The sequence below is a fragment of the Conger conger genome, chromosome 2 (assembly GCF_963514075.1).
Source record: "Conger conger chromosome 2, fConCon1.1, whole genome shotgun sequence".
NCBI lineage: Eukaryota > Metazoa > Chordata > Actinopteri > Anguilliformes > Congridae > Conger > Conger conger.
In genome coordinates, this window is record NC_083761.1 from 45,448,558 (window position 1) to 45,558,039 (window position 109,482).

Consider the following 109,482-nt stretch of genomic DNA (forward strand, 5'->3'; position numbering starts at 1 on the left):
CTACAGGCTAATTGGAGACTGTCCTGGTTGTAACAATTATAGTACCCGTCTAAGTACTGTATTTTTAATAGAGTAATAATTCTGGTACTGTAATTGTTATTACTGTAAACATCTTGTAGGTAATTGCTGTCACCAGCAGTACATTTTACAGTATTCCTACAAATCCATACAATTAGGAGGAAATTTAACTTTGGCTCTGATATCCCTTAACTCCCTTATCTTCATTCAGCCTAGAGAAGGATTAACAGACCATGTTTTATAAGGAGCAATATCACCTAATGTGGCTGAACATAAGTTATTAAATCATCAAACCAAGTCACTGCCATGCTGGACTGAGTCTTTGTTACACTTAGGCCAGTAAAACATTAATTTGGCAGCTTAATCGTCGTTAAAAAATACTAGTGATTATTGTGCGCGTATAGCTACTGTAACGGTTCAGGCGCTTGGAAAGCAGTATCAAAGAAAATACATTCATGGTAAGAAACGAGGATGTCTTGCAAATACAGAGATAAAATTCAGTCCCAAAGTAAAAACCGAATTCAAAGGGCGACCACGGTTATGTGTGGCTGTAGGGACATGTTGCGTAAAATTAAGACTCTGCAGCGCTTAAAACTCAGAAGCAAAAACATTCAAGTGGATAATAAAATCACCGACGATAAAAAAGAACTTTTTCAAGTCAATAATTCCATTAAAAAACAACCGCCAATGCCACATAGTTTCTTTTTTCCTGTTTCAATGTTACACTAATTAATTGTCCCTGTTAATGTAGCCTAACGTATTAGCTACACCATTTTCAGAACCAAAACTCATTTGCAACGCTTAAGCACCAATTCCGCAGCCGCCAGAGAGCGCTAATCACAATGGGGGTTTCTCTTCAGACGATATTGACTTGCTGTTTGCACTTAAACCATAGCCTACCTTAAATATTGTATAAATATTTCACGCACAGCTTCATGCAACGTGATGTAGCCTATATTATCCAATAGCATCAATACATTGGTTTAAAAATGATGAGATATCCTAACACATCAACCTAATACCTTTTTTTGAGATAAGAATGGTTACACAAGGGAAAAGTCTTGGTTGCTTAGCCTATCGCAAGAACACTCACACTTTCATATCAAACCAACTGACGGCACTTGAATTGCCTAAAAAAGCAGACCGCAATCACGTCTCTTTTCACCATTGGCGCATCTGACATAAGATTTAATATACTATACTTACTTTACTAAGATATTGTCTAACATAACACATATGTCAGAAACAAAATGTTACTAACTTTAATTCGAATAAAAATTCAGAGAGAGAGAGAGAGAGAGAGAGAGAGAGAGAGCGAGCGAGAGAGAGACGCGTTGTAAATAGCTGCATCCCGAGGAAACACGTGTGTAAGTAAGGAAGTGCCTGTGCTTCGCTCACAAACCAGCATTCAAGCGGAGTCTAACGGAGACAGCAACGTTGTTTAGTCTACAGTAAAGCTGTACCTGAAAACAAAAAGTAGCAGGTACTGTTCCGTTCATAGAAGCCATTCGTTATCGTCATGGAATCGCTGCAGAAAATCTTTTAAGAATACCAGGAACACTGTGTCACAGAAGAGCACAAAAAGAGCACCATCTGCTTAATTTCATGTCCAGAACCGGCAAGAGTTGGAGGGGGGCTGATTCTCCAACCTTGCCTGTCCTGTGCGTTTGAGCGAAACCTGTATCAATGTGCCTTTTGCACACGTCTGGAATATTTCAGATTTAAACATTTTAACCATTTTGAGGCAATTCAAATTCTAGTAGACGACTAGTGCTGTAGTCTGGGTGATGCTTTTTGTTTTTTAGTTGGTGATGTTGGGATGATGGCGGAGGAGGTACAGGCTACCGAAGCACGAACGGGACTTTTACTTAATCAAGCAGCTGCGGTACCGGTCGGGACAGAGATAGTGGGGTTAAACAACAATGACGCCGTGCTTCTTTCGTCGAGTACTCGAGCATTTCTGGACGTTGCTGCAGCTGCGGCGGCCGTAGGTACCGCGCACCCCGTCGTCGGAGCCGAGGCGGTGTGCACCAATGGAAGATACAAAGAACACGGCAGTCCCAGGGCTGGCAGCAGAAGCCGGGATAATTCCAATGAGAGGAGTCAGGGAGGCTTGATCACACCTTGCAGCATCATGAAGGTTAGTTTGTTTCACTTTTACTTCATCATCTGATTATGTAATTAATCTCAGAGCCTAACATAATTTTAGTAAAAAATAAAAACCTATACCGCGGCAAACAACATTGGAAGTATAACCAACTGTTTATATTCATAAACTGATTAAGAAACTATTTACATTGTTAGCAAGTTATTTTCTTGACATAAATAGAAGAGTGTCCTGTTGCTATCAGGATTTGCATGCTATACGTTTACATTCTCTATCGTTTTGGTCGCATTAATAAAGCGCATTAACAAATTTGAGTCACAGAGCTAAATCCAGAAGTTCCCCTAGTAGGCTGTTCGGTGACATGTATTACGCGAATAACCTAATACGCTAATCACGGAATGCAAAATACGTGTGAAATAGGAGAACAGGAAACAAATCAAATTCAAAGCTGCTTTTGGGAACATAGCTTACAAAATACAGATATAAACGTGTGAAGACTGTAACATTCAGTGTATTTTGGCCTGCGGCTAGCCAGCAGACCGAAGTGTTAAAATTAGAATTTGACTGTCAAACTGGAAGAGGGATTCCAGACGGGAGATGTCATCTGTCACATTTTGTGGCAGGTCTGACACGTTTTTAAATGTGTTCCTACAAAATAATGTTTTTTAAATGTATATGTAGGGTGAATAGAGGTAATTTGGGGCATACAATGTAGCATATATTTCATGCTTTCTAGTTTTATATGGTCATTTATAACAAAAATACTATTCAGTATTATTCCTATGCTAACTGTTGTGTGTTTAAAGTGACCTGTTGATTGACTGCAACAAAGCCACACAGCATGCGTTGTATCACAGCTGAGCACTTGTGTGGTCTCCAGAGGTGTCAAATTTTAAGACAATGGTCCATGGTCTGTGTACTACAGTGTAAGGTTCTTGTGGCTGAAAGTCAACAAACTGTGGTGTCTTGGGAGCATGGCATAATGTTTCAATTAAAAATGTCCCTTGTATTTACACTCAGTGAACACTTCATTAGGTATTTATTCGTTATTTTTTAGACTTAAGTATTCTGCTGCTGTAGCCTATCCACTTAGAGGTTTGAAGCGTTGTGTGTGCAGAGATGCTCTTCTGCATACCACTGTTGTAATGTGTAGTCATTTGCATAATTTACTTTCACCTTCCTGTCAGTTTCGACCATTCTGGCCCTGTCGCTTTGACTCTGTCGTTATCGACGCATTTCTGCCCGCAGAACTACTGCTCACTGAATGTTGTTTGTTTTTTGTACCATTCCCTTCGAATCATTGACTGATTTGATAATCACATGAATAAGTAGGTGTACAGGTGTTCCTAATATAGAACAAAAACACAGATCAGTGGTGAACTATATGGTTCCTTAGTACCTTGAAACAAAACCCTGTAATTTTACACCTTAAAAAGTGAGCTATTTATTGGGAAAATATGCACAATTTAAGGGGGGGGGGATTTGTTCTTTAATACAATTTATTAAAAAATTATTTATCCGAAGGGGTAAATTAAGTACATTATAAGGTGTCCAGCACCTGAAATATACCTTATTTACATAAATGGAAACGTAAATGTAATTTTTTAATTAAGGGCTATTGCATGCTTTCAGGGGCAAATTAAGTGGGAATTAAGCACATTTTAATGACTTCAACTTTTGTAGTGCCTGCAGTAAACCTTCAGGTGGTTGCTAGCTTTCTGGGTCTATCATTTTAATGCTCCAGCCATGACAGACCCCGAAGGGCTTGGAGTTTAGTGATTAAGGTAATCTGTGCACATTAATGCAGTTTCTTAGTTGAAGACAGGAAAACACTGTTGGGTTCCAGCTTGGTTGTGCTTGCAGACAGATCTCGCAAGGAGTTCCCACAACCAGTTTGCTGTGTGAGGGGTTAGATCCCATCTCCAAAAGTAGCCCCAGTGTGTTTTCATTCCAGCACGGTTATGTAATATGGCTTCGAGGCGACTGTTGCTCCCTGTGTTCCTGTTGGTGAGATGTTGCACACGGCCAGTCAGAAAAAGTGACAGGCCTTATTTGCCAGTTATGCAATGTGCAGATGACTGAAGCATAGCACTTAACCTGTTCTTTGTTATGGTTTTCAGTCCACGTTTCTGCAGACATAATAAATAATAATAAATAATAATAATTATTATTTGTTTGTTTGTTTAAAAAAAACCTGTACCAGTGAAGATTTGTGTAAACATAAAATAAAGCCAAAGTGTGCTTCTGAAACTTTTATATACCACCCGTGTCCAAACGCATTATAATTATACAATTGCATGAATTCTAAAAAATGCTCACTTCATATTTCACATCTAATATTAACAAGGGAAAAATGAATACTGCGTATTTGTTTATTGGAATGTCCTTAGAACTTTGCCCCCCCTACCCCTGCCAATATCACTGTTCCTGGAACCGATGCCAGGTTATTGCTACCCATGGAGGCTGTTTGTTTGCTTGTTTCGTCTGTCTGTGAAGCATGTAACATGTTTTGGCATTGGTTTATTTTCAAGTTACCACACAAGGGATATAGCTATGCACTATGCATACACATAATGCATACATGTATTAAACATTTAGTACATACTGCAAAAACAAAAATAACCTCCAGAAATAGCATCAAGAACAGCAATTCTAAGGCGAATGATGGTTGTGTGAGATTGCTCCTGTTCCATTCTTTTTAACTCATGGGAACAGTGTCAATAAAGAATAACACCTCAGTGTCGCAGTGTCCTTAAACAGTTATATTATGTATTTTTCTGAAACAGACAAACATGCACAGGGTGTGAAAGTAAAAAGAGATCATATTGCACAAAGTCATGAGTGCTTCTGAGCTCGCATTAAATCAGGAAGAAGCTCGGAATATCCTTTTCACAAAGTGTCCTCATGCCAAAACCACACATCTTTGCACCTAAAAAGATGTGAAAGCCATACAGGCCATTGTAATTTTTAGCACTTGGTATCTGCCTGTGTGCTGAGTGCCAGTGGATCCACTTTAATGAGCTTCGTATAAAATAACCAGGAAGAGTATGCAATGTGAAAATAAATTAGCTGTATCCCTGCTATTTCCTCCATTGTGTTGGTTTTCATGTAGAAGGCTGTTCTGCTACCAGTGAATGCATCCTGAAATACATTTGTGACTGAAAAAAAAATCAGAGGAAATCCCTTTTGTTTTGGCCCAACATTTAAGCAGCGAGAAAATTCTCTGAACAATAGGTTTTTGGCATTGCAGTCAGTGGGGGACAGTTCTCTGGCACACCAGCTGCTCCTTTGAATCCTGGCTTCAGATTCTGTCTTGGGAGTGAGATTAGCCTATCAGCCAATGTGATAGTGTCAAAGGGTCACTTCACAGCAATGAATACCACACACCCAGAGACTGATGTTACCCCGACGGGCCAACAGAGCCATGGGACTCAATGCCGAGAGCAGTAGCAAAGCAGGTTTGGGAGATTTGCCCGCTCTGTCCAATTGTACCTGTATGCTTACCCACCCTGTCCAATCATACCTGCATGCTTTAAAACGAGTCAATCAGAAACTCACGCTGTTATGTAGAAGTGGGTCTCAGTATTTGAGGTGTTCGGTCTCATCTGCAAAGGGAATCCCTGTATCGTAAGGCTGGTTGTGTGTAAACCCTCCGTACCACCACCATGTTCTGTGATATGCTGCATCATTTCTGTTCATATTTTTTTGCTCACCTCAATTAGGAGGGAAAGAGCGCAGCAAGAAGAAGAGGACACAGATTGACACGGATAACGACAGATGTTCGTGGCAGAGACCCCTTGGGTCTCCCTTGATGTTGCCCCGAGTAGCCATCTGTGAAATGCAAACCATGAACAGGGGGACGCATGCATTTTCTGAAATCCCCCTGCGCCTGCGAAAGCAAACGGCAGCGTGGTGAAAGATGAGCATCCTGCTCTTTATTCAGATTAAGGTCGCTGTGCTGGTGAAGGTTTTCCTTTCAGCACTCACCCTGCATATTTCAGGACCCGAGGCGCAGAACCAGCCACCTCGTCTGAGCACAACAGTATTGCTAACCCGTTTTCCCTTCAGCTAGTGTGACGTCTGTGAATGTATTTGGTGTCTAATTGTGCTCTTGTCAATAATGTATCCCCTGCGTATTTGGCGAACTGATCTGAACGTGCTTTCATGAAATGCTGAAAGGTTGCTCATAACTGAACTTCTCTTTGTTTTAGTTTCATTTCTGGCTGGAATGAATTCATGGTTCACAGGAATGAGTCCATGAGGAGTGACCCCTAAATAGAGTACCTTTAACAACAAGCTGAAACGGAAGTTAGACCAACACTACTACAATATGGCGTATACACGAGTGAAACAGATCTTTCGGGCAGGGAGTCTATTTGAATATTGTCAAATGAGGAGGCGGATGTGAAAGGAGGAAACGCACCGCTGTGTGAAAAGGATATTGATTGGAGGGGTACAAAATATTGACTTTTGAACAACATACATTCACACAGGTACATGATGATGTAAAATCTGGTAGTGGATGGATAAACTGTTGGTGTGAAAATACACAAGTATTTTAATTTTACATAAAAAAGAAAATATATATTATAGTGAGCCCGGGTTGTGTTGGTTAGCACTTCAAAACTACAATGTCAGCAGGCATTTCTGTGTTATGGATACCCTTAAAAAACATTAATTATGTCTGTAATTCAGAAATATGTGTTAAATAAACGTGTTAAAAATACATTTATTACATTTATTACTTTTGAATTAGACCTCAGAATTAAAAATGTTATTGATGAATTGTCCATAGACTTAACATGGCGGGACGCAATGCTAACTTGAATGCTAATCCGAAGTTCTACACAGACTGTTATGTTCAGCTACCTTATCACATGTAGGTAACTTTAGTAGCCAGATGACATTCCATACCACACCGACAGTAGCAACAGCTCAGTCTCACTTATTGTCCAATGTCCACTGTCCTTGTGTGAAAATGTGTCGGATACAGTAGAGCAAGGGTGGTCAAAAAAAAGACCAGCTAGGTCGGCTCACATAAATGGAAAACGTACAACTAAATCACCAGCTAGTTTCTTAGGCTAGTCATAAACCCCAACAGTGAGTGAGTTCACTAGGCTAGCCAGTTAACTCTAGCTACACGATAAAATGGCAGTGACAGTGTTAATGCAAGCTAGTTAACTAGCTAGCTAGCTTGTAGTTAGTTATACCTTGCTAGCTAGCTAACTGGCTGATTATAGGATATATCTCATTACACATGAGAGAACATACAATCTTGCTGAGAAAGGTAACTTAATATGCAAATACCATGTTTATGGCAGACAGTTGGCGTCTCCTGAAGATTTGACTGAAGAAATTAGTTTCAGACAGCATAATTATCGTTGAAATGGAAAAGAATGGTAAATGGTTGACATTTATGTAGCGCCTTTATCCAAAGCGCTGTACAATTGATGTTTCTCATTCACCCATTCATACACACACTCACACACCAACGACGACTGGCTACCATGCAAGGCACCAACCAGCTCGTCAGGAGCAAATGAGGGTTAGGTGTCTTGCTCAGGAACACTTCAACACAGCCTGGGCGGGGGATCGAACCGGCAACCGTCCGACTGCCAGACGACTGCTCTTACTGCCTGAGCCATGCCCCCAGAATGGCGCTAACTATAATTTTAACTCATGCATCGTTATGCATGTTAGCTAGGTAGCTATGAAAACAAAACCTTTGAGAACAAAAGCACTTTTTGCAAGTTGATGGCAGCTGCATATAAGAAATGGGGACAGTTACAGTGAAACATTTAGCTAGTGGGCCGAATAGATTCTTTAAGCCAAGTTGTCAGCCAAGGGTTTTATTTTTAATGCATATTTGTAATGGCCTATCAAGTATTAATTGAACCTCCCAGTGTAAAAACTAAGGTAATTAATCACAAAAAACAATGTTTTTGTGAAATGTTTGCATTTGCTGAAAGCCTCAAATGTGTATTGTCTAAATTTCCCCTGTTAGAACTGTCCATGAGCTATTGAGCCACAAATCTTACAAGAGATCAGTGTTGATAAATGACTGCTGCACTCTTCCTATCTTCCTATCTCTATTTTTCTGCCATTTTAATGCATCCTAATGGCTTGTCAATATTAGTAATTGTGGGGAAAAACCTATTTATTTAAATTCAGAGCGTGTATTGTAAGGCTGTATGTACTTTGATCCACATAGGAAGGTTGTGTCAACCTGAACAGATTGAGCAAGAGGTTCAATTTTACTTGAATGATGGTTTTAGCACAGTAACTGGCAAGAAATGATGTGTAAAGATGAAAGAAGGTATAGTATGTCAGCCATATCCATAGGGCCAGCTCTTATACAAAGGCCCTGTGTGCCAAAATGACCTTTACAGAGGCCCAGTGTGTCTGAATGGTTTCTTTTCCCAAAGATCTTTTACTTATACAGTGGGCTCCAGAATTATTGGCACCCTTAATAAATATGCGCAAAAAGTAAACTTAAGTGCAAAATGAAGTGCTGTAAACCAAAAAAATTATACAGCTATTAACATAAGCTTTATTTCCCAACATATGTAGAGTGGTCTATTAATGATTCAATGGAATCAACCAAAGTCTTACATTTTTCAAATAAAAAACTATTTCCCCCATTTCCTGGCTCCACAATTACTGGCACCCCTGGTTGAATACTTTGTGCAAACACCCCTGGCAAAGATGACCGCCATCAGTCATCAATCTTGATAACAGTCTTTTCCTAGAATTGGTAATACGGTTAGAGAACTCATTTGGAGGGATTTTTGATCATTCCTCCATGCAGAAGTATCATTGATATCCTTGAGTTTGCGCTTATAGACCCCCCTTCTTTATTTCAGACCACAGGTTTTTGATGGGATTTCTATGGTTTCTATGGTGGTGCTTGTTTTGAGTATAGGTTTGTTTGGTGACTAGAGGCCTCCCCTCGCTGTGATAATCACCACTTTCTCTGTGACCTCCTATGAACCATAACTGGCCTTGAAAGTAGCCGCTGCAAGGGTTTCCTTTAAGTGTGAAGCAGTAGAGAAATTTAAAGCTTGTGATGGGTCAAACTTTCTTTGTTTTGTTTACTGTATGAAACTTGTGAGGATAGGTTCTATTATGGTATTTGATGTTTTATATCCTACATTTAACTTGCATGTTGCTGTATTTTGATGATTTGCCAAGTCTTTTGAAGGTGTTTTTTGTGGCACAGCTGAAGAAAAATTCAGCAGCAGCACAGCTCAAAGTGAAACCTCACATACAGGATATGAAAGTAGTTCTTTATTTGCGTGTCTCTTCATAAAAATACAGCAACAATAAGGAGTTTTCATCACTATGGTGATTTAGCACAGTTCAGCTTTGTTTATCAAATTAATACTTACTAATAGACTAGCAGCTGCCTGGATTTAGGCTTATACAAGTCATATAATGCCACCTTGTCTTGGAATGCTAAAAATGCATTCCATTTCCTCCGCAGCAGTCATCATCTTAACATCTTGTGCACTAATATATTCATTGTGGTGCATTGATTGAAGTTTTTGTCAAGTAATTACCCAATAATTAAATATTTTGAGAATCTATTTAGATGCTCACTTGTTTTGCCACCCATATGTTTCAAAATAAGGTTACTGAAGCAATGGCATTTTAAAATAAGTTATACAGATAGAATGTGAGTTTTAACGCTTTCAAACGGCATATCCTGTTTGTGATTGAAAATTGAACTGTGAAAAAAGGAATGAATGCAAAAAACAATAGTACAAAATTTTGGTAAATTTGTTGTTATCGTCAGCTATCGGAATTTACAAGATTATGAATTCAAAAGAGTGCCAGCCACCCTTTTTTGGGTTTTCTGCAGCAGAAGCCTGTGACTTGGGTCCCTGTCACATCATCTTTTATTTAAAAAAATCTGTTTGCATCACCCTTCATTGCATCTCCTCTTCAGAGATATGCCAGCTTTTCCACCTCGATCAGGCATAAAAACGTTTTAGCAATATTTTGCTGTTTTAATTTAATTTAATTTTTTTTTTTTTATTCAGGCATTTCCACTCAGGTTTACTGATGTGCAAATTCAGAATTTGCATAAAAACGGTTGGATGGAAACCCCACTAATGTAACCTACTTCAACAGGGGGTGATTGTAGATTTTCCTGTGAGTATGTAGCCAGTGTGTATGAGATAAACCTGGAAAGAAAAACGGGTAATGTACTGTAAAAGAACATCTTTTTTCCAGACGTCACAGCATCTTGCAACTGAATTTAAATGGGCCTCTCAGACCACACAACTCTTCATTGACTTTAAGTATTATGTGAACCACAAGTCAGACAAAGGATTTGTGAATGACTGCTGATTGAATAGCAGGGATTATTCATACCAGGGCATTAAAACAATGGCTCTGGATCCCACATTCAGCGGAGAGTGCATGCCTTAATCAATGCCCCCTCTGAGTGGAGTTCTTCAAGTTGTGCACACACAATTCCTGCTCAGTAGCAATAACTTAATATAACAGTCGTGATTTCGACTGTTACATGATTGTTCGTGCCAGACGGACTGGTTTGAGTATTTCTGTAACTGCTGATCTGGGATTTTCAAGCACAACAGTCTCTAGAGTTTGAAGAGAATGGTGCGAACAACAAAAAACAGTTCTGAGGGAAGAAATGCGAGAGAGGTCAGAGCAGAAATGCAGACTGGTCAAAGCTGACAGGAAGGTGACAGTACTGCAAATAACCACAACAGTGGTATGCAGAAGAGCATATCTTTTGTTGTACTGTTTTTCTCATTTGAGAAAAATTTATGGATTAAATTTTATTTGTAAAAAATTAACTCAACATGCAAGCGTGATGCTGATGCTGATTCTGATTCTGTTGCAATACACAAAAAGAATGTAATTTATGGGAATTGTGTTACTGTGGTGTTTATTTTATATCACATATTCTGATGAAAGTGAAAACACATGCATTGGTTTTATGATTTGATGATTTATATTTTTAACGTTTCCATTCCATTTCCATATTCATCTGTCTAACATTCCAGCCCCTGTAATTGTGAAATCTAGCTGTGTAAGTCAAACTGAATTACGGTAGTACGGACATGGAAAAAACTTAAAGCCGCTCCCTGTGCCTGTAAATCAATCCCTACTTGTCCTAACTACACTATCCTACATTGCGACTAATGCCTGATGTGGCTTTTCCTTGAATCACAACAAGTGAACAGGCAACCGGGTAAAAAGCTGCCTTTTGTTCACAGTGATATACAGTAGAGCCAGAATGGCTCCCCTACAGCGGCTTGGAGAGGAGCCTAATGTGCGCGCGGCTCTGTGTTTGACGGTGAGGAGCGCTGCCTCCCGCAGACCCTAAGAATAGCTGCCGTTAAGTATGTTAAGGAGAATCTGAAGGGTTGGCTGAAGGACAGGATGCTAGGATGGCCATACTTTCATGGGAGTTCAGTGGAGTGGAGGTATTGAATGGAGGCTGAAGGTAGTAGCAGCTTCAGTAGATCTTGCACAAAGGACCCATTTTGAGATCAGACGTAAACGGGAGCACAATAGATTAAGCAATATATAGAGCAGAATGCCTGAGCTATCTCTTTACACGGGCGCGGATGCCCCATAGGGCAGGTGTCTGATTACCGTTGATACTGCTTCTGAATCCCTGCCCAGCCAAGGATGGAGAGCTCTCTCTCCAATGAAATGTTATCGCACCATATACGTTTCGCTTTGTTAAAATTAAAGACAAATGCATTATGGGAAATTGATCAATTACTTTACTTTACAATTACTTTCAGGTTTCCTTTTTTAGCAACTCTGAATTTGTGTACCATACATCATTCAAAGGAGTAGCCCAATTTCAGTACATTCCAAAAATTTTCTAGTACCATTTCAATTTAGCCTTCTCTCAGTGTTGGTCTCCTAATACCTCTAAAAGATGAGGCTCTGTCTCAAATGTTTGTAATGCGACACTGAAAACTCAATTCACCTGGGGCCCCTTGAAGAGCCTAAAAAGGCTGCATTGTACAAGTAGTTTTGAAAGAGATCATTTTCAGATTTTTTTTCTCCAACTGCTTTTTGTTTGCCATAGAATTTTAAGTAGGTTTAAAACTTGAAGTAGGATCTATGCATGCAATACTAACGTTTCAGGTCACGTTATGCATACATGTATTGCTTCACTTGTGTTGCTCAACAAGCTATAAGTGTGTGTGTGTTTGTGTGTGTGTGTGTGTGCGTGCGTGTGTGTGTGCGTGTGTGTGTAGGCAGCTAAGCACATATAGTATCTTGTTCGCCAATAAATCTTGAAAAATAAGCTGTAGTTCTGCCAGAAGAATTGAATTCTTTTGGACCAGTGTGGCAGAATGCAATGCCTGAAGCATCACAATCATGTAATGGCGGTGGTCAGATTGGATGCAAGTAGCGGCGACCTAGTTTGTATAAATATCGACTGTGTGGGAGAGACGTGGAGTTGAGGTGTGGAATATCTTGCGAGGGTGAAAAAAGGTATGTCCTTTTGTCGAGGACCCGGCCCTAGGCCTGCCTGATGAGAGATTGACAGAAGATGGGTTAGGCAGGAATGCATTGTTAACCCCTCGCACACGCCATTGAGGTGGTAGTAAGAACGCCCGTAAGAGGAAAAATATGTGGTTCAGAGCTAATGAGCACTTTGGAGAATCGCATACACAAGATGGAATTGTATACAGAACTGCCTGGGGTGATTCATTTAAGCAGTGTTCTGTCTGCTTATGGGTTGGCGACCTGTAGTGCTATTTGCTTTTGCTGTACACTGCATTTATTGTATACCATGTATACAGTATACAGTGTTTAAAATCCATAAGTAAATGTGTCATGTAAGTGTATCCTGTATATGGTCATGACGAGCTACCTGGCAGCATCTCTCCACTTACCTAGAGAGGGGTTACCTAGAGAGAGATCCTTAGTATCTGGGGTGCCATAACCCTTCTGTTTCCTCTAACAAGATTAGGGCTGAAGTATTCAGTGGAAGTAGGCCACTCATGTTGCAGAGTGAAAAATTGGAGAGAGTGCCAGGGTCAGGCCATTATTGGTAATTTTAACCAGTATACTGGGAGAGTGCATCCTCTGCATACGCCTCTCCAGTGTTACCATTAAATACGTCTAAAAAGCATATTTCTGTGTTCTGCCTTGTGGCCTTGTTCAAATGGAGCCCCCGACTCCTTCCTTTCAATTGAGGTGCTTCATGTTTTAGTCATTGCTGTACTGTGTGTGTGTGTGTGTGTGTGTGTGTGTGTGTGTGTGCAGCTTGTTTAGCAAGCCAATTGTCACACTTTTTGCTACAGTATGTTATCATTGGCAGATAATTATCTTTGTTGTTGTTCTTGTTTTTGGTATCGCTTATCCTAAAACTCCTTTTAGTATGAACATCATGGTTTATTCCACTGCTTACTCAGTTTGTGTGACCATTGCCTATCCAGGTCTCAGGAATGTTGACATGGAAAATCATGGGCACTTAGGTATCCAAATACATTCAAAAGAATGTTCAATAAGAATATAACAGAAAATATGAAAAATAATATGCTTTCCTTACATTTTGTTATTGGCAAAAATCAGGGGAGTGTTGGCATGCTCACAAACAAGGAATTGTCTGCAACAGCTGTGACTCATTTTTATTAGCTAGCTGCCTGAAGCTCTTCCCCCGCCATGTTCAATTACCCAGTTTCTTAGATATGTACATCAGGCAGAAAACTTTGTGGAAAAAATACTGAAGCCAGTAAAATACTTTTTTCCCTTAACTGTATTCTCTCTAAAAAAACATTTGCTGAAGTGTGGTATTCGCATATTTATTGTACGGAATACATTAGCCCCCACTAGCTATATGGATTGTTTATACAATTTGTTTATAGACCGCTACTTAGCTTGCTAGCTTGTCAAACTTTGTCAGGCTCTAAAATGTAATAAATAGTTTTATAGTTCTGTCTTTTTGTTTTATCAGTGGCGTACCTTGGGATGTAGAACTGAACTTCAGTAACTTTACCTTTAAATGTATCATTACCTGTTTCCAATTCGATTTCTTGATTATCAATCAAGTAGTTAATTAAATGAATAACAAATATTGGTAACACTTTGCAATAAGGTTACATGAAATGGCATTAACTAATGTAGCTGTTAACTAACTACTGAGAAGTTTTTTTTTACAGCTTTGTTAGTTGTACATCATTAACATTTATCCTATGGTCTGCTAATGTATAAATATTCATGAAACTAATACATTAGTAAATTCAGTTCATGCTTAATTATTGTATTCGTTCATTCTTGAGTAACAACTACATAGGGTAATGCCAATTCATGAAGCTCATTGTAAAGGGTGACCAAACTATCAATAAATACAACAGTTATATAGTATGATAGAATTTTCCTTGGGTCATAAAATTGTGTTGCATTTCCAGCTGGTGTGCTGGAAAAAGGGGGTAAAGCATTAAACTGATCGGTGCTCTCAACCTCAAAAGGTTTCCATTTATTTTGCTTGATTTAACAAACAATTAATTTGCTGAATAATGAAGACCAATATTTAGTCAATACTGATTAAGAAATTATAAAAAATAATGACAAAGTGAGATTGAGATCGAGGATGGCAATAATCTGAATAATCTGAAAAATCCCAAAACATTCACTGAATTGTATCTTGCATTGTAGCATTTTCTTCTCATCATGTTACAGAATGTAATCAGATTTAAGATGGAACTTGATTCAATCAAAATTATTCAAACATCAGAAAACATCAATTTAAAGACGAAACTTGTTTATTCTATTAAACCAGCCTTCAGCGCAATGCATAATTCAGGCTAGCAAACAAATTTAGGAAAAGCTGTGCTCTATCATGAGCATCTATACTGCAGAATCCTTGCATAACATCTAAACACGTTTTTTGTCATCAAAATGTGGATATAGGAAAATGCTGTAAGTGTACAATAATGCTATCTCAAAATAAATATTTTACCGATTGCTCTTGGTTATTGATCAGTTGTTTCTTCGTTAATTAGGCAAATGGAACAGAAACAGAAACATAAACTGATTGAAATGCAACCAGATTAAGAGTGGTGGCCAGTTTAAAGGTAAGGTTGCTGGTAAAGCCTGATTCTAGATCCCACATTATGACACTGTGTTTTATTCTTAGGCAGCTAATCCTAAGAATAACTGAACCTCTGTGATGGAATCAATGTCCGTAGCAGTGGTCTATATCCCTTATGTGTAATATATATTACATTATTATTGTATCTCTTAAATATCATTATCAGCATCAACCTTGGGTGGAGGCCCCCAAGGCCAAAACCTTCTGAGGAGACGAGAGATTTTTCTTTCATCACTGACAGATTGGTGACCTTGAAAGGCATATGCTTCATAACTGATTATCCCATGCCTGTTCAGTTTTTTCACCTTAATGAGATTGTAATTGATTGACTATGGAATCCCCACGTGACTAGCATGTGCAAAATAATAATCATTAAACAAGTACTGTAGGTACACATTTGGTCAACTAATGCTGAAGGTCATTGGACACTTCCATAGACAATAATCCATTTTATCAGGCTACTCATACTGACAGACCAGAGCATATGTCCAATTGAAAAAACATGTACTTGGGTGGGGATGGGAATAAGACCACAATCTACCAGAAGTAAGATTAATTTTGGTTTCTAGCAGATCAAGTATACTACTGGAAAGTATAGCAGTGTCCTGTGCGCAGTTTTACACAGTGCCGCAGATATTTTTCAGGATGGCACTTCATTAAATATGAAATATTAATTTGTGCTTCATCCAAAGTGACTTACAGTTGATTAAGTTAAGCAGGGGACAATACCCCCTGGAGTAATGTGGGGTTAAGGCCCAGTCATGTTCCTTAGCCACTAGGCTACAGGCTAGAGACCTTTACACCAGCTCCGGAAGGTGGCAGCCGCTATGTTAAAACCTATGTCTTACTGATGTGGCAGATATCAGAGCGTTCCCTACTTGAAGGCATACTATACAGAATTTTCCCTTTGAAAATATTATAAAACAAACATGCTCAATCATTACCATGATACACTGGCAACCTGTGTCTCTGTTCACTTTAGCCCAATACCTTGCTTGTCTACTTATATTTGTAATTCTAAAAACTCCTCAGGCCTCTTTTGTGCATGGACCTTTTTTATTTCTGTGTTGTATCTGAGAAGCATGTGTCCAATATACTGAACTCATATGCTCTATTAGCCAATGGGAGGAGGAGGGGGGACAAGAGGAGACGATTGGCTACTACAGTGGTGAGATGGGTTTTTGTGAGAGATTAGCCTTGGTGGCTAACCAAGTGGCTGGCTAGCTTTCAGAAACACTAATTTGCTGCCGCGTCATAAGATAACTAAATTCAGTTTTGAACATTAGCTTACTACAGTGGTAACTAGGTCCCACTGCACAAAACTAACATTACTGCTTATATTAACATTACAGTGTATTTCCTCCCCTGGGCAGGGAGATCATGCCTAAATCCAAAACACTCCTGGACATTCAGAAGACGAGATGTCTGATGAAAATAAAAGTTACATTGAATTGATGTGTTCTGAGTATGCATGCTTATGTTACAGAATTGTGCAGGCAGACTAGAACAGTTAGTGAAATCCACTGGTGTTAGCCAGCTAGCGTGACCACAATCTAACTAAATATCAGTTACATGGCTAGCTAAACGGCCTGTGTCGGAAGTGATATTTTGCATATCAGACCGCGGTTTCTATCACAGCACACGCTCATCTGCAACAGAGAGGGCTGAGATGTAGACGGTGTAGACGTTTTTGTATACAAATAGGAGCGAGAAATCCTATACACCTTTAAATGTATAGACATTCCTCCATTCTACCTCATAACAGTAAGACTTCAAACGATCACTGTAAAATGACAACATTTAGTTCTGACGAATATTGCTGTTTTAATTAGCAATCATAAGCAAACCCATAATTAATTACTTCCAAGTAAACATTCAAATTCTGGTTGTACCAAATTATAGGTCCTTGAAATTTGAATGTAGTTATACAATAAATATGAATGTCCCAAAAAACAGATATAACATAATACCATGAGTCCTTGCTTTGTGTAATAGATTAAGATTTCTTTAGATTAGGTCACGGGAGAAACATTCTGTGGTAATATCTGAGGTACACCTGAATTTTGTATTTGTCATTGTTTTTTGTTTTTTGTTTTTTTTAAAGACCAAGAGAGAATTAACGATTTGGCTGAAGGGACGTGTGGGACTGCTGGTTTCCAGGATCAGCAAGCATGCAGGCGTTCGTTAATTTGGAAGTCCTATTCCAGAGCCAGCATCTACCTCCCACTGTGCTTCATATTCTAGCATTAATTAATGTTGTTTATGTTTTTTTATCCTTTTTTCGATCCCTCAGTTGTTTGTGACTTCCATAAGAGTTACTTCAATATGACTGACTCACTCGAATAAAGGCATTTCATGTGCTGCCGTTTCCCAGTAGAAAGCCTCGTGGGAAATGCATGGTCCCAGACTGGGGATTTGTCCAATGAATGTGTAAAGTGCGCTTGAGCCAGGCAGAAGTGGCGCGTTAGTTTGCATAACGATTGTTGTGCGTGTTTGTGCACGTGCGCGATGGGTGCCTCGAGGCCCAGCTCAATGGGAGCGATTTGGGCTGCAAAGTGCCACTCGGTTAGGCTCTTCAGGAAGAGAGTGCTCTCTTACCCCCCTCCATCTGCCACCCCCTTGCCCATTTGCAAAGGTCAACACAACAGCCCAGGAGCCCCCAGAGTTATTCTGATGTGAAGTGTCTGTTCAATTTGTTTTATGAAATTTATAGAGGAGCAAAAACCAACACGCCGAAAGTCGCAGAGACAACCAAACTCTTATGTCCACCTGTAATTTCCAATGCTAAAAGTACCCTTCACAGAAATAAGTAATCTTTACCTGAACTTTATCGTTGTTGTTTCATGCCTTTTATTATTTGTTTGCACTATTGGTGCATTTAAAATAAAACCAAACCACTGAAAAGAGTTTTCAATCTGCAGTGTTGCTTGAGGCTGTTAGTAATGTGTTCTGGCTGACTGGTTTTTAATCATTTAATTTTCGAAATATTAGATTTTTCATTTTGCTTGTGCTTTTCAGTGAACCACATTGAATTAATGGATTAATGCAATCCACTCTAATCTACAAATGACCCTTTTACTTTGTTGATAATCACAGTGATAAGATTTGATTTGGATTTTGTGAACCTCAAAATCAGAACAGATGGTCCAGGTGCTTGCATGTTTACCACCAGTCCTTTATAATATTTGTATAATCTTTCACAGGTGAAGAAAACAAACTTTTACCATTACATTTGATTTCCATGCATGGACATCAATCGAGGATTAATATCTCCTGGTTGCAAAGCATGCTGGTTAGATGGTTGTACCTTCCTATGGGACCTAAATAGTGATGGTAGGCCTGGTTGCCATCACACCAGTGGATGCTCATGCCTGTATTTTTAAGTGCTTACTACGACTGGCTTCATATCATTGCAGGCCTTGAAGGATGACTTCTTCGGTCTCTCTTCTGTTAGGTTCACTTTCATTGAAAAAGGGAGTGAGGTTTAGCGTTTCGCAGTGATTGGGCAGGAGCACAGAACCATCTCTGAGTTGACGGAAGCGCCGTGCTGAACTGAGAAAGGGTAGGAACGCAGAGGGAGGAGGGTGAGAGACTGAGGAACAGAGGGATTGTGGTCAATTGAATTTAAAGATAAGGAAGAGCAATTAAATTATGCCATAAGTGCAGCCCAATCGGATTACATCGCAGTCCATCAAATATTGATGGCACTGTGATTCAGACAGGGCTGATGGAAGCATTATTGGGCTTATCCACCTAACTGTGTTATCATGTTCCTCCCATCTTCCTTCCACGTGAACTGTCCAGTGTAAGAAATCTCCACGACTTTACATGCACTCTTCTTTGTGACTGAGTGCAAGACCAGAATAAAAGGACCATTATTCAGTCTTCTAACTTTGTTCTTTGTACTTAGTTCTTGTTCTTTTTACTTAGTTTGGACTAATAAATGGAAGCAAGTTTTACTTTTGCATTCACACAGAAAGCACTCACAAAAATCTAATGGGAGTTAGGCTACATTCTTAGGCTGCATTTGGCTAATTCAAAATGGTAACGAGTGTGAATTGTCACAAGTAATTTAGTCTCAGAAAGCAGAAAATAATCTTCAGTCATAAAATTAATGAGACTGTTTAAAAGATAATGACGTGATTCAATAAACATTCGTATTTAACTTTAACATTACAATAGGTGTATCCAAATTGGGCAATGTAAAACGGGAGGAAGAATGGGTTTAACAAGTATTCACCTATGAATTCAAATATATTTTATAAGACCATACCACTGGTCAATCCCTGATAGGCATCCAAATGCATACAGTATATACATACACTCAGTTACCACTTTATTAGGTGTACCTTTACACCAGCTTGTTCATGCAGATATCTAATCGACCACTCATATGGCAGCAACTGGATGCATAAAAGCATGCAGGTATGGTAAGAGGTTCAGTTGTTGTTCAGACCAAACAACATAATAGGGAAGAAAGCGATCTAAGTGATATTGACTGTGGAATGATTGTTTGTGCCAGTTTGGTTTGAGTATCTTTAAAAACTGCTGATCTCATGGGATTTTCACAAACATCAGTCTCTAGAGTTTTTAAAGAATGGTGTGAAAAACAAAAACACACCCAGCAGCTCTGTTGGCGAAAATGCGTAAACGACCAAGATCAAAGGGAGGGCCAGATTGGTTCAAGCTGACAGGATGGCGACAGTAACACAATTAACATGTTACAACAGTGGTATTCTCTTTCATTTCCAACCTCTTGAGGATTTTCTAAATCTTGAGGACAGGGTGCTGCAGTGGAGGTATAGCTATTAGTGTTTACGTTTCGTCAGTCGATGTGGAAGCTTCACTGCCTTACTCGTTGGTATTTTTTGGTATTTTAGCTTTAACATAGGATCTTTTTTTGCAGTGTTTATCAGTGCCACTGACAGAATTTTTACTCCTCATCACAAGAAATTAGCCATGTAGGCTGAATGGGGAAGATATTTTCGGTAGCTGTGTTATACAGCTTTTGACACCATTCTGATTTTTTTTCTTCATTTTAAAAGTAAAATATACTAGCAGCAAAGTTTTGAGTGTGATACCCGCCCATTCACATTGGTCAACCCCAGAGAGGAACTATTTGGGTTAAACTAGACATGATTCAACGGTATGATGATAGACAGATAGAGGGCCCTGCAATGATAGCATATTGGCCACTCAGGATAATTGGGGGTCTGTTCTATGTACATTGTAGCCAGTAGGGCTTGTCTATGAACATTACAGTCAAATCTTGCCCTGTGTGTGTCAAGTAATGATAAAGAAGCTTATTTTTAAAATATAACAGAATAGGATCTCCAGGCACGGACCTCAACCGACACCCCCCACCCCTTGGAATGCAGGGTGTCCGCTATTGACATCGTGACCCCCTGGACCTGGATTTCGGATGTCGATTTAAAATTGCCAAAGGCGGTTTTGCGTGTGTCAGGCTTCAGAGCCTACATTTATCTTTTGCCATTTAAGCCACATGTCCGTGTTTACCGCTAACACATGCATGTTCATATACTGATAAATCTGTACCACTACCTGCTAATTCCGTAAGAGAAGGTCAAAAACCAAAAAAACCTTTTATGTCATACCGCATGTTTTATTTTTGTAATTATTCTTATGTTATCAGCATTTAATCCCTGTGCCAGTGGAATGCTTTTAATGAAACCGATTGGAAGTCATTTGCAATCTGGATGTGTGGGTTATACAAATATTTTTATGAGTGTAATTTAAATAGATGCGTATCTTTCTTGCATTGATTGCGTTTATTACCTTCACTTTGATGAATGTTGTGCTATCTGGAACAGGAGCCACAGCTATCAGGGAATGTACATTTTCCAGTGCTTGCTGAAGAAAAATGCTTCCTGAAACATATCGGCTTCAGGATTGGGATTGAAAGATAAGGTTTGATTCTGAAACTTGGATCAAATTTCCAACTGTGTAAAATCCAAAAACCACAGATTTCACATTTAAATTAAATTAATAATTAAGTTGTAAGGATGTTCCAAAAGGTTTACTGTGGTCTAGGTCTCATGTTGTTGTTTTTTTCAATTTTTCAGTCTCATAAAGGCCTTTTCTCATTATATGACTGTGTGCTACAGCTTACTTTGTAATATCTTGTCTTTGCGAACATTAAAATGTATATTAAAATGTATTTAGGAGTTAACAGTTTTCACCATTATTGTTTGTTGTTTATTCTGTTAAAATGTATGAGGAGTGATTTATTGGTGAAACAGAAAGAGCTACAGCTATGACCCACAGAAACCGCTGTATTAAAAAATATGGCATCTGGAGCGTCGTCACCGTCGGATTCTGATATGAACATCTAAACACAGTTTGTTGCTAATCAGCCTACTTTTGTTTATGTAGGCTACATAAACTACATATGCGCCACATATGTCTGGAATAAAAATGAACAATGCTGGGGGAGTTATTGCTGTTGTTGTAAACATTGTCTCAAGTTCTATGTACTGTGGAACAAGGAAAAGTTTTATATGGTCTCTTCGAAGTCTGCCACGCGTCAAATCTTCTAATAAAGAAATAAATGTAAATGTACTGTGAAGAGAGGTCAGCCATAGCAACGAAGGTCTAAACTATGACTTACACCCTATTTATAGCAAACTTTGTTTACGTGTTTTATGGAATTCATATTATACTCTAATTAAGCATTAATTAATGAGGATTACTCAAATGAAACATCACTCATTTTAATGTTAAATCCAGTTGCGTGTTTCTATATGATATGAATAATTATATTAAATTGGCTTACTAAAATAATTTTGCTACTGAAAATAAAATGTGAATGAATGGAATAAAATGGCACAAAACAAGCATTTCAACCATGTGCTTTCATTTTTGCACACAATACAAACAGCTGAGAGCTCTCGTGAAGTCGGTTCAGATCCTGCATCAAATCCCGCATTATTTGTGTAAATGCATTTCCAAAGGATTTACGGTCAATTTTGTTCTGAACGGGAACAAGGCCCAGTGTGTATAAAAATAATCATTAATCAAAGCTGCAAATCTCCACTTTATCCATGCATGATTATAAATCTAAAATTGTGGAGTACAGAGCCAAATCAAGAAAAAATGTGTCTTTGTCTCAAACATTATGGAGCTGTATATGTGATATAAAATCAAAAATGATATGTTCATATCATTTAAATGACAATAGTTGATAGTGATGCACCTTTAACTAATTTTCTTTAAATTAAGTTGGCAGTGTGCATCAATTAAGCCTATTTCACTGTGATGTCATTTTAGGTAGCTCAAGCATAGTGTTTTTGATGGAAATTTGTATATACATTGTGGTACTGTGCGTGTGTTGTGAGAGTTGGGATCTTGTTAGACTGTAAAATGGTGGCCACGTGTCCCGATCAATGTTAAAACCAAACCTATGCCCTTGAGTGAGATGCATCCAGCCATAGAGCATCGTCAGTAATCTGGTGGATCCCCTGGCAGTATGCAAGGTTTTATTTAGGACACATTTTAGTTTACATAAGAGAAGGAAAGACAAGGATGGAAAAAGTGTTAAAGATAGTGTAAAAGCAAAGCAGTCGTGCATTATTTACGGCAGACGTGTGTGCAGTACAGAGCAGTCCTGAGGACAACTGACGGAACAACTTCTGAAGACAAGCAATTCATTCTCACGCGGGTTTTTACAGCAGAATGGAAGTGTTTCAATGTAAGCTATACAGGGAAGAAGAGCAAAGGGTTGTGGGAAGAGGCCTTAGCATGGCTGTATTATGTGAAGCCCTGCTTCAGGCTAGGTCTCTACGTGGGAGGCAGGCATGGCAGGAGAGGGCCCCACATGCCAACCAGGGAGAGAAGCAGCCCATTGTAACGCCACTGTTCACTGTGGGTAGGAGGTCAAAACAAGTCGACCTCCAGCAACGGAAACATATGGTGGCTAATGTGGGATGCTTTGTTCTGTGTCGAATTACGTTTCTGTACATTGCATTCCATGCTGTTCAATGCCATTTTGAGCGAAATTGTCTCATATGTCTACATAATCAAAGTCCAGCCTCAATCTACACATCTACCTGCATGTTAGATTTTTAAAGCAGTTCCACAACAAATAAACCTATTGTTATCACAAACAGAAGAGTAAACAAATGCACGTGTGCCTTCCTCTTTTTGTCGCTCTCTGGCACACGCAACACCTCTTTGAAAGCAAAAACCGAAAATGATCTCAGAACGGAAAGCGGGGACCCGTCGCGCCTTCATTTCCAGATTTTGGTTGAGTCGCCTCGATGACCCCTCGCAAACGGGGAAGCAGACTGGTCTCCCTCCTTACTCTTACTCCATGTCGGTCCTCCAGCCAGCCACTGCTCTGTCTTCTCCCAGGACTCATTTCCACTCCGTCGCGTTTCTTTATCGACGTCGCAAATGCCAAACTCGGAGAGACAATCATCCGACGTGCGTCACGCCATGAAAGGGTTGCTTTCATCTGCTCCCTCACATGCTTTTCTTGCGATTGTCCCCCAGTCGCACATATGTTTCTTTCTTTTAGAGCCCTTGATCCACCACCACGGACAAGTTAATGGAATGAATCATAATCCCCCGTAGCAACCAGGACCTCACCTCCCCTTCTCGTTCCCCTCTCCGTTTAATGAAGTGGCTACACAACATTATCTGTTTATTTTTCGTTCTGCGGTGCCTCGTCCTGGAATCCCCCATTTGTTTATGAATGATTAATGCTGCTCTGATGTGCAGAGCGTGTCTAAATGAATCCTGCGCAGGGGCACATTAGCGCTTGTTTTTCCAGACTTTTCCATGGAAGTCAGAGTTCCTCTGGGTTCATTATGTTTACGCCACTGTGCCTGTTGTTAAATTGTTTCTGCTGAAATGTCCAGTCAGTCTGTGGAGATTGATGACATGTCACTCTCCCTGTTCCCACGACACCACTCTCTCTTCTTCTCCTTTTGTTATTCTGTAGCTCTCTGTCTTTCTGTCTGTCCATGATCAGGTATTACCTGAAGCAAAGGTCTTGATGGTAACATTACTTTTACATTTTATGTTTTAGGCATTCAGGTGATGCCCTTCCATGCTGTTCATCCTGACTTAAAATCCAATCTCTTTGCGTCCCACTACAGCTAAAAGCCCCAAATAATCACATGTACTGTACACAGGGCCAACAATAAAAGCTGCTTTTCTGTGTTATTTAGGTCCTGCTCATGTAGCTCTACTGAATCTTCCCATTATCTAAAGTTCAGTTTGCAATGTATCTGCAAAACCCCTGAATTCCTGTCATATAGGCCCCAATAGTGAATAGTGAAAAACAATTTTGTTGTCCAAGTCCAAAACTTTATTATCCAAGCAAAACTTTTGTGCTAACCCATTCCCAAGCGCCAAAACATAACCCTAATCTTGCCACAAACCTAACACTTACCATTCTCCTAATTCTACCCCAAATTCTAGACCTAGTCCTAAATCTAGCCCTATGAGTCATCTCAAAATTTGATTGTTCTTAATCCACTGTAATTTAACATATCATGATTACATAGTTTATTCCAACAGATTCAAAATAAATTGTCTCCTTGCAAGCTACAAATTCCAACAAATGGAGTTCTTGCAGTGTTGGTGAATACAATCCAATGCAGATCCTTTGTGATGCCAGGTGACACAAGATATGGCTCGTTGAACGGGTAGAATCTGAAATTGCACTCACTGAGCCTAATCGTACTCTGTTGATATACAGACAGATAAACATACAGACGTCCATAGTAATGCAATATCCTCAGGGCAAGGATAATAAAGAGGGATTGTCAATGTATGCAGTGCCATCTGTTTGTGTTGAGATCTGCTGTTTCGTTGGCGCTGAAGTCTTTCTTGCAGTGTGCATTTGTCATCATGAAATAATGCCAGCAGTCCTGCTTTGTGTGTTACAGAATGTCTTCACTATAGATTTGGAATAAAGAACTGGAAGGCTCAGAACGTCCAGCTCAACTCAAAATCGAAGCAACTTTCGGTGTAGTTTCAACAGTCCCTGGGGTCTGGACCCCTGTGTTCTGTTGACATTGGTGATGAGTTTCATTCACGCTTTAGCTACTTGGCTGCCATGATTCAACCATCTGCCAGAAACCTAGGCATTGTTTTTGACTCTGCTTTTACTTTTTGAGGGACAGAGTGCGAGCTGTTGTTAAATTGTGTTTCTGTCTGCTCTGGGTCATTTCTGAGTTTAGAGCTTCTCCTAGAAAATAGGTGATTCATGCCTTTATCACCTCTAGATTGGACTATTGTAATTTGCTATATTCCGCACTAAAAGTCCAAAATGCAGTTCCTTTACCTTATTTAATACTTTTTTCTCTTCATAATGCAGTCCACCAGAACCACCCAGAAGGGCAAGCAGGGTTTGAGCTTTTGAATGTTTAATATTGGAATTGGGGCTAAGACTCATTTCTTTCTTTTTTTTAGACTTAGTGACCCCAAGATGCAATTTATCTCTGCTGTGACTTAAACCATGATCCTTTTTAATGGCCTCACTTACAATCTTCCTCAACGTAGACTTCCGTCCACTTCCTGGCAAATTTGCAACCATCCCATATGTTTAAATTTTTTTTATTATTGCCCTTAGAGTGCTACAGTAAGTGGTTTAACCATTTATATTGTTTTATCCCCTTTACCAGACTTGTGATTTTAGTGACAGTTCTTTGGCTTTTCCCATGCTGATGGATTGCATGCTTGCTTTTTATACTCTAGTGAAACAGGAAATGATTGAATGGGACAAATGTTCTTTTAGAGTGAGATGAACTAACTTGAATGACGAAATGAAGTAAAATGTTATTGGCAATTTAACTTTGTTTGTTTTTTAATTGTTAGGGCTGCCATTATTTTTGCCATACATGGTTTTTAGAGAAAGATTTAGATTGATTACTTGATAAAAACCAAAAAAAAAAACATTGACATTTGAGAGTAAATGTATTAAAATAGAAATATATTGTTTTCTCATATGTATGAACATTGCTTGCACTATAGATTATTATCTGCATTGCTTATTATACTGTGTGCAGCTTTTTTTCTGCCAATAATTCTCTAGTTGGCTGTATATGCCAGTATGTATATTTTGTAGCAGAACATTTTGGTATATCACTACTCATGGTTCGTCACATCTTCGTCATTTAAACAAGTGTTTCTTTGACACTCTCCTTGTGGCATCATTAATGTATTTTTTAATGTGCAGCTTCTTTCTATCGCACAACATTAAGCTTGGCTACAGGCGTTTTGGCTTTGAAAAGAACAATAATATCATCACTTCCATCAAAGCAAGTGTGTGTCAGTATTGATTTACTGTCGGTGGAATGGAAATTATTGCTTTCATGTTTGCCATCTGAGACAGGCCTTCTTGCAAAAATGTTTTGTGATCCGCAAAAAGGAGGATCCTAATAGGATACTGTATGTAACATTCTTCAATTCCTCAGCAGGTCAACTTTTACTAAGCCTAGTTGGCTATTTGGCCTCCTACAGTGATTTACCTTTCTAACGGTAATGGTCTGCATAATTATGACCTCTTAAGGATGAATAACAAATGTTTTTGGGGATAAAGCTTAAAGATTTCTCAGTTTAAAAGAAAACATTGAGCACTGAAGATACAATCTTTGGATGCTTCTTCTACACCTGTTTTGTATGACCACATTAGATACATAAGGTCAATTCCTCTGGTGCATGTCAGTGTGGTTGAGGGAGATGAATGTAGGACTCCCACTCTGCCCCCTTCTCTTCACTTTCTTACCTCTCTGAGATTCCACCCCCCTCTTCTCTTCACTCATTTCTCATTCAAATCATTTTTGTCCTGCATGTTCCCTTGCAAATATTTAACATGTTCCTGACCAAACTTTTGGTTTAGTTTGCAGACCACATTACTGGGACCGGCATTCACGTGCACCGAGGTGCGGATCATTCACTCTCACTCCCATTCCCCTTGTCTCACAGGCCTGGTGATGGAGAGATTCCTCCAATGCAGCATGCCATATTGCTGCAAGTTCCACATTCATTGGATGCTTGGCCTGGGGAACCTAGTTGTATAGGATCGAAAAAAATGGATGTCCAACTGTTTGTCTGTACAGAGTTGCAAAGTTCTTTCTTACAAACCATTTTTTTCTTACCCGCCTTTCAGATAAAACAGGAAACCCTGTATACCGCATTGATATTGGGTTGCAGTTTTTGCAACGGCAACGACATCGAACATGGCAATGATTTACCCTCCTACCCATGCTGAGGCCACTAAAATGTTGGCAAATTGAATTATAATCTTAGGCTATTCCCATAATTGACTCTTGGACTCTTGGTATTTACCCTCACATTAAAATATGTATTTTTGTCCAATTTATTTTGTGCCAATATGCTATTCTAAGTGAACATATGAAAACCATACTCATATCACTCTTACCACAGAAAGGAAATCAATCTGAAAGTGTTGCTGAGGTGTGTTTGTACAGTTTGCAGTGTTTATGCTCTTTCGGGGAGCTACTCTCCCTAATAGTCTCCTAGTCCTCCCTAACTGAACATGTTCAGTTCTTGTCTTTGTAATATCACTAATTGAATATGACCACTTACACTTGCTGAAATATTATGGCCCTATCAGCAGGATTAATTCCTCATTCATACTGTAGTAATTCACTTTACAACTTATGATATTCCCCCTGACAGGAGTATGAATGGCAGCCTTTTTAATAGGGATTTCCATTTTAAATTGGATCGATCACAGTTAATGCTGTGTAGTCAGCATTGTTCTCATAATGCTCTGTCTTACATCTGAATTTAGACCTGTTCCTCGTGATATTTACTCTTTTTGTTTAATTCAGCAGTCTGTCAGACTTTGGGAAATATCTATGTGTGCGTGCATGATTTGCATGTGTGATAGTGTTATAAAATTTGCATGCGTTTTCTCTTACACACCTTCGGGTATATTTTGGACTTAATTTTTTTAATTAGTCTCATTGGGTTTTTGAGAAAAGCAATGGCAGGAATGCTTTCCAGTTGTAAAGATAGAACATTTAGATGGATTCAGCCAGTTGGAAGACAGCAATTCTCCCTCCGAGCCAATTCCACCACCAAATCATTGTCAAACCGCAATTCACTCCCCAAGGAAGCCAGAAAAATTAACATGCACAGGCATTCTAGGGCAGGCAATGCTCTGTTGATTCACCAAATTCAGATCTTTTGTACATTTCCTGATAGTTGCTAGTGATATTAGAAGTTTAAAAATGTGTTGCACTGCAGGTTATGTGCAAGGTCTGAAACGATGTGATACATCAATCAAAAAACAATGCACATGTAAATTGCTGTGATGTAAATTCATTTGAAAATGTCTAGGAAAATGTCCGAAGGGGCTAAGGCACATTGGTCTAATGCTGCCTTCCTGTGTGAAGTACAATCTGCCTCACATTCTTTTCAATGGTATCTCATAACTGTTGTTTGGAACCAAATTGTCATGTTACTGTGGCAGGCACTGTAAGGATTGTTTTTCAGACAATGTTTAATATTCAAATGCTGTTCAGATCCTTGTACACATACATAGGTAGATGTAACAATGCAAATACAATGTAGTGTGTAAGTAATCCAGTGCATTGGAATTGAATAAAACCTTGAATATGTGGTTAAAGTGCAGACTGTCAGCTTTAATTTGCTCAATAATACAAAACGACCTGATAGACCACAAGATCACTGTACTGAATTAAGATATACTGAACTGTACTTTCAATACCCTTTTTGAACTGTCAAACAGATGTAGAACGTTCTCCCGGATGTAGGTATAGATGTGTCTAAAGAATACCATAAACAGAGGACTATACCATGGTAACCTCAGTGGTTTCAGCAAACCACTTGGTAGCCTCAAGAACAGAATGGCCTGGTTAGAGTTTGCAAAAAAAAGTTAGAGTTCTGGACCAAAGTCATATGGACAGATGAGATTAGTATTATCCTGTACTGAAGTGGTGGAAAGAAGAAAATGAGGCTGATCTGAGTGAGCAGCAGAAGGATCAATTATGTACAGGAAAACAGAAAATTACCTGCTCAGTTTCAACAAAATGCCTGAAACCCCTTGCAGTAGGACAATCACCCCAAACTGTTTTTCAAGGCCGAAAATAATATTCTTAACTTGCGAAGTCAATCAACTTTTCAGTCTAATTGAACATGCATTTAAGTTGCTGAAGACAAGACAAAACACCCCAGAAATAAACAGGAACTAAAGATTGTGGCAGTACAGACGGAGCATCACCAGGGAAGATGCCTAGCATCTGGCTATGTCTGTGGGTTTCAGACTTAATGCAGTCATGAAATGCAAAGGATTTGCAACCAAGTACTTAATATGATGACTTCATTTCTGGATATGTTTCTTTATCCAATTACTTTTGCTCCGCTAAAATTGGGGGACTGTGTAAAAAGGGTTGTAATTTGTACACGGGTCACCTGAAATGTACAATGGATCGCAACCCAACATGTATTGAGTGTACTACAAAAACAAGGGAATTGGCCTTGCTGTTCCAATAATTTTGGACTGTAAATACCTTCAAATTAGCGGACAGTCTGCATTTTAATCTCATATTCATGGTTTCTTTCAACAAGAAAAATATCACTCTCCAAATACTTTATATAACGGTATGTAGGGCACATAGGTAGGGCAGATAATGTGATGTTGCTGTACTGCTATAAGTGTGATTGTGTTGTGAACATGCTTGGCTTAGAGAATAAAGTTAAAGCTTCCATTATCTTACGTTGCAGACGTGTCCTCATTTCTAGCAGAACTAGCTAGCTATTAAGACCACTGAATTACATTACACATAGATTTTGAACATGTTGAGTTGTTGTTTTCTAAATCTAAATCAGTCTCATCGCTGTTGTCTTTGTTTTTTTATTCTTTTTAAATTACGTATAATAATTATCACCATGGTAAAATTAAGTATATACCATAGTTTACCATAGAAGAATAGTACTGTGTTGCACAGAGGTGCACTATATTGGCAAAAAGGTGTAAATATTTTGGTAAATAAGGTACAGTATTAAGAGTGCGTCCACACTTCTCACATAGGTGTGGTTCTGCAGTTGATTAAACAATCAACCTCCCAGCAGTCAATGGGTCATATACTAAAGTCCTGCCCAGGTCCGATTGCTTATAACCATGACTATCGTGGCTAGAAGGTGAGATCTCAGTGACTTAAAAAGAGGGTTGTTTGTTGTGTCACTGGGAAGAAAATTCTGTGATTAATGGTGCGTTCGTGGCATCTCGGAAGTCCGCAGTTTCCGACTGCCAATTAGGAAAGGTCCTATTGAACGGCTATTAATGTTGTCATTCTGAGTCGGAATCTCAGGAATCTCTGAAGTAGACTGAGTTTCCGAGATGACAACAAACGTGTGAACAAAGCATCCAAGTTTAACATTGTGTTTTTTTGGTGACACCCATTCTTCTGAACGTGTTATGGTCAGAGTGACCCTTTTATCCGAGTTCCAACCTTCTGACACAAGTCGTGAACGCACCATAAGATGCCTCAATCAGTGAATGTTTCATGAATTATGTGTAAAGTCTATAAGGCCAGTGTGCCACTCAGGGAAATGGCTTAACAAGGGACTGCTGTATGTTCCTGATTCATGTTATCTGTGCAGTAGTTAGAAGTTTAAACCTGCAAGTTTAAACCTGGCCAGAAACTCTAAATCAATTGAGCAACTGCCAGCAATTTGTCATTCAAATTGTCTTACAACTCTAAACTCTTCAAAGTAGAATTATGAAGAAGCAGGTTTTATGAAATTGGGGTCATACTATGTATGTCTTTTCGATCCAGGCCAAATGAATAAAAGCCAAGAAAGTGAAGAACCCAAAGAGAACAATGTTCCAGTTGTTACAGTCTGGGTTAAAGAGATGGTTATATAATGCAAAATGACAGGTTGAGGTCCCTGTCCCTGATGGTCCTTGTTTTTAATATCTTTTTTTCTCTCCACCCGATACGTCCTCTTCTCTGTCCTCATCTGAGAATTGGGTCTCCTTGTTTTGAATAATGAGCACGCTTCAGAGCTGTTCCTCCCACACACGCAAAGTAGTCTCTCCATCATTTCTCCTAATGATCCCCCCCACCCCCATTCTCCTCCCTCCTCCCACGCTCCCTCAACTGCTTGGCCTTGCTACATACAGATGAGGCCACAATATCTCCACATGTGTGCAGCAGCCTATGAATCTAAGGTAACAGGCATGTTGGTCACCATTGCAGCTCTTCTTGGCCATTTTGCTGGTATCTAACTTAACATGAAAAGTGGTGAAAATGGTTAGAACAGTGCATTTTCATAAACATTACAACTGTGGCTGTGTTTATTCCTGATCAGTACAGTCTATGGCTAGTTGGACTAATTGGATCATAATAAACCAATAGTTAATAATACTCAATCTCACAACATCTACTTTTAATAATTATGAGACAGGACAGCACTGTTCAACAGTGACTAAACTTGCAGACCTGGGAAAGTCCAGGGTCTGGTGTGAATTCATTCCCAGGACCATTGTGTGATGTGAATGGGTCAAATGCAGGTCATTACATTACATTACATTACATTTAGCAGACACTCTTATCCAGATCCAGAGTGATGTACAATGGAGCTCAAGTCAAACCCAGGGACAAGTGTGTTCAGGACCCTAGAGGAAAGAGTCCTTGCAGGTTGATCCCGGGTGCTACATCCTCTGTATAGTCTGGGTTTTCTGTGAGAAAGGTGTATAAGAATCCTGAATAAGCTCAGGACTGAATAAGCACAAGACGTTAAAAATAGGCGTCCCTTTCCATGCCCTCGAATGCCGTCTTTCCCAGGTGGGCAGACTTGTGCGACTGGCAATGACAGACATGTGATCAGCTGCTAATGAACTCTGCGAGAGTTGAGTCAGCAGAGTAACCCCCGTGACTGCCATGTTGACTTTCGATGGAAAAAGATTACGGGGCAGCAAAAAAAAAAGATAAATGTTATAAGTTTGAAATTGATCTGTCAATAGATGCAAAAGAACAGGCTGTTTTATGACATCTTGGTTGGAGTTCAATTCTTCCTGACCAAAAGAATTCTCCCTGACTAAAGTGTCGAGTTGCCTCTGATGCGCACCTAATCAAATTCTCTGGTTGAATTTGATGCCTTTCGCTCTGCACTCTTATTATTTGCTGCTTATCTCCGTTTCCCTTAGAGCAAGAGCTATAATACGTAAGATGTTATCGCAAATTCCTTTCCGCCATTTGAATCTCGTTTCTAATATTATCAACAATATCTAACTTGGAGGTTTTATGCCCATATAAGGCAGTGGCAATGGCGTACGCGCATTTAAATAATGTGAATAATCGTGACGCTATCTTTGCCGAGATCAGAAGAGAAACCTGGGTTGGAATGACAGGAAACTCATGAGCTGCTTTGCTCTGCCTGGTGCCAGCGTGAGCCTCCCCCTCACAAACACCGACGAGGCGATCAAAGTTACGACTATTTATAGTGTGAGGGGGCTTCAGGGACATAGGCATGCTGTCTAAGAGAAGGACTCTTTTCACAGGCCTCTGCTGCACAGCCCATGTTGAATTCAGTCGCAATAAGAGCAGCCTTTTCACTGCAATATTTTGTGTTTTTCGAAGCAGTGTTGAAACATAATGAAGCAAGCAACTAGACCTGATATTTTTGCAGAGTTAGTGGAAGGGGTGCAATTTTTGTCTGTTTGTTTGTGTGTTTCAGAATATGACCTTTTTGTTTGTGGGTGCACAGACATTGATGAACGTCTGCTTTTAGCCAAAGTCTGAAAGTTGCTTGGATGGCGTACTCCTCTTGCCCTGCTGTGAATCTCTCTGTGAGACAAACTGCCAGGAGCTGGACAGTGAGGAGAAAGAGAAAATGCCTCCAGAATATTCTCACCTTTCCGCATTTTATCAAATTGCGGGGGCAGAACATGTTTTATAAAGGTGTTTAATGGGGCTCTTCCAGAAACTCATATCATATCATAGCTCCAACAACTGATGTTTATAACCAGACCGTTTCCACTGTTCACACTATTATTCCATTGGTGTTCAAACTTATTCCATAAACTGGGATACGACGATATAAGAAATTATTTGAATTTAAAAACACGTTCAATTTAACAGATTGTTCAACTATGAAATTCATTGTAACACTGAACCCCTTGCCATAAGGCTGACATAACACTAACAGCTGTCACAAGATGGCATAACAGATGATGTAAGGTCAAATTTCATGAAACTCATACTTTTATCAGTAAATGTTATGACAGTAATGTTTGTCTTAGCATACTAAATATATTGTTTGAATGTATTCACTTAGCATGTTATAGTTTTGTATTCATATCTCAAAAATGTAGCTTCCTATAATTAATTTTCAAAAACCAAGCTCTCAAATTTCAAGTTCCATTTTTCCAATGCCCCAAATTCATTTGTTAGAAATTCAGTTTTTATGAAATCAGTTCGTAAAAGTTATGTTTTTTTTAAATTGATCCGGGTTACTCAGGAAAAGGAGTAGAACATGGATGGAATTGACCTGTAGCCAGTCATCATCCATCTCAGTGAAAAGGTCCAATGATAACCTGTTATCTGAGCCATATCTAGTATCTAGATATCTAGTATAACTCTAGTATATCTATCCCTGTATCCTGCATTTTTGTAGCCAACTAGGTTTCTATTGTCTAGCAGTCAACTGCAAGGATAATAAGATAAGTACATGTTAAGTTAATTAGCTATTTATCTTGCTGGACTACTTGAAACTGGTGTAGCAGGCTAATCTGCTGAGCGTGGCTCTGGTTAGCTAGTTAGATAGCAAACTTGTTTTTAGAACGTTAGGCTATTTGCTAAATTACTCATTATATAATTTACACGTATTCTATAATTGTTGACTTTTTACAACTTGAGCTTAAACTGGAGTTGTAATGACTGAATTTTGGGAAAAAGCTTGTTTTTTTTACTCTTATTTTCTTCCTTAGCATTGCATGCAGTTAAATGAGTACCTCTGGCTCCAGAAATGTACTTTGTTCCTCTTGATACAAAATGGATGACACAGCCGGAGGCATAATCTCTTTCTTTTGAGTGTTCTCCACTGTCAGGATTGACTTCTAACCACGGTCATCTGGACAGCGTGTGGTGTAATTACACAGACTTATGTATAACAACATCCTTATAGTTCCCTCTGGATTAGAACAACTCAAAATAAATAAATAGCTGAAAGAAAATGGTGGGTAGTGCTTTGGATCTCTGACCAGGCAGTCTTGGACTTCTCATGTGGACATTTGAACCCTTGCATGGCATGACAGTTCTTCATTTCACTGTTACTGAAGTTGAGTAGAGTAAAGTAGGAGTAGAGCTGTCAGCAGTAAGAGTGGCCTTGATAAGGACCGTGAATGTTAATCATGAATGTTTAACAGGTTAGAGTGCAGATATGCACCAATGCTGGAAGGATGTTAACCCCTTTGTGCAGATGCCAACACTCACCTCTTTATGTAGTGTTCTGTTTAAAGGAAAACACCAACATTTTGTGAAATATACTTTTTTTCCGACTTATCTAGACTTAGATGTGATGTTCGATTTCATTTTCATTTTCTTCATTTTTCATTTCATTTAGCATAAAGACTTGAAGCCTATAGGAGCCAGTAGCCTACCTCCTTCAAAGGGAAGAAATACACCTTACAGAAACTCCGAAGCTGTCTTATTTACACAAGATATCCTGTGTATTTGAAATACACACGCAGAAAGAAATTAGAAAAACAAGAGACCTTGTTTTCGGAGAACTATAACCGCTGAACACACATGTATCCTTCCGTCTTCCGCTGGTTGAGCGCAGTGAAGAAGGTAGTAGCTCTACTTTCAGAAGATGCGTGGATAACTTCTCTGGAAACAATGTCTCTCGTTTCTACAGCAGTTGTACAGCAGTCTGTAGATCCCTGTCGTGTATGTCCAGGCATGCTGGTCAATTTTTGAAAAACGCATTTGTTAAAATTATAATTCATCCCTCTTCGCTATGACTTCAGCCTGACCAACCTGATTAGCATGAAATGTGTAAATCTGCTGCTGTTGAGAACTATGTTACAGACAGGGTTGTGTACTCATTACATCTTGTAGTGTACCCTCTGTAGTCCTGGTAGTGTTGTCTTGTACATATGGTCAACTTTGACACATCTACGCCTGCATCCAGGAGAGTGTTCTTGATCTGTTGGGCTGTTGTCAGGGGTTTTTTTTTTTCACCATAGAGAAATGTCCATTAACTTATGGTGGTCACTGTAGTAAAAGCTTCCAAAAACTGGAGGAAAATAACAATTATGAATCAAGTGCCTGTATATTACTGTATGACATTATAGATGACTGTGAAAAGCTTGTCAGCTGAAGAAAACATCTTTACAGTTATGCTCAGCCCGAAGTCGCAGTTTTAATTTTACTATTGTACATGCCATACACCGTTGGAAATCTTGTACTGTCCTCTACTAGGCAAATGAGTGAATGAACGTGAAAGATTTACAATGACGTAAATAGCAACTGGGGTACTATAAGTTCCCAATCAAAATACGATTTGCATGTTTATTTCTCAAACAGATAAATAAATGACTATTGAATCTTGAAGGGGACATCTCTATGTGTAAAACGAATAATATTGGTAATATTGGTATTGGCAATGTCGCATATTTATTCCATATTTAGCAGCAGATATTGATAGCAGAATTGCGTACATAATATAATTATAACATAATTCCTCTTGTTTTTCACTGCTGTATAGGACTACCTTTGGGCTTTATCTTGTTGCTACAATGAATTGCAGATTTTTGGTGGTGAAATAATATTCTACCGTATACTGTATTTATTCTACTGTATTTGTATCTGGTAAAGGTTGTTCAACATTATGCTTGTGATTTATCCCTCAAGCCATCACCGGGGAGAGACTTACTGTCATTACCCTGTTGACAAAGTAGCTTGTGTGTTGCTTACCAGCATACCTCCCACCTCTCCTCTCATACTCCTGGTGAATAACTCCCTTTTGCAGGGCATCTATCTCCATTCACAGTACCTGCCTGTACGTGTTTGCGTACTCATACCTGCACCGTGCCCCTATGATCGATACGTTCATGATTCATTCGCCGGATGGTCGCGTCAACATAGTGAAGCAACATAAGAAGACTGGGACATTCATAGAATAGTGTATTTGATAATGCTCAGTGAACCGTGTTCCAAGTTTATATGCCCTGCATGTGCCTGTACATCTTTAACTGTGTGTGTGTGTGTGTGTGTGTGTGTGTGTGTGTGTGTGTGTGTGATTTTCCTGGCGTACAGCTGCTGTTACGGATATGGCAGCGACTGAATTATACAGTACACCGAGACGAAGAGAGAGAACCCCAGTGAGCCCAATGAGGGCTGTGAAAGATTTATCCCGTAATGCATTTATTTATAGTGGTCTGAATATTGCACACCGCCTGGAGATGTGGATTTCATGACCCATAAAGATGCATTTCCGTTTTCCACCCCACACCCGGTTCAGCTTCACACAGTCGGCTGTGTAAATATTGCATGTTTCCACTAGCTTTGAGACCTGCAGCAAAAGCCGGAAAACCGTCTCAACGCACACCAAACCGACTTTATGTTCATCAGTGGCATTCATGAAAATTAGACCCATTTTAAATAATTGCATTTGGCAATGCTGTCCACATACAGGATATATACGTGTCAGGTACTCCCTAAAAATACTCGTATCAGGACCTGGATGCAGGTTTTCTGTTTGCGTATACTTTAAAATATCGCATCCAGGAGTCACTGGGAGGGTGGGACGCACTGCAGTGCATTGCGAGTCAGCCGGGAAAATGCAGTCAGTCTAACGGATTTGGAAACCCTAACAGTGTTTTGAGTGAAAACATCAAAAGAAAAAGCAAACAAATCCATGGCATCCATTCACATTCACATCTAGACCAGTACACAGGAAACCCAGAGAGTCTCTCAATGTCCTGGTAGTCTCTCAATGTCCCAGTTGCCCATTTCCAATTTAGAAAAATATTGTCCCTCCTCTACTGCTGCGCCTTTTAGTCAGCCGAAAACTGGTGGCGTACCTTATGAATAAGGGGAAAAAAAATGTGAATTGCCTTCGTTCAGCAGTATTATTTGGGGAGTGTCAGCGGAAATCTGTTATGTCAGGCACTGGAAAGATTTGCAAGAGAAAGAGCTAAGAGAAAACAAAATTATCATTGGGATGATGGGTGGACAGACTGTGCCTGAGAGATTCAGCCTTTGTGCAGCGTCCACAAGTCTTCACATATCCTTTTCACAGTTTCCATGGTGTGTGTGTGGTGTGTGGTGTGTGGTGTGTGTGTGTGTGTGTGGGTGTGTGTGTGTGTTTGTGTGTGTGTATGGGGAACACCACATCTTGCAATTTGTCACCGTCTGACACTTTATTTTATTCAAAATAATATGTTCATATTTGTTGTTATATTGCTTCCTATTTCCTCTAATATCAAACTCCCCACTTCACATTTCCTGTGAAATTCAATCTCCTCTACTGATTCCCCTATCCCCACTCTCCCCCCTTCCCTTCCCTTTTCTGTATTCTTCTGCCATTCTCTCTTTTTCTCTCTAATAATAATAATAGTCATGATAAATTAATGAATTTAATAATAACAGTCACTCACTGTGCCCCAGGGTCTGATATGTATTTTGCTGCAAATGGAGCCGTCTATACTTCTGTCACGTTTTCATAATTTGCTTGGGTAGATAAGTTCTATATACTTTCAGAAAATGTATTTACATTTTTCACAATAAAGGAAAAAGTGCATCCCTGTCTCCACCTGTGCTACCCTATGTCAGTGTAGAGTAGTCAGGTAATGTATAGTGTTTTTTAAGGCCCAATATCAATCAAGTTTGTGTTTTGTTTTGGTTGCATCTTTCCCCTATTCCAGGTTTGTTTAATAATTTCCTTAACTACAGCTTATTTTCTGATAAGTAGTGCTTGCATGAAGCTGGTATATTCTTAATGGCTTGGCTGGCTTCAATACCAGCTGATTGAGGGAATTGATTTCATAACTGAGCTCTTGGACTTGCATTGCACTGAAATTGCACTGTGTATCGAGGGCTTGATTTGATTCTGTAGGAGAAAATTCACAGAACAAAAGATCTCCCTCCTAAAGGCATGATAAACAATCAAAAATGCTAAAAGTGTATCAATATATCCATATTAAAGTATGATATTTACCCTGTATAGTTTCAAACTGATTAACTGCTAAATTGTGGGCGCGTTTTGAACTGTGTAGACCAGTGGTTCTTAACCTGGGTTTGATCGAACCCCAGGGGGTTCGATAAAAGCATAGGTATATATTTTATTTTCCAATAAAATATATACCTATGTTTTGAAGAAATCATATTTTATTTTTCCAATTACGAAGGGTTCGGTGAAGCTTGCAGGGTTCAGTACCTCCAATAAGGTCAGGAACCACTGGTGTAGACAGTCAAGGACATTGGGCAGAGCGAGATGTCTGATATGTCTGATATGCCTGTACAGCTGGTTTCTCCAAAACTCTTAATGATTCATGCCAGTATCTAGAACATTAATTACAGCTGAGCTTATGAAAACGCAAGAAACCACAGTGAAAACTGTTGAAATGAGAGCAAAGAATGCAAAGAATGCAACGTACATTTACTCACTTAGAAGAGAATATTAATCAAATGTTTAGTATGTCTATATTAGAAAGAATATTAGAAGATAATATTAATCCAATGTTTAGAGTCTGTATATTTTCAATGACACTGCTGAAGTTCGTGTTAGAAGTGCATAAGTGACCCATGTGTAATCTAAAGTTGAGTAAAATAATGAATATGAAGTGGAAAGTACCAAAAATTTTTATTATTCTGCGAAAAGTACCAAAAATGATCGATAGGTCGTAGAAAGTTCCGGAAAGCACCATATAGTGAATAGCACCGTGTTTTACATGATTCCTATGTTAATGATTCCATTTCGTTAAAAAAACAGCTTACAAAGCAAGATGTATGTAATAAGATCCTTTATTTTTTAGGAAATCAATAGGGCGATTCGCCACCATGGTTTCAGAACCGAGAAGGTAGCACTGCCAAGTCAGCTGATGTTTTAGGAGGAGTTAAGATAAGAACAGTGTGGGTGATTGGCCACAATGATGTTTTAACTGTGTATAGAATGGGTGTAAAAATGACGGTCCAGGTCCATGTTTTTGGTCTGGCTTTATGCACTTGTGCTCAATAAAGTCTGATGTGAAGAGCTTGCTGCCGTGGTGTCTTTTCCCTCGTAAAGATGTTTTTTGACAAATTGGAGATTTGGACTCTGTCGTTTCCTAGACACGATAATTCTTGAAGTGTATCAAGATTTTTGCATATGGATCATCAATGGATAATGGCCTAATTCTGCCCTGCATGCATTATTTGTGGTTTTCCTCTGTACACTATTCTACATGCAGGGTCTCTATTGGATGCTTGTCCCATTTAAAATAATTCTGCCATCTGAGTGGACCCCATACCTCAGTTCCATACAATACAATGGACGGGATAACAATACAATGCATTTTTAACCAGATTTTAACGGTATACAGTCATGTTCTTAGTTTTATTCTTCTTTTTATTCCTGCCACCATATAGTCATGTTCAAGCATCTTTGGGATTGACAAGTGCAGAATTTATGGTTGAGTGAGTAGTCTTTCTGTTGTCATTAGCGTTGTTCAGAGGAATGAAATTGACCTTAAGCCTGATTGAATTGCTGCTTGTTTAATTTTGCATAGAGAATATTTGTGGAACATTGATTACATCTCAACCAGATGATAACCCGTGACAGCCACAATACAGTTCCTTTGAGGGAGAGAAACATAACCAGCATTGCCAGATGACCATTGTACACGGGTGTTAACATGATGGTTTTTAAAGAAAAGCATTGTACATAGTGAAGCGGAGAGACAGTGTGTGATGTGTGCCTACAATAAAACGCGAAACTGATCATGAACATCACTATATGTGAAATGCCAGTTATCGGACAGTACGAAGTTTCTAGTTCTAGTTCTAGTTCTATTTCTAGTTTACTGTCTTTTTAGATTACAGTTTTGGAGGTTTGGAGTTAATGGACTGTTCTTTGAACTTAAAATATTAATATTATATATAAACAATACAAGCTGCCTAATGGTAAAAAGGTAGCTGAGCCGTGTCCATCCCGGGTAATTCCCAGCTAGTGAACAGGGGTCACAGTCCTAGGACGGATATTCCAGGTTGAACCTTTAACACCAATAGCAAATAGAGGACATTCCCACTGTGTCTGTATCAGTCTCTCTCACTGTCTCTCTCACCATCTCTGTATCTGTCTCTGTATCTGTCTCTTTCACTGTCTCTGTATGTGTCTCTTACCATCTCTGTGTTTATCCCTCTCTCACCATCTCTGCATCTGTCTCTCACCGTCTCTGTATGTCTCTCTTACCATCTCTGCATCTGTCTCTCTCACTGTCTCTGTATGTCTCTCTTACCATCTCTGTATTTATCCCTCTCTCACTGTCTCTGTATCTGTCTCTCTCTCATTGTCTCTCACCGTCTCTCTCTCCCTCTCCCTCCCTCTCTCTCTCTCTCTCTCTCTCTCTCTCTCTCCCACCGTCTCTCTATCTCTCTCTCTCTATCTCTCTCTCAAATTCAAATTCAAATTCAAATGGCTTTATTGGCATGAATGGTAACAAACCGTTGTTGCCAAAGCAGTACAATATACAATAATTGTTAAAATAAATAAATAAATAATGGGAAAAAAAAACACTGCTGTGTTTCAGCATTTCTGAATTGATGCTGTCAATTCCACAGGCCTTTCCATTTTTTAGAGCTTTGAGTTTTTGTTGAAGTTCTTGAATGCTAATGAGATAGTCAAGAGCACATTGATTATCTTTTATTGTGGTTTCCAATATTTTTAGTTTTTCAATGGTTAAGGTCTGATTAGAAGTTAAACCTTGGCTCTCTGGATTCTTCAAAGTATTTTTTCCAGATATTGCCGTTGTTAATTGGCCATTTTTTTCCATAGCTGCCAGAAGGTAGTTCACTCTCCATATATTGTGATTTTTTCACATTGAGTTGTTTTTTATATTGTTTTAGAGCCTGAGAGTATTCGAGGCGTCCCACTTGGTCATTGGGGTTTCTATGTTTTTTGTTTGACAGCTTTCTTAAGTTCTTTTTTGATGAAGCACATTCTCTGTCAAACCATTTCTCTTTTTGCTTTGTGCTTGTTTTTCTACTTCTTGATATTTTTAGTTTAGATTTTTTGGCCAATTGTATAAATATGTTGTTCAAATCATGTGTGGCCAAATTCATGTCTTTTCTATTAGGCTGATATTGTGTGGTCAAAAATGTATCCACCATGTAATGAATTTCATCACAGCATAATGCTGCAGTATAATCATTATTGCTGTGTTCTGACCATCTGTATGTCCTCGGGAGAGGAAAAAGGTTGGGTTGTATGTTTGGTTTTTCAGTGTGTGTCACTGACTTTTTCAAATACAAAATTGTTTGGCTGTGGTCTGATATTGGAAGTTGTGGCAAGACTGCAAATGCATTGATATATCCTGGTTCTATGTCAGTAATGGAATAGTCCACTAGGCTACTACCTAGCACAGAGCAGTAAGTGAATCTACCCAGAGAGTCCCCTCTGATCCTGCCCTTAACAATGTATAGACCCAGGCCTTTGCACTTTTCTCTCTCTCTCTCTCTCTTTCTCTCTCTCTCTCTCTCTCTCTCTCTATCTCTCTCTCTCTCTCTCTCTCTCTCTCTCTCTCTCTCTCTCTCTGTCCCTCCCCTCCCTTCCCCCTCCCTGCCAGCCACTGCCTGCATTGGGCTCATTGTTGTGGTAATTTGGGAGATAAGAGATGCGTTGCTCTCTGGGAGCATTCCTGCTGCAGAGGCCTAGGAATGCAGCCGCACCAGGAGTGTGGCAGCACGCACAACACAAATTGGGGTGGCGTGCGTTATCAGTGACGGGGAGAGGGGGGAGGCGACCTTCAAAAAAAGGCAGCTGGCACAAAGGCTGGGAGAGATAAGTAACCATATGGCGAGTCACGAGCACAGGTGACATACAACCCAGGACTCACGGGAGCACACCTGTACGGTGGAGAAACATGACATCACAGAAGTGATAGTCTGGCTGCATTCTGTCACCATTTTCATTTTGTGAAACGATGAACTCCTATGATGCTTATTCATTTCCATGGGATTGACCATGACATGAATGTGACAATTTTTGCCTCCATATACCATGTATACGCTTCAATATGTCATATACTGTATACGTTCACTCGTTTGTCTCGGACCATTCACGTGCTTCACGTTTGCCTGCTGTTTGTTGTGGATGTGTCTTGAGAACGCTGTTTTTTTTGCCCTGCTGTAACCCTGAATTGACTGCTGTGTTTGGCTGTAGTAATTAGACTCTTCTTTGTTCGGCAACAGGGCCGCCGCGGCTTGTTTGGTGCTCTTCTGGGGATTTCCGGTCATTATTAGATGGAAAGACTTAAATCACCTGAGAATTAGATTTTCCACTCGCACAACATGGAGCCTGAGCACTACACAACCCCCGCGACACACACACACACGCACACACACACGCGCACATATACGCACACACATACACACACACACACACGTGCACACAAACTCACACACACACACACACACATACACACACTCGCACACACACACACACACCCACACTCACATATACACACACACACACACACACACATACACACTCACACACACACACACACCTATTCAGGCACGCATCTATTCTGCCTGCTTTATCTGCATTGCAACAGTGCCAGGGGGTGGGAGAAAAGGCCACTTTTGAGATCACCGCTGTTCAGAACGTCTCATTCATAAAAACGCAACAGAAAGAGCTTACTTTACATAACCGCACTGAATCATTTTCTCAGGAAATGTGCTTTTCCAGTTTAATTTACTGTAGCACTGTCAGCAGCACTGCCTTGTCTGGGACTTGAACCTGCCACCTCCTGGATTCCAGTCCAGTTTCCCGACACACTGCCGCCTTTCTGTGAATGGTCAGAAATCTTACCGCTGTGTTGCCATAAAGTTGATCAAATGTACCTTACCTTATCTGAACTGTCAGTTTTTGCAGTTTTCACACATTGATTTGAGCTGATAATTTGAAGAATAACCTGAGAACCATGTCCAGGCTTCATGAACGATCAGCTTCTGTTCCCTTCACATTTTCTCTGCAACTTTCGCTCTTTGACACTGGTCTTTGAGTTGCACCATGTTGTAAATGCCCCTGCAACTCACTTGAAACTTGCTTGCAAACATCTGACATTTGTGAGACTGGTTCCATGCAACAGCCAAAATGCTGAAAACTGCCACTTTAGGTTAACTTGAACTAAACCAGACCTACCCTGTTGCATTTGGTGATATTGATTATGTGAAATGTTTATACCACATGTGATTGATCATTTTAAATTATTTTTTATCTCATCATGTGACTGCCAAATTCAATTGTATGCAACATTAATGTGCAACTAGTTGCAGGAAAGCTTCACCGTGTAAAGCTGGCTGAAGACATTACTGTATCATTCGAGTCACCTGCTTTCCCTAAAGCTTGTTGCTCTCGGTAAGGTATGTGCTAGGAATGCTATGTTCACCGGAATACAGCCACGGGGGACAGCACTTGTATGTTCCTGTTTTATCGTGTATCTGAATTTCTATCTCACATTTTGTTCTATTAGCACAGACATGGTGCAGACAGACAATTGTTTGAATGTTAAGCTGAGCAGTTGGTTTTCTAGACTGGAAGGGGCTGGAAATGTAAAATAATTGTCCTTTGAGACAGCACAGTGAAAGCGGCTCATGCTGGGAAGAGAATCTAATCTACAGTAGTATATTCAGTACATTTAGACCTGAAAGAAGATAAGATGCTAAGACTCAAATCTGTATACAAGGAACCTCACTTTCTGAATCCCAAGGGCAAAACATTTTCTCCTTGCTTGCCAGGACTAGACGTAATGGCTCTCTGATTGGCGCTCTTCTGGATTGTGATAGATTCATGTCCCCAGGGAAAGACACGCAGATTCTGATGTGTGTCCCTTCAGGTGGATCTCCGTCTTGAACGACCCCCCTCCCCTTCCATTTATCTCCCACTTGTTTCAATTTCAGTTCATTTTCCCTTTATTTACTGTCCACCCACACGACCGCTTGATAGACTCAACGGGTGCCATTTTTTAAATGTAGCCTGGGTAAGGAGGGTGTTTATTTGTGTGTGCTATGTTTCTAAAAGGTGTACGCTCGGGTTTCCAGGCTTTCAGAATTAAACTGAATCCGGCGGAGTGAGGTACTGTAACTGTGAACATAGCTGGGATGGTCCTAACCAGTGAATATACACTGATATTACATCGGGGACAGTTCTTCCCTCCATTCCCTCAAATATGGCGGGTGGTCATTATTTTTTTAAATGTGAAAAATTCTACAGGTCCAGGAGCATCTGGTAAGATAGACATGAACACCAGGTACCAAGATATTCAAATAACAAAACAATGCAACCCCCCTTCCAATTAGTTTACAAGATTGACATTTTCATTTAAAAATGAAACTTGAATGCAATTCACTTATGATTATCTGCTTATATAAGTACACATACAGTCAGGTCCATAAATATTGGGACATCGACACAATTCTCATCTTTTTGGCTCTATACACCACCACAATGGTTTTTAAATGAAACGAACAAGATATGCTTTAATTGCAGACTTTCAGCTTTAATTTGAGGGTATTTACATCCAAATCAGGTGATTGGTGTTGGAATTACAACAGTTTCTATATGTGCTTCCCACTTTTTAAGGGACCAAAAGTAATGGGACAATTAGCTGCTCAGCTGTTCCATGGCCAGGTGTGTGTTATTCCCTCATTATCTCATTTACAAGGAGCAGATAAAAGGTCTAGAGTTCATTTGAAGTGTGCTATTTGCATTTGGATTCTGTTGCTGTGAACTCTCAATATGAGATCTGTCACTATCAGTGAAGCAAGCCATCATTAGCTGAAAAATCAAAACAAACTCATCAGAGAGATAGCAAAAACATTAGGTGTGGCCAAATCAACTGTTTGGAACATTCTTAAAAAGAAAGAACGCACCGGTGAGCTCGGCAACACCAAAAGACCCGGAAGACCACAGAAAACCACAGAATTCTTTCCCTGGTGAAGAAAAACCCCTTCACAACAGTTGGCCAGATCAAGAACACTCTCCAGGAGGTAGGTGTACGTGTGTCAAAGTCAACAATCAAGAGAAGACTTCACCAGAGTGAATACAGAGGGTTCACCACAAGATGTAAACCATTGGTGAGCCTCAAAAACAGGAAGACCAGATTAGAGTTTGCCAAACAACATCTAAAAAAGCCTTTACAGTTCTTGAACAACATCCTATGGCACTTCATAGTGCAGATGGACAATGACCTGAAGCATACTGCTAAAGCAACCAAAGAGTTTTTTAAGGCAAAGAAATGGAATGTTATGCAATGGCCAAGTCAATCACCTGACCTAAATCCGATTGAACATGCATTTCACTTGCTGAAGACAAAACTGAAGGAGAAATTCCCTAAGAACAAGCAGGAACTGAAGACAGTTGCAGTAGAGGCCTGGCAGAGCATCACCAGGGATGAAACCCAGCGTCTGGTGATGTCTATGCTTTCCAGACTTCAGGCTGTAATTGACTGCAAAGGATTTGCAACCAAGTATTAAAAAGTGAAAGTTTGATTTATGATTGTTAGTTTGTCCCATTACTTTTGGTCCCTTAAAGAGTGGGAGGCACATATACAAACTGTTGTAATTCCTACACCGTTCACCTGATTTGGATGTAAATACCCTCAAATTAAAGCTAAAAGTCTGCAGTTAAAGCACATCTTGTTTGTTTCATTTCAAATCCATTGTGGTGGTGTATAGAGCCAAAAAGATGAGAATTGTGTCGATGTCCCAATATTTATGGACCTGACTGTATTACAAAATGAAATAGTATGTGTTTATAGACAAATGTATACAGTTCAAAGCATTTTTCATCATAAATGCAGGTAGTTTTAATGTTGATGTTGTGGCTGATTGGTGTGTAGCTAGTTGTTTGAGCCCATCCAGGTTTTACCTTTTGGTATGTTGGCAATACACCAGCAGGTGGTTTCCACTCTAACAAATCCGCTTCTAGTAAAACTTGGACTAGCTCCAGCTGTGCAAAAGGTGTGTCATTCTTTTCTCCATTGTTATCTGATGTCATGTTCACATAGTAATGTTTGTGGTTGTCTTCAGGGTGAGTTTGGTTAGCCGAACAAGAGGGCACAAATGGAAAATGGCAAAGGAGAAATTCTGTACAGATATTAGGTTGTATTTTTTCACACAGCGAGTGGTCAATGTCGCAATGTAGTGGAGGCAAAAACACTGGGGGTTTTCAAGACCAGGCTTGACATGGTGTTAGATACTATTTAGCTTTTAGGTAAACTAAGATAGGTAGGTACACTTAGGGGTAGGAAAAGGTGAGCATTGCTGGGCTGAATGGCCTGACAGTTTTCAAATCACAAAACATTTAGCTGTTTTATCATATGTACATCATTGTAATGCAGTGCTGCTAGTCCTGGAGGCACACAGGGTCTGCTGGTTTTTATTTTCATTTTATAATCACCAACGGCCGAGAGACCAGGTGAGATGAGTTAAGTGTGTAATCTGGTCCTCAACTGATCAATTAAGTGCAGAGTAAAAATGAAAACATTTCTTGTTTCCACCCATTACCCCGGCAAAATGAGCTAATTGCCTGTATACACTAACACTGGTTCACTCATTGATCACAATGAAACCTTTCATATAGGGACACAAGAACATGTCTTTGGTTGTGTTCATGCTTTTATCAAGAAATGTAGCTAGATTATCAGATGGAGTAGGCCTAAATGTGATGGCTAATTAAGTAATTAAGGCTAGAAGCTAGCATGAAAACCAGAAACATATACAGCCATCCCTGCCTACCTCTGCTCTAAACCAATGTCTTCAAGCAGGGTGACTCGCCCTTAAGAAGTTTATTAACAGTGATATAGGCTTTCTGTATGTAGCAAGGGGGACACTTCCTGCTTTGTGTGTGGGCCCAGAATCCCAATGGAAAACCCTGGAACATGGTTGCCTTCCAGCAAGAAAATGCAGTTGGATTTTCACATACAGTACCCCACAGCATTTGCACACAGCGGACTAATCACAGTTCCATTGGAATTCAACTGATCACATCACGGGGCTCCACAGAATTCTTGCGTGTCTGGATAGAGGAACAACTAGAGGACAAATCCAGGAACGCTGATCGGAGCACTGAGAGCGCAAAATTCAGCAAGGAAACCATATTAGCGTTTTCTAGAAGTTTCCAGCATCTGACCCAGAGGTGTGTGGCATGTGCGAGATGAAGCCTGAATTCTGGCTGTTGGATGCTGATGGACCAGGGAAACTTCTGCAGGGAGTGGGGTGAAGAGGGCCCATTGCTCTGTGTGAGCCGTTATTGCCTTTGGAATGTCCTTGTGTAAATGTTCCTCCCGCGCATCTCTGCTCAAGTTCAATGTTTGCTGAGTTGGACTCATTTGCCACCCCGGCATCATACCCAAAAGCTACCCTGTCTGAACTTTCATACGTTCAACTTCCAACGGAGGCCTTATTTGCCTCAAGAGCACATGTTCCGCTCATGTTCCCAGGGATGTTCCCACATTTAACAGGGACAAGTCCAGAATTCTTTCAGATTCTAAATAACATGTTTGAAGATTGTTTTGAGCCATTTTCTTTATATCACCAGTAACTAATAGTAATTTTTCTAGAAATTTAGAAATCTATAGATTTCAGGATCTAACAATGAGATTTTATATTAATTTCACCGTACACATGGCATAATCATTCAAAAGGTGGTATTACCCTGAAAGATTCATTTCAACCCCAGAGAAAATATATGATTGCTGACATCGAGCGTTTCTGAATCAATCATATAATGCCCTTAATGTCTTGATGTGCATTTGGTATGCTCAGCTCCACACTTTCCTGGTGGTTTATTATCAAAAACATGTTATTTGACCTTTATATTTGTATTGTAGTTGTACAAATATAAAGAGGTTAAAGGCTCACATGCATATTCTTTTTCCTCTTTATATAATCTTGGAGCTTTCAATGTGTGTTCCATAGTGATTTAAGTTTTTGATCACCCTACAAGTTCAATCTACAAAGATACTATCTTGGACTATGAATTAATTCTGGTTCTAACTTGTGTGAAATGTCTGGAAAAAAATGAAAAATGTCAAAATGTGTGAACTTCTGAACCTGGTATTTCAGATTGCAGGATTATGTTATATTTGCTGAAAGGTCGACAATTTCACATGTTATTAAGTATATGTTCTTAGGCTTATCAGCTCCAAAGAAGAAGAATGAGATTGTTTTTGCGTGCAGACATCAGTTTGAATCTGAACAAAACCAAGTGGTGCGGGTGTTGTATTTTTAGAAAAGGCCTGTTTGAACATCTCAGTTTTTGTGAGGTTTCTACCGTAGTACTGAAGTTTGCCTAGAACATAACCCGTAGATGCTGCAAGGGTTAGGAGGAACAGAAAGGAAAAAATGCTTCTGAAACTTGTGAATCATAAAGCTGTTTCACTGCGCCTGGTTGCCTTCCAAATACAAGGTATGCGAGATCGAATACAAAGCCAATGCAGTCCTCCTGTTAAACACAAAAAAGGTACTTTTTTGGTGAGCTGACTCATATCTCCAAATGCCCCAATTTATTGCATAACAGCATTCATTTATTTCCATGCCAGCCAGGTTGGGATCTCAAGAAGTGGTATTGGTGCAGTATCCTGTACAGCAGGGATCAGCAACGCATGGTCCTCGAGGGCCAAGAACTGATGGTTTCCCACTGTCCCTTTACCTGGGGGCCAGGTGTTAAGACAGTCTGGCCATTCGGTAGCTCTCATTACCCAGGAGAAAATGAAATCGGCGCTGGATTTGGATTTGAGGGCCAGTGTTGATCATCCCTGTTGTACGGGATCGGAGAAAGCAGATCTGGGACAGGGATTTGAGAGGACTAGCTGCAGGAACATTGGAGAAACTGACAGCTGTTTCACTATGTGTGGCAGAGTTGTGCACATTCGCAGCAGGAGCTGCCTCTATTTTTGGAACACAAATGCAGCGTGCCATGAATATACGCAGTTACTTCCTCTGAATCAGTTTGTATTGCACCCAATAGCGGGCACCTCTAATGAAGCATATGAGGGGCCAGTGTTCATTATCTTAGTGAGAAGTGGGGACAGTGTTCATTATCTTAGTGAGAAGAGAGGACAGTGTCCTTTCTCTTAATGAGAAGAGAGGACAGTGTCCTTTCTCTTAATGAGAAGAGGGGACAGTGTTCATTCTCTTTGTCTTAAGCTTCCATGGAACCGAAGAAGGAATGTGCTCTCACTGGGTGGCTATTCTTGTCCACAGTTAAACAAACCAGCAATCAAGAATAGCCACCCTGTGAGTGCGCAAAGTAAATAGGGATGCCCCTTCTGCCCCTGGGAGGGACAGGTTGGATAGGAGTGCCAGAAGTATTAGCAGCATCGGCCAGCTCTGTTGATTCAAATCGTGCAGATGCAGGGCTTAAACCTTCAAAGGCAGAGTGGACTTGAAAGCCGCGGCCCGTGCTTGTAATGTTAAATGCAGACGAGACCTTACATTGTCCACTGCGCCTCTTCTATGATCCATGTCTCATTGGCATTCACAAAGCAGCCCACTGACGGTCATTAAAGCATGGCAGGACCAGAGCACTAGAAAATACCCCTTTTCTCAAATGCTCATGGTCCTATTTTGTCTGAGTGCTGCGATACCACATAAATTATACGTTCATGTTTTTATTCCAAGATATTTTCTTTTCATGGAACAGAACGATTCAAAGGCAGATTTGGAAAGGGCCATTTATTTGTGTCACTGCAGTATCTGGCTTTCCCACTGTAGCATGAAATAAGTGTATGGAGCTGTACGAGATACTGAAATAAAGTCACAGCGTCAGCCATCGAAAACTGCGGATTAGGTTTCTGTTACGAAACTACTTGATGTCAGAGAGACCTCTAAAATCTTCTGAGGCAGTATTTCACATCTTCAGGCTTTCATTCCTGTAAATACAAGATACAAGCATTGAAAGTTTGGCAGAAGTGAAAGGGTCTGACATCAGCATGCGTGAGAAATTAGCATCCGATGCTAAAGCGTTCCTGCCCCCCACTTCGTGAGGTGAGGACAGTCTCGCGGCTTGCCGGTTTCTATCACCATCAGACGGGAGGTCTCTTCTACCACCCCGTCGCTACCACTCGGTCTGGGCCTGGCCCCAGCTCACCCTGGTGGGCAGGTGAAGTGCCTGGTCGCTGAGATCATTTTATTAGAAAAGCCCATGTGAGCACCTCTTCAGACAAACGGCTGAGGGAAGACCACAGTTAAGGCCTTTTGAAAGTGCCCAGGCGAGTCCGGAGGCTTTATTGCTCCTTCTTGGTGGGTCTGTTCTCAACAGATTAAGTTACAAGATTACATTTTTTTATCTATGTGGTCTATGTGTACTTCCCTCTTGGGATTTCAGCGCACTTGTCACTGGTTATGGTTATGCACTTTATTGTATGTCACTGTGGATAAGAGTGTCTGCCAAGTGCCTATAATGTAATGAGAGAGGACTAGAGGAAGAGAGACTGCGAGGGCAGCAGGGGTGGGAGGGAGGAGACGGACAGAGGAAGAAAGAGGACATTTGAGAAGGTAGAAAAACAACAGAGGGAATGAAATGGGCAGAGGGAAAAAATGCTCCAGTGTAGCTTTATCTGTTTGATGCTCTTCGGCTGGGGAGCTGCTGTTCGACTCTCCCGAATTAATTATCACCCCCGCTCAACCCCATGCTGGGAGCACCATAGCTCCTGTCTAGCCTGATGAAGGCACCACCAGAATACACTTTCTCTTCCTCTTCCTCTTTTCTGTCTGTCACTCTGGGACAGAACAGAGCTTCAGGTCTCATTCCGTCCTTAACAGGATAGAGGAATCCTAAAGGGGAAATCAAAACCCGACTAGTACGATGCACTTTGTTATTACATTACATTATTGGCATTTGGCAGACACTCTTATCCAGAGAGCGACGTACAGTTGATTAGACTAAGCAGGATTCAATCCTCCCCTGGAGCAATGCAGGGTAATGCAAGGGCCCAATGGCTGTGCGGATCTTATTGTGGCTACACCAGGATTAGAACCACTGACCCTGCGTGTCCCAGTCATTTACCTTAACCACTACGCTACAGGCCACCCCTGTTATACGTTGCTCTGCATAAGAGCGTCTGCTAGATGCTTTGTAATGTAATGTAATGTATGCAGATGTGAAATAACATGGATGTGAGTGTTGCATATTATGCGGTGTTTCTGCAACAGAGAGTTCACTTCATTGTGATGCTTTTTAAGAGTCAAATGAACATGACTGCGGCACAGCATAGCAGGCTATGGCAAGCAACATTTTGAAGAGGATAATCTGTAAAAACTTGAGTGTAAAATATGTTGCATCAAACTTAGGTTCAAGAACTACATTGTATAATGCACAACAAAAGCACCGTGACAAACCTCTGGATAAAGGAAAAAGATAGCGAGCCTCTAAACGCAAGTTAAACATGAGTGTGATTCAACCAGAAAAGAGCATATTGCACAGCACGTCAACTGTATGATTACTAAGTAAGTAAATGCTTTCTGGATCCCATGTAATTGTTAGAGCCAGAATAAACCAGTGTGCAACATCATTAAAATTCAGGTCGAGAAGTAACGGACTACAGCGAAGATAAACTTGAGAGGGTAAAATCCAACCACACTTGTATTTGTATTACCATTGGAACTAAATGAAACAAAAAACAGCATGACATGAGAAATTGCCCTTCAAGTGTTTGACAAGTTGAGTTTGACGAGTGGTATTGCAAGCTAGATTTTGCGATTACAGACCGTGGCTGAGAGTTGAATACCTAGATCAATTCTAAAATTAACACTCAAGCTAGTGTCCCTGAACAAGAGTAGACAAGCCATAAATGTGGAAAAACTGGTTGCTCGTTTGATTCCCATCAAACGAGCAATCAGATTTCTTAAAACCAGCTGAAAACTGCAAACCCGCGACTTCCCTTTTTCCACTTTGGAAAAAACAAGCGTTAAGTCGCATATTAGCAGCAACTCAGTCTTCAGGTAGCCATTATTCTTTCGTGCTGTTCCTCAGGTAGTGTCCTATAGTTGCAATATCCGTTGTTCAGGGAGTAGTGTATTGCTGAATATCTTGGTAATGATGTTTAGAGTTGCCATTTTCATGCAGTCAAATTTGAAATTATGCCCCTGTTGTGCAGTAACATATCTAATTAATGTGCTTATACATGATTTTAGCTTGTACCGCCTATTACGGGAGTAAAACTAGAAAAAAGAATATTTTTAATCGATTAAATTTCACCATTAATACAAAACAATAATATAGTAGAAATGCCCATCCCTAGTAGCAACCTTTGCTAAGCAGGGATTGGTAGAGTGTCAGTCATAAAAGCTGTTAATTGTGTCTGCTGTGCATTCATGCGTTTAATTCAGTGTCTGTTTTTTATCTTAAGTCATAATGGAGAAGTAGAATGGAAGTGAAGCAGTGAAAATCAGTAATAGGGCAATTCCATGGTAACCAATGTTACAAATGCAGTATATCTGCTTGGTAAAGTCAAATAGAGCTTGATACGAGGCCGACGGGGTTATTTGCTCCTGATGGTTTTCGAAGCTTATATCAGTTTCTATTATGTAGCTGGATAGAACTTTATCACACAAATATCTGGCAGTTGTAACGTCTGTTACCATGGAATTGCTCAATATAAGAAAATTGAGTAAACTCACAAGGAAGCTATCTATAATATCATACATTTCCAGTCAGGAATGACATGCTTTTTCATCATAAAAGGTTTAGAAAACGGAGTTTTTTGTAGTGATTTAGACGTCTGGCTTGTTAGACTTCTATACCATGCTTTCCGAATGGGGCCGAAGAGAGAGGAAATATGTATAGGTAGACAAATATTCTTCCATGAGCAGGAAATGGAGACCACAAAACAGGAAGTCTCGCAGCCAAACAATGCAGAAAAGGGCAATGCAACTATAAATACTTCCAACAGGGGTGTTGTGTAATGTACCATTGTACTAAACCTCATATGATTCCTGGGCACCCCACAGTCTGCTCTGGCATAAATCCTGGATCAGGAGCTGGGAACCAATGTATTAGCACTACCTCGCACCCATTAAAACAAGCAACTGGCATGAAAGCTGTACATTTTCATTTTTATTTTCATTTAAATATGTATGTTTTTCTTGCTGCTGCTCATTCCGTCACCTTGTGGATTTACTGTTGCAAATCCTGGCCTATAGTCTTGTTTGGTCTGGTTTTAATATCATCACAGTGTTTGCTGCCTTCCCCTGTCAGCCGGCGTCATGTCACTGACGAAAATTAAATGCACCAAAAAGGTGATCAACAAAGTGTCGCCTGGAACAATGGAACTGTCACCGGCTTTGCCCTTTTGCTCCCGTCAACTTCCCTTTTTATTGAGCGCTTCTCCTCCAACCGGGCATTTCCGCTGTCCCCAAACAGAGGGAGCGGCGGTCGCCGTATCCACCTTTTTCCCAGAGCGTTAGCTTCTCGGAGACCCTTCGAGGAATGCACAGTAAGGTTCAGACGCATGGTCCTTTTCGACCCGCGCCGCGGTTCTATCTCTGCGACCCGTCGCCGCGGCGATGCGTGCCAAGGTCCAGATGGGCCAACCGCGTGCCCAGACTTCGCAAACAAAAGCGGGTGATTGCAGAACACCTCCGCAGGCTCCGCCTCACCGCCCTCTGTTACCGACGGACGGTGAGGAATGCGCCGGCTGTGAGTGGCTTAAACGGGATTAGTTCTGGAAGCCCCCGCCGGATAGTTTCCATTAGGAACAGCTTGCAGATTTTCCGGCCACTTAAAGTGACAGGCTCTGGTGAGTGAGTGTAGCCGGAGGCACCGGCGTAGCCCGTGAAACTGCTCTGAGGCTCCATGCTCCAGCACAGCTGTTCAAGACTCCACTTAGCTCTCCTTGAATATTATGGTGACCACACTTCTTTATGGGTCTGCATAAGGTCACAGCCTGCATATGAAAAAGCACACCAGTCATGCAATAAGGTCAGACAGGTCTTTAGACTGTTGGCCAGAATCGCAAAGCTGGTACATCTTGCATCATTTACAGTCGGTTATTATTGAAACATGAGATGTAGCGGCTACTGAGCGGGGTGATGTTTTGAAGTGAGGTTACTGGGAAATGGAGTGAAGTCAAGTGACTTCAAATTTGTACTCAAGAACAGTAGAGGATACAGCTCAGCCACTGATGTAACCTGTCATAAAACATTCAGTACATGGCAACATCAGTGACATTGCTAGCATCCCTAACCAACAAACAACAGTGGCGGCTCTGCTTGTTTGCATATATCACACAGGGAATTTAGCATTTCTTCAGTTTCTGGTGTAACTTTCTAATCAACTTGAAGTCTGACCTGAGGAGAAACCTGTTTAAAATGTCCCATTGTTCCCACAGCTCTTTATGGGTGGCGGGGTTCAGCCCTCTCCACCTTTGTGCCCTTGTGGCTGTGTAAGATTAGTACACAGAGAGGCCGGCAGCCTTCGCCACAAATAAAAATATATCAGTGTCTGTGTGTTTATATAGCCCTTTAGAGATGTTCTTGGACAGTCTCTTTGCTTGTGTAATGTACAAATAACTGAGCCTTTGACTTTTGAACCCTTTTGTCAGATTTTCCTTTCAAAGTCTGGGATGTGAACTGTGACGAACATTGCCCGTCATTCCAAATCATCATCATGTCTTACTGCTTCACGGGCTACATGATATGACTGAATAAGGCAAGAGCACTGTGGAATTAGATTTATGGCTTTGCAACCTATTTTTACATAGCTCTTTACACAAATATAAAATGGAATAATCTGTCAAATTCCATTTCACAACTGAATCTGGCAAAAAAGTCAGTTACTAAGATGAAGTTGAAGATGAAGTGAGTGCCACTAAGATGAAGTTATTCATCTCCAAGAAAAAGTTATTTGTGTCTCCAAGACGTTCATGTACATGCTCATTTATATTAACAGCTACTAGAAAAATAAAATAATATTATTTAGTGTACACCCAGTGGCTACTTTATTAGGAATTTATTAGACTTTTTGGTGTTCTGCTGTTCCGCTTCAATATCCACATTACCAAGGATGTCCAGTGTGCACTCAGTTAAAATGATTGTATATTACCTAGATAATTTGTATGTAAACAATCATGGATGAAAACCGGTAATTTTTCAGCTCAGAGTCATGGCTTGTTTATGTCTGAGCTGAAGGTGATTAAAATCCATGCGGGTTCACTTATTACGAGGAACTTCAACCCTAACCTTAGACCCTTGGTGTGCCCGCTAAAGGGCTTGTTTGGAAAGAAGTCTGGAAGCAATCTTCACAAAATCTTGGCTCCTTTGACTTTCCTGCACAGTCTGAAACATTGTTTCTTACAAGCAAGCACACACACCTGCGCACGCACACATCCTTGTGGCCTAGATTTAAGTTGAGGGCTCTCCTATATGTGCCATCTCTCCTTAAAAAGAACACACACACAAATCACATTTTGGCCATCCTCTGAAAAAGCTGATATTTGTGCAAATTAAGAGGGTGTGGCTGAAAGTGAAGGGGTTTGAAGATATGCAGAGAGCTGACTGTGACCTCGGAATTATGGTGGGTGGCATCAACAAGTACATTTGCGGTGAAGCAATGGTTTGGGGGTATGCAGAACATAGAGATGCAAAAGTATAAGCTCATTTTTTCTGTTCTGGGGCTCGACTCCTGGTGCATCCATCCTGCGCCCAATGGTGGCAGTAAGTGGGGCCTACTCAAAGAATGCTGCCCATGCCTCTCTTAGGGTTCACATGTGGCTTTAATGATGGTTTTTCTTGGATGGAAGGGGTGTTCTTAGGCCTCACGCAGCTGTGGAAGGGGTGTTCTCAGGACTCACACAGCTGTGCTAACAGCACAAATCCTGGAGACGATTCATGTTTTGCGATGCCTCAGTGGCTTTCCGGGCACTGCGGAGTACAGTAACTGTATGCAAATGTTCTGTACTTGTGAGAAAGATAATGAGGGCGATTAAATATTAATCTTGGCAGTTTCGTATTCCGGTGTCCCGGGTCAGTTGGAATCCCATGTGGTGTTAGTGGTCCCTGTGTGCATATGCCAGGAGCTTTTGCTGCATTTGGCTAATTTTGTAAAATTCTTGTTACCATTCTAGCCATTCAATTGAAACGCAAATGAAATTTGAATCAAAGTAAAATTCCGAATTTCCCCTCACCCCCCACACATGACTGTGGAAGGGTATGTATTATACTAATGTATTCTTATGTTCTTATTATCATTAAAGGTGCTCATCACAAATGCTGTCTGATCCCTAAAGCCTGGACATCACAGTTTACAATTCTGGCTTTGTCATTAGAGAAGTACACAACTGACTTTGTCCCCAGGGAATATTGTAGGTTTACATTTGTAAGGGTTCTGAAGGTTTCCATTGAATTAGCTCCTTCCTACAGTCCATCGTGTGCTCAACCGGTTAACAGCTGTTAATACGAACTGCATTCATTTTGTTACATGAGTAATGAATACAGGTAGATAGGTAGATGAAAAATAATATTTTCAGGTAGGTAGCTAGATTCTTACCCTTTACAGAAAATAGTACTTTTACTGAGCATATCCTCTGAGAATTTAAAGAAATAAGAATGTCAATGTAAACAGGTCAGGTACAGTTTTATGTCACCTTGCATAATATCATTTACCATGGGAAGTAGATTCTGTTTTCTAGTTTCAAGGGCAAGGAATACTTGCAGTGTACACCAGGTTACCTTTCCCACTCAGCACAATTTCCTATTCATGAAATTCAGTGTGGATAATCAAGTTTACCCTTTATTCGGTATTTATTAGACTTATTCTTTAGACTTATTGGTCTTCTGCTACTATAGCCTATCCACTTGTAATGTGTGGTTATTTACATTACTGTCACCTTCCTGTCAGCTTTGACCAGTCTGGCCCTTTTCCTCTGACCTCTCCCATTAACAATGCGTTTTTTCTGGTGCTCACTAGATTTTTTTTTAGACTGTTGTGCATCACCAGTAAAGGTGGTGTGTGCGTGGGTGGGATGTTGGGGTCATGTAAATTTGTGGACATAAATTTGGAAATAATTTGGGAACCCCTGAACTAATGCACTGTATTCCATGAAATGAATAACATTATAATAATTTTGTATTTTCATACGTAAATACATGGAATACCTATTAAAGATACTGTTACATATCTTGAAAATGCAAAGAAATGATTTTAACTTTTTGAACTGAAACCTGTAATTGGTAGATGGGACCTTTTGCTTAATAGGCCCATATGTTTGCTCTGTTGGGGGGATTGTCGTTTTGATGGAGTATGTGAGAAGTGCTGTCCTACTGAACTGGTGAAGGTTCTATATTTTTGTCTGGTTACTTGTTTTTCCCAACCCTTTATCCTGTTTTTGCCTCTTGTGCCTATTTTTTCATTTAGTTCTGTTAAATAAACTTATTTTTATGCCTCAACCTGCCCCTACTTCATGGTTTCCTGTACCATGTCTCAGCCATCTAGTACAACATCCAATACTTTTTGTCCTGAGGACTGTTTGCTGCACTGTTCCGGGGGAAATTGTGATGGAAAAAGATGACATTGCTCATGCTGTTATTGAAAATGGATATTTATTGTCAATGTGGATAATAAATTATTCAGGCGTTATTCACCATACAAACTGAAGTCACTCAAATCAGCGTGTGAGTCCTAAATGCTGAATCAGTGTTAGGTGAGTAAGTGCTGTTTAGAAATCTATCGGCAGATTTATTCAGAGAGATCCGTTAACCTTGTGTTTTATTCATGATATTTAGAGCTCATATACTGGGCTATGCTGGGCAGCTCATACTGTTTAGGCTCTGTTCTAGTGCATGGATGGACCCCGTGGTTTGGTATCCAATCCACAGAGGGTCTCAGTTGGCCAGAATGACTGCACCTGATTGGGTGCCAGCAAGTTTTTCAATTGAGCTGTGTATGAAATGTCTTCCTCTGACATCTCTGTATGAACCCGACTTGCAAACTGAAACATGATAAGAACTGGCGGCTGGCTGTGCATGCTTTCGAGGAGAGTTCATGTCTACAGTATCCCATATTGACCATAGTGGATCCAATACAGTGTAATCATGATCAGGCATTGTGGGGAGAAGAACAGGGGTAAAGCATTAAATATACTGCTAGCTTTTTACCGTTTTATTTACAATAGATGGTTCAAGGTTCTCGCACTGTTTGAATATGCTGCAACTTTCCACCCAACAGTACTTACCCAATTAATTCCCGTTTGTCTGTATGGTGTCTTTGTGATCACGGCTCTGTAAAATATGAATGAAACTGAAATAAACAAATGAAACTGAATTCATTTTGGGGTTTTATTTTCTCCAGGTGTGAAGGCCAATTGCACAATTAACACTTTCAACACTGCTTTCCATGAAACATCTGTGAAGTTAAATTCTGAAAGCTTGTGCATACACACATGCAGTACAAACGTCACTTTAACATGGATTCATGAAACATGAAACATGTCTTCCAGCCTTTTCACATCATCTACATACTGGGAATACCCCGCTGTTCACAGTTTCATATTGGCATCTTTTCTGTGTCTCTCAGGAACTCTAGCGTAGGTCAGCGCCTGAAAGAGGGGTCGAATAAAAGAAGGATAGCAACTAATGGCTGTGATCTTCTATTTGAAGCGTCCCCACTGTGCTGCTTCATGCTGGCAGCTCTGGCAGAGATCCTGTGGGTGTTCTCTCCTCTCATGCAGAACCCCAATTGCTTCTCGATGCCGGTTTTAGAAGAGTCAGTGTGCCAAGAATCATAGTGGGGGTAGTATCTCATGCCAGGGAAGTGCTTCTCGAATCCATTGACATGGACTGGTACAGTTAATATGACAGGGAATAACAACAACAACAGCAGCAGCAATAGCATCACATTGTTGTCCAGTCCCTTGTTTTGTCATGGACTAGTTTTCATTTATAATATAATATCTTGTGTAGCATGTCTGTAAACCAAATGCTCAGTTCTGTGAGAATAATGATGAGGTCTGAGCACTTTATAAGGTTGACCTATACAAAAGCTTGTTAATACATATATTTTATCTGCCAATCATGTGGCAGCAGCTAAGGGTATAAAAGCATGCAGACACGGTTAAGAGGTTCCACTGTTTTTCAGGCCAAATGACAGAATGGGGAATAAATGTGATCTAAGTTTGGAATGATTGTTGGTGCCAGACCGGGTAGAAAGGCCTTGTTAAAGAAGGAGGTCAGAGGAGAAGGGCCAGACTGCTGCCAGGAAGGTGACAATAATGCAAATAACCACACATTAGACAGTTGTATGCAGAAGAGGTTTGCAGCACTGAGAAACATTTTTGAGTTGGGATAAGAGCTACAGTTTACATAGATTGTGGAGAAGTATACTGCATCAGAATATAGTTGTTTTGTAATAACCACCATCATCTGTATATATTGTATTGTCTGGTTGCTCAGTGTGTATTCATGCAAACATTCATGTCTGTCATCTGCTGCTTTGTTTTTTAATATAGCCACTCTGGGCATTATGTACATTATGCTTCCGTAGAGATGTAGATGCAGTGTGTGCAAGCAGAGTATGATCTATAAGGGCTTTCCGTCTCTCCTTCACTTTGCAGGATGGCTCCAAGCAGAAGCAAGTGCGGAAGAAGACGGTGTCGTTCAGCACCATGCCGAACGACCGCACGATCAACAGCACTGCGGCCTGCATGGCCTTCATGATGGAGGGCTGCGAGATGAAGAAGGTGCGCTCCAATTCGCGCATGTACAACCGCTACTTTGTGCTGGACTCGGACATGCGCTGGCTGCGCTGGGAGCCCTCTAAGAAGGACTCCGAGAAGGCCAAACTGGAGATCAAGAGCATTAAGGAGGTACGGCTGGGAAAGAAGACCCCTGTGCTGCGTAGCAACGGCCTCTCTGACCAGTTTCCAGAGGAGTGTGCGTTCTCCATCATCTACGGGGACAACTATGAGTCCCTGGACCTGGTGGCCAGTACAGCTGATGTGGTCAACACATGGGTGATGGGCCTTCGCTACCTGGTCTCCTATGGTAGGCATACAGTGGGCATTGTCGAACCCAGCCAGCCTAGCTTAAGGACCTCTTGGATTGGTTCGGTGTTTGAGGTAGCCGATTTGCAGAAAGAGGGACACATCGACCTGTCCATAGCCACCCAAATCATAAGGGGACTGAACCCTGGCATGAAGGCATCACGAATAGAGCTGAAGTTCAAGGAACTTCAGAAAACAAAAGATCAGTGCAGGGAGGAGATAACCATTGACACGTTCACCGAAGCCTACAGTGAGCTGTGCACACGCCCAGAGATCTTTTTTCTTTTAGTGCAGTTCTCCAGCAATAAGGAGTACCTGGACTGCAAAGACCTGATGCTCTTTGTGGAGGTGGAGCAAGGAATGGAAGGGGTGACGGAGGATATGTGCATGGAGATTGTCCGTAAGTTCGAGCCATCCTCGGAGGGCAAGGAACGGGGATACCTATCTATTGATGGCTTTACGCACTACCTCCTCTCATCCAAGTGCCACATCTTCGACCCTCAGCACAAACGAGTCTGCCAGGACATGACGCAGCCTCTCTCCCACTATTATATCAACTCTTCGCACAATGCATCCCTCCTGGAGGACCACTTCTGGGGCTCCTCAGATATCAATGGCTACATTAGGGCACTGAAGATGGGCTGCCGGAGCCTTGAGGTGGTGGTCTGGGATGGCCCGGACAATGAGCCCCACATCTACGTGGGAAGCTCCATCGCCTCTCAGGTGGCCTTCTGCAAGGTCCTGGATGTCATCAATCAGTATGCTTTTGAGAACTCGGAGTATCCCCTCATCCTCTGCCTGGTAACTCACTGCTGCATTCTACAGCAGAAGGTCATGGCACAGCACCTGAAGAAGATCCTTGGGGACAAACTGTTTGTGGACTTCCCTAACTCTGAAGAACATTACCTACCTTGCCCTGAGAAGCTGAAAGGAAAGGTCCTTCTGAAAGGTAAGCGGTTGCCCTATAACTGCCCTGATTCTGAAGGAGATGTTACTGATGAAGATGAGGGCATGGAGATGGCGAGGAGGGTAGGGGCAGAGGAGAACGACCAGCTTAACGGGATCGGATCCAGGCGGCTGAGGTTGTGCAAAGAGCTCTCCGATCTGGTCTCCCTCTGCAGGTCAGTGCAGTTCAAAGACTTTGAGTCGTCAAAGAGATACCAGAATTACTCTGAAATGTGCTCTTTCAATGAGGTTGATGCTAACAGATTTGCCAATGAATACCCAGAGGACTTTGTGTGCTACAACAAGAGGTTCCTTTCTAGGGTCTTCCCCAGCCCCATGCGTATTGATGCCAGCAACATGAATCCTCAGGACTTTTGGAAGTGCGGATGTCAGATTGTAGCTATGAATTTCCAGACACCTGGTCTGATGATGGACCTCAACTTAGGATGGTTCCGGCAGAATGGAAACTGTGGTTATGTTCTCCGGCCTGCCATCATGAGAGAGGAGGTGTCGTATTTCAGTGCCAATGCCCGGGACTCCTTGCCGGGTGTTTCCGCCCAGCTACTGCACATTAAGCTTATTAGTGGGCAGAACTTGCCCAAGCCAAAGGGGTCAGCTGCCAAGGGGGATGTAGTGGAACCCTACATATATGTGGAGATCCATGGAATCCCTGCTGACTGTGCTGAGCAAAGGACTAAGACTGTATCCCAGAATGGGGACAACCCGATATTTGATGAGAGCTTTGAGTTCCAGATCAACCTTCCCGAGCTAGCAGTGCTGCGCTTCGTGGTACTGGATGATGACTACATCGGGGATGAGTTCATTGGCCAGTACACCATCCCCTTTGAGTGTCTACAGCCTGGATACCGCCATGTTCCCTTGCAGTCTTTAACTGGAGAGTTTCTGCTGAACACCACTCTCTTTGTGCACATCGCCATCACCAACCGGCGAGGTGGGGGCAAATGTCAGAAACGAGGACTTTCAGTAAGGAAGGGCAGGAAGGCCCGCGAGTACACATCCACAAAAACTACTGGGATCAAGGCGGTAGACGAGCTCTTCAGGGCATCCACTCAACCCCTGCGAGAAGCCACGGACCTCAGAGAAAACGTGCAGGTACTGAACAAGCCACCTTTCTTGTTTCAATAAATCAGTCAAAATAAAAATGAAATGTGCAATGGCTAAAGGTTAAAACATACGTGACAGAATTCTGATTTCAATAACAGTCTTGCAGCATTATTGCATATGTTGGCCGTACACTTGCTGTTAAAATCTGAAAGCATTTAGGAACAAGAATGCTTGCTCACAAATGAGAGGTTTTATTGCATAAGTAAAATGGCAATAAAAATAGAAGCTGGAGAAGGAACTTGTTATAATTATTTCTTAAGGGTGCACTTAAAATGTGTAAACAGTAGCAGATCAGGGGGTCATCTTTTTAAGGCTCATACTATAATTTTCTGTTTAAATTTTTCTGTCAGTGGCTTGAGATTGATTTGTATCACTAATTGCTGCATACAATACTGACATATTATTAAAGATAAGGCAATGGTGCTTTCCACATTTGACAATTATGAAAAGAGTTCTCAGCTCTGGGTTGCCAGGTTGTCAAATACCATTTTTCTCTCATTTCAATATGTCGAATTCCCTCAGCTAGCTTACATAGGGAGGGAACTATTGCATGTTACCCTCTATTATTTGCGCTTACTGTGCATTGCTTTGGATGAAAGTGTCTGCAAAATAAATTTAATGTAATGCAATTATTTCTCTTTACACTTGAATGATAAGCAATGGAACTACTTGTCATATTTGTTGAGTGTTTAATGAAAGCCTTCGCCACTGTATGCTATGTAGCAGACCAGTAACCTTGAAATACACAGTTTTATTTTTGTATTTATTATCAAAGATTTGGCTTCAGTGAACCATTTGAGGAAATGATAAATCCCACCAGCCCTTGATGTTTTTATAGGCTTTTATAGCTGAATACAATGCCTCTTTCTCCTTTTTTCTCAGAATAAATCCATTTGTTTCCTGTAATGAATGCATAATTAATATTTTGCCCCAGGCCAGAATCATATTAAAACAGAAGATGCTGAATAAATTAATGTTTTATTTTATGTAATAATGTTCTACAGCAACTCAATAGCATGCAGTAGTGCACACAGCTGGTCCTTTCTTTGTGTTTGCTTGTTTGTTTATTGTTGTTTGTTCATCATGCACCATGAGAACTGCTAGCCATTACTTTTTTGCATTGTGATGAAGCCTGGCATTAGGTTATCATTGGATATGAGAGTTGATTATAGTCTGTTGCTGTATAAAGAAAATAGAAAATCTTGACTGTTGTACTGCCAAGACTGATAAAGAGTTTCCTGTTGGATTTAGGGCTGAGGGATTCTGGAAAGCTTATCAGTACTTCTGTTCAATTCAACGCATTGTAAGTGGTTGTAACGTCACTACAGAAGCTACAAAATGAGAGGTTCTAGTGATGAATTTTTTGGCTTGAAGTCATTCTTGCCCTACTATTTTTATGATAATAAAAATGCATTTTTCCTTTTCTAGAGTTTAAAGTCTCCCTGTCTGTGAAAAAATGTTCTCATGTTCTCATATTTCGCTTATCCCTATAACACCATGGGCCGGTTTCATGGACTCCTGATTAAGCTTAGTCCTGAACTAAATGGGAGTTTTGAATGGAAAATTTACATTCAAAATTTAATTTAGTTTCGGACTAGGCTTAATTTGTGTCTGACCTGCCTCATATGTATGCAATATGAGCCCCTATATCATCACCAAATTGACTGTAATCCCCCCCAAAAACTATTTTTGATACTTGTTTTACACCACCCATGTACCAGCCAATCACATGAAAGTATTTTGCACATCATTTTTCTATGTTCTGACTTGGCTGCTCTAATTGAGTCAAATGCATTTCTGAGGAAACAATTTGATAAAATTCAACAATTTAATGTGACATTTTCTGTAAACATTTAGGTTATTATAGAACACGTATGTACAATGACAAATTGGCATATGTTTGCTAAACAGGAAGCTGTTGTTCATGGCGTGTGTTGAATTATTAGTCTGCTTTAAAAATAGGTAGCTCATAAACTAGACCTCATCAGCGTTGCAGATCGTGAGATTGTAACAGCCAGGGCTCTGGGCTATCGCCGACCACAGAATTTGTGAGAATAAAGCAGAAAGAAAAGCCTATTAATGTGTGCGGGTGCCCACGGCAACCTCCTCTAGCCACAGCCTCTGCCACATAATCAAACGTTAATCTAATAAAGCGAACAAGTAAGTAAATGAGTGAGTGAAGTGAAGAGGAGGCCTGGGGGGAGAGGGGAGTGAAATTAGATTCTTATGGCAGGGCTCATCTGCCAGTTCTCCCCTCCTCCTCTTCCTACGGCCGTGGGGGAGGCCAGAGCAGGAGTCTTGAGAAGTGTCGGCACCTCTGACTCCCCGCCTTTCTGCAGCAGGGTCGCCCGGGCCGAGAGCGGTGTCCGGGGGGAGAGCCTGGGGTTATCCGCGGCATTTCAGCTTTCATAAAGCAGCTGTCGTCGGGGGAGTGGAAAGGTTGTTGAGAAGGGACATGCCGTGAGACCGTGAGTCTCCTCTGTGGTCTTGGCCACTTGGAGAGCTGAATTGAGGATGTGGATTAAGGAAATGCACTCTGAGAGAGAGAGGCATTATTACAGCTCATTTCCATTGCACAAATGGCTTTGAGCACAATAAGCCTTTATTGCCTGCGTTTTTACGCTTTCCTCTTTTCTTAACACTGAGATTTTGGCTGGGGAAAAAAACACATTGATCTCTTTAGTTGAAAGAGAGAGTTTAGTGGGAAAGGGGCAGAATGTGGATGGCAGTTGATTAGGACTAATATGGTTTTTCATTGCCATATGTAGTCCTGCCTGAGAAATGTGCAAAATAGGATGAGAGAGAAAGAGAAGTAGCCTGCCGTCGCTCCCCAGGTTAGCATGTTAAGCTAGCCCCTCCTTCGTCTCTTTAATTGAAACATTAGGAACGGAGGGGGGAGGAAGGAGGTACGCAATCTCACAAACATGGCAAAAAGCTTAATTAAAAACACTACTCTCTAAGGCATACGTTTCTCATGCAGCCCAGCGATTCTGCGGTTCCGTGCGGAATCCGAGCCAGCTCTGCCTCTTGCCTTGATTCTCCCATTACAAACCTGAAAAACAAACTGAGGTCAGAGAGAGAGCGTCGAGTTCCTCTGGCTTCTCCGGGGAGTTTGGATATGAGGTGCTGCCGTTTGGCTGCGCGTCTGCAGCGCCGCATACAAATCCCTGCGTTCGCCAGCTCCCCCTTTCTTTCCTGCAAGGTCAGGGCCCAGGATAACGCCATCTTCACATAATAGACCCTTTCTCTGGGACTGGGGCTCCCAGTGTGAGATTGTCCCTTTCCCACGCTGTGTGGAAGGTTTCCCAAGCAAAGTCCCAAAATTTGGTCTCTCTTTCTCGCTTTTTTTTTTCTTACCTCTGTCTTTTGGCGGAGGCAGTGGAAGGTACTGTGTGTGTTGGAGCTGAAAGGAAGTGCCTGAATCAAGGCTTGATTCCCCCGCTGTGGGAACGGCAGTGCTGGAGGTGCCGGGGGAATTCAAGGTTTTACGATCTGATGTAAGGGAGTTTTTGAAGAAAGGCCAAGGTCGCAATCATGCCTTCGCAACGCTTTGATGGATCCTCTCTTTCTGTGAATGAGGCTGGTGATGATTCTACTGGGCCTGTAACCCATAATCCGCATCAGACCTCCGAAAGGGAAGAAGGTCAAACTTAACTAGTGTGTTTCTAATGCTGGCATATTCAGCATTTTGTTCAGTGATGAATTTGATCAATTTTGTTCTGCAAGAAATTATGGTTATTAAGCCACTGTTTACATTTTCATATTTGAAAAGCAGTTACTGAACATGTCCTGAACTGTGATGTCAAAATTGAGGTACATCGAATCAAGATTTTTGTGTACCGTTATACCTGTACTGGTTACCTTTTCAGCCCAGTCTGGATTTTTCACATATTTTATAACATATTTTCTAGTAGTTTTAAGCTTAAGTAAGCCTATATGTATTTGGAATAACTAAAATAAGGTTAAAAACACTAACAATTTTAACCTGACTCATTTGACCTAGCAAGTCAGGTTAAAATTATTATTATTAGATCAAATTTGTATAGCGTCATGAGATCGAAAATTCACAAAATTAAGGAACATTTCCAAATTTACCGGAAAATTCCCTCCCTTTGTGACGAGTACATGTTTCACGCATCCGATGCAGTCGGGATGCCCATGCCCATTTGATGCTGTGAGGATTTGATTCAGGGCCTTTGGACCTATTGCTTCATATTGCTTCTGTACCTGAATGGACTATTCGTGAGATGCACCTCTGTAGTTGCTGGTTATGCAGTGAATATGGTATTGACTCCAGAATGCTCAAAAATGAATGTGCGCATGCAGCGACCATGTGTTTGCTGAATCAGTCTTTACACAGCTCAGGTTACTATTAGCAGGGTAATTGAACAATACCTCCTCTATTCTTCAATTCATTGGCCGAAAACTCAAATTCAATTTTATCTGTATAGCACTTTTCACAAACTGTCCCAAAGACGCTTGACAGAGTAAAAAAAAAAGAAGAGAAATACCAGCCCCAATCCCCCAAATAGCAAACGTAGAAAACAACTCCCTAATGGGGAGAAAACCCCTCAAACTGATCTTGTCTTTGTTTTCCCAGAATGCTTTGGTGTCCTTCAAGGAGCTGTGTGGCTTGACCCCCGCCGCCAACATGAAGCAGTGCATCCTGACCGTGTCCACCTGGCTCCTGAACAGCGAGCGGGCTCTCCAAGTCACCGTCAATCTCAGTGAGGCCTACCCCACCATGGAGGCCCAAGGCCCCGTTCCTGAGCTACTGCGCAAGGTCCTCACTGCCTACGACACGGTGCGCACCCAGCTCCCTCCCACCAAACGCCCACACCTACACCCTCCCCACACAGAGCCTACTGTTCATGCTGGATTTCACCGCAAAAAGCTGAACTCTTTGTATGAATCCATCCATTTCGCAAACTCATGTAATAACAGCTTGTCTCTTTAAACTTGCTGTTAAAATGACCAAGTAGAGAAGCCTCTGATATCGTTACTGAATTTGACATTTGCTGTTGCTGAAAGTCAAATGTAATAAAATTAAAAGCAGATGCTTAAGCGTAGACTGGCACATAATGTACCTCAATTTCAGGGTGTTAAAATGTTTCGCTCTAAGCCCAGGGCCACACGTGGTTTTGTGTTAAATTCAATAGCTCTGTTCTGCAGTGGAGCGCTTTATGAGATTGCGTGTCCTGTGTGTTGGGGGAATGTATGCAGTCATTTATCTCACAGCTGGGATATCGTTTAAATGAACATCTCATTAGGGCACTTCTTCAGCACAAAGGTGCTAGTGCTTTTGAAAAGTGTTTATGTGCCCTGAGGCAAAATGCAGGAGAGCAGCAGAGAGGGAGGGGGAGGGAGAGGGAAAAAGAGACTGAGAGTGAATGAGTGTGCAAGAATTAGTGTGAGTGAGTGTGTGAGTGAGAGTGTGTGACTGAGAGTGAATGTGTGTGAGAGTGTGAGAGTGAGTGTGAGAGTGAACGTGTGAGTGTGAGAGAATGAGAGTGAGTGTGAGAGTGAGTGTGAGAGAGTGAATGTGTGAATGTGAGAGAATGAGAGTGTGAGAGTGAGTGTGTGAGTGAGAGTGTGAGTGTGAGTGTGAGTGTGTGAGTGTGAGAGAATGAGTGTGTGTGAGAGTGTGAGAGTGAATGTGAGAGAATGTGTGAAAGTGAGTGTGTGTGCAAGAGAGTGTTACAATCTGCAGCATAAAGTTGGCCCTTCCGTTTTGACCCAATTGAGGCAGGTCACTGAACGACTGAACATTAACTTATTTGGCTCCACTTATTCTTTTCAGTTAGAAACTGAGTACAGGGTCCTAATGTGACAGGCTTTTTACTGATGCTGAAAAACATTATTCGTAAGACCTTCGTAAAACCATAGTAGACACAGAATGGAATTTGAGTGAGTTTGCTAGCTTTCCAGTCACAAGTGACAACTGAGATGAAGTCAGTATGGCCTGGAGTTATGCCAGAGCCATAACTCCTAAGAAGGGCAGACAGGGAAATCACCCATCCAGACATTTGTTACTAGCATGTTTTTGTAGTTCAGCTTTGTTTAATATTCAGCGGACATGAGAGGATGTCTTAGACCCCGCACCGGTATTGGACTTGCCAAACTGAGGAACACATCCTCTGCACTTTATGTCTATAGTTGTTATAGTCGTGTCCAATTAGCCCAGGCCAAAATCACCCCATGACATTCTGTGACAGCAGCACACACTGCTGACCTGCTGAATGCATTGGGAACACGACGTTTGCGTGACTAAAACTGAGTAAGCCCCCAGTGCTGGCACAGACAGTTCCACCAAACCAAACTGGCAAATGAGCTGGATGAAGGATACAGAAACATGGCTTCCACTTCCTCTCTGCCAAACGGTGTTAATGGTTAATCATTTATGCTGCACCATCGTGGGAATTAAATGGTGAATATTTTCCCATTTAGTTGAGAACTCACAAGGAGAGAAATAAGAAGAACGAGATTAAATGAGAGGAAATGGCCTCCTGGTGAGAGGAGATTGCAGTGGGGGGGTGGGGGGGGGCAGAGGAGCGGGGAAGTGCGAGGCCAGACGGACGCTGCAGCCCTCTTTCTTCTTGCTTCCTGCCAGAATCACATCCTTAGTAGCTGATCATTTCAGTCTTTCTTCTGCCAGGAATGAGCTCATACTAACAGCCTGGCCCTCTGTGTGTGTGTGTGTGTGTGTGTGTGTACGTGTGCGCATGTGTGTGCCCATGTGTTTGTGCTTTTGTGTGACTGCATGTGTATTTGTGTCTGTGTGTACATGTCATAGTGTCGTGTGTGTATTTCTGTCCATCTGTGTGTTTGTGTCTATATGTACGTGTATGGTATACACAGTAGTGTGCAAAAGTGTGGGCACCCCTGGTCAAAAAGCCTCATCTAATTAATATCTAAGTGAACAGAAGAGAACCTGACCTCTGATTGGTACAGAGTTAAACATTACACATTTCTTCACATTTTAAAGCAAGATTACTTTTCATATAACATTTTTACAGTTTCAAAATTATAAAGAATGGAAAAAGGCCCCGTGCAAAAGTTTGGGAACCCTCCTCGGGCAACTATAACAGCTTGTAAACGCTTCCTGTAGAGAGTCTTTCAATTCTCACTCTTGGAATTTTCCCCATTCTTCCAAGCAGAACGCCTCTAGCTTTGAAATATTCTTCGGCCTCCTTGCATGTATGGCATGTTTGAGATCTCTCCACAGATTTTCAATAATATTTAAGTCTGAGGACTGTGATGGCCATTCATCCATATTTTCTGGAGGTACTTCATGGTTGATTTCGAAGTATGCTTTGGATCATTGTCTTGCTGGAATACCAAACCTCTCCAACTTGACTGACCTTTGTACATTAGCCTCTAGAATTTCTTGATATTTGGTGAAATCCATTCTGCCTTTCACTCGCACAATATTTCCTGTGCTCCCAGCTGCCACAAAGCCCCAAAGCATAATGGATCTACCTCAATGCTTCACAGCTGGCAAAATGTTCTTCTCTACAAAGGCTTCACCCTTTGTTCTCAAAACATACCTTCTTTGGTGGTGGCCAAAAAGTTAAATGTTGGTTCCGTCAGTCCAAAGCACATTGTTCCAAAAGTCTTTGTTCAGGCTTCTCAGTGTTTTCTTCCGCATATTTCAGAGGCTTAATTTTGTGTTGAGATCGTTCTTTTTGGCAACTCTGCCATGTAGATCTTTGTTGTTTAAGGTACATTCTATTGTTGTCCTGTGAACAGTTAGACCTGTGTTTGTTACTCTTCCTTGTAGCTCTTTTGCAGTGATGTGTGGGTTCTTCTGAGCATGGTGTCATCAGATCTTGGGCCATTCTATCTGAAATCTTTCTTGGTCTTCCATAACTTGCCGATTTATCTTCCATTTTCTAATAATGTTTGTGACAGTGGAAATAGGTAGTTTGAAACATTGAGAGTTTTTGTAGCTTTGAAAGCTTTTTTCTTCATTCTGAAATCCTTGGACTGTTTGGAACCCATGGATGTTAACACCAGACATGGACGTACTTCAGAATAAAAAGTTATTTGAAGCCCTAACAAGTAAATTACCTGGGTCTAAGCCTTAGTAATCATCTTTTTAAAAGGTAACAAAGAATAATCCAAAAGGGTTCCCAAACTTTTGCACAGGGCCCTTTTCCTACAAACAGTAATAAATGGAAATAAAAAAGGTTTGCTTTTGATCACGTACAGATTCATTGTAACAGACATTTAAACCAGGGGTGCCCAAATTTTTGTACCCCACTGTATACTGTATGTATATGTGTGTTTGTGTATTCTGTACATGTGTGTGTAATTACATAGCATCTTTATGTACAGTATATGTACAGTATGCATATATGTGCATGCATGTGTGTGTACTTAAGCGAGTTTGCTTATGTTATGTCCATGTTTATATGTGAGCAGGAGTGTGTGCGTGTGTACAGGCTGTGGTTACATTAAAGACTTCTTCATGGCCTGTCAGTCACAGTCCCCTCTGTCAAGACTGATGAAAGGATGGGAATAGAAGGGAGCAACATCCTATGTTCATTCAGCTTTTGTAAACATGTCAAGCTTAGTTACAAGACTGATGTGTGTCCAGGTAATTCAGACCGTGCCATATGGGGCGGGGGGGGGGGTGTCTGAGATGAGGCCCACTGCCTGCTTTTCCCTTTCTCAAACAGTTAGCCAAGTGGAAACTAGCCACCACAGATTTGTAGCATGTTGCCTGTGTGACAGAATCTTGCTCAAGTCCAGCTATGCCAGAGCTTGACTAGCTTGAAAATTGAGCTGGTCATAAGCTGGCCAGGCTGGGTATGAGCTGGTCATGAGCTGGTCAACCAGCTAGTGCTGGTAGCTTGTCTCAGCTGGTACTGTAGCTAGTCAACCAGCTACCAGCTGTTTCGAAGCATAGCTTCAGCTGGTCAAACCGTGTCAAGCCGGGGGTGGTCTGAACTGGCCAACTGGCTAAAGTGTGTTGAGCTGGATATACAAAAGAAAACAACTTTCAAAGTTGGCAGTATTGAAAAGCTTTGTAAAGGCTTCAGAATGGCTCTGCATTTTGTTGTGGAAGAGGCCCCACTGTCCTGGCTGACTGTAACGTAACAGCAAGGACGCCTGGAGGCCGGATCATGTCTTGATGAGAAGCAGCTGATTTGCACCAATTTGTTCTGATATCCTCTGCCTGCATTTTCCCCCTTGCGCAGATGATCCAGACAAGCCGCACGCTGATCGACTCTGCCGATGCCGTCTACGCCAAGATCATGCAAGCACAACGAGCAGGTGAGTCCTGAGTCACTGTGTTGGAACACAAAAACACACAAAAGTGTTGGAAAGTTATTACCCTTAAGGCCACTATAGTTCCACCATGGCCACTGTTAGCATTACCTGCACTCCATGCTGTTAAATTCCAGATCTGCACAAAAACACTGTTACCTACATGTACCTAGGAAAAAAAACGACATAATGGAGCAACTGTGCAGTTGTGGCCTTTAAGGATATTGAGAGCATACTGTCTTAGCCATCCTGTCATTGGGCCTCATGCAAGAACATAGATTTCTCTTTACTTTTTTCATACGAAGGGGTTGTACAAGTGTACCGTGTCAGATTTGAACTTCAGAAAACTGAAGGGGTGAACCCCTCTTCACACATATAAAATGGAGTCTTTCTTTAGTTAGTTTTTGAGTTGGAAGTTGGCAAGTCCTGCACCTTGGTCTGGCAATCTACATTTTATCCCTCATCATATTACAATATTTGGCTGTCTTCTGTATAGTCGGTCACAACTATATTACGGCATCTCTGCTTTGAGGCTATTTGAGCTCAGCAACCTCCACGGACTTCACTCTCCAGCCGTCTGACAGTGGGAAATTGAGCTCTCGGTTTGCCAGCGTGGCTGTCCGGAGGTAATCAAGTTAGCGGTAGCGGCTGAAAAAAAGGCAGAAGAAAATGACCACGGAGAAAGGCTGAAGAATGAATAGCCTAACTGATAAGACGAATGTGGAGACAAAGACCAAGTGAGCTAAAAAGCACTAATGACATTAACTGCAGCTGTGAAAGATCCTTTATTAGCTTTTAAAAAAACACGCAGATTGTTTCAAAGGATGCTGGACAAAAAGATCCAGGTCTCACCGTGTAGCAATAATTGAACGTAACGAGACAAATTGTACAAAATGTCTCTAGCCTGGAAGGGCAATGACTGTCTTCCTATTCACCGCAGTGTTCCTAGCTCTAATTACTAAGCACATGGACCCTCCTTCTCCAATTGCTGTCATTTGCATTTTTGCAGGTGCTCGCAATATCACAGCTCGTACATACAGTGCAGTCCGTATGTTCTTTCGGGTCTGTACTCATGCACATTGGATTTGAAAATCTATGAATAATGATGTTAAAATGCAGTCTGTCACCTTTAATTTGGTAGGGTATTTACATCCATATTGGGTGATCTCTGTTGGAATTACATCCATTTTTATACATACCCCATTTTGGGGGACCAAAATTAATTGGACAGTTGGCTTCTCAACCGTTTCTGATTAGTCAGGTGTATTCAGAAGCTTCCTTAGTTCAGGTATACGAAAGCTGTTCTTGAAAAAGTCTATTCTTGAAGAAATCTATTCTTGATTCTCGGCTTTATGAATGTACATACCATCAATGTAAAGGTGACAGTCTGCATTTTAACCTCATGATTCATTGCCTCATTTCAAATCCAATGTGCTGGAGTACAGAGCCAAAAGAACAGAAATTGTACCACTGTCTAAATACTTACAGACTGCACTGTATCATAATCACACACAGCCGCACATACATATACATAAACACGCTGATTCCAGTAATTGCGTGATGTCAGGATCACAAACACTTGCAGCCTCCAGGACTAATTCTGTGAGGATGCCTTGACATGCGATGTTGTGATGATGCCCTGGAGGGAGCAGCAGACGGCGTTGGCAGGTTAGCACATGCCCTCGCTAAGTGCCTGGGAGAGAGCAAGCAAGGAGGCCCCTAGTGAGCAGAAGACAGCAGGCCAAGCTCTTCCCAACCCTCTGCAGGCCTGCCACTTTGCCATGGCCCCTGTCGTGCCCCTGTCCACAGTTTCGTCCCTGTCCCATGGCTCCCAGAACACCCGCCTGCCCGCCGCCCAGCTGCTGGGTCAGACGAGCAGCCAGGGAATGTGGAGATAGTGCAGCTGGCCTATTCGCTGAAGTATCCAGTAGCTTGTCCACACTTGTCGCGGGAGCCGGCAGCTGCATCAATGTCAGCGTTGGGTTGTCACAGCGGATTGTGTAACCGGGAGGCTTTGGAGCCGGCAGCTGGGACAAACTGAACAGCAGCTCGCTGCTGACATTCCGGGTCCTTCAAAACCCCTTTCACACACTTTCAGTCTTGTCTTCCTTCCAAGCAAAGACAAAATATCCCTGTGCTTTCATGAGAGCCTTCACTTGGCAAAGGATTAAGACACTTCAGATAATACCAACCCTTTCTTTCCTTGCGTGGGATTACGGAATGCTCATTGTCGTGTCGGGGATTAGGCAGTTTAGATTCAGACTGTGAAGCGGAACCAAACGAAGGGAGTACAGGACCATAGACAAATACAGGAAGCTGTTTTTCCCATGTAACTGCTCTCTTGACACTGTAGTGCTAACACAGGAGCAGTGCAGCAAGTCCCTGAGCATATTTAACCACAGGGTATCCAGTGCTATGAGAAAAGTAGAGCCATTTATTAAGGCCAAAGCAAGGCTGCTTTCAACGACGGGGGCAGAAAGCAAGAAATGTTTTAATTAACCAATATGAGGGATCGGTTGGTACCAGATATGGGACCATGTCCCTCTTATTAAAGTCACAAGTAAAACTCAAATCATTGGTGCGTAAGATTAATATCAAATCATGATTGTATTCTATTTTGAAATACCAGTAAAAATGTTAATTACCGTTGCTATAGTAACCCAACATTAACATACGCAACAAATGATAAGTGATTGCAACTGTTGGATGGATTCATTCATTGTAAGTAGCCTATAGTTAGCTAGCAACCAGTTACATGATGAACAGTTTAGTAGAACTGTTTAGTAGAACTGTTGTATAAAAGGTGTTTTCAGGTCTCAGCAAGTAAAATGTAATACTTTTTTTAATACTTTTTAATACTATGCCACATGGAATGCAATTAAGACCAATTTCTTGACAAAAAGTGGAAAAACAATATTATTAACAGAATTTACTGAAGTTAGATTTCTGAAGTTTAATTGTAAAATGTTCATGTCAATGAGTCAGACTCGAGTCCAAGTCGCAGGATTCGAGTCCACATCTCTGGTTGGTACTGGATGTGAATGCGGATAGAATGCTTGTATGCCTATGTCTGCATTTCTTGGGCAACAGTGCAGTTCTGTTTGGGGTGACCATCAATAACTGAAGCTTTAATGAAATAGGCATGAAGTGGGGCCTCTGGCTGCTGTCTAGCTGCCTCATTGAGTGTGCCCTGTGTAGCCTTCCTGCTGTGTGGATGTACGGGGCTATACTGGGGCTTAGACCACCAACCTTGTGCTGTCATCCCAAAATGTCTTGCATTTCGAAAAAACAGATTAAAAAATAATAATAAAAAAACATTTCTAATATTTTCAGTTTGTTTGCCACTCTTGTTCTGTTCTAAAGATTTTTTGCCAGCATTTTCGTACATTGTCAGTACAGATAGGACACGGTTGTGTGAAGTTGCACCGGGTACATGATGTGAATTCACAATGTACCCTTGTTATTTCTGACAGAACCTGGTTTCCTTCAATTCTTGACAGTCCTTACCTGGGTAATTAACAGGAATTGATTGACGGCTGCAGTCTGTGCTTTTAAAGCGCTGAGGTGGGCGTGAAAGAACGGCGAGTAGCAGTGCGAAGTGACAGCTGTGAAGAAAATGGCATTTGTTTTGTTTGGACTAAACCTCGAAGCCATCTTATTTTAGTTGGAAGCACCGTCATAAACAGTGTAATTTGTGTTGGACATGTACTAGATTTTCCACAGCAGATAAGATCCCAAATATTTTCATTATCTTCTAGAAAGAATATAAATGCTGTGCGATTCAAATTAAAGGGCTTGATTTATCGTGGGACTGTGCTATGCAATGCAAGCCACTTCTGATATTCCAGACATGGTTCAGCCGGGTATCACCACTGCAGCAATCTTCAATAATTGATCCATATAAAACTATAACGAGCAGATAATAGACAGGAATTGCCAATCAGGGAGAAGCATACAAGAGATAAAGTGGCATTTGATGCTTCACGCTGAAGCTTATTGAGGCTTATTAGAGTGTCAACAGTGGCCATCTTCTTCTATAAAGAGAGTGAAATGGTGGCTTGTTCTTCCTATGCAGCGTGAACATTCGGTTTGGTTGGATATTTAGGAATTTATTGAGATCGTCCAACACCTCTAATCGGTACCGGCGGTGAACGGTACAACTTAGCGGTACCAATCTTTAAAAAACAGTGTATAAATAGTTTGTTATTGCTGCCAATGAGCAGACATCAACAACTGCATCATGTTCAGCCGAATTCAAATGTTACGACTTGACTAGTTTATTAGAGCCTGCAAATCAAGGAATGTGGAAAGGGCATATGATGCCTTCAGGACGTTCCTCGTCACAGTCCTATGACACTCCTCTTTTTATTCTTGCTCATGCCCCCTCCCTCACCCACGGTGAGTCGTGACAGTGGAAAACATTGGGGGAAAAAAAGATGTTGGAACATTACACGCCCTGACTGACTGAATCACAGTGATGTATGTTGTTTTGTCGTTAATTTTCTTTTTTGTAAAACGCAATGGGAGCTGTGGCACGGTTCTCTGGGAACGGTGAAGGGGGCGACATGCGACTGCTGTTTGGTTGGTGTAGGCTGGAGCAGGGTGGGGGAATGGAGCAGGGAGAGCTGGATGCAGCAAGGGACTTGTCTTCTCCCTGGTGTTAAATCCAGCTATGGCCAGCCTGAAATTACCAGCTACCAGCTGTTTCAAAACATAGCTTGAGCTGGTCAAACCATTTTGAGTATGGAGCTGGTCTGAACTGCTCAACCAGCTGCAGTGCCAGCTGTGTCAAAACCTGGCTCAAGCTGTTTTGTTTTTTTTCAGCAGGGCTGTCACAAGCTGACTGTTAGGCAAGGGGTGAGTGAGTGCAGCTGAGCTAGCCACGCAACCCTATCACCCCCCCCCCCCCCGAAATCCTCCTTTAATTAGAGCAGCTCATTTCTTCCCATTCCCAGCATCCTCTGGCCTACAGACCCTTCCTCAGACAGCTGCACCGTTGTCATTGTGAATTACGACGGCCGCTCTCTGCCGGAGGTGCCTTTCATTTCAAAGGGGAGCCGTGGATGAAATCCCCGTCCGGCCCAGCATGGTCGTGCAGGTGACGGAATTACACACCGGGGCATCTGTCGTCAGAGCGACGGCGCGAGACGCTTCACACCTTTTTGAAGCAAGTTGTTGGCATGCAGACGGCGCACTCGTCATCAGAAATAAATTGGCACGGAAAGAGAAAATGTGACATTAGTCACAAGTATTCTGTCGCACCTCTGGCAACTGTGTTTGGTCCGTATCTCATACAATTTGACATTTAATTCAACCTTCAAAGCAGCACGCGATTGACAGTAGAGGGAAGATTGTTATTTTTTCCCCCCCGTTTGCACATCTGTACAGAGCCACAGGAGACGGTGAGCTATATTATGAATGCCTGAGATGATTCAGAGAGTAAGATTCGCAGAAATAAAAGGCGCAATAGACCAAAGACTTCAAAGGAGGTTCTGTTGGTTGTTGCTGAGCTTTCAGTATCATGAGTCAAATGGAAATTGGCGTTTGTAGTGCAAATTATACAGTGCTGACAGTGGTGAGGAAACAGAATACAGACAGTGAGACTCTGGGCTCTATCACAAAAATGAGGGGAGATTGGGGTGGGCGTTTGTGATTTAGCTAGTGCCGTTCTCTGTCGTCTCTGCGCATTCGAAGCAGGACAGGCCAGTACATTACATTACATTACAGTGATTTAGCAGACACTGTTATAAAGAGCAACATACAATAAAGACCCTAGAGGAAAGTACAGTTCCAAGTCCTAGAGTAATCACATAGATACAACTTGAACCCTTGAAGAGTACATTAACTTTCCAACTAGCATACCACAGTTGGCAGCTAGAATACCCCGAACACTAAAATAATTATAAGTGCTATTATACGCTATGGTATACACATAGCTAATCATAGCAGTGTGGTAGGGAGGGAAAGCGGTTAGAATCACGCCAAGCTCCACTTCCACTAAAAACAGAGGCTTCAGGCCTCAGAGCAATGCGCCATGTGAAAAGTGATACCGTGTGCAGTGGAAAACCCCATACAGCACTGCAGTGCTACACCCTCCTAAAAGCCCACTATACAGGTCTCTGCAGTCAGTTTGCCATCAGGTACCATAAGGTACCATCAGGTTCAGTGTCACAAAGCACAAATATCACATCCTTTCTAACTGATGGTGCTCAGCCTGGTGAGTTTTACTCCGTGTTATTGAAAAGTGTGGCAGCTGGGCTTCTGTCTCCGAAGCACTGGCACTGTCAGCTTTCCAAGACGCTATAAGCTGAAAAGATGGAAAAGGTCCCAGCTCCCATCCATAACATAAGGGCCTTCTATCTCCAGATGCTATGTACTCCAATCATGTTGGCAACCTGTTTGTGGGCACCCAAGCTGTGTTTTTCTGCTAAATACTGAATATTTAGTTAAAGCTAGTATTTTAATGATTTAATACTCACATTTCCTTTTACCTTAGCTGACTGTAAGCGGTCCTAGAGTTTGTGACAGTGGTCATGTGATTGAATGTGCACACCACTTTAAATTTTGAATGAAAAAGCCAACGAAAACTAATATTCAGTGCCTTTGGAACAGGAGGAGAGGAGGGTCAAAGTTCAGCCACGCTCCCCAAAAGCATTGGTAAGACTCCACAAAATGTCTCCCATCAGAGGGGCAACTGAAATGAGAATCTGTGGGCAGGAACGTGAGGTTTGTAGTGACGTCTGTGTCGTTGTCATTCCTCTCTTACTCAGAAGACAGGATGAACGGCTGATTTTGTCTACGAGCTAAAGGTTGCATTCCTGGAAGGCATCAAAAACGTCCCGCTGTCGACTGTGGGTGTATGTTTTGGTAGTTTTCAGACATAAGATTTGTTTAAGCGCACCACTATAAAACAAGCCTCACGTTCGTGTGGGTGAAGCGGTTACGTAAGCAGTGGTTTCATGGGTGGTATGGGCACGCTCTCAGCCCTCTTTTGTCTCCATCTTGCTCTGTGGTGCCTCTCAGCTTGAGAGTGAATTCCGTTACCAAGGAAATGTAAATGATCAAAGAGTTTCTGCAGTGTGCAGGACAAGTCAATTCTCTCTTAACCCCTTATGGGCGGATGTGACCTGCAGGTTACATTTCCCTTAACAGACAGATACGACCAGCGCGTTACATCTCCCTTAACAGACAGATACGACCAGCGTGTTACATCTCCCTTAACAGACAGATACGACCAGCGCGTTACATCTCCCTTAACAGACAGATACGACCAGCGCGTTACACCTCCCTTAACAGACGGGTGCGACGACAGTGTTGTATTTGACCATATCAAGACACATGACCGTTGAAATGCATTGAGATTCCTGGGCCGTTCTATGGGTTTTCTATAACGGGTTAAACCTTCATGATTGTATAAAATAATAAGTTGCTTCGAGGGAGCCATATGACCTGGATTGGCCGGAAACATATTTCTCCTAGACTCAAATTCCTAACCTTGTTTAATATAAGGAGTACATAACATAATGGCTTTCAGTGCAGTAAGAAGAGCAGGCATTGAAATGCTGTTTGTTAGGGATCTAGGTCCCTAGATTCTCTGTGCTTGTGTTGCATTGAAGAGATCCTTCATTTTGGTCCATGGTCAATGAGACAACAATATGTTTTCTTATTGAAAATCTGGGAAATGGTGAATCACCATTCTATAAAATATGAATGTACAACACATTTATGCAGGGATCAAACTCTCCTGACTTTTTTTTATTTTCAGCAAAAATAAATCATACTCATCAGCACAATGTATATTCTTTTAAGGTCAAGAGCAAACTGCATGGTAGCAAGTACAACTACAGTAAATAAGAGCTAACTCCTTCATAATGACGACATTCATAAGCACTTATTTTGGTTATTGGCATAAGCGATATTGTATTTAGAGATTCCAACCCCTCTGGTAATTTCAGCACTCTGTGTCGGAGTGGGAGAAGAGCTGCTGCTTGGGTGTGTCAGTGAAGAGCCAGCAGCTCGTTGTTATTTTGGTGTAGTTTATTCCAATTTTCCGGTCAGAAAAGTCCACCAGTTGCCTTTTCACCACCGGGCACACTTCTGTCTTTCTACAGAAGTACTGTACGTTAAATGTTGAAATGAATACTTGCCAGTAAGAAGTGTTTACCTGAAATATTGTGTTTACCACACATAGCACTCCTTATTAGTCGATGGGGAGACATTTATCCAGCTGTTTTATAATGATCAATAATTTATGTTGATATCACTCTCATTAGTAAGGCTCTGTTGATCTTCTTTTGTGGTTAGATCATGTGGGTTACCACGATCTATTATCTCAAGGTTTAAGTGCTTTAGTAGCCCTTGTAAATGATCCTTAGTTTCTCAGCCAAGAATGGGCTCCAGCTTTCAATGAGCTGTACAGACCTCTAGTAAACTAGTTTGTAAAATGTATATAATTGAAAATACGCGATAATGACATTTGTAAATAATGTGTTGCTCATTCCATAGGTTAGTTCTCTAGGATACACTGTTAGGATGAATCAAAGCAATTCAAGTTACAGTAGCTACATTTTGAGACAATGAATGAAATGCAAGCACTGACACTTACTGAACTAATAAAATATTATAATTCTAGGCATTGGTCCAGTTTGCATGTTGCATCAAAGGCTGTAATATCATTGCATGCTTTCTTGGGCAGGGCTGCACAGCTCCGGTCCTGGAGGGCTAGTCTGTGTGCTACTTTAGTTCCAACCAATTACCTCAGTTTCAGTTTTCTGACCGCTCGATAAACTACGCTGGTTCACTCCTGTACTTGAGGATGCACTTGCGGTATGCAGCTGTTCATATACTTTTTTGAATATGAAAAATTCTATAGGTCCTGGAGCCCCTGTTAAGATAGATGTCATAATGAACACAACAGTATGTACCAAGATATTTAAATAACTAAACAATGCCCCCCCCTCCCAATGACTTTACAACATTCCCATTTTCATTTAAACATTCAACTTTTGAATGCTTAATTATCTGCTTATATAAATACACATATAATATAATTAAATATTGAGTGTTTATAGACAAGTATACAGTTAAAAGCTGAAAAACTGGTTTAAGCGGGTGGTTTTAATGTTGTGGCTGATCGGTGCACAAATGTCAGCCGAAGACGTGATTGAGCTAATTAAGTGATTAAGAGCAGAAGTGGATGGATCAGCCCTCATTGAGTACCTCTGCTCTCAGGCATTACATTGTCAGTTCAGCCACTATAATTGAGTCAATCTTGATATTGCTTTGCCTTAAAGGTGCCGTATGCAAGTTTTCACTGTAGTGACGACAGATGTCAAGTCAAGTCACATAGATTTGTATAGCACCTTTTCTGACAGTCACCACAAATTGCTTCACAGTCATTGTCATGTACTGATAGGTAAAAAATAAAATACCCATGTGTACATATAGTGTATAAAAACAAAGTTTATTATGATTAAAAATAATAAAAAATAATTTTAAAACACACATGCCTGAAGAGCAAAAGAAAAGTTTGGACTTGAAGCTATCACTGTGAATTGTATCAAAATTGAAATGAAAATCACAGTACAGCTCACATGACCAATGTATTGGGCAAACATGTACATGTACAAATAATAACTCCCATATTATTTGTTTTAAAAAAAAACATTCTGCTCCTGGTCAGACCTGGGTCAAATACAGATTTAGAATCAAATACTTTTCTGTGCTTGATTAGTGCAGTTGAGTAAACCAGGGGGACCAGGAGTTGGGGCTTGCACTTTTTGAGAGTATTTTGTAGGTTCCAAACACAAACAGTCTACAATTAATGACTCATAATGACAATGACTCATAAGTGAAAACATCTTTTTAGATTTTTTAAATATATTAAAAATCGAAAACTGAAATCTCTCATTTCCATAAGCATTCAGTTGAAACCCATTTGGCAGCAATTACAGCTTTGAGTCTTCTGGGGTAAGTCTCTACAAGCTTTGCACACCTGAATTTGTGTGGTTTATCCAATATTTCCTGGTAGATCTTCTCAAGCTCTGTGAGATTGGATGGGAATGCAACTGTGAACTGCCATTTTCAGGTCTCTCACCAGGTGTTCAATGGGGTTTAGGTCTGGGGTTTGGCTGGGCCACTCAAGGACAGTCCAGTTCAACATGTGCTGATGTATGTGAGAAAAGGCTGGAGAATTGGTTAACATTAAGAGGCTCAGCGGAGCAGTTTGTGCGTGGTGATGCAAGTGTACAGCCAAAAGGGAAATGTCAGTGTTTTCCTACCATGCTGATCACAGTCGAGTTGAGACCTGCCAACTTTGCATAGACCTCTTTCCCTTCCAGACTGATTTTTTATGTGCAACACTTAAGAGCTCTCTGTATGACACATTCATTTGCATGGCTCAGACTGTTAAAGCAGAATTAATTTAGCGATAAGCACCAGAAAATATTTTAGATCAGTACTTTTGCATAATTCTTTTTTTAATTCTTAGTAGTAGAGGCGCTGTATTGTACTTGAAACTAAATCTGACATATTACATTTTGGAGAATACTTAAACATTAATGGAGATCACAAGATGACTTTCTGAGTCATTGAAATGTCTGAATTCTGTGGACCTTGACAGCCCTATCTAATGCAGCACAAATTCTCTAATCCTTTCAGCTGTGCTGTACATTCGTTGGATAAATCATGAAGGTAGCATTTGCCTCCATATACTTGTGCAAGCTGCACCTTAATAAATATGCAAGAATATTGCCTACTGTGAGTGCTTTTGTGTTGTCCTTGGCCAGTTAACACTCTGGGCCTGGCAAAGCACTGGCCTAATTAAACTCAGGCTTTAGCTCTGTTTAAAAAGACAACTTAAAAAGCTGAGGTGGAGAAACGAGGTCATACCAGTAACTGGAATGATCTTGGATCTTTACACACCTGTATTTGTCTCCCGAATTAGCACATGCAAGCTATTTATATACCCCGTCCAAAAATTGTGCTCCCAAGAGAAGGGTGTGAAAAAGATTGAAGTACATGCTATTATTGGCCAGCAATGTTGCTCTGCTCCTACAGGATTGGGATGTGCCAGACGTGTACTATTCTGTTGTGCAGAACGAAACGGCAGAGATTTACCTCATGTTCTTGTTCTGATTGGCTAGGGGCCTGGGTGAGGTGGGTCCATGGAAAAGCTTTTTGCCAAGCTTGTTATGAAGATTTTTGTGATTTGAGATACATAATGTAATTGAAAACAGAGTAGTTCAGTTTACCAGTAGAACTAGGTTTTTGAAGGACATTGGTGTTTGAGCCAGTCTTAGTGGCATTTCAAGAGACTTAATTACTTTAATCTAAACTACAATATTTTCTGATATTAATATACCAGGTATCCTGCTAACTGGAAAACAGTTGCATTTTTGTTTAACGGTTACATTTAGAAATCTGGCAACCGGATCAAACCGGCAAACCATCCAACTGCCAGACGACCTCCTGAGCCAATGTCACCCCAAGTGTGTCTGCATAGCCCACACTGTGTGTTCTCTCATTCAGGGTTGGACTTCCATGTGGATCTCCACAGGATCGGAGCGAAGGAGGGGCTCAAAGGCCGGAAATTGCAGAAGGCCACAGAGAGCTACGCTTGGAATATCACCGTTCTGAAGGTAAAGATCTGTCCGCTTTGTTTAATTGAGGCATAAGAGCTTTGTTTTGTGTCTTAGGAATCGCATAAGCTTCGATGATCATTACAAAATTCAGTTATCAACATACTGCCAGCTGTTAGCTGCAAAATGATTCTCATTAAGCGTCTTATTGGCCTCTGTGGAACCAGCCTGGCATTTTAGTTTCTAACTAGAACCCAGATATTCCTCAGCAACACTGTACTCATTTGAACTCTCCAGTGCTGAAAAAAGACCAGGTACATTCATACAATTAACCCTTCATGGCCTGTTTTGCTATGGTCTTGCTTTCTCTGCTTTTGACTGTCTGTTATTATCACATTATTTTATCAGCTTCATTTGAAAGCTTCACAAATCATTACCTGCTGCGATTTCCTCACTGATAACAGGGATGAAACACATCCGTCATATAATAGCCTGCCACCAAAAAGAGTGAAAACAAATGACTCCTTTAGCATGAAATGAACTTGCTTTCAAAGTAATCAATAGGAACTGTTTCACTTGTGTATGGGGCGAGGGTGGGTGAGGGATGGGGGGGTGTGAATGCTATCTGTTTGATTTGTTTTTCTGCTTTTCCGGGCCCTGTCAATTATACAGATTGTGTGATGTGGCACAGTGGTTCGCACTGACAGCCACAATTGATTTTCTGTAATCGGATGAGAAATGAGTATTTCTGAGCCCGGGATGTCCGATCTGGCAGGACACGGGTTTTTGAAAGGGGGTTTTGACGGCGAACAGACGCAGCACGGCGCGGGGAGCGGAGGCGACCGCTCGTCTGTTCGACTGTGACCGCCGTGACCTGGATGACGGGTCGGACCTCCAGCCTGAATAAGAAGCCCCCGGGGGAATGAAAGAGGGACGGAAATAGCGGCAGCGCTCATTTTCTCTCGCCTCGTTTTTCGCGCGAAGCGATTTACATGATTCCGTCTCGACCTGCCTCCACTCGCTCCCGCCCGCGTTCTCCAGGGGAGGACGCGTCAGCTCAGCTGGAAGGGGGAGAGCGTGGGCTGGCACCCACAAGGGCTGCGGAGTAGGGCTGGGTAATGTAGCCATCGCAGTGTAAACGCAGTGACGACCATCTCCGGAATGCGGTGTTAGATTTCTTTCATTTTTATTAATTTAATCACACCTCCATTTTTCTGAGCCGCAGTCTGAACCATGCTGTTTCCATGTAGTAGATAAAAACATGACTGCAAGGACAAAGAGAGAAAAGCGTAAGCAACATGTTTTTAAAAACTAATAGGTAAGTTAACCAACATTGAATAGATACAAGTGATCTTTTTTCTTCCCCGGAACCATTTCACTGAAGTTTGGAGATGTTGGTGTTACCGTATCAAGTATGATTAAAGTCAAAAAGAAGGACTAGAAGGACAAAAATGAAACCTACCGCCACCTGCCCGAGATAGTTCTTATTGCACGAAAAAAATAAAAAAGATTTAATGCACTGTGATAGCTATATCACGTGGCCCTACTGCGGAGAGAAAGTTGTGGGGAGTGGAGAAAAGCTCTCTGTTGGAGAAGGGGCACGTGGGATGGAAAAAGAGAAGGACGCAAAAAGGGCGGAGGACCCGAGACTGCTACAGAAGCTGCTCCTCAGGATTGCGCAGATCCGGCCTGCCCTTAAGCCAGCGGCCCTCACTCCTGGTCCTGGAGGGCCGCAGGGCGTGCTGGCTTATGTTGTTACTCAGCACTTAATTGATCAATGAAAGCAGTTCATTTCACGGTTAACTCCCCTCCCCTGGTTTCTTGAGTCTGAGACAGTTGCTGCTGTTAAGGCAGAAACAAAAACCAGCACACCCCGGCTCTCCAGGACCAGGAGTGAGGACCACTGCCTTAAACTGACTGTGGACATGACCCCAGCTCTAGGCTTTGAGGCAGCATTTAGCTCCAGGTATAGAGAACGTCTCTCTAAAGGCCTCACACCTTCTCAAGATAGCACTTTGAAAGCACTGGTGCTAGGCTCAGTTTGGGCTTCAAAACAGGGGACACAGTAGTAACGCACAGCACTCAGTGCAGGAACTTCATGCTGTAAAAGCAGGTTAAGAAATCTTTAGTGGGGTACCTCAGTGTTCCTGCCATTCCTCTACCTCATCTCTGCTCCAACTTTTTAATCGGACATTTATGTACTTTTATTCACCTGTTTGTATTTAAAACCATTCTTTCAACAAACCCTGTGTCAACCAGCGGCAGATGGGTTCTCCTACTGAGTCAGGTTCTGCTCAAGGTTTCTTCCTGTTAGCCAGGGAGTTTTTCCTTGCCACTGTTGCCCTTGGCATACTCTTGGGGACTGGTTTCTCTGTAAAGCTGTTTTTTGACAAAGGCCCTTTGTCAAAAAACAAATACAAATAAAAATGTATTGATTGATGATTGAACAAAAAAAAGTATATCAGACAAAAGACAAAAGAAATACTGACCGTTGGGGGCATAACCCACTCCATGCCTCCATTGTGGGATTAGAAGTCGACGCTCCGAGTGATTGGAAACGGGGAACTTTCTCCGGACCCCGTCGACATGCTCCACAGACAGAGCGTGAAATCCCATCACGGGCATCCAGCTGACTCTCATTTAATCAGACACCGAGCCTGCAGGTGTACCTTACAGACAGGAAATGAAGAACCTCTGCTGAGTCACTGCGTGTGAAGCGGCAGTCTCATGCGCTGGCGTCCGAGTACGCCCGGGCCCACTGGCCGCGTCGAAGGATCCATGTTACCGCTTACTCCGGCTTTCCGGTCCCACGGCGTTAGAGCCTTTAAGCCACGGTAATAATCGAGTTGTGGAGAACGGAGCTCGAAAGGAATCTGGAGACCCTGAATGCGATCTGCCGTCTCTGTGTCCCGTCCTGGGGAGAGCAGCGTTCATTTTCGTCTGCAGTCGGGCTCCGCTGTGCTGGGTTAAGGGAACGCTCGGTGAGTCATGGCAGAAGCTATCCGGCGCATAACAAGCCTGTTGAGACTCGAGGGCTGAAATTTGCCGTATAATGAGGGAGCCAGCGTCTCTGATAAACCTAGCCGGGATAAGTCTGTGCTCATTGTTTTTTTGGGGTCATTTTTCAGCCTGTTTCTTGCACCGTGTGATTTTTGTGGGTCCTGAGCTGTAGTGGGCCAAAAAGAGAGGGTGTTCGTGGGATATCATGGGCAGAGGTGAAATGTGTAATTGTTCTGGATTAAAATTTTTGACACCTTTTCTACTCTTTACCGAGCTTGTCTGGTGTATTGGAACCTATGAAATACTCCTTAAAAGTTCAAGCCCCACCTTCCGGGCCTCTTGGTTAGCTCAATTGCACCAGGTAAGATTAATCAAGTGCAGAAAAGTATTTGAATCAAAAACACTTATGTATTTGACCCAGGTCTAATTGTAGAATTTACTGAAGCGACAATGGTTTTCTTCCTCAAACAAGCCTGTCCACTCCCCATTCCACTGGCTACGTCTGGACTGCTAATTGTATCCAGCCGCACAGCAGTGCTCAGGAAAGACAGAACTCCTGCTTACAGACCCTCTCAGAGCAGATAAACATTCCAGCACCATTAACCAGCAACCAATTCTTTCTTCTGGCTTCACTTTTTCTCTGCTGCAGTCCAGATCCCAAAAAGCTGAAAATATTTTTCTCAAGAAGGGTTTTCCGCTGTGTTTTTCCAACAATGTGCAAGGCTGCCACTTTGTGGCTGGAATTGTGTTTTGCATGTCACACAATACCAATTCAAAGCGCGTCATGCTGAAGTTGGTGAAAACACAGATTGTGCGCACAGAGGAAATGTCAGTTTCCTGTTTTTATGATTTTCATTTCTCTGTTTTATATGACAGATGTTTTGTGGTTATGCCTTGCACTTTTTTGTGTGTGTTTTTGATTTTTTTGTATTTTGTCATTTGTATAAAGTTCATGAAAGATCTAGGAATTAAAATTGAAAAAGCTTTCATCACGGCCTCTTTCACGCATGACCAGGCAAGATGTCCACGTTAGACGCCGACGACAGATAATGTCTGTGTGTGTCACGCATGACCAGGCAAGATGTCCGAGTTACACACTGACTACAGATGATGTCTGTGTGAGTGTGTGTGGGTGTGTGTGTGTCACGCATGAGCAGGGGAGATATCCTTGTTGGACGATGTCTACAGACGATGTTTATGTGTGTGTGTGTCACGCAGGGCCAGGGGGACCTCCTCAAGCACGCCAAGAACGAGGCGCTGGACACCCTGCGTCAGATCCACTACGCCGCCCAGTCCTCCGGCCTCAGCAAGAACGGGGCCGCGTCCTCCTCCCCTGAGCTCATCCGCGGCCGGGCCGGGCTGGACCCCATCACCGAGACCGAGACGGGCAGCGACACCGGATCCTGCTGAACCCCAAACCCCCACCGGAACCAGCGGACCTCCAGCCAGAGAGCGGGGGAAGGGCTGGGGAGGGAGGGAGGAGCGGCGTTGTTTGGAGACGGTGCTGGACTTGGAAGAGAAAGAGAATGTGGTAGGCATAGGAGGTAAGGGCAGAGGAGAAGTGAAAGATAAAGGGAAAAAGAGCGAAGGCCGAAATTGCAGTCGCTGAAACCGGCTAATAGTACTTTGAATTACTCTTTTTTTATTTTTAGAGTGAAGGAGAGAGAGATTGAAACACACTGTAAGGCGTTTCATTGCTCACCAGTGACCCCCTCTGGTGAATCAGGGAAATTGCATTCTGCTGACTCAAGTAGCAGATGAAGTGTCTTCCTCTGACACAAACAAGATCAGCTTAAAAGCAGCGGTGGTTTCACGTGACACACGTTGGAGTCGAGCACATGCCCTGTCTCTGCTCACCCAAATGGTGGAGGCTACAACAATGAACATAGCTGGTGAACATTACTGGTTATTCCACATTGGGAGAAAAGATTTGAATGGCGTAAAAACGAGGCAGGAGGAAATTGAATTGTATGTGTAACGGGAGTCTCCACTGGATGTGAGAGAATAATATCTCCAGCTTCCTCTGTTTGGCCCTTACCCATATCTCTCTCTGGGTCCACACTTACTGCTCGTGCTCTGGACCAAAAACAGCACACTCGCACACACTGGTCTGGGAGGACCTGACAAACAAACGCAGTGGATTTGGCATTACAGACTGCAGAGTTCCCTGAAAGGGTTACCCTGGGACTATGGACATTTCCCTATCTCTTTCTCTTTCTGTTTTAAAAGTCCCTGTCTGTCTCCTGTGTCGGCCTTGTGCTGTCCTCAAAACCCCATTGTGTGAGATAACCTGGAGGCTAGACTGGATGCTGACAGGATGCACGTTTGCCTCCCAAGTGGGGAGAAAGTATGCTTTGCGCGCAGCTGACCTATGAACCCGGAAGGAGAAACAACAGGCTCCGAGTGCTTCATAAGGCCCCTGTACCCCCCTTCCTATCACCCGCTTCTCAGTCAACAAAGCATCTGGGGCTTGCCCCCCTCTTCATTATTTTTTTTGCCATGTAAGGTATTCCTCTGTGGGAGCTCAGCGCTCCTTCTGCACAGGCTCTGACAGGCAAAGACTGGAGTGTGTGGCAACGTCTGCCGCCAGCTGGGTTTTAACTGGAAAACCTGGTTCACTTGGACAGGTGCCATCTTGTTCAATGTCAATGAAAGAGCCCGAAGTCCAGACTGTGGGAGAATTCTGCTGTCAGAAGACAACTGACTAGAAGGAACAGGAGCAAAGGCCACTGAATATCAGAACTGTGAACAACCATTTCCGACAACAGACTTTCCCCAGAGACCATCCCTGATTAGTATTCTTACTGTTACTATTAGTGCTGATATTCATATTGTTTTGTATTTGATCTGACACCTGGTGACGGCTCTGTCGAGACAATGGTTTGGAAGGAGTACGAGATTGGAACCGTGTTAGCCAACTGAAGCTCAAAGTCATGAATAAATCACCTGATGTCAACTTTTCTGCGCAGTGACTGTGAATATCGTACTGTACAACATTCTCCAGACCGTGGCCGATTAAAACTGGCTTACTTGTCTTGTGGCCTCATTTCCATTTAATGTATTTTTCATATTGCCTTTTTTCTCCCAGACAAGTGATGTGAAGATTTCAGAAAGCAGATTTCCTTATATAGGAAATAGCTATATTTTTAAACTGGAAATCATTTCATTTCACATAATACTGGCAATGGATATAAAATAATGAAGCAGATATTTACTTTTATTTCACAAAATCTCTCTGTTGTATTGCTTGTTCTATCAAGTGAAATGTGCCCTTATGTGACTGATGAATTTAGAGGTTTCAGTTGGCTGATTTTAGTGGCCTCTAAACCAAGAGAGGCATACTTTTCCAATTTTCCACAAGCTGATTATGTTGCTCTTATGGTGATACTGTAATACTGCCAGCACTGTCAGAATCACAAGTAGGTTTACTACAGTAGAAGCAATACAAACTTCTGTGTCCTGCTGCAGCCTGTTGATTTAGCTTTACATCAGCCAACATTTTGTGACTCAGTAACATAAATCAGCTTAGTCTAAAGACTGAGTTAAGAAGTATATAATGACCTGTTTACTGCTTATAGTTTAATGGGGAGAAATAGTTTAAAGTGTCAAACAAAAAAATATAATATTTGATCAATGGCATTTTTTTAGCCATACCGATTCAATTCAATGTGTTCGCATTCTTAAATTGTCCTTCGACAATGGTCTCCAGAATTATTGGCAGCCTTGATAAATATGCACAAAAAATATGTATTATTGTAATAATAATAATAAATATTATTTATATACATACTATATATTATTCATTATTTTCTGGCATGTGTAAAGTAATGTGCTTTATTAATGATTCAATGGATTCAATCAAAGTCTTAAAAATAAGTTCTAAAAAATACTAAAAACAATTCAAATAAAATAAAAACATTTTTTAATCCCAAATTCACCATAATTGGCACCCCTGGTTTAATACTTGCACACACCCCTGGTAAAGGTGACAGCCATAAGTATTTTTCTATGATGTGTGATATGGTTAGATTTTTGAGAATGGGATTTTTGACCATTCCTCCATGCAGAACTTTTCAGAATCATTAACATCCATGGGGATATGAATTAATATTACAGAACACAAACACATTGAATTATTATTGCTGCAGAAATGCCATTGTGGAAAGCTGTGAAATATGCCATTTTTTATATGAAATTGAGGATTGCCGGAAATATACTATTTGCTGAACATATTGTGAATTAATTCAGAGACACCCATAATGACGCACAGTACATTGGGCCAGCTTTACTTCCTGGAACACACACTGTTTCAATATACCATAATATAACCACAGTTAATGATTAGCAATGGCAGCTTACACACTGAGAACATCAATAAGTAAAGTAACTGAATTGATGTAATGATGCCAGTAAATAATTTAAGAAAGGGCCATTTACTAAACGATACTAAATATACCAGGCCTACTGTGCCAAGCAGTAACAGCCAATGGCTCGTGCTGCCTCAAAAATGACCCGCCTCCACTAAACCCCTAACATAAAGCAGCTTAATTAAATTTTAAACCCTGAATCTTTTTTGCATGAAGAAACAACCTGTCACTCATCATCAAATTTTTCAAGTTGAAAAGAGGTAATTTAGGGGGTTTTCTCAGCTCTTAAACATAGTGGCAGGTCATTTTTTACCCTTAAGACATATTACCCCGAGAAAGCAACTGTCTCTTCATATAAAATAGCAAGTAATAGCGAGCACTGAAATAGTGCATGTAAAAACAGTCCACATACGTAAGTGTGCAGATGAAATGGACTATTTGTCATAAATGCGTTGTTACTGTATTTAAAAAACATTGGGGAAAGAAGCCTAATTAATATTTGTGTCCCGCAGCAGCCAGGTTTGTCTCCATAGGAGACTCCACAGGCATTCTGAAACACTGTCGTGCCAGCACGTTAGCTTTCTGGTAAGGTCTCTGAGAGTGTCTATCTGACTGTTTACCTGTCCAGTGGTTTATTCATAACGCCTCCCAGTAATAGATGTGATGAACAACAAAAGACCCATGATAACAAGCAATTCCTTTGTGTCTCACAGTATTGGTATTTTGTTCCGTCTGGAAGGGATACATCCTTTAGCTTCTGTTGTGCACATACCTTAAATGGGACCATGGTTTCCTTTGGCAATTAGTGCTGTTAGCACCAGTCCTCACCCTAGAGGTATGTCCTAACAAGGCCTAATTCAAGCCAAAACAATGATGGGGAAGGACTGTTTGTGGGAGTCCCGAAGACCAGAGCAGGATATTGTCAGTGAGATACCGAAATTAAGACGCCCTCTGCCCTCTTTGCTCATCAAATGAGCAATGCTAATTAAGACTGATCATTACTGTCTCCAGGTAATGTGCCTTGCTGTTCTTGACCCTTTTGTGTACCACAAGACACAGGGAAAATCACGAGGGGACTAAATTAGAGTAATGAATGTCACAGCACACCAATTATGTGTGTATATAAGGATTCAAAACCTGTGGTCTAAGAAGATCAGGTGGAGTTCACAGAGGAAGGAATATGAACTGCGTTTCTCCAGTAATCAAGATGGAACGTTCTACTGCTAAGGTAAGTTATTGTTTTGATGTTCTGGTTATTAAACATTATGGACTGTGCTGTTGCTGTGGAAAAAGATGTGAAACATTCTTAATCCCCAAAGATTGCCTTGTTTGTACTTGCTATTTTTTTGTGATTCAAAGGTATTGAACTTAGTTATTGACTCAAATCCGGTGCTGGTTGATGTTCCATAATTATTACTTACAATACCTCCACAGGAGAATGTTAGCTTTTATCTGTAATATGAATGAAAGAAAGCATTGGTATGACCTTTGTGATCTAGTCAAGAAGCCATTTTTATCACGGCATGGCATAATCTGAAGTGTTAAAGGATGTCACCCCGACTGCTTACGCTTAGTACTGCATCAGAACTATCTATTTTCATCCGATAAAGCTTTTATAAAGGCGGCTCTTCAAATGTTATTTCAAACCCTACCGTGTTTCAAATGGAAATTACATCAATCAAGGATGGATTTTATTCAGGACGGTTTCTTCCCCGCTTAAAAAAATAACTCACTTCAGGCAAAATGTCTGCTAAAGTCCATGGGGTGACCAAGTCCCCCAGACAGTCAGGGGTTCGGTCCCCATCACCCCACGACCATGGCACATCCTGAGCTGTGATCCCTTCAGACCTGGGTCAAATATATCAGTGTTTTGGATTCAAATTCTTTTCTACATGTTACCGAGCCTGTCTGGTGTATACTCTCAAAAGGTGCAGACCCCGCCTTCTGGTCCTCTTGGTTGGCTCAATTGCACCAGGGAAGATCAATCGAGTGTAGAAAAGTATTTGAATCCAAAACAATTACATATTTGAATCAGGTCTGGATTCCTTCACTGTTAACTATTTTGCTTTCTCCCTGTATGATTAATCTAAAAAAAAAAAAAAAAGGGAAAGGACGATGGGTTATGAACTCTCTTTTATTTAAGAATTAACTCTGTCCTTGACCCAGCTTGAGGATGTTTTGAAATATGCAGTCTTTTTTGGTAACAAAGCCAACATTCACGGATCAGGTTTCAATATGCCCCCTCAGTGTGCTGGTCTCATTCATCAAATAGTAAAAACCACTTAGTTTTCTATCTGTGTCAACAATCATTTTCCACATTATGAAGATGGAATTGACATGGAGATGGATCATTTGGAGATAGATTTATCTTACTATGTACTTGTTGTATTATAAAATTGCGATTCCCTCACGTTTCAGTTTATTTGTTCACTTCATAATTTTGTTGCATCTTTTCCAGAAACGTCCGGTATGTCTTTTCCTCGTACTGCTGTTATACCTGTCATGCGATGCGCAGGACATGCAGGTCTGCTGTAAGCAGAAGACGTGCCCTTGTCGCCTTTACGACCTGCTGCGCGGCACGGGCAACCACGCCGCCGGCATCCTCACTCTCGGTAAGCGCAAGAGCGACGAGCAGCGCTACCAGAGTCGGCTATATCAGCTTCTTCACTCATCCAAGAACCAGGCGGCCGGAATTCTCACCATGGGGAAAAGGCAGGAGCCAGACCGCAGTCTCTACACGCACTCGGAGACCACTCGGTCTTTACCGACCCGCGCTCCTCCTCCCCATTCTGATTTTAATCTCTGCAGCCCCTTTGAAATGAAGACTATGAACAGTGAATGCTGTGGACCACTTTTAAACCTCTGTCTTACTAAAGTTGTACACCCAACACTTAAGTATGACCTCGTACACAGCAATATTGTAACAAAACATAAGTTTCATATTTGACCAAAATGTCTCCATAAGAGGCACAATAAAAAAAGATCAACGACAAGCTTATGGGTAGCCTATATTTTATAAAATGCATTTTCATGTTTGAAATTGGATTTGTGGATTACAATTTACAACTGTTAAAACAATTATGTAGGTAGGCTCTGGCTCGAGAACAATTTTATGTTGTTAGATTTGTTTGTAACACTCAAAGAATATGGGAAGCAAATAAATTAAAGTCAAAACACTTTAATGTTTGTGGGCATTAATTACCTGCCATGACACAAGGTCTGTGAATTTGCTGTCTTTGTCTAATATCATTGGTCTTCAGTCTGCATAGGTGTTTTCTCTGTACCATAGGTTGCAGAATTGCCAGCAGATGGCACTCATATTCTTGAATCTTCTTTTATAATGCTTGTTTACAGTTCCACTGCCTGAGTTATTGCTTAAATAGGCTACACTGTTATGGAGCCAGATTAGAGACTAAATATTAAATATTTGTAAAAGAAAATTTAAAAAAATTGTCTTTGGGGAAAAAGTTGGGGAAAAAATAGTAGTTGAAAATAAAAAATAATAACTTAAAACTGAAAAAGAATAAATTGTTTAACAAAAAAAATAATAGATAGTTTGATAACGTATTTAAAATTATTTTGTATTCACTTTAGAATTTTCTTTTATCAAAAATCTGATTTTCATTTTCGTTTTTTGTCATGCGCTTACAGTGTTTGTTTACACTTGATCAAGTCAATCCACATTTTTTCGACCAAAGTTTTGTCTCGTGTGCAGGGCAGTGTTTAGAGCAGAGTGATACGCCTGCCTTTGAGAGAAATCATCATGATGAAATCAGAATGTTTGTAAATGAAGGTCGCTCAGATACTTCCGGTTGGCCACTCAGCCACGGAACAAAGTAATGTTACCTCAAAATATGTTGTATTTTCCACTGTAATGCCAAATGTAATCAGGCACACAGTGGATTGGGATTTTACCGATTTTTAAAAAGGACGATAACCCAGGATACAGTCCGTTTACAGGGCGGTCTCGGTTTTGACAAGTGCTTGGCACAGTCAATGTCAGCTGACACAGAGACACCCGTGTCTGAAACATGGGGGGGAAACTAAAAACAAAACTAGAACTTCTGATTGTATTACTCGTGTCCTTCATAAACGTTGTTGGCAGCTAATGTTAGCTAATAAATACCAGACACTCATTGGCGCCGTATAACTTAGAGAAACACTGGGGAGATAGCAAATGTGAAACGGTCAATCCAACCTTGCATGTTGTAAAACTAGTCAAAGTTTGGTGGTAATATTACAGTAATACGGTTTCCAATAACGCTAGTTAGCTAGTTTATACTGGTTATTCATTTTAATTATGTTGGCTACCTACCATTAGGCGGGTACTGACAGCTAATGTTAATATTACATTAGCGAGCTAGACCACATCATATAAATCATATAAATAAAACAATTTAGTTCAGTTTATGAAATTATTTTTATATTCCAACATTGATTGGTTTAATGACATGAAAAACACAATAAGCGGCAGAGCCAGAGCCGTTATCCACCCGGAAGTAAGTTATTCGCTGTTGTGACGTCACTGATTTAATGCTCGAAGGCAGGCGCGCCTTCCATGCAAGATAGACAAAACTTTGGTTGAAAGTTGACTTGATCGAAGGTGAAAAAACATTGTAAGCGCCTGATAAAAACATAAAATGAAAATCAGATTTTTGAGCAAAGAAAATTTGAAAGTGAATACAAAATAATTTCAAATACGGTCAAACACGACACGTTTTCTTTTTTATTTTTTTTTTCTTCCGCTTTTTCTCTCAATTTGCTAGCCAATTACACCCTATCTAATCCAATTAGTGCTAGCTGGGGATACACCGGCTTATGACCCCGTCCCTCGGCGGCCCAGTAGGATCTTGCGAACCTGAGAGCAACGCAGCTTCTCCAAGCCGTCTCATCTCAATTAGACCGTTACTCCAAGGTGCTCCAGGGCGCTGTATGCGGCGATCCTTACTGCCTAGTCCCTCCCCTGGAGCAGCGAGCCAATTATGCCAAACTCGGCTTTTTAGCAGGACCGGGAATCACACAACATGTTTTCAAACAATCAAATATTTTTTTGGTTTACCAAACTATTATTTTTCAGTTTCAACCTTTCAACTGCTATTTTTTTTTCTCTTTTACAAATATGAAGTCTCTAATCTGGCTCCATACACTGTTTGTAACATGCTGATTTTTGAGCAAATGTAATATCCCATAAGGTCACAGTAAAGTATTGTAATAAATCACAACCGTAACCCTTTAAGGGCTGGGCTGGTTTTTTGGCATTAATTCCGTTTTTAACCGTGCAATTTTCAATCAGTATGGTAACAGGATATACAGTCAGGTCCCAAATTATTGGCACCCTTGATGAAAATTAGCAAAAAAACTGTAGAAAACAAATAATATCATTACTCAGATATATTGTAATTTTCCAACATGTGGAAAATGTTTTACTTTATTAATGATTCAATGGAATCGACCAAAATTACACATTTTTCTCATTTTCATTTTTCTATCTTTCCAAAAAAAAAAATTACAATTACACAATTACTGGCACCCCTGTTTTAGTACTTGGTGTAGCCTTGCCCTGGCAAGGCACTGAGACTATTTCTATAATGTTTAATAAGGTTGGAGAACACATTTGGAGGGATCTTGGACTATTCCTCCATGCAGAACCTTTCAAGATCCTTCATATCCTTAGGTTTGCGCTTATGGCCTGCCCTCTTCAATTCAGACCACATGTTTTCGATAGGGTTTAAGTCCAGAGACTGAGATGGCCATTGCAAAACATTGATTTTGTTTTCACGGAACCATTTCTGTGTTGAGTTTGAAGTATGTTTGGGGTGATTGTCTTGTTGGAAGGTCCACTTGCAACCAAGTCTCAGCTTCCTGGCAGAGGCAACCAGGTTTTTGGCTAAAATGTCCTGGTACTTGGTGGAATTGATTATGCCATTGATCTTAACAGTAGCCCCTGGACCACTGGCAGCAAAACAGCCCCAAAGCATCAATGATCCACCACCATATTTCATGGTAGGTATGAGGTGCTTTTCCTTGTATGCATCCCTTTTTTGACGCCAAACATGCCGACGGTGTGCATGGCCAAAAAGTTCAATTTTGGTCTCATCTGACCATAGCACCCTGCTCAAGTGATAGTTTCAATGACATTTCACAAACTCCAGACACTTGAATTTGTTGGTTGCTCTCAGTAAGGGCTTTCGTGCAACCCTTCCAAAGAGCCTGTTGGTATGGAGGTGGCATCTTATGGTTGATTTTGAGACTTTGTGACCTCAAGACGCAACTAAAGAACCTTTTCTTTGCCTTCGTCACCATCTTCCTCACTGAGGGTGGGGGCAACATGCACTTGTGTCCACTTCCTGGCAAGTTTGCAACTGTTCCAGATGTTTTTAACTTGAACAGTGATTAGTGGTATGTTTAACCGTTTATGTATTTTTTTGGACCCATTACCTGACTTGTGTAGGTCAACAACCATCTGTCTCTTTTGATTTGACAGTTCTTTGACTTTCCCCATGGTGATGGATGACAAAGGGATTTTACATGTGTGTTACCTCATCTTTATACCCTAGGGAAACAGGAAGTGATGGAAGGCCACAATACAGTTCCTTAAGACTGAGATTAACTTAAATAAGTAGAATTTTACTGCCAATAATTTTGACACATACATTTTTCATAAAAAAATAGTATTACTCAATAAAAAGAAAAGAAAATGAGAATAATTATATTAGGATAAAATTATATAGTTTTCCCATATGTTTGGACATAAAATCTAGCTCATTATCTGTGTTGTTTATTTTATACAGCCTTTTTTGCTCATTTTCATCAAGGGTGCCAATAATTCTGGACCTGACTGTACCATTTGAAAGCATTATAACTTACAGTTCTATCTGTATAACCTATTTTAAGATTCCATTGCATGTTGCTGTTTTGTAACATGTGCGTGGCAAAACAAGTGTGGGGTACCTCGTCTTCATTCTGGAAATCTATATACTACACGAAATAAGGTAATGCCAGTGCCCTTTGCACATCATGGGTCCAGAAAACCAAATATAGGTCTGTAATAATCTATAATATAAAACTTGGAGAAACATCAATAGAATTTTACACTTCTGCAAAAACTTCTTGAGATTTTATGGCCCAAAAACTTGATCTTTTACAACTATTTTGCGATGCCTACATCTATGAATATAGATATAGCACTTCCTTTAGGAGACTTTCAAGTAATTTATCATCTCTAGCCTAGTATTCTCAAGTGAACATTTCTTTATTAAGACAGTGAACACCTTTGGCTCTTCAATAGAGGGCATTTTCATCGTCGTGACCCCATTTTATATCAGTGATCATCTAACTACCTTCTCAAAATATTGTGTTATTATTCAGTATGCTTATAAATAAGGAGAATGCCTGCTTTTAAATAATAAATAGCATGTGAAATTGTAGAATATTATTGACTTGTTGATCAATCAATGGACCTCAATGAACATATTAGTATACAAGATGTTATTATTGTGATCATTGCACTTATTTGTTTTACAATCTTCTCGGCCTTTTGCTATCTAAGGAGAGGGAGAGGTGGGGGAAGGGTGACTAGTGGAGGGAAGTGCAAACACTTTTTTTTTAAGAATAAAAAGTGTTGTACACTTTAGTAAGCAAAATACAGCATTTTACACATCATGAGACCCATAATATAATTTAGTTTCCGTTGGTCCTTTTGGAGTGTCCAAATGTTTTTGGAAAACTGCCTAGACATAGCTTAGAAAAAACGAGATGCTAATTTTTGGTGATATTGTCATCAAATTTGAAAGGGGATTTGTACGTCGCTCTGGATAAGAGCGTCTGCCAAATGCCAATAATGTAACGTAATGTAATGTCCAGTGTTTTGGCTGTGGCTACATTGTGTTTCTAAGAATAGTAGGTATATTATTTTGGGTATGTCATTTTCAAGCTTGTGTCAAGAAATGAGTGCTCACTAAAGTAGACAGGGAAATATAATGCTGCTGAAAGGAATTTTATTTAGTGGCGGGGAGAAGTTTATCTGATTCCATTAATTTCTTGAAGTTAATTAATTTGAATATTTGTATTTTGAATACGGGTTCACATATACATGCATTGGCTCGAGTCTGTTGACATAATGAGCATGTACTGTATACAACAACCATAGAGCATGCTTGCACTCATACCCATCTCCAACAATCTAGTACATATACCCCAACCTTGGAATATGCATGCTGATATAACTCCATCGAGTACATATACATTTCCACTTGGAACATACATGTTTATGTCCCTAATCTCCAACACACATATCTCTTTCTTTCTACATAACCAAGCTGGTTAAATCAGCAGACTCAGTTTCCCACAGAGAATGCAATCTGAGACGTGGCATTTTCAGACAGAGGAGTCACAACAGCCCCAGATATCATGAGCTCTTTATCTTTGTCATTGATTGTATTGCCTCGTGGCCTTTATGGCACCCAGTGCTTCTGTCCCCCTGTAGTACACATCACCTTTTGTATCAGACCACCCAATTTTTAGGAGAGCAAAAGTATTGGTACATGAGACTGACATTTATTCTTTGTTGCCCAGATGTGTCCTGTTAAGATTGCTTGGTTGAACAATAAATAGTTCTGAATGTCTACTCTTGGGTTTTGCCTTTGAAGACTGCATTTGCATTAGGAAGGATAAACCAACATGAAGACCAGAGAGCTCTCTTTGGGGAAAAGAGGGGAAACTTGGAATGTCCCAAAAAAGAAAGAAACCGCTGGTGTACTGAGCAACAGATATCGAACAGGTCAACCAAGGAAAGCAACAGCAGTTGATGACAGATACATGGTGAGAGCTATGAATAAAAATATCCACCCGGGCCGGAAAGTGATGGCGGAACTTAATCTTGTGAAAATTTGTTGTGCAAGGGAAGGCAATACACGGTGTACACACAAATAGAAGCAATGCTGATGTACAACGTATTATATCGGCACGTTTTAGCCGACATTAACTATCATCTTCAGCTTCTGCCAATATTTTAGTCGGTAGCCTTATTCAACCATAAAAACACTAGTAACATAACTTAAACCGGCGTAACAACAATAAACTGGCACTTTGTCATACTTTTCTCCTGACTGTTCATGATAATCCTGTATCTGATTCAAAATATAACTGCTCAAGTTTACCTTTGTCAATGTACTATGGCAGGAGACCCGGGCTGGGGGCTGGTGAGGGAGTTTATTATTTATTATTTTTGCCTTCAATCAAACTTTGTGCAACCTTTGGCAAAGATATGTTGTCAAATATTTATTTAAGCCTTCAATTGGGCAATTATTATTCAGTCAAATTACAGGACATTTTGTGCATTATAAATGGATATTCATGGTGGAACCTATGTTTAGGTAAAGTGGACTGCCTTGACTCCATATGATTCGAGAAACTCTCTTGTTCATGTTCCATTTGAATGTGTAAGTTTGGTTTTAGGAAAAAATATATATATATACACTACCGGTCAAAAGTTTTAGAACACCCCAATTTTTCCATTTTTTATTGAAATTCAAGCCGTTCAAGTCCAATGAATAACTTGAAATGGTACAAAGGTAAGTAGTGAACTGCTAGAGGTTAAAAAAAAAGGTAAGGTTACCCAAAACTGAAAAATAATATACATTTCAGAATTATACAAAAAGGCCTTTTTCAGGGAACAAGAAATGGGTTAACAACTTAAAGCTGTTCTGCAGCAATGGAGGTTGATCAAGCCTTGAAAGTTGGTGCTACCAATTCCTACAGGTGTTCCAACTTTTCTCGATTACTTACAACCCCCTCTGTCTGCATAAAAGTGGAACACACTATGGTACCATACCCTTGTGAACATGATTTGAACAGTATTGTACTGCAGAAAGTAGTGTGTTACTATAAAAATGGCGAGAAAAAGGCAATTAACAATGGAAGAGAGACAGACCATCATGACACTTAAAAATGTAGGGCTTTCCTACAGAGAAATTGCGAAGAAAGTCAAGGTGTCAGTGAGTACAGTTTCCTTCACCATCAAAAGGCACTCAGAAACTGGGAGAAACTCTGACAGGAAGAGGTCTGGCAGACCCAAAGCCACGACAGAATCAGAAGACAAGTTTCTGAGAGTCAACAGCTTGCGTGATAGGCGGCTCACAGGACAACAGCTTCAAGCACAGCTTAATAGTGGTCATAGTAAGCAAGTCTCAGTTTCAACTGTGAAGAGAAGAGTTCGACTTGCAGGTTTGAACGGTCGAGTTGCAGCAAAAAAGCCATTGCTAAGACATCAGAATAAGAAGAAGAGGCTTGCCTGGGCCATGAAACACCACCAATGGACTACTGAAGACTGGAAGAAGGTGTTATGGACTGATGAATCAAAGTTTGAAATCTTTGGTTCATCACGCAGGATTTTTGTACGCCGCCGAGTAGGCGAAAGGATGGTTCCTCAGTGTGTGACATCAACTGTCAAACATGGAGGAGGGGCTGTTTTTCTGGATCCAGGGTCGGTGACTTGTACGGAGTGAGAGGCACCCTGAACCAAAACGGTTACCACAGCACTCTGCAGCGCCATGCAGTACCCTCTGGTATGCACCTAGTTGGTCAGGGGTTCATCCTACAGCCAGATAATGACCCAAAACATACATCCAAGCTATACCAGAACTACCTCAGGAAAAAAGAACAAGATGGTAAGCTTGAAAACATGGAGTGGCCAGCACAGTCTCCAGACTTAAACCCCATCGAGCTGGTTTGGGATGAACTGGACAGAAGAGTGAAAGCAAAGCAACCTACAAGTACCACACATTTATGGGAACTTCTGCAACAGAGTTGGGAAGAACTTTCTGCAGAATATTTGATTTCCATTGTAGAAAGAATGCCACGAGTGTGTTCAGCTGTTATATCTGCCAAAGGTGGCTACTTTGATGAGTCAAAAGTTTAGAATACATTTTGGTTTATAAATTGATTCCATGATTTATTTTTTAACCTCAATTGTTTATTTGTTCTATGCTTTCATTTCAGAGTACAATGAGACATTAAACTGCATAATTTTCAATAAAAAACTGGAAAAATTGGGGTGTTCTAAAACTTTTGACCGGTAGTGTATATATTTTATTTCTACCATATATATCTACAGGTCAATTTTGGCACAAAACACCACATATGTTAAAAATGTTAATAATGTTAAAAAACACAAGCACTTTATTACAGCAAAGTGGTCTAATATTAGTCCTTAATAGTCAGCTCACATAATTGCTCCTTGTCTTCACTATAGGAAATATAATGAGTAAATTTGGACTTTCTCTCTTGAAAGTGAGCGGTATATTGTAAAGTACATGGTAAATGGTTTGGGAACCATAAAAGTGATTGTATGGTTATGAATGGATAATAAATTAGTCACAGTATGAGGTAAAAAACAATATTGGCTGATGATCTTTTTGTGTGTGTGTTTTGTGCCGATTTAACCTGGCAACAGAAAAGGTGCATGCAACTTTCTAACACATTAGGTGTTAGAAAGTTAACTATGCAAGCAAAGGGAATCAAAATATAATATCCATCCATCCATCCATCCATCCATCCATCCATCCATCCATCCATCCATCCATCCGAACCCGCTTATCCTGATCAGGGTCGCAGGGGGGCTGGAGCCTATCCCAGCATACATTGGGCGAAAGGCAGGAATACACCCTGGACAGGTCGCCAGTCCATCGCAGGGCACACACACCATTCACTCACACACTCACACACTCACACACTCACACACTCACACCTACGGGCAATTTAGACTCTCCAATCAGCCTAACATGCATGTCTTTGGACTGTGGGAGGAAACCGCCGGAGTGCCCGGAGGAAACCCACGCAGACACGGGGAGAACATGCAAACTCCGCACAGAGAGGCCCCGGCCGACGGGGATTCGAACCCAGGACCTCCTTGCTGTGAGGCGGCAGTGCTACCCACTGCACCATCCGTGCCGCCCAAAATATAATATAATATAATATAATATGTTTAAATACATTTGTATCACCTGGTTTAATAGGAACATGGTGGAATTAACTGGAACAACTTAAAAAGTATGAATACAAGGGTGTCTCGGTGGCGCAGCCTGTAGAGCACTGACCGCATGCTCATTGCGAGCCGTGACGTCGGCGGTTCGAATCCGACCGTCTGACATTTGTCGCATGTCTTCCCCTCTCTCTCGCTCCCATTCTTCCTGTCTCTCTATACTATATACTGTCCAATAAAGCTGAAAAAAGGCCTAAAAAATATCTTAAAAAAAAAAAAGTATGAATACAAATTTTAACAAAATACTATAAAGAAAACAAATATTTATGTTTATAATGTAAGTATATATTATTTATATTTACTTTATACAGTAGTGCTTTTTGTGGTACTATTGACGCATACTATTTTTACATAGAAATACATATGTTTCATATGAATTGACAGCAAAACTGCTGCATGTAAACAAATGGGGAAACTATTTAAATTCTAGACCTCTTCTGTAAATATAATGTATTCCCCCAATGTGATATTTTCTTACCACATGGTGGTGCTATAGCTTGCTATTGTGCTATTTCTAACATACTGTGGCCACAAAATTTTAAGCACATCCAATAGCACCCTCCACAGTTAGGTGGGGCAACTGTAAGTAGTTACAGTCCTCACAGGAATTGTTATACCTTTTTATCTGCTTGCAATTCATATTGCAATTGTCACATGATAATTCTATCACAATGGACTATCCACCTTTCTTATAAAAGATGACATAGTAACATCCTCTCGTGAAATGCTGGATCAATTGACATAAAATTTTACACGCACAATATTAGTAATGTATTGGACATTTATACTGTCTCTAAAAACAATGCTGCCTATTTTATATACGTAATATCTAAGCAATTTGGTTATATATTGTATGCATACAATATAAATGAGCCCCAGCATCAAACATTAGTCCTATCAGCATTATATTTTGTAGAAATACATTGCTTTACAAATTAAATATAACATCCCAGGCAATTCTTTTTAAAGATACAATTAGTATTTTATTACAATTTTGCATTATCATCTTCTGATGAACCACATTTGTTTGTAAGACATTTTCATGAAGACTTCAGAACCATGGACAGCAAAATTGTCAACAGGAATGCTCAACTGGGACTATCTGCTGTAATACGGCCCTCTTTGTAAGTATTTCAATGGTCGTACAATTTTTTGTTTTTGCAATTATGAGACTGAAAACGGAGAATAAAATGAGCAGAGACATAGGCCAAACAATAGGCTTACTGAAATCAACCATTTGGAACAGAAGTTCAGAAGAAGATTTCAGAAGTTTGTCCAACCTCATTACACAAATAGCAGCTCCTCTAGCCAACCTGCAGTCAGGCACCTGCAGTCTGGACCAGCTGTGTAGTGTTGTGTTTCTCTGCTGTAATAACTCACTACAGTGATGCAGTAGCAGTTAGCTACAAGCTTTTCAGAAGATGCTGTATCATCTTGAATTGAGAAAGGACATTGCAGTGAAAGTGCATGTCTACAGTTATCGGGCATTCACAAGTACAGTAAATAAACACTTTTACCTTCGGTTTAAGTATATTCTGAATGGATTTTCTCTCCTCTTAGCTTTTAACTCAATTCTTACCTTCACCAACAAACAATGGCACATTTCTCTTTCAGAACAGCATCAGCTTCATGAACAAAGTATGAAACAGTCCTTTCGTTGTATTATGGGTGTGTGTGTGACCTGCAATGAAAGACCAGAAAAAGAGAAAAAGACTTAAGTGAAACACACAGTTTAAGTGAAACACACAGCTCAGCCAACACATAATATGTTCCAAGGCTTTTTAGACATATAGTATTTCTGTCACTCACAAGCATGAGAATACAACCAATAAAAGTAACACATTACAGAAGACAAAAAATATTTTTAGAATTATAAGCAGACCCAAATTGGGCCAAGTATTAAACTATATACGTCAAACACATTAAGTTAATATTAACATAATTAAATTTAGCCCTGTACTCATGCATAACATAAGCAATGAATAATGAGGTTAAAATGCAGTGTGTCACCTTTAATTTGAGGGTATTCACATCCATATTGGGTTATCCGTGTAGGAATGTATTGCTGTTTGTCAAGATGAGCACCAGAGTTGTGCTAAAGAAAGTCAAGGAAGTCATTATGAGGCTGAGAAATAAATAGAAAGACATTGGCCAAAATATAGGCTTACCAAAATCAACTGTTGGGAACAGAAGTTGAGAAGAAAAAACTTTTTAGAACATTATTATGAAGAAAGAAAGCATTCATTTATGTTTGGGATCATTACCTTGCTGTGGGATGAAGCACCATCCAATGGAGGCTTTTAAGTGAATTTGAGCTAATAAGATGCTTCTGTAACTCTTCTGCTGCTTCTATCAACAGTTAGATATGAATGTAAATACCCTCAAATTAAAGGAGATGATCTGTATTTTAACCTCATTATTTATTGCTTAATTTCAAATCCAACGAGCATGAGTACAGAGCCAAAAGAACAGTGTCCAAAAACGTACAGACTGCACTGCAATATTAGAATACACACAATATAAAAATGTGCCTCTCTCCCCTAACTCTTAACTTGACAGAGTCAAGAATCTTTGTAGCTCAACTGGCCACATCCTTGATAGGGTATCTACAGCTCTAATTTGTCTAGAACCATGACTTGAGTGTCTACCGAGAGCTACAATGATCTATTTTTGAATTCAATTGGCACTATGACGTTGCCTGTCAAAGTTACAGACCGAAACAATGGTTTTCTTTGCATTGGTTTGGTTTGATTTGCTTCCCACCCCTATTTCAATGCAAAAAGGACTGGCTTTAGTTTAGTTTAGTGAGAATCTTAGCTTTTAAACTCATCTTACCAATCAGAAATGCATTGAGAAATGTTTGTTTACTAAGGTTTGATTAGAAGTAGTACTTTATTGCCCCTAAACAATCTGCCCAGTGATAAGTCCATGTTTGAAGTATAATAGACATATACAGGGCTGTAGCAGTTGTCAGATATCTGTGCTGATACAGAGCGTGATAGAGAGCGTGCTGATATTAGTGCTATGGCTGATACATTTAATTTCCTGTCGTTTTAGGCAATCAGCAAATTCAATCATTTCACTTAGAACTTGGTTTTGGGTTTAATATAGCATATTCTGGTTTTGTCAGCTCAAAAGGGATGAACATTGCATGTTTTGAAGGCTATTCTTTTCACACCAGTGGGTCTGTGCTTGTAATCAAAACATCCATTCAAAATGACAATATCATATATTGTAGAAAATAGAATTAAAAGCACATTTCAGTGACCTAAATGAACTGATAATTGCCTGTAGTATTAAGTATAATAGAATCCACTACTGAACACCAAGGTGTTGTTGCAAACAGGCAGGCTAATTATGTCCTACGAATGCCAGAAAATTGAATGAAGACACTTAATAAAGGGAGGAACAAACTGTAATAATTGCTCCAATAAATAAATTACACAGCCTTTGTGAGTCATTGAAGGGGAATAAATGACCAGATGATGCTCCGAACATGAGGCCATATCTGTCTTTGCTGTGTACTTAACAATACATTTCTATAGACAACGCCCTGTATTTGCCAACTAATGTCTCAGGAAAGCACAACATTACACTTGATGAAATTCGGTACCCTGACATTACATCCAACATTTGCTATGTAATATGAATCTTGGGTTGGTGCAGTGGCCTCACAGCAAGTAGGCACTGGGATTGAGTCCTGGCTGTGGTCTTTCTGTTTGGAGTTTGCCTGTTCCCGTGGGTTTCCTCTGGGTACTCCGTTTTCCTCCAACCGCCCAAAGCATGAAGGTTAGGTTAACTGGAGAGTCTAGATTGCCCCTAGGTGTGAGTGTGTGAGTGAATAATGTGTATTCCCTGCGACAGTCTGGCGACCTGTCCTGGGTGTATTCCTGGATAATGGACGGATATTCAAATGTTACCACTGTTTTTTTCTGATTTAGGAAATTAGGGAGCTGGGGGGAGGCTGTTTGAAAGTTGTGCCTCAAATGAAAATCTCTTTGAACTCTGAAAAAATTAAATAAAACCAAATGTTTAGTATTACATTAATGATAATGGTATTAGACACAAATCTTTCATACTCAGATTATCTCCCTCATATTGGTGAAGGTTTGGTCTTTTGTGGCATCATGACTATTCTGATAAATACTGTATATGGCATGCTAACTGGAGACCAGTGGCAGAAATGTTGATCCCCACTCCAGCCTTGTTGTCATTTGCAAAAATAGTACTGAATAACATAATTGATGGTGCTTTTTCTATGGACCATCTTGGATAACCTTCTCACAAATGTGACCAAATTAGGGTGGGTGGGTATTTAGGAAGTTCTATCAATCTATCAAGGCAGCAGTGGTGCCAGGAAGGGAAAGTAGGGTGCTGTCCACCAGGAGGCAGCACCGGGCCTTCATGCAGGTATGGCCACAGCTGTGGTTCATTGCAATCACAGTAGCTGTGGCCAATTGTAGCTGAGGGCTACAAGAGGCCTGGCTTTTTCAGTTGAGAGAAAATTTGGTGGATAAGGTAGCATAGCTGCTGCTTAGCACAATTATTAATCTCCCCGCCAAATGTCTTAGAAGGTGCAAAAACATGCAAAAATGCAAAAAATGGCTACAGTTTGTGAACTACATGATACTCGTATTTTATACTTTAATGTAATATAAATGTTACTTTCATGTCCCCATCAAATAAATACTATATACACCACATAAATGCAATGGAAGATTGCTTACGCATGCAAGAAATGTGTCAGTTAGTTGCTACATTTATTGTATGTAATTCAATGTTCAGTAATTTCATTGCAATGTTGTGAACCTCATTAAGATAAGTGGTACAATCAGTACAGGAAACTCCATTATCAACATTATCTCATAAGATTGTTAAATCTCTTTAAAAGGGAATTTTTTTGATTGGGGCCTTCTTAATTATTTATTTTTAAATTACGCGATGTGCTTCTACACTGTTCTGTGCTGGAACTGGGGTAGTATTTTTAGCAGTGCCCCATTTTTGATCAGGTTTGGCATAGCCCATTCTATTCCCGTTCTTTTCTGTGATTAGACAAATGCTGATGGAAAGATGGGAACTAAATTTAACAAGGTGGGAAACGAATTACTACCATGTTCAATTACTAACATAGAGCCATAGAATTGCTCTGAATGGCACATAATTGACACTGATCGCAAAGGATTGTGCTGCTGTATGTTGTAAATTCTGATATCATTATATGAAACACCCATTTCATCAAGTAATTTCTGAAATACACAAAGAAAATTGGGAAGCAAATAGTAAACACTTGGCTCAAATTGTTTATTTATCTCCTTTTCCTTGCTCCTGACCCAGAAATCGTTCAAGGTCCACCATCTTTAAGGACATTCCAACAATGTTCTTTCCACAAGCTAGAAGTAGAAGTTAGGAACTTTGAGCAAGGAAACATCAGCGCTTACTTTGTGGATGTATTTTTTTGGAAAGCGTGGCCTATAAATGATCGACCTTTAGATCCACCTCTTCCCATTTGCCACGTCTATAACTGATGTTTGAAGGAGCATGGACATTCCATTCACATTTTCTTGATTTCCTCACTTTCACATCTTTATCAAACTTCTTTTTCTAGCCTCTCCCATGCTAGGAGTAGGTAAAGGAGCAAAGAAAAGAGGAGCGATTGGAATGAGCTTAGTGACTTGAAGCAAGACAAACAAGTGTCCACCCACTGGCCCCTTCCAGCCATTTGCATCTCCTTCCCTTTCAGCCACCCCTTAGCCAATCCTAATTACCATTGAACCCTTCCTCCCATAGGGGGGGACCTCTGTCTAACCTGTCCTTGCACCGTCTGCTGCAGGCATTAAGAAAACAACAATGATGATGATTGTTGATTGGGCATCATTACCAAAGTTAAAAAGTCATGTAATTCATTTATCGAGCACCAGGCCAACACCTCAGTGTTGACTCCTCTGCATCACAGATGCTTAAAGGGGGATTTTTATTAATTAATCTCACTGGAGAATGAGGATACTGCATTGTCAAAGGCTAAATTCTTATTCTTGGCTGTATAATCGCTTTCCCTTGGGAATTAAGGTCAAGGAAATGGGCCCCATTAACGAGAGGCATAATCGGCAGATTATTCATAATGATATTTCAACTGACTGTAGGTGGAAAATTGTCTCTTTTGGTATTTTACCTGATGTTTTGTTTCTGTTGACATTACCAATATGATCCAAGAGAAATGCTGATTTTGGGAATGTGTCACTTAAGTAATTTCTTCTCACTTACGAGGAGAAAATTTGGTGCGGGATCACAAGAACTGATAGTCAGTCTTCCAATTGCTCTTACCTCCAAAATATTAATTATACACTCAGTGTAATTTATTAGGTAGACCTGTACAACAGCTTGTTAATGCAAATATTGAATCAACCAATTGTATATTTATTCCATACCATTGCTTAATCATTTGGTCCACTTTTTTTTATCAAAGTGACATTTTCTATGTATACAATAAATGTGCAGTATATTTCACCTATAAACACTAAAATTGTCAATGTTTCCATTCTCTGTGATGACTACAAAATTCGATTCCATTCCCATGTACAAACAATATTGAAAATGATATTAAATCTTTAATGTGCTGAAGAATTTCAGTTGAAAAATGAACTGTCAGAGATTAATTATTTGATCACTGCAATAAGCCAGGTGATGAAAAACTCATTTAACATCACACAAAATAATAGGAAGC

At 40.8% G+C, this 109,482-nt stretch overlaps 1 protein-coding gene across 2 annotated transcripts; it reads left to right on the forward strand.

Annotated features, from left to right (window-relative positions):
• The first annotated feature begins 1,386 nt into the window (after window positions 1-1,386).
• plcl5 (phospholipase C like 5) lies at window positions 1,387-90,141 on the forward strand. Of its 2 annotated transcripts, XM_061222914.1 has the most exons (7): window positions 1,395-1,501; window positions 1,824-2,158; window positions 60,004-62,490; window positions 67,103-67,306; window positions 71,706-71,781; window positions 83,305-83,414; window positions 87,573-90,141. In XM_061222914.1, exons 2-7 carry the CDS (start codon window positions 1,838-1,840, stop codon window positions 87,762-87,764), a joined length of 3,390 nt encoding a protein of 1,129 aa, XP_061078898.1. In that variant the 5' UTR covers window positions 1,395-1,501; window positions 1,824-1,837; the 3' UTR covers window positions 87,765-90,141. The 2 variants fall into 2 exon arrangements, with proteins under 2 accessions (XP_061078897.1, XP_061078898.1); XM_061222913.1 differs by having other exon boundaries at window positions 1,387-2,158.
• The last annotated feature ends 19,341 nt before the right edge of the window (window positions 90,142-109,482 follow it).

Bases quoted from the DNA above. Each gene is read 5' to 3' on its own strand.
- plcl5 (XM_061222913.1), top strand. From the start codon at position 1,838: ATGATGGCGGAGGAGGTACAGGCTACCGAAGCACGAACGGGACTTTTA. The intron at 2,159-60,003 runs GTTAGTTTGTTT...TTCACTTTGCAG, and splicing joins CACCTTGCAGCATCATGAAG to GATGGCTCCAAGCAGAAGCA. The intron at 62,491-67,102 runs GTACTGAACAAG...TTGTTTTCCCAG, and splicing joins ACCTCAGAGAAAACGTGCAG to AATGCTTTGGTGTCCTTCAA.